This window comes from Narcine bancroftii, chromosome 4, assembly GCF_036971445.1.
Source record: "Narcine bancroftii isolate sNarBan1 chromosome 4, sNarBan1.hap1, whole genome shotgun sequence".
Classification (NCBI taxonomy): Eukaryota; Metazoa; Chordata; class Chondrichthyes; order Torpediniformes; family Narcinidae; genus Narcine; species Narcine bancroftii.
This window is the reverse complement of record NC_091472.1, coordinates 175,928,912-176,073,090: the sequence shown is the minus strand read 5'-3', so window position 1 is coordinate 176,073,090 and position 144,179 is coordinate 175,928,912. Positions and strand designations below refer to the sequence as shown.

The window sequence follows — 144,179 nt, the reverse complement described above, 5'->3', positions numbered from 1 at the left end:
GGGAGACACCCGGATCGTGGGCCAGCCAGTGCATACAGCCATATCACCACATTCACCCACCCCCTTTTAAAAAAGAGCCTACCGGTAATAAAACCCGAAGGCAATACAACAGCAGAACAATAATAATTAACAATTAACAACAACCGACTGCAAAAGCAGGCACCCCCTCCAGCTAGAGCTTGAGCCGCACAGGCGGCCTCCTCTGTCTGCCCTACTGGACCACCGGGGAATGGATGTTTCAGTATGGTGCTCCTCTGAAGAGGGGGCCAATGGGGGAGTATCTGCTGCAGGAACTGTGGGGGTTGGGGTGCTGGCAGTGGACTTCTAAAGTACTGGGAGGTCCTCCGCAGCTGCAGGAGTGGTAGGAGCCTGGACGTCTGGCTGCAGGTTAGGCGGCTCGGACTCCAGGGCTGCACTTGGATGTGGCACCATTGGGTCCACGGCGTGGTCGACAGCTGGCAAGGCTGTTTCGGAGTCTCCGGCCCTTGCTAGGTCTTGTATGGGCACAGTGTCATTGTGACTGTCTGGGTACCTCACAAATGCATGCTGAGGGTTGGCATGAATGAGATGTACTGCTTCAACCAGTTGATCCATCTTATGGCCTCTGATTTCCCTCTGAAGGAGAACCAGCCCTGGGGATGTCAGTCAGGGAGGGATGGAAGAGCCATTTGCCGACCTAAGGAAAGCAAAGAGGCGTTCATGCGAGATGGTGTTGGTAGCGGTGCAGAGTAACGACTGGATAGCATGGAGGACTTCAGCCAAAATGTCCTGCCAGTGGGACACTGGTAAATTTTTGGACCTGAGGGCCAGGAGCACCATCTTCCAGACAGTGCTGTTATCCCTTTCTACCTGACCATTACCTCTAGGGTATATAGCTGGTGGTCCTGCTGGTGGCTATGCCTCTGGTCAGAAAGTATTGACGCAGCTCCTCACTCATGAACGAGGTCCCCCGGTCACTATGAATGTAGTCGAGGTACCTGAATAGAGTGAAGATACTGCTCAGGGCCTTGATGACTGTGGTTGAGGTCATATCCGGGCAGGGAATTGCAAAGAGGAAACTGAAAAATTTGTCCACCACTGTCAGGAAGTAGGCGTTCCTATTTGTGGTAGGGAGGGGGTCCTTGAAATCAACACTGAGTCATTCAAAAGGACAGGTGGCCTTGATGAGGTGTGCCTTTTCTGGCTGGTAGAACTGAGGCTTGCATTCGGCACAGATTTGGCAGCATCTGTTCATGGACTGGACATCCTCGATGGATTAGGGAAGGTTCCTTGACCTGATAAAGTGATAAAACCTCGTGCCTCCGGGGTGGCACAGATTGTTGTGCAGGACTTGGAGACGGTTGAAATGTGCACTAGCACACGTCCCTTGGTATAGGGCATCTGGGAGATCATTGAGCTTACCTGGCTGGTACAAGATGTCATAGTTGTAGGTGGATAACTCAATCCTCCACCTCAGAATCTTGTCATTTTTGATTTTTCCCCATTGTTTGGCACTGAACATGAAGGCCACTGCCCTCTGATCAGTCAACAGGGTAAATCTTTTACAGGCTAGGTAGTATCACCAGTGGCGCACCACCTCAACAATCACTTGCACCTCCTTCTTGACGGAGGAGAACTGGAGTTCGGGACCATGAAGAGTGCGGGGGGAAATAAATGCTACTGGCCTGCCTGGTTTAATGTGGCGGCCAGTGCAAAGTTGGAGACATCGCTTTCCACCTGGAAGGGAACGGACTCATCCACAGCATGCATCGTGGCCTTAGCGATGTCCCCACGGATCTGATTAAAAGCAGCTTGGGCGTCTGCCGGTTGTGGAAAAGTGGTTGACTGAATTAGGGGATGGGCCTCATCGGCGTAGTTGGGCACCCACTACGCATAGTATGAGAACAGCCCTAGGCATCTTTTCAGCACCTTCAGGGTGTTCAGGACAGGGAGTTCCAGAAGTGATTGCGTGTGGTCAGGGTCGGGAGCAATGACATCATGTGCCATGACACATCCAAGAAGCGACAAGCGCTCCGTGTTGAACACTCACTTGTCTTTGTTGTACGTCAAGTAAAGTAACTTGGCCATATGCAAGAACTTGGCAAGGTTTGTGCTGTGGTCCTGCTGATCATGGCTGCAGATGGTGACATTGTTGAGGTAGGGGAAAGTTGCCGTCAGCCCGTGTTCCCCCACCATCCAGTCTATCACTCTCTGGAAAGCAGAAACACCATTAGTAACACAAAAGGGCACCTGCAGAAAGTAGAAGAGTTTCGTCAGCTTTGAATCCGGTATAGATTCGATCGCTCAGACGGAGGGGGAGTTGGTGAGCCGACATGAGGTGAATAGTCGAAAAAATTCTGTATTTGGCAACCTTAATGACCAAGTTGGCTATACAGGGGAGTGGGTACGCATCCAACTGGGTGAAGTGGCTGATGGTTTGACTATAGTCAAATACCATCCAGGGCTTGCCCACCCCTCTGACCGTAAGGACCTGTGCTCTCTGGGGACTGGTGCTCAGGGCTATGATCCCCTCTGCCAGGAGTCTCTGAACCTCCTATCCTCCGAGCTATAGCGCCGACTTTTGGTGGCGATTGATTTGCAATCCGGAGTGAGGTTTGTGAACAGCGACAGAAGGGGCACCTTCAAGGTGGTGAGGCCACAGGTCGTAGCCGGGGACCGAGTTCCAGGACTGCTGGACGACGCTGAGGACAGAGTGCCTATGCTGCTGGACGGTGCTGGAGATTGGCTGCTGGTGCCACAAGATGGTAACAGGGGCCAGCTATCTGGTTGGGGATGGTCATCCGAATGCTGAGGGCTGCGAACAGTGGTTGGGGGCCTCCGAACGCCATCATCATGCTCCTAAACTGATTCAGTCAAGGATACTTGTCTGTTGGTCCCTGGCTGCCATTGAAATCATCCCGGTCATGGGTCGGACCGGGAGGGAGAGTCTCTGGACCACATCGGGATGTACAAAGCTTTCCATACTGCCGTTATCAAAATGAGAGTTAATTTTGTGTCCATTCACCTTGATCTGCATCATTGAGTTCGAGATCGGGTGAGGACCACCTTAATTTAGTGTCACTGAAGTGAGGAATGGTGTTCCTTCATTGTCGTCTTCCATGGGGAGGCATGCCCAAGATGGCAACCTCCATGTTGACCACACAGCATCGGATGAAGAAGCCGGAGGTGGAGTCGAGGTGGTCAGAAGTGACGTCACTAGCGCGGTAGGCCGAGGTGCCAAGGTTGGGAGAGATGGCCAGTAAGATGGCACTCCCCTGCACTGCTTGCTGGCTGCGATCAGGACCTGTAGACCCTTTGGTAGTGGCCCCTCTTTCCACAGCCCAAGCACATCGCTCCTTTCATAGGACAGAGGCACCTCGCGCACTTGGCCTGCCCGCAGAAGTTGCAACTTGACGATGTGGTCGGCGTGATTGCAGCCGCGGTCGGGTTGCTGTGTCCCAGGGCGATGACCCCTGTGATGGAACATACACAGTTGGCTCACTTCTGCCAGTGATTGACACCGCTTGGTGCTGGGCTGAGTCCAGAGTTCTGACCAGTTCAATAGCCTTTTTGAGAGGGAGCAGGTCTTTCTCGGAATCTTCGCTGGATGTAGTCCGACCTCAACCCCGACGCACAGGTGTCTCTGATCAGCTCTTCCACCACTGGTTCAGCGATGTTGTGCCTGGGCCCATGAGATCCCCAGTCTTTTTCCAATGTGACCAAGGACCGGATGAACTTTTCAGCAGACTCACCAGGCTGTTGTTTCTGGGACGCCAGCAGGTAACGGGAGTATACCTAGTTCACCTTGGGTTTATAGAGCGCCTGCATCTCAGCCATCACCTCTGAGTAAGTCGTGCAGCCTTGGATGGTCAGATAGGCATTCTGGCCGACTCGTGCTTGAAGGATCTTGAGCTTTTTGTCTGAGTCGACCACCTCCGCAGAGTCATTGAGGAAATTATTTAAACAGTTCACCCGCTGCTCAGAGTGCCGATGCACCCAGAACTTGGGGGTCTACTTCCAGTCGTTTGGGGCACAGCAATTTTTCCATAACCGGAGAGTCCCAAAATCTTGCTCAATAAATTGTTGGGCACTATCGGTAGCCCCAATAATGATGCAGACAGAAAACTGAGGGGAATGATAGGCTTTATTGATCAAGAGACTGCTGGCCCGGGTCTAGGCTAGGAAAATGAGCGGGAAGGAGAGGGGACTCGATCTTTTATGGCCAGGGGTCACATGGGAAGGATCAAGGGAGGAGCTAAGGCAGGGAGACACCCAGAGGGTGGGCCAGGCAGTGCATACAGCCATATCACCACAAATGTATACATTTCTAAAATGGCAAACCGATTTGGTGCTGAACTGCTTTAAAAGTTACATCAATGCTGGTTTTAGGTGTTTCCAAGAGGAAGTGTCAGGAGTTGTACATCTGAAAAATGAAGCCAGTAATTTTATCAACTTTCTTCAAACATACCAATTTAACTGGAAATCACACCACTGTCCTGTGATTGAAAGCATTCAAGACCAGCAGGATGATGGGAGCAGGCAAAGTGCAGTGCAGGGCTGGGTAGAGAGCTTTGCAGAGTGAGTGAGATTATCTTTTCACTCTATAATCTCACGATGCACCCTTGTATTTAAATGTGTCCTTATTTCTTTTGCATCAGTGGTGGATGCGGCCAGTGAACATGTAATACATTATAGCAATGATTCGCAATGTGGCCACGTGATGATATTTGAGATCAACAAACCCATATCATATTCCCTTCTGTTTTCTAGTACAAATAATTGTTCAAAATTTACATCAAACTAAAACCGAGGAACTTGGTGCAAATCATTTGGGCTTCAACAAAAATGACATCAAAGGTAACTTCACCTCATACAATTTAGTCAAAGAATAAAATGGATGAATCTTAGTACAGTAACACTGGTATCTGGAATTCAGGCAACTAGCAATAAAATAAAGGAAAATACATTAAAAAAAATAATAGATCAAAATGTGTTTTTAAATTTGTAAATGTTCCCTGAAGTAACACATTAACCTTTGGTGAAGATGGGAACAAATATTCAGCCAGGGAAGGGCCTTGCTCATATAGCAACTGTTTGAATAAAGTGTGAAACATCAATGGCATTGCCCAGGATCAGAATCCAAATTAGAATTTATTGTCATGAACAAGTCATGAAATTCAGGGTTTTATGGCAGAATCATAGCACAAACATGCATATTATAACCATCTTACAACATTACTATTAAAAAAAAAATGTCTTTGGTTCATTGATTATTTAGAGATCTGATGGCAGAGGGGAACAAGCTGTCCTTGTGCCACTGAGTGCTCATCTTTAGGCTCCTGTATCTTTTCCCTGATGGTAACAGAGTGAAGAGGGCATGGCCTAGGTGGTGAGGGAGGAGACGTCTTTGAGGATAGTCTGCTTTTTTAAGACATGACCTCGATAGTGAAGTTTGGTGCCTGTGATGTCATGGGCTGAGTTAACAACCCTCTGGAGTTATAGAGATAAGATTTTGGAATGTGTTCATTGTGGCAGGTGGGGGGAGGGGGGTTGGGACAAATACAGAATTTGGGTATGCAGATGTACAAGAAGGGCTCTTTTATTGGATTTTGTAAGTCTGTGAAAACTAAAATAATTTTTTTTTAAATCCTCCGGAGTTTACTTTTATCCTGAGGCTTAGCACCTCCATACCAGGCCATGATGCAACCAGGCAGAATGCACTCTGTGATGTTCCTGTAGAAGTTTGTGAGAGTCTTTGGTGACATGCCGAATCTCCTCAGGCACTTCTTAAAGTATAGCCGCTGGTGAGTCTTCTTTGTAATTACATCAACATGGAGGCTCCACGGCAGATCCTCAGATGTTGATATCCAGGAATTTGAAGATCTTGACACTCTCCACTTCTGAGCCCTCGAAGACTGGGCCATGTTCCCCTGACTTCCTCCTGGGTCCACAATTATCTCCTTGGTTTTGCTGATGTTGAGCACAAGGTTGTTGTTGTGACATCATTGAACAAGCTGATCTATCTCCCTCCTGTACCTTCCTCATTGCTGTTCATGCTTCTTGCGACAACTGTGGTGTCATCAGAAAATTTGTAAATGGCATTGGATGAAGAGCTGGTTGATGCCATTCACCCCAGTCAGAAGTTTATTCCTGTAAACTTGGAGGAGATAATTTTAATTTTATTGCTCGTATTTCAGCTAGCTCTGTGAATGGGTAGGAACCTGCAAATGCAGCAACAGTTAAATGTTTTCAAAAAATGTGACTGAAAATGAAGTAAAATGCAAGTGAGGTTTGTTCAGTCTAAGAGTGTAGTATTTAAAAAAAAAAAAAAAAAAAAAAAATCTTTTAAACTATTTATTTTTAGTGCAGGTGCATCAGTTAAGCATTGTATGAGTAAGTCTCAAGCTGTGGTGATATGTAATTACACCACTAGGTCACCAGGGGTCATCCCAGTGACCTTGTATATAAAGCAGTCCAGAACTATAAGTCTAGCCTTCCAGGTTTGTTTTGCAGAGACACAAAACCTCTTGGTGTACATATTAGTTTATTAAAGCTGTCTTATACTCACACTGCTGTTGTGGTTATTGTCAGTACAATTTAATAAACTAATATGATACATACTAGGATGGAAGCTGCTTCTGCTCCAAAGCGCATTCCCGACCACCTGGAGACTTTTCCTGAGGAATGGAATCCGGGAACGACTAGCATGCACGTGCTTCTGTGGACAAAGATGGCGAGGAACCGCTGTACTGGAATTGTGGAATGCAGGGAAGACCACAGAAGTATGATGGGGCAGGTAAGAAATGGCCAAGAGTCCTGCCTGCCCATGGGTTCACCGGTACAGGTACCGCCGACCCTAAACCCCGGTCCGATCAGAAAGGGGCCACTACAAGTGCGGGTGGAAGGATTGCCACAAGTCGTGCTCCCGATCACCATGTATGTGCAGAATTTCCAACCACTCCAGAGCCAGGGAAAGCAGACACTGCTACCATCGCTGCCCCAGCAGCAGTTTCCCCAGTACCACGGAGACCTGACACTACTGCTGGGATCCCCCCTAAGCCTGCTGCAAACATCCCAAAGCCAGAGACTCGGCCAACAGCCCCAAGCACCCAGGTTACTCCTCCAGCAGACACAAGCCCACAGAGGCTCTACCAGCAGCTCCCAGTACCCCAGGGTCCACCCTTGCTACACCTCAGGGACCAGAGACTGTGGCTTAGCCATGTGCTGTGACCAGACAGGCTGGAGCTCAATCCCAGAAATCCTGGAGCCAGCACGCACTTCGGCCGCTGGCAGAGATGCTTTCTGAATTACGTGGAGGTTGCTGAGGCATTGGATAAAGAGCTTATTAATGCTGCTGTTAGCGCAGCTGGGAGACCACCCTTTCTCCCTTATACAGGATGCCAGGTCCCACCAAGAGGCAATGAGCATTTTACAGAGGCCTTGCAGTAAGGGGCATAGTGAACTCCACTCCTGGTACAGACTCATGACCAGGTCACAACAAGTAAGGGAGTCTGCCAGAGACTTTATACTCTGAAAGACCTGGTGAGAGGCTACAACTTTAAAACATCGGCTCGGGAGGAGACGGAGGACCTTATTAGGGACAGAATTGTTGCAGGCATACGGTCCACTGAGACGAGACATTGATTGCTGGAGAAAGGAATGGTGGGGCTAGATGAGGCAGAGACTATTGCAGAAGCTTTAGAAAGCACCAGGAAATAATTGGAGGAGTACTCACTGGATCCTGTGGCTGGGACAAACGTCACACTGCTGGACTCTCTCGCCCCACGAAAAGAAAAGTATGCTGCCTCACAGGAATTCACAGCAGCAGCACACCTTGAGGGTCCCAAGTGCTTTTTCTGTGGACAAAGGAAGCATCCCAGAGCCCTCTGCCCTGCCAGAGAAAATGTCTTTTCCAGCTGTGGAAAATGTGGGCATTATGTAAAAGTCTGCAGAAGCCCCAAGGCCACAGCCACTTCTCATGCTAATAAGAGGCTGGAAAGCTCTTCTTTCTCCAGACAAACAGAAGAAGAATGCCATGTGCATCCGGCCATCTTGGACAAATGCTATAAAGCAGAAGACAGTCTTCAGGAGATGAATATGATGCCGATTACTATTGGATGGGGAAGGACACCAGACTTGCTTCCCTACACAGGTATCAGGCGAGTCCACACAATTTATCTGATGCCACTGTGTGCATCAAAATTAATGATGTGAGGGTAAATTGCTTAATAGATAGTGGAAGCACTGAAAGTTTTATTGACCAGGGGTTAGTCAACTGCCTTGCCCTCCCCACACGCCCGAGTGAGAACCACATCCTGTTAGCAGCCTGCAGCCTTGCGGCTGAGGTAAAACAGTTTTGCAGGGTTACTCTAGAAATCCAGGGCACAAAATACGAAGGGTTCAAATTACTAGTACTCCCTCACCTCTGTGCCCCGGTACTATTGGGATTAGATTTTCAGTGCCAGTTAGAAAGCATTACAATAGTGCACAACGGGCCTCACCCCCCCCCCCCCCCCCCACTACGCCTTACGAAGAAACAACACTGCAGCCTGTCTGTCCTGAAAATAGAATCCCCTCCACTGTTCACACACCTGACCCCAGAATACACACCAATAGCCACAAAGAGCAGGAGGTACAGCCCGAGGGACAGTCTTCATTAGGACAGGTCCAAAGGAGGGCATCATAGAGGAGAGCACCAGCACCTGGAGAGCCCAGGTGGTTGTAGTAAAGTCAGGAGGAAAAACTGGACATGGTAGTGGATTACAGCCAGACAATCAACAAATTTACACAACTAGATGCCTACCCCCTGCTATGCATAGCAGACATGGTCAACAACATTGCGCAGTATAAGGTGTTCTCCACCATAGATCTGAAGGCAGCATACCACCAACTGCCCATTAGAAACAGCGATTGCATTTGAGGCAGGTGGCAGGCTGTATCATTTTCTGTGACTTCCCTTTGATGAATGTAATTACACCATTAGGTCACTAGGGGTCATCCAGGTGACCTTGTATATAAAGCAGTCCAGAGCTACAGTCTAGCCTTCCAGGTTTGTCTTGCAGAGAGACAAGACCTCTTGGTGTACATATTAGTTTATTAAAGCTGTCTTATACTCTCACTGCTGATGTGGTTATTGTCAGTACACAAGCAACAGGAAAATACACTTACCTGGCATCGACCAACCCCAGAGGTGCTGGATACTAGGGGTTTTACTGGAGTTTTATGAGTGATACTTTGTATTTTAACTGAATGATGCACATTTTTGTTACTTTGTCTTTCTAATCAACATATTGGTATCCAACAAGTGAGAGCGTGGGCATGTGGGTGCACTGGACTTGATTTTGGGAATGAAATGGGACTGATGGAAGAGACGGCTATTGTTCATGGCCCATCAAAATTTGGTGTGGATACAGGAAAGGATCAAGGCACATCAGGAGTGAAAGTCTTCAATCATTAAAAAGTAGAAAGACTTGGAAATCCAAGTCTTCATCTTGACAAGTTGCATATGTGTTGCTCATTCCACAAATGCTGCCCAATGTATTGAGTTTTCTTCCCCACCTTCATTGTTATTCAGATTTGCAGCATTCAAATATTTTAGATTATCATTGATTGTAAAAGTGGTTAAAGCCAATTTTACAATGGTGAGATATGACCAAGCACAAGTGGGCTGTAAATAGCTACTTGAATAGTTTATTTTAGACATTCAGCATGGTCACAGGCCCACGAGTCCATGCCATGCAATTTACACCCAATTAACCTACATCCCCAGGTTATTACGAATGGTAAATGGAAACTCCGGAGTCCTTGGTGAAAATCCATGCAGACACAGAACGTTTAAAAACTCCTTATAGGCAGCGCGGGATTTAAAAACCGGTTCCGATCACTGGCGCTATAACCACTATCCCTACTGTGCCGCCCAAATCAGTGTCACAAATCTTGATTATCTTCAAGGAGAAGTAATGCTTCAGAAAAATGTTCTCCCACTCAGAAAATAAGGGGTTGCTCTCAAACACAGAAAATGCTGGAAACACACAGCATCTGGTGATTACAGACATAATGGAGAAAGAGAAAAGCTAAAGCTTCAGATTGGAGATCATTCATCACACTGGGAAAATGAGTTAAAACACAGTATGCAACATGCCCTTTTGTCTACTGCATCCTGGAAGAACAGTCTATTAATTTCTATCAGTGGCTTGTTGCCATATGTTGTTAGATGTGATCATAGAATGTTACATTTACATGGATATTTTGTCAGCTATTTCAACTTCTTAAATGCTTTGTGATTGAATAGTAATATTCAAAATACCATTCTTAAACATGACTTAGTCAATGAAGTGAATGTAATTATTTTAAGCACTCTGTCGCTTATATCCCTTTGATCCCCTACTATGCATTTATGTTTAGATTGTATCTCATAGCCATGGGTTGCATCAATTGTGCAGTCTACAAATTATAGAATCATAGAGAAATTGGGAAGTTATTCAGCCTATCACTTTTCGCTCGCCTGAAAAGGGTTCCCTAATGTCGTCCAACTTTCCAGCAATAAAGTTGTGCATTCAATACGCATTCGTCCAGATTAAATGTGGCGAGTAAAGGCAAATTCAATCACGGTGTACAAAAGGCTACGAGATAAATTCTTGAAGGAAAAAAAGAACTGCAGAAAATTTTGGGCAGACAGAACAAGAGGCAACCTGCCAACAGACTTGGGTAGAGGCACTGCTGGTAGAGACCTGGGTGGGGAGACACATTCTACTTCTCCCTGGTTATGCTACAACCCTCTTTTTTTATAAAGTAACTAGAAGTGACATCACGAAAAATCAGTCCATTAATTGTATCAGGGCATGTTTCACATGAACCCTTTCAATTATTTGGACATTTAATCAACTTTTCCAATACTTTGGAGTTTTGTGCTTGAATAGTAATATCCAAAATCTTACCTTAATATTAAATGTAGCTCAACCGAAGTGAATTATTAACAGAAACTCCTTCTATTTCAGTTGTGAATCAATCTAAAATGGATGTACTGCAGAGCATCCCAAAACCAGTGAGTTATGCAACCCATCATGTCTGCTCCGCTCGAAAAAGAGTTAGCCAATGTAATCACACTTTCTGCACCCATGCAGGATATACCTCTTCAAATGCAAATCCAAGTGCCAATTAAGTGTGTTGAGTATTTAATTATATCCCTTGTGCCTAACCAAGGAAGTGATTACTGGGGTCCTGGCAGAAATGTTTGTATCGTGATCAGTGATGGGTGAAGACTGGAGAATGACTAATGTTCTTTTATTTAAGAATGGCTGCAAAGAACTACAGGCCAATGAACCTAACATCAGTGGTGGGAAAGTTACCAGAGAGAATTCTGAGAGATAGGATCTACCTAGACTAGGAAAGGCTAGAGCTGATTGGAGATGGTCACCATGGCTTCGTATGTGGAAATGTGTGTCTTACGAATTGTTTTGAAGAGGTGTCCAGGTAGGTTCAAGATGCTTTTATTGTCATGTAATAAGACAGAAAATGTAATACATTACAAAATGTCCTTTAGTCTATCTTAAAGCAGACAAAGATTTGCCGTTAGCAGAAATGCCCAGCGCCCCTTAGAATCAGTAAAAGATGAGCAAAAGAGAGCCCCCTCCCCCTGAGCCATTGAGTGTCTGTGCTGAGCCTCTAATGGTCCTGCAGCCTCAACAGCCTCATAGACTTCAGTCCAAACCATTAGCAACCTGAGTTCCAGATCCAAATTTCTGACACAATCAGGAAGCCCTCAGTGCTCTCGACACACTTTTGCATCCCGGTTCTGAGTTCGTCTTCAGCAGTCCGCAGCCTGGAGGGTTTCTGGCCTCGAGTCACCAACAGCCACCCACTGTATGTTCTTCAGCCGCAGACCCCCTCACTGGTTCGCTGCCATGGTCACTGTGGTAGGGTTATCTCCTCTGCTTCTCCTTTGCAAATGAGGGGGTGCTCTCCCCATTTTCTGGTGCCCTACACCAATCCTCTGCTCCCCTGGAGTCTGCAACTTTTCGTGGCCGCTGCCAAACACAGGTGCCGCCAGCATGGGCCCAGACCCTGTGGTCACAGGATTTTTAAAATAAACCACCGCCAGCTCCTTTAACAGGCCATTTTAAGCCTGTGCGGAGCCATCCGTGTTGGATTGGGAGGGAGATCCCTGTGGAGGAGTGCAGTATCTCCACTTCCCGCTCTGAGTCTGCATATTGACCAGGATGGGATGGTAAATCTTGTCTATGTAGGATTTGGCAAGGGCTTCAATAAGATCACACTTGGTTGGCTGGTCCATAAAGTTGTATCATATGGGATTCAGGGTGAGCTAGGTAATTGGAAACCAAATTGGCTGTATAGTAGCAGTTAGAGTGTGGGTTGTTACCCTATGTCTAGCAAGATGCCACAAGAATCATTGGTGGGTCCACTAATATCCATCATCTCTATTAATGATTTGGATGAGAATGTAGATGGCATGGCTAGTACATTTGTGGATGAAACCAATATTGGTGGTATATTAGATTGATGAAGGTTATCTCAAGTCCAGTCAATTCAACTTTATTTATTGTTCATACCATGCTCACACAGTAAAGACGAGATAGTGTTTGTCCTGGACCATGGAGCAAATTACCTAAATATAAGTTAGAATAGAAGTGAAACACATTAAAATATTAATAAAAATCTAAGTTTACAACAGGATTTGGATCAGCTGAGAAAGTGGGTCAAAGAATGGCAGTAAATGGCAGGGCATTGGGAGTGTTGTAGAACAGAGTGACCCATGGTTCCAAGGACATGGTGCCATTAGGTGACATTGGTGGGCAAGATGACATTTTGCACACTTGCCATTATGTCTCTGGACACTGAATACAAGGTTTGATATGTGATTTTACAGCTGCAAAAGATATAGTGACCATACTTGGAGTGTCGTGTGCAGTTCTGATCATCTAGCACTAGGAAAGATATCATTGAGGTGCAAAGGTTTACTAGGATGCCATCAGGATTGGGAGGAAAATCTGAATAGGCTACGTTTCCCCTGCCACATATAAACCTTCATAAAGTCATCTCTTAGGTTCTAAAATCACGAGGGGCAAATAAAAGAGAAACGGCCACAGGTTTTTTTCCAGAGTGAGGAAATTTAAAACAGAATAGTTAAAGTGAGAGGGGAAATATTTAAAGAGAACCCTGAGGGGCACTTTCTACTCACAGAGGGTTATGGGCATGTGGAACAAGCAGCCAGGGGAAGTGGTAGAGATGTTTACAATAATAATGTTTAAAAAAAGGATGGAAAAAGTTCAGAGGGATTTAGTACAAATGCAGGAAAATGGGACTAGCTCATGTCGGTAATTTGATCGGCATGGACACTATGGGCCGAATGGCCTGTTTCCATTTTGTACAACTCCATAGTACTGACCTAATATCACTGATGAATGAATTACAGTTGAAGTGACTAGATGTGGGACTAACAGGATAGGTAAGTTGCCTGAAGATGGAGAATATGATATGGAGTGCAATAGGTACAATATTCCTGGGTGACCTCCACCATTACGAAAGGCATCAAGGAATACCTCCCATAAATGCTGGACCCATTTCAATTGGCCTAGAGAAGAAACTATTCCACTGACGATGTTATAGCCTTATACCTTCATTCTGTCATGACCCACCTGGAGAATGACACCTCATACATCAGGGTACTGTTCATCGACTTTAGCTTGGGATTTAATATGATCATTCCCCAGAGGCTGCTGTAGAAGCTGTCCTCACTGGGACTCAACAATCCTCTCCATAAATGGATTCTGGTCTTCCTAATGGATAGTCCACAGTCTGTCCAGGTTGAGTACCGTCACGCTCAGCCCACTCCTGTTGGGCTACTGCATCGCCAGATCCAGCTCCAACGGTGTCATCACATTTCAAGATGACACAACAGTAGTTGGTCTCATCAACGACGACGATGAGTCGCACTAAAGAGAAGAGGTGAAAAATCTTGTGATATGGTGTGAGAGAAACCTGAGACAAGATGAAGATGATTGTAGACTTCAGGACAACCAGGAATGACCAGCCTCCACTGCTCATCAATAACTCTGTAGTGGAGAGAGCTGAGAGAAGCAAGTTCCTTTGTGTTCACTCAACTAGTGACCTGTCATGGGCGCACAACATCTCCTCACTCGCCAGAAAGGCACAACAGTGACTGCACTTCCTGAGAAGACTGAAGCGGTCAAGGCTACCGGTCACCACGTCAACCTTCTACTGAAGCTCTAGCAAGAGCATCCTGGCCAGCTGCATCATAATGTGGGACGGTTGCTGTAGAGAAATGGTTTGGAGGTCAATCCACAGGACCATAAGAATGGCAGAGAGGATCACTGGAGTCTCCATACCCCCACCATCGTTGTCTGAAGAGGGCATGAAAGATCTTTGAGGACCCCTTCCACCCTGCACAGAATATCTTTCAACTGCTCCCATTGGGAAATAAATACAGGAGAATCCGAGCCAGCACTAACAGACTGAGGAACAGCTTCTTCATCGGGTTGTAATTGTGCAATCAAATGACAATAAGCTTGTCTTGACTTGAATGTTTATGCACAAATGTAAAGGGCGAGCAACATTTCAGGCTTGGGCCCTTCGTCAAGTATATGCAAATGCTCGCAAGGCTGAAGCATTTACAATCAGATATGTCCCATTCACAAAATCTGGCTATTTACCACTCGAGCAGTCTGCCAAATGATGAGGTCATTGTCGACAGTGCTATTGAGCAGCAACTATTCATCAATAACCTACTCGCCAAACCTGAAGATGAGCTCAGGCCCGAAATGTTGACCCCTTTTAATTTTTTTGGATGCTGCGTGACCTGCTGAGCTTCTCCTGCACTTAGGTGCATGGCTCTAGACCCCGGCATCCACAGGTTGTCTTCTTTAAACTCCATGTCCGCTTTGGGTTTTGCCATGACCATTTAACTCCAGACTTCTCACAGCCTTGATCCAAACATGGAGCAAAGAGCTGAACTCCAGAGTTGAAGTGAAAAATGAGAAGATGGGAAAAGAGGAGCAGGTCAGCAGAATCATTCAATATCGTCATGGTTGGTCCATGTCGGTCTCAACCCCTCTTCCATGACAGTTCTCCTTTATTCTCAATTCCTCATTCTGTCACGTATTTATGGATCACTACCATCAATATATCTAATGATCTGGCTTTCACCACCTTCTGGGGCAGAGGCTTCCAGAGATTTGTTACCTCAGTTTTAATTTTTAAGCTCATGTCCTCTTTGTCCATCTCTCATATATCCTGTCACCTTTAAACCCCCCCCCCCCATTCTTTTAAACTCCAAGGACTATTATTGATATCACAACTGTGCGTATTTTCGAGAAGCCCTATTTAAACAGGTCAATAGGCACCACTCTGGGAAGGGTTGGAGTTAAACCTCACACAGATGAAGATGATCATGGTTGCTGGAGGTCAGTTACCCCAGTTTATCAGGGCAGTTTCAAGACCAAATTGTCTTCATTTGCTTCAACAATGACCACTCTTCAGTAGAGCCATAGAGTTGTGCAGTCCAGAAATAAGCCTAGCTGCCAACCACATCTAGAGATGCTCAATAAAGTTGCACAATATTCAATTCTACTCATGATTCCTCAGCAAGTGAGGCAGTCTGTCACTCCATGTAGAACAACGTTACAACATTATCCTGTGGGTCCACATTCACCAGAAACTCAACTGGATGGTGAAGTAACTACTATGGTTGCAATAGCAGGCCATAGATTGGGAATCCTCACCTCCTGACATTCCACCATCTGTAGCAATGCGATGAAATAGTCTTCACTTGCCTGCATGCCACACTAACAACAGCATCAAAACAAAGCAGCCAGCTTGATTAGTGCTCCTCCCACCACCCTAAGCCTTCATTTCTCTCATCACTCAGTGTCTGCAAAGTGATCCCTCTACAGAACACACTGCAGTAATTCATCCAGGCTACTCCAGGCGATCCTATCACCAAGAAGGTCAAGTGCAGCAGGTGCATGGGACCTCCTCTAGCTGCAGTTTATCCTTCTGGTAATGCAACATCCTGATTTGGAACTATATTTCCAGCCTTTCATTATAACTGGGCCTAAATCGTGGAACTCTCTGGCCACTGCACTATGAGAGTACCTTTATCAGGACTGGAGACATTTAAGAAGGCAGCTCACCGCCGCTTTCTGAAGGGCAAATAAAATGATGGTTTTATTCTGAAACCAAAAATAAATATAAGTGGGTGTCATTCAAATTTAAGTTAGGAAGATTTGAGAGAAATTAAGGCAACAGGATCTCACCCAGTGTTGGGGGTTTGACACTCACTTTGAAAAGATGGAGGCAGACATTGTCATGATATTGAAAAGGAACATGCACTTAATCTAGAGCTCCAGAAAAGTGGATTATGATCTGTGAAGAGGGAGTATTCTAAATAATTCTCTTTTCCTATCAAAGGCGCGAGGAGCTATACATTTTTACAACTGTATCATTTTTAAGAATAACGTGCAGAGCTTATCAAAGATCCGTTCATTTTTTTCTGCACAGAGCAGAATGATGAATATGATCATTCTTGGTTTCAAGAAGGTGATTTCACAAAAGATTATAATCCCATGTTCAATCTATGATGAAGTAAACGGACACTGAACAACTCTAGTTAATGTATTGTGTGGAATACTGAAACTTGGAGGATAATTATTTATGTACTGTGGAATATATTGATATATCAAGATCCTTAATATTGTACCTTGAGGCATGTAAAGGCTACATCTATGTTCATTGGATTTAACAATGATTGGAGAATAAAATCTGTGAAAACTTTAAAAAAAGAATAATATTAATGCCCCACCTTGCTGAATATTGTAATTTCCTCGTGAAATTGAACTGGGAGCAGAAACTTTCAAAATGCCTAAGCTATAATAAAAGTGATTTGCTTTTGAAAACAGTACCATTTGCTTAGCATTGATTATATCACACATGATAGGAGTTTGGTATGTTTGCAGTCCAAAGTGAAAACAAGATTTGGATGGAATGACTCAATGCTGAAAGCAATTTGTTAACTTACATTTCCAATTTATTCTGCAATCATTTTCAGTATCCAATCTGCCTGACACTTTCTGCAATTCCAGTAGCCATATAGATCTCAAGATGGCGGGCAATTCACTGGTTACAGTGCTCTTTATCTAGAGATCATAATTCAGCTAGACTTAGTGTTGGTATAAAAATGGACAAATATTGTCAAAAAGTAAAAATACTAAACTGTGGTAAGATGAATTTTGTTAGATTGAGTTTTTTTTTCCCCAAAGTAGAATCGACAATTTGTATGAAAATTGGTGTCAGAGCAATGCAAGGCTTTCAGAAAGAAGACAATAAAGTTTCAGAACAAATAAATACCCATTTTTTTTTAAAAAGTTCCCAATTCTAGAGATCCTTGGGCATTGAGGCACATATAGGGCAGAATAAAGACCAGTATGAACCTCCTTCATTGCAGAACATCAGAGAAGTCCTCCTTCTTCAAAAGCCGTTGCTTCTCTTCTGCTATCAAGTCAGCCCTTACCCGCATCTCCTCTATTGCCTGCACATTTGCCTTGGTCTCGCCACCCTAAGACAAAATGAGGGCAACATTTCCCTTGTCCTCACTTACCAAGCCACCAGCCTCCACATACAACATATTATCCTGCGCGATCTCCGCCACCTAAACTGTGATCCCACCACTAGACACCTCACCTCCCCTAGAACATAGAACATTGCAGGACAGAAAACAGGCCCTTCAACCCTTCTAGTATGTGCTGAATGTGGTTTTTTTTGCCTAGTCGATTCCATCCATATATTTGTCCAAATTTTTCATAAATGTTAAAATTAAGCCTTCACTTCAGCACTTCAGCTGGCAGCTTGTTCCATAACTTTCTGTGTGAAGGGGTTCCTCCTAAACTTTTACCCTTTCACCCTTAACCCACCCTCTCGTTTGTACGTCATCAGAGTTATATTTGATCTATCTATTATCATCCTCATGACCCATCCCTTCACAAGTGAAGATTAACACGATGCCTTGTAGCTCTTCTGTCCTCACAGAATGTTTGTTTTGTTTTCTGTTATATATAGAGAATTTAGGTTAAAATGGCTTAAGTTAAAATGTGATGATTAATCATAAAAAGGGAAGCCAGAACGGACAGGGAGCTTACTAGCAGCCAAGGACAAAAAGTTCAGCTGGATATGTTTTTTTAAACATATCTTTTCATGGTCATAGTGAGAGACATGCAGGAGACAAAAGATTGATAAGAATGGTGAGAAACAGAATTTAGTGTATGTAGAGTTCGCAGCGTACGTAACGAACGTGATAATTAAAAATGCAGTTGTACTTAGAATGCTTTTGCAATACTAACCAATTAAAACAGTATTAATAAGAAGGGGAAGGGCAAACAACAAGGGTATAAAAATCAATGCACTGTATGTATCGGGGCTTAACTGGTGAGAAGCCAGTTGAGTGCAACTCTGCAGACTTGTAAATAAAGCTTGTCGTGTCATCAGTTTTAAAGAGACTCATGTGTGAGAAGTTTTATTTCTGACATTTTCCAAGGAGCTTTAGATACCATGTGCCGGGGCAAGGACTTGGAGGTGAGTGCTTGCCCAGGACAAGCACCTCTCTCTGGGTCCCACACCACTAGGCCTGGCAGAGTGCGAGGCACGACAACCAGAGTGATGCATGATTGCCCCGCAGTGGTCTGTTCCACGACCATGCTTGCTGGCCGTTGTCCTTATGGATCCTTCACCCATCGAGTTTGCTGCTGCAGACCGCTAGGGAAACTGTTTCCCACGCTCTGTCACAGCTGCCAGCCCCTGCTGCCAGATTGGCGTGTGCTATTTGCCCATAGCTGGGGCCCTTCCCAGGTACTGATGGCTGGGATAGCCGAGCCCAGGGATTTGAAGTCAGAGTTACCTTCTCCTAGCCTTTGCCTGAAGAGGCAAAACCTGCAAGGCAGGTTCTCTATCTATACCCCTCATAATTTTGCATACCTTTTATCAACTTTCCCCACATTCTTCTAAGCTCCATGGAATAACCTGTTTAATCTTTCATTGTAACTCAGTTCCTGAAGTCCCAGAAATATCCTAATGAATCTTCTCTACATTCTTTCAATCTTATTGATATAATTTCTGTATTTCAGTGACCAAAAACTGTACACATTTGGAAAATTTGGCCTCACTAATGTCTTATACAACTTTACCATAACATCCCAGTTCCTAGGCTCAATACTTTGGTTTATGAAGACAAATATGCCAAAAGCTCTCTTTACAACACTTTCTAGCTGTGATGTCACTTTCAGGGAATTATGTATCTGTATTCCCATGTCCCTCTGTTCTACCACAATCCTCAATGCTCTACCATTTACTATGTATGTCCTACCTTGGTTGTCCTTCCAAAATGCAACACTTCACACTTGTCTGCATTAAATTCTCACCCTGAATACCTTGCATCTGAAAGTTCCTGGCTAACTTCTCATGTGGGAACTTGTCAAAGGCCTACTATAGTCCATGTAGACAACATCCACAACTATCCTGGTAAATTCCTCGGAAAAACTCTATAATTGGTTAAACTCTTTCAGATTGGTCATGCACAAAGCCATGTTGACTATCCCTAATCAGACCCTGGCTATCCAAATACTTGTAGATCCAATCTCTTGGATCTTACCTATTACTGATGTCAAGCTCACTGACCTATAATTTCCTGGTTACTTTTGGAGCCTTTTTTAAAACAACGGAACAACATACTACCTGGCAATCATCCAGGATCTCACCTGTGGCTAAGGATATTTAAAATATTTCTGCCAGTGGATCTGCAATTCTTACACTAACCTCCCTCAAGGTCGAAAGGAATATCTTGTCAGGCAGTGGGGATTTATCTGCCCTTATTTGCTTTAAGATAGCAAGCTCCTCCTCCTCCTCTTTAACCTGTATAGGTTCCACGACCTCACTGCTTGTTTTGCTTAGTTTTCTAGTCCTGACTAAATACTGGCACAAAAAAAAATTTAAGATCTTTTCCAACTATTTTTTTCTCCATACATAGTTGACCAATTTGAACTACAAGGGGACCAATTTTTGTTCCTTACTATCCTTTTGCTCTTTATATACCTGTAGAAACCCTTAGGATTTTCCTTCACATTGTCTGCCAAAGCAATCTTATGTTTTATTTTAGCTTTCCTGATTTCCTTAACTTTTATTTATTGCATTTTCTATACTCTTCAACTACCTAATTTGTTCCTTGTGGCATATACCTGCTATACACCTCTCTTCTTAACCAGATCCCCAATATCCCTTGAAAACCAAGGTTCTCTATGGCTGCTAACTTTGCCTTTAATCCTGACAATATATTTTCTTCTCTCAAAATTTGCCTTTGAAGCACTTGCACTGACTAAACACATTCTTGCCAGAAAACAGCATCCCAATTCACGCTCTCTAGATTCTTTCTGTTTTTCAAAATTGGCCTTTCTACAACTTTAGGTTCTCAGTCTGAGGCCCAGACCAATCCTTATTCAAAATCAACTTGAAACTAATGGCATTACAATAACTGAACCCAAATGTTCCCTAATATGAGATCTCTAATTGGTACCTCTATATTATTGATTTAGAAAACTTTCCTGAATACATTTGACAAACTCCAAACTATCCATCCCTTTTACAGTGTGGGAATCCCAGCCAATATGTAGAAAGTTAAAATCTTCTATCACAACTTTATGGTTCCTGCAACTTTCTGCTCTCTTGTTACAGATTTTCCTCCTCCAATTCTCACTGACCCCATTAGTGTGATTATACCTTTCCCATTCCTCAGATCCACCCATGCAACCTCAGTAGATGAGCCATCTGGTCTGTCCTGTCTGAGCAGGGCTGTGATATTTTTCCTGATGAGCAATACCTCTCCTCCCCCTTTCGTCCTTGCCGCTGAAATAACGGAACCCTGGAACATTGAGCTGCCAGTCCTGCTCCTCCTGCAACCACACTAATTGCTACAATGTCATGATTCCACATGCCAATCCATGTTTTTAATTTGTCATTCCTAAAATGCTCTTTGTATTGAAATAGTTGCACCTAAGAAAATTTCCACCATGTACAACTCTTTCATTTCTGACTTTACATGCAGTCTTCACATCATCTTTTTGTTTTCCACAGGGTCCGCTCTCTCTGGGGACCCCCCCTCATCCACTCATCGCTAATCACTCCCTCAGGACCTGCTCTTGTGACTGCAAGAAATGCTACACTTGCACCCACGCCTCCTCCATCACCACCCTTCAAGCCCCAAACAGTCCTTTCAAGTGAAGCAACACTTCATGTGAATCTGCAGGGGTCACCGACTGCATCCGGTGCTCCTGCTTAGGCCTCCTACATTGGAGATCTGGTCACAGACTGGGAGGTCATCTTGTTGACCACCTTCACACTGTCCGCTAAAATACCGGAGAGCTCCCAAAGACCATCCATTTTAATTCCACACATCATTCCCACACCGACAACTCTATCTATGGCCTCATGCTCTGCCAAATGGTGGCTACCAGAAAATTGGAGGAACAGCACCTAATATTCCATCTGAGCCCTCTCCAATCAGAAGGCACTAACATCAACTTCTCCATTTTCCATTAAACCTCACCCCATGTCTCTCTCTATCCCTCTTCTTTCCTTTAGCTTTCCATCACCTTTCCTTCCCTCTTCCTTCAGAGCTACCCCTTCCTCCTATCACTTTTTGGCTTTTTTCTCTTCTCCCCTCCCTCCTATATAACCTCTTATCAGTTAGCCTGTACTCCTGCCTCCATTCCTTCTTCCCGCCTCTCCACCCAAACCTTTTTATTCAGGTACGTGCTACTTTTGCTCAAACATAAACGTTGGTCACCCTTCATTTGCTATAGATGCTGTGTGTCCTTTTGAGTTACTCCAGCACATTTATGCATTGCATTGAAAGACAAAAACTGAGATGCATTTCTACAATTTATATCATTTTTAAAACATGACAATCTAGGATGATTTATATAATGTTTTACATATGCATAGTTGATTTGGTGGGGTTTGAATTTGGGTCTCTGGATCACTGGATTGTTATTTTAGGACTATGGATTGTTTGTCCATAGCTTCTCTGTTCCTGGATAATTGTGATTCATTAACAAATACATTTTATATGTATGTGTGTATATGTATATATGTATATATATATATGTATATGTATATATCTATATATGTATATGTGTGTATGTATATGTGTGTGTATATGTGTGTGTATATATGTGTGTGTGTATATATACATATATCATACATACATATATACACACACACACACACACACACACACACACACACACACACACACACACACACACACACACACACACACACACACACACACACACACCTCACTGACAAAAGGCAAAGGAGGAAAAACCCAACACCCAACCCCAACCAACCTATTTTCCCCTGCAACCGCTGCAACCGTGTCTGCCTGTCCCGCATCGGACTTGTCAGCCACAAACGAGCCTGCAGCTGACGTGGACTTTTTACCCCCTCCATAAATCTTCGTCCGCGAAGCCAAGCCAAAGAGAAAGAGAGAATATGTGTATGTATGTATATATATATATATATATATATATATATATATTAATCAGGAAGGGGTGTGTGTGTGTGTGTGCAATTCTGATTCTTCTCTTTAATATATCTTCCTCTTTTCCTTTGGTCTTTTTGAGATGACTTCATATATTTTTGCTTTGCTGCATTTTTCTATCTTCATTTCCCGCACATATATGATTTTTCTTTGTGCTTTGCATCCTTTACCTCTTGGGAAATAAATGACCAAATAAAACATTGACCCTATAGTTTAACTGCGTTGGCATCAGAAGTCCGTCAAGCGATTGGGGATTGGCAGCACCTGCAATGATTGTCCTTGACGTGGAAGTTTAATGGGGTTAAGTTGTTAGGATTTTGTTGGCACCTTTTAATGAAAATTGCCTTAAATATGTTCTCAAAATGGAGGCAAGAGACAAACTGAAACATAGGCCAAAAAAAATCTACAAGTCATGAGTGGTCCAGTGAAGAAGCCTACTCAGTGGAAGTAGACAAGCTTAGGCCATAAGCACCACAGGCCCAGTAGTGAAATTCCTGTCTGCCCTACATTTTAGTCACAACTGCAAATGGTTGCCTGATATAATCAAATTATGATTGTCATATTATTGAGAGTGAAGAATGAAAGATATAAATAAATGTTAATTTTACAAATCCCTCTCAGTTCTTCATTTATTTTGTTCTTTCTACTACTTGCGCCTTACATAACTTTTAGAAAAACTTATAAAAACAAATTTTGACAGACAGGAAGATTATGAGAGTGCAAGCAGATTCATGCCAAGAATATATGTACTTAATGCATAAAATACGTAAAAATCAATTTGTATATGCTTCAAAGTATTTTCAGCTTTTTCCAGTGAAAGTCACACCAATTGCAAGAGGGGGCCAGACATTTCTAAAATTGATTAACCGCTGAGCACAGGAGTCAGATAATCTGCATATGTGATGATATCATCAGAATGCTAAATGTTCCTTTCAATCTTCCTGTTTCTAATTTTGTGCAATGTTCTACCTTTATTTTTAGCTTCAACACAGAACAACACAGAGAATATAAAATCTATGACCAAATATTCAGAAAGTTAATGTATTTATTGGTGTGTCCTGGTGGGGGCATTGCAGTTTTGATCCATGTATGTACTTGGTACTTGGCATTGCTCATCAAGTTGCAAAAAAAAGATTCTGCTGCAACAAAATGAGATACAAAATATGATGGCCGTTTTTAAAGGGTAAACGAGATAAATTTAGAGACTTTTTCAGCTCCCCATATTGAGCCATTAACACCTTCCTGATTCTCCCACCAGCTACCTGTAAATTATCTAAAAGCTAATCTGGATTTGAATGGTGGGCGGAAACTAGAGCTCTTAGGGGAAGGCCACACTGTCACAGTGAGAACATGCAAACTCCACACAGACAGCACCAGAGGCGAGGAGGCCTGTTAACACTATTGTAATGCCACTTTTTTTTCTTTATCCTGTGGTTACTCTAAATATTTATGATTTAGTTGTTATCACTGTTTAATTTAATTTAAGGTATATTATTCTAATTCGTGTTTTCTTACAAACTACCTGTTCGATTGCAGGAAGTATCTGGTGCCTATGTGCATGTGTATGATGATAAACTCATTGTTATTATCTTGTTACCTCAAATGAATCTGTTCTATTTGACTGTGTGGAGCAGAATTAAGGTTGGATGCCAGTTACCCCGCAGCTGCCACTCGACATACTCAGGTCCACTTTGTGTGGGTCACCAGCTTATTCATCGGGTTCCTGGGTGCCCACTGCACGCCATTGCCTCATCCTAACTGGTGCATTAGCAATAAAAGCAGCTTGTTGGTTGATGGGGGGGAGTGTTGGGCGCAACCAGTTGCCCCAATAATCCACAGACAAAGACTGAGGGGAACGATAGGCTTTATTACACTAGAGATTGCTGGCCCGAATTAAGGCTAGGGAAATGAGGAGAGGAAGAGGGGACTCGACCTTTATGGCATGGATTGCATGGGAGGAGTCCAGGGAGGAGTCTAGGAGAGGATGTCATCAGGAGGGCGGGCCAGCCTGTACATACAGCCATATCATTACAAGGAGTTTATAGAGATTGTAGAAGGAGATTAAGAGGGTCCTTAACCCAAATAGAATAAAGATTAGTTGATCCATGAAAGTTATATGCTGAAAACATCTGAGGGATTTTCAAAGTAAACCATATTGGAGCATTGGTCTCTGATAATTAATGTTTACTCTGTTTCCCTTCTCACGGGTACAGCGGACTTGCTGAGTATTTACTGTTTTTGTTGATCCACGTCACTTTTATGCATCATTCATTCTGGAACCCACAAGGTGCAATAAAACCAGGGCGAAATGTTGATGTGATTAACATTTTGGATAATAATCCTTATAGCAAATATTACTTATTGTCACATAGTGAAACAGAAATTACTACAGTCTGCCATAAGGCAAAGATTTGCTATTAGCATGAGCATTGCTCGGCACCCCTTTCATTTAGAGAAAGAGAAGCAAATAAGAGTCATGCCGGATTCACTATGCACTTTTAAGCTGCAGCGCCTGGGTAGCCCTCCTGGGCGACCAGCCTGGCGATTTTTAAGGGGGATCCCACCCTCGTGATGACATGGTAAGTGATGCGTCATTCACTCGGGAACTATCGGTAAGTCTCCCCTGTCCCCCCCCACCAGCTGTCAGTTGCCCCCCCATCAGTCCCCATTCACCGTCAATCACCACCCCCCCAGTCAGTCACTCTCACCCCGTCGGACACAACCCCCACTGTCAATCAACCCCCACCGTCAATCGGCTGCTGCCAAGAACGTTGATCTGTCACTGTGAACCGCAGTGGCGATCACAGCAGCGGCAGTTCGTGGCCCCCCCACCTTCCCCCGCAGCAGCGACCCCTTTCCCACCCACAGTAGTGATCTCTCTCCCGTTGATCATGGCACATCCTCCACCCTGTGTGGCATTCACCTCTCCCCGACCTCCCTACATGGCAGCGACCTCCCTCCCCCCCATTGTGGCCCCCCCTCCCTCCACCCAGACTCCGTGACAGTGACCCCTCTCTCTCTCCAACACCCCCCCCCAACGATTGTGACAGACACTTCACCCAGGGGTTTCCCTGTGACGTCAGTGTGCAAGAGCTTGCGTCACAGGAGTAACCGGGTCAGTAATTTTCGTTTTCAAGCCGCTGTTGGGCGTGACCTAGTTAAGTTTAACTGGGTTCCCTGACTCTCTTTGAGGTAGGTCAGGGACCCAGTTGGATTTTGACCATGCTGACCCTTTCAAGCTGTCATGTGAGTGGGGTGCTATCCAGGCAAATTGCCCGGTTAACCCCATTTTAGACGGCAGTTTGAAAGGGCCCTATCGAGTCTCAGTGGATTCATCTCCAGTGTCTCTGTAGCCCCTGCAGCTGCACGAGACTCCAGTTCAGTTGAAACCATCATCATTCCTTTGGCACCTGAGGCCCTTTGGGAGTCCTTTTTGCCCTCCATATCCTCTCGAATTCTGGTTCCGATACCTGGTCCTCATGAGCCAATCTCCAGCTGCCCGCAGCCTGTGTGAGTTCCTTGACCTCAATTCACCCAGCAGCCTCTGTGGGTCCCTTGCCCATAAGACACCAATAGCTGGCTGCCTGTGTGGATCCTCTCAATACACTGGGAGATACTGGGCAAGTGGCGAAGGAATGCACAAAAAAGCACACCCACACTCCTGTGCACATTCACATGAAACTTAATAAAGTATATGAAATGATCACCTGCTCACATGACATCAACTATGCCAAACTAGATGCCAAGTTGATATTTGAAGTACAGAAATATTTCCTGGAATTACTCAACTATCTGGTCTGACAGAAATGAATGTGTTGGTCTTTATTTATTACCATGCAGGGCACGTTATAAAGATACAGCAAAAAAATTAAGTGCTTGTTCAGCATATGTACATTCCCATTAATACAGCCATCCTGATGATCAGTGCCTGGAACAGGGCAATTGCATGCTGGTGATATCATTACAGTTTCCAGGCAAAGTGAACTGATTGATGGCTGTGCTTAAAGCCCAATTTTTCTGCCTGTGAGAAACAGAGCAATTGCTTGAGGGATTGCTGGTCAGAAACAATTTTTCTGGACAGAATTTTAATTTTTCTCTCTCTCTCTCTCTCTCTCTCCATTTCCTCGTTGGGTTACAGGTCATTGGATGCCAGTTACCCCGCAGCTGCCACTCGACATACTCAGGTCCGCTTTGTGTGGGTCACCAGCTTATTCATCGGGTCCCTGGGTGCCCACTCCACGCCATTGCCTCACTAGCAAAGAAAGCAGTTTGTTGGTTGGTGGGAGGAGTTTATAGAAATAGTAGAAAGAGATTAAGCCAGTCATAGGGTTGAAAATCAGATGATTTAAACATGTATTTTTCTTATAATACTTCCAAAGTTGTTCTTTACTTCAAAGTATTTAACAGTGAATCTCTTTCTGGAACAAACAATAAACTGATGCAGAGTCTTGAACCGAAACATTGACTGTCGTTTCCTCCCCACAGATGTTGCTTGACCTCTGGAGTTTCTTAAGCAATTTAGTTTGTCCTCCAGTTCCCAGCATCCACATTCTCTTGTGACTGCAGGTTCCGCCCCTCCCCCACCCCGCCCCCCCCATGAAAGATATTAAGGTCACTAATTTGCATTTGAAAGATGGAGTAACACAATTTTAGAATTAAAATTGAAAGGTTTGCTATTAAAAAAAACGGTTCAGCAATTCATTCCTTTTGGATTAAGTCACCCGTTATTTACATTTACATTCACTGGATGATTCCAGCTGGAGACTGTTCCCTTTTTATGTGCTGTTTCACCATTAGATTTAGGGCTGAGAGTGGGCCTGGAGTGATGCAATTTGGATACCAGCAAAGCAATGCAGCAGCTCTCTTTCTTGTATTTTTGATTCAGAGATGGACACTGAATTTTCTAATAGCTTGCTGAAACCCCTTTGGACACTGGCTTGTTGTTTTAAAGAGCCTGCCTGCCATTCCTGAGAGGGAACAGCTCACCACTTCAAGGAGAGAACAAGAAGGCAGCCAGATCTCCCACTGCTTTCCACAGATTCACAGGGGCAAGGCTCTTTGTGGACTCCTTTCTCCACAACTGATTGGTAAGAAGCTTCCTAATTTCCCAAGGCTTGTGCATGATAGAGAATAAGTGCAAAAATATCAAAGTGCTATGTTGCTTGACTATTACTCAAGGATGGGCCAGAAATCATCGTTCACTCTATAGAAGGCTCTCAAGCCTTTTGGTAGAGATAGCTGCAGCCTAACAGTTTGGCATCAAGGTATCCATTTGGTATCCCCTAACAGAAAGACCACAGTCTGTCCAGGTTGGTTGCAGATTTCTAAGCTTAACCCGCTCTTGCTCACACCATTGACCCACAAATGAATTGCCAGGTCCAACAGTGTCATCAAGTTTGCAGATGACACAAGAGTGGTTGGCTTCGTCAGCAACAACGATGAGTTGCACTACAGAGAAGAGGTGGAAAATCTTATAATGTGGTACAAGAATAATGACCTGAGTCTCCATGTTGTCAAGATGAAGGAGATGATCTTGGACTTCAAGAGGACCAGGAACGACCACCCTCCAGTATACATCAATAACTCTGTAGTGGAGAGTGGAGAGCACCAAGTTCCTTGGAGTTCACTTAACTAGTGACCTATTGTGGACTTTCAACATCTCCTCTCTTGTCAAGAAGGCACAACAACAACTGCACTTTCTGAGAAGACTGAAGCGGGCAAGACCACCGGCCACCATTATGCCAACCTTTTACAGGATATCTACCAAGAGCATCCTGGGCGGCCACATCGCCGTGTGGGACGGTTGCTGCAGAGAAATGGATCAGAGGATAATCCACAGGACCATAAGAGTGGCCAAGAGGATCGCTGGAGTCTCCCTCCCTCCCTCTCATCAATGTAACCAACTGAGACTGTAGTCTGAAGATGATGCGCAAAATTATTGAGAATCCCTTCCACTCTGCACACAGCATCTTTCAGCTGCTCCTGTCAAGGAAGAGATATAGGAGTTTCAGTGCTGAGGATTAGCTTCTTCCCACAGGCAATGAGAATGCCAACGGAACTGGTCACAATAAACATCCAAGACTCTCATATTTACAAAACAATATTTTTTATATATGTATATATCAATACTTTTCCTGCATGGTCTGTATGGGTGTAATGTCTGGTTGTGTGCCTGCATGTTTTGCACCAAGGACGGGAGAACGCCGAATCATCAGGTGACAATAAACTTGACTTGACCCTGACTTGAGGTAGTTGTGAGGAAAAGGCAGGCGATGAGCCTGTGAGATAGAAGAATGAGATATTTTCAACTGCATTCATACTAATTTACTCTCCAACATTCATTCAGCTGGGCTGCACTTTCAGAATCTGGGGTTGCATCCAACATTTAGAATTTAATAACTCCTGCTTGTGCATTGAAATGATCTAAAATCTGTATGCCAGTGTTGAATAAAGTCCTCTTCTGCACAGGAGTCAACCAGTGCCTCCAATCATTGCTGCCAGACTCTTAACAGCTTAAGGGCATCAGAGGCTATGAACACAAAACTAGATTTATGTGGCAATACACTAGCAAGGGAAGATGATTTGCCCAACCAGCTGGTCCAGACAATTATCTCTTTTATTTCCTGTAAAGTGTATCATTATTGAAATGTAATAACCAGCTCCACTGCAAGTTTGCTCCGAGTATTTTGCCCGCTACGTTTTCTGTATCATGATTCTTCATCATGAATGTGTTTTCGAGTTCAGAACTCTGTGACAGATGTTTCTATTTAAAATTTATCAACATATTCCTCAGTTTAAAAACACACACCTGGATCATCTTTTTGTCTTCTTTCTGGCATCCTTTGCTACATAATTACTATTTGTGGCTGCTTCAGTTAGACTTTGCTATGAATCTTGCAATTTTCTTACTTTATCTATTTTAAACTTGTTGCCTGACAGTGAGAAAAAAAAAACCTGCACTACTTTATGGCTGGGAAATAGAATTGGATAAAGTGAAATGATAAAGTTCTTAGCTTTTGATGGAGGGCTGGGTGATAGGCATTGTCTGGAGGATGGTGAATCAGGATTCATGGTGGAGGTGTAGGAATCTGTGGGGATCATCTTAGAATTGTTCCTCTTAACGTAAAACATCCTCCAAGGTAAAACATATGAGATAGGAGCTCGGGATATAACAGATTAGATATCTTGGAGAGAAAGAGCCAGCTTGGTTATGTTTTATTAATCATTCAATCCATTCTTATGATTTTATCTTTTTTTTACTCTAACCCAGAACGAACAGAGAATAGAAAGTATTTTTACATTTACATATAGTAAAAACTCCACACTTTCAATGCCTGAATGTCACCTGGTCACTTTATGCCAGCGAAAAAAATATAATGATTTCCATCAAGTATGAGGCAAAATTCTTCAATTATACTCGATCTGATATTTCTCTCTTGCATTGACAGGAAAAATAATTGAGTCACCCATCTACTTTTGTAGAATAAGTATTTTTTTCGACAATAAAAATGTTTTCTTGTATTCCTAGTCTCCCGAGATTAAACGCGCATCCTTCAAATTCAGCGCAATTCATGATGACTCTGTACAAAACACAAGATTGGGTACAACTGGTGAATTTTGTTTTGTTTTAGTCAGTACACTACAGGTTTTAAAGAGGGTGGAGGCTAATTTTGATCAGTTGAGTGACTTTGATGTTGTGGATACACTGGAGAAGTTTTGATGATTATCTCCATTTTTAAAAAACTTTTAGGATACAGAATGTTAGCAGGCCCTTCCTGCCTGAGATCCCTCCCCACACTCCCACTGCCCAAGTACACCCATGTGATCAATTAAGCTATTAATGTCTTTGGAACAAGGGACGAGTCCCACAAGGTCACATGGAGAATATTCATTCTTCTTACTGACAATGCTGGTTTTGAACCAAGCACACTGGCACTGTAAGCGTTGTGCAAGCCACTATGTCTTGTCCTTCCACTCCATCCTGACCCACTTGGAGAATGAAGCCTTGTACACCAGGCTGCTGTTTATTGACCAGCTCATTCCCTCGAGGCCAGTGGAGAAGCTGTCCTCATTGGGACTCGAAATCCATTTCTGAAACAGGATTCTGGACTTCCTAATGGAAAGACCACAGTCTGTCCTGGTCATTAGCAGAATGTTACGCTGAGCACTGGATTACCTCAGAGCTGTGTGCTCAGCCCGCTCCTTTTCATGCTACTGAGCCATGACTGCATCACCAGATCCAGCCCCAACAGTGTCATCGAGTTTGCAGATGACGCAACAGTAGTTGGACCTCATCAGCAACAATGATGAGAAGTGGAAAATCTTGTGAAATGGTGCGAGAATAGCAAACTGAGTCTCAACGTGGACAAGGCAAAGGAGATGATCGTGGGCTTCAAGAGGACCAGGGATGATCATAATCCACTACACTTTAATAGTAGAGAGCACCAAGTTCCTTGACCTATCCTGGACACATAACATCTCAGGAACGTGCAATAGCGACTGCACTTACGGAGAAGTTGGGAAAGGTTATCGGCCACCATCCTGTTAACTTTCTACAGGAGCTCCATCAAGAGCGTTCTGGTCAGCTGCATCACAGTATGGTATGGTTGCTGTAGAGCATTGGATCAGAGGTCAATCCACAGAACCATAAGAGTGGCAGAGAGGATCACTGGGGCCTACCAGGATCATTGTTTCATGAGGGCTTGAAAAATCATTGAGGATCTCTATCACCTTCCAGTTACTCCCATAGAAAAAGAAACAGCTTCTTCCCACGGGAAGTGAGGCTGCTGAACAACTGATGAACTGCTCATACAAACCCTCTGAGACTCTTATTTATTTAACAATATTTATCTATTATTATATATGTATCAACTGTTTGTATGTGTTGTGTCTGCATGCGTGTTGGCATATTTCCACACCAAGGACAGGAGAATGCTGTTTCAACAGGCTGTATTTGTACAATTGGATGATAAAAAACTTGAACAAACTTTACTGCCTTATTCTTCTTCAAACAGGGGAGCTTGTGACAGGATTTGAGGAAGGTCGCCATCATGCATTTCCAGATCATGCCCCCCCCAAATGAATTATTGTGTTCCCCCCCCACCCACCCACAGCTTAATCTATGTGGAAGAACAATGCTGAACTCAGTCATGTGCAAATTAGAGATGCGGAAAAATAAAGAAAAATGCAAGACAATCTACTAGAAAATATAAAATTCTCCAAGTGAACAACTACATATTTCCGACCAGGCTTCCTTGCATGTTAATTGACATTTGTTCTCGTAAGCTGCATTGCCTCTTTCTTCCTCTTCGAGCTGTCAGTGCACACACTCCAGTTGCCATGCGGAAGCATAGGAAAGGGTAACAATTGCAAGGGATTTCAGAGTTCTAGGGAGAAAATATGATCGAGAAAACAGCAACCTTCATCTGTTTGGAGTGGAGGTTGCAAGGAACATTCCTGCCTCACGTTATAATGAATATCTGATTTGGGGCGATGAACACTCTTGACATCCTTTGCATTATCTCAATGATAGTGGCATTGCACTTGTTGCCAAAGTCTTCCCAAAAACCGTCGATAGTTACGTTCAAAAGGTAAAGGCTGTAATTTGCAATAATTCTCTGCGCAGAGAACGGAAGCATTAAGCGGTGTTTGGCAAATCTTGCCTTCCACCTGTTTCATGTTGTGTAGATTCAAATGCTTTAAAGTTAAATTGTGGTGATTCGAGGTAGGATTGAGTTATCCATGGGACGTTTTTGTGCGATGCTGACTGCATCCTAATTAATTATGATTGACAGCAAATCTGAAATGCAAAGTACAAAACCAATAAATTTATGCTGTAGAAATGTTTTCAGTTTTAAGTGTTGTTTTCTCAATTGAATGTCAGGTCATGACTTTGATTTTAATGTTTTTCTATTCATGTTTATGTAAGAGAGGAAAGGCAATGTAATAAAACTGGGTTTGGGCAATTGAACAGGTAGGAATGCTGAGTCATACAGTACACTGTCACATGATCCATATGGAATGGATTTTTGGGTCTGTCTGCATTTATTTGGTAAGAGGGGAGTATATAGTCTATTTCAAATGATGTTCTAATGACACCCACAGTGCAGTGTGTGTGTGAGAGAGAGAGAAAGACGTGGATTGCAAGCAGGCTATGTTTTGTGCAGTGCGTGTGCAGGAGGGTGTGTGTGTATTTGTGTGCGTGCGTGTCAAAGAGAGAGACTTTGCAGCATGTTTTTACTTTGGAACTGGGTTGGTGTGTTGGTTGTTGATGGCAAAGTATTTCCTACTTTTGACCTCTTGATTAACAGCCTCCCACTATCCATTCTATTCAGATCTTTCAGCATTTTGCATACTTAACCATATAACCATTTGCAGCACAGAAACAGGCCAGATTGGCCCTTCTAGTCCATGATGAACAATTTCTCCCATCTAGTCCTGCTGGCCTGCATTCGGCCCATAACCTCTGCTGTCCATAAACCTATCCAATTTTTCCTTAAATATTAACATCGATCTGGCTTCTACCACCTCTGCCGGAAGTTTATTCCACATCCGCATCACCCTCTGCATGAAGGAATTCCCCCCTCATGTTTCCCCTAAACTTCCTTTTTAGAATTTGAATTCTGTCAGATTTCCTTTTGCCTTTTTAAAAAAAATTTCTTTTATTTTTCACACTATGAACCATATTAACCAAAATACACACAAACATTTCCCTCCTGAACATACACAGTGTCACCTTCTCCCCTTTTTCCCCCCCTCCCTTCCCTCCCTTCTTCCCACCCCCACCCCTCCCTAACATATACAATACAATAAACCCATTAAACAATGTCGTCACACAATGAAAATAAACAAGAAAATTGTGTCATCTACTTTTACATCCTGGGTCAGTTCATTTCGTCTTCTTATCATTCTGTCATTTTAGGTGGTGGAGGTCCACGGTAGGCCCTCTCTGTTGTGTTCCATGTATGGTTCCCAAATTTGTTTGAATACTGTGACTTTATTTTAAAAATTATATGTTATTTTTTCCAATGGAATACATTTATTCATTTCTATGTACCATTGCAGTATTCTCAGGCTATCTTCTGATTTCCAGGTTGACATAATACATGTTTTTGCTACAGCTAAGGCTATCGTAATAAATCTTTTTTGTGCTCCATCCAAATCGAGGCCAAGTTCTTTACTTCTTATATTACTTAGAAGAAAGATCTCTGGATTTTTTGGTATGTTGCTTTTTGTGATTTTATTTAATACTTGATTTAGATCTTCCCAAAGCTTTTCCACTTTCTCACATGCCCAAATTGCATGTACTGTTGTTCCCGTTTCCTTCTTACAGCAAAAACATCCATCTGATACTGTTGGGTCCCATTTATTTAACTTTTGTGGCATGGTATATAGCCTGTGTAACCAATTATATTTTATCATGGGTTTGTTATAAATCTTTTAATTATCATTGTGTCTGTAATCACATATTCAAAGCTGCTTCCTTCTGGTAACCTCAGCCTGCTTCCCAATTTGTCCTTCAAGTAGGTTTTCAATTAGTGGTATGCAAACATTGTACCGTGAGTTATACCATATTTGTACTTCATTTGTTCAAAAGATAATAAATTATTTCCCAAAAAACAATTTTCTATTGATCCCTTTTCTCTCCCATTCTCTAAAGGAAAGGTTATCTATTTGTGAAAGGGATTAGTTGATTTTGCGTCAATAATAATTTTGGTAGTTGGTCTTTAGTTCCCTACCTCTCACTATTTAATCCTGTGTCTTTAGTACCTACCTCTCACTATTTAATCCTGAAACTCAGGACCCTTATATCAAGAATCATTCTTACAAACCTTTTCTTTATTGTAAAGAATTTGGTACAGGTATAAAATACTACAGCAGAGGTAGGGCTAAAGATTCTGCATAACTTTCCTGCTTTTATACTCCATGCTTCTATTGGTAAATCTCAGAGTTATGCATGTCTGATTAAGTGTTGAGTGCCTTGGCTCTGTCTTCTACATGGTGGGGTTCTCCCAGTTGCCACCTATTTCCCTTGCCAACATATCTGTCCATGGTTTCAGGCACTGCCAAATGGAGACCATCTGCAAATTAGAGGAACAACACCTCATGCTCAGTCTGGGTACCCTCCAACCAGATGGCATTAACACCTACCTCTCTGGTTTCTGATAGCACCCTCGCACCTCCATCCTTCCCTCTGTCTCTAGATCTGTCTACCTGCCCCCCTCTCTCTCTTTATATCCCTCTCTCTCTTTCCCATTTCCTCTGTTTCCTTTTCTTTCCTTTTCCTCTGCTTCCACAGAGCCAAAAACAACTCCCCCTCCCCCAATCAATTCTCACCTTTCCTCTCTCCCATGTCCCATCCATCTCCAATAAACACTTGGGTCTGTGGGCCTGTAATCCTCCCCTTGCCCTCTCTTCTCTTCTTCCCAGTGTTTTAATTCAGATGCCTGCCTATTCCTTTACCCATACCTTGAAGAAAGACCCAGGCCCAAAATCTTTACCTCCTATGGATGGTGAGTTCCTCCAGTATTTCTGTGTTTTTACTACAATCTCAGCATCCGCAGACTTCTGTGTTTGACTTGGTCTTCTCACTTTCAACCAAGGAGCGGTCCTTGGCTCCTGGAACCTTTTTGAATTGCCTTTTTTATTTTAAACAGTCTGTCTGTCAATCTGCATCACCTCATGTTTCCCCTCTTTAAATGTTTCCTGCTGTGCATTTTCCCATTCCACCACCCTATTTATAAGCTGCTGCAGTTTATATACTGTCCTCTTTGTGGTTTACAAAACTGCAAAGTTTTGTGTTATTTTCAGAAATGAAATTTACAGCGTGAATTCTGAATGCTTCTTATTGCATCCAAATGAAATTTATGTTGCTTTGGGATTATTGGTATTTTCCTTAATAACACGGCACTGACTGAAAGAGATCAAATCATCACTGCAGCTTACCTTGATAGTCAAGTGGGTGGAATCGCACTCGCCTGTCATCCTCTCATCCCTTTTCCTTGCACAATGCAGTTCAAGGTGAATGTGGCAAACTAAAATCAAGCAGGGCTACTATTAAAAATTTCAGCATTATTATATTTCAGCGTCAGGTGAAAATATGAAAGGAGGACAAGTGAAGCATTTACTTACTCAAGTACCAAAGAGAAAATTCATCTTAAAACTGAAAAAACAAAATCCCTCTATAATATGTTCCAAATATAATTAATGAAGACTTTAGTGTTTGAATAATCAACAGCTGGTTTTGAGGAAAATGGAGCACTTTAATTTTTATAATGAATATTTGATGAATTTTCATATGGAAACTTACAGGTGAGACAAGTTAACAGAACATGTGGGCACCCTTATGGCAACGGGGTTTTACCCTTACTTCCACTGATACCAAAAGCTGTATTAAACTGTATTGAAGTTGCTTTATGTTGTAGCAATCTTAACATTTAGTTCTTAATGTGTTTCTGTTGGAAGGCTGTAGGTACAATCATAGAACAAGCTCACTTTATTTTGGACACATTGCTGTACTGTGCAATATTATAATTTATACAGAGGACAAATGCATAGAATAAGGCTAAACACAGATTTGTTAACAGGCAATGAATATTCATTCCACTCTGTGATAAACATATTTTTGTGGTCAGGTAATTTCTTTTTCCAAATTCTGATGGCAAAGTTGGCTTTTGTCCATAAATTCTCTCCAGCAGAATGATTTGGCAGACAGTTCGGTCAAGACACAAATATAATTTTCTTTTATTCATTGGGGGTGGTCTGCTCAGTGGTGTTACTAGGGTTGTCACCCAGTGCAGAAACTCATGGTATCACCACACCACCCCCATGAACCTCCTCCCGTAGCAGACCATACAGAAACTTTAGTAATATTTTTTGTAACTAATGTTATTTGTAAATCGTAATTCCTGTATATCACTGAATGTAATGTTAATAGAGGTGAGATAAACAACAATTAAAATTACATCTTTAAATTACAATATCATGCGCGCAGCCTAAATGTATTTACATAGTTTCATGTGGTTAAAGTGAAAATTTGGTTAGTAAACAGAAGAATTCAAAATAAAGACATTTAAGAACTACATCAAAATTATGTTGATTTTAATGTTAAACTTTATTTTTACATGAGATGCATTATTTTATTTTATTCAGACATACATCGTGGTAACAGGCCATTTTACCCCAATTAACCTACACCCCGGGTACGTTTTTGAACGGCGGGAGGAAACTGGAGCCCCCAGAGAAAACCCACGCAGACACAGGGAGAACATACAAACTCCTTACAGAGAGCACGGGATTCAAACCCTGGACCGGTCCTGATGGCTGATGCTGTAACGGTGATGCGCTAACAAACTACGCCAAATGTGCTGCCCCGAATGACAACATTAATAGCAACTGAGCGGAAACTTTTTTTGATTTTTCTCCTTTTTCTTTAATGACTACTTAGTTCTCAAAAAAGTTACAGATATAGGTTTGCAAACATTAGTTACCACAATATTGTAGCTAAAACACCAGAAAATTTAACAAAAGCGCCGACTATAAAAACACTAGCAGCAACGAAAACAACAGCACGTGTTTGAGCGCGGGCTGACAAAACCATGTGATTCGAAACGTCATTGTAATTGGGTAATAATGACAGTGGAGCACATTAGACGGTTCAAAAAGTAAATTAGCATCAAGTTTTAGCCTTGTAAGTATATTGATACCTGTAAGCTGGGCTTTAAAAAAATGTTTTTATTGTTATTTTTATTAAAAATATAATGCATTCCTGCTGAATCACTGCATAAAAATTTTATAGTCACTTTGGTATCACCCAGGGCGGTCTGCACTCCACCCCCATACCCCGGGTCTTCTGCCAACTGAGTGAGTTGGAACATATGAATTCCCATGTAGTAAGTTTTGGGGAAAAAAAGCACCAAGGAATTGGTATTTGAAGAGAAACCATAAAGATTTGCCTGATCAACCATGAGATACTGAAAGATCAAAGCTACAATATGCTTGAATTTTCAAAATATCCCCAAAAGTGCACTGCTTATGCATAGTTAATTGTTTAGATATTTACAAAGCATGAATTTCTATGTTTTAATCAGTGCTTTGAACTAAATTATCGAGGTTTATCCCCAAGAATTTAACAGTCAAATGTAAATTATGAAGTAGGGATGGGAATGCATAACCCGTCCAAAATAATAACAGAACCTTTTTGAAAGTTTCATACTTTGAAGTCGTACCCATACTCTGTCCTGCTCCTCCCACCCTGTCCTTTTTATACTGGCTTCCCTTCTTGACGTTCCTTGTCTTGATGAAGGGATCCAATCTGAAACATTGACCATAATTTCTCCCCCGCTGATGTTCTTCAACACGTTGGTCCTCCAGCAGATCGTGCTTTGCTTCAGGTTCCAGTGCTCACACTCTCCAGTGTGCCTCAAGCTGGTTTTACTATTGGAGATATGAAACATTGACAGGGGGGAAGTGACTGGGCTGGAGAGTCGGTGGCAGAGCCACAGAGCCTTGCAGCAAGGAAACAAACCCATTATAATTTATACAAAAAGGCTGGAAAAACTCAGCGTCATGCAGCATTCTTTATGATACCTCGATGAAAGGCTCTGCCCTGAAACGTTGGTTGCTGCATTAAGAACATAAATAACTTGCTATGTTTCTTCAGCATTTATGTGTACACAACAATCATAACATCTGCAGGTTTTCTTGTTTGACTCCTTCAACCTGTTGTGCTGGAGCTAATCACTCTTTTTTTCAGTCTTATCTCATTAACTCATTCCATGGCCACTTCCTACCCCAACCTGGTATCCACCTATATATTAGGGAAAATTCACAGTGGCCACATAAACTCTCAACCTTGTGAGCGGAAACCAAAGCATCTGGAGAAAACTTAATAGTCACAGGAAGAATCTGCAACCCAGATCTTTGGAGCTGGGATACATCAGAACGAACCATTGCAGCTGTTCTGAACTAACCGTGCCTCCTGTTCTCATTCACACCTGCATTCTCTCGACTAGTACCCTCGCATGTACATTTGGGGAATCAGTCTTCCAATTCGGATTTTGGATGGGAGTTGAAACCTTCCTGAGTTATAAAGTTTAGGGGCGACATCAGGGATAGGTTTTTTTACACAGTCCAGAGAACTGGGATTCACTGGTAGGGTATTGTGTTGAAGGCTTGCCCCGCCTCCCAGCTTTGCCCCCATCTGCTCACATATAACCCTGATTTCCCACTTAAACCCAGAACCCTTCTGAAGACTACTATTGAACCCTACCCTTAGTTATGAGCTAATAAAAGCATTTGTTCTCCTTCCATTCGTGAGAGGTTTTATTCACGCGACAGAGTTGTTGGGGCCTGGAATGCCTTGCCAAGGGATGTTGGTGGAGGCTGAAACATTAGCGGCAGCTAAGAGACTCTTGGACAAGCACATGGATGGAAGTAAAATAGAGGGTTATGGGGTAAAGGAGGGTTTAGTATTTGTTTTTAAGGAATATATGGTTCAGCACAACATCAAGGGCCTAATGGCCTGCACTGTGCTGTAGTGTTCTATGCCATTAAATTTCAAGGACACGAGATCTCACACAGGTACAAAAGGAGCACTTAGACAGGGAAAAATGTGCCTAACAGAGGTGAAAATGCAGAGGATTTGTTAGGTTGGTTTTCAGGCAGGATTAAAGTGGGTGGAAATCTGGTGAAGATGAGGTTGAGGTTAAGATAAAATCTTAAAGATATATCACATTATTGTTTTAAAACAAAGCAGAAATATTCATCATTGCCTGATCTCAATCTGAGAATTGGCCACCTTCAACCGATTTAAGGATATTTAAAATGCCTCCAAATAATATAATAATATTAATGATAAAACACATCTCTTGGCATTTATGTTGTGATGTTTAATTCAAGCAGATTTTAAACTTTATTGGTGGAAAATACAGTGCCCTCAATTTTTTTTTTCCCTGTTTGGTAACACATAATTAGCTTGTGTAGTGGCTTCAAAGACAAGTTTGGCAAAAAGCATTTGTCGGATCTTTTTGAAGGTAATTGTATAGGAACAGAACCATCAATGGTGTATCCTGATGTCAGATCAATTCAGGTTTGCTTTGATCGAATCATTTTGCAATTTTTTTGTTGTTATGACTGTATAATCAGGCCTCCAAATTGATATATCTCTCCTTTTGGCGATAAAAGATTGAACGATGGGGAAGTATATCACCCATTGCTCTCATCTACTTTTCAATTCAAATTTCAGTCTTTGCCTGTGGTAATGAAATTAGCTGAAGGCACAGTAATTTCATCCATCAAAGGGACTTCTCCCATGATTCGGTGTAGCAGTAATGGGTCTTCATTTCTGCTCATCCTTAGCAAAGATAATTAGGATTTATGTGGATAAAATCAGCAAAGATAGATGAAAGCAAGCACAGCTTTTATAATTATGATGGAATGTCTACAATGCCCTTTAAAACTGTGACTCCATTGGAAAATATTAATCAAAATTACCAGCATATCAATCTACTATTAGGCTAGGCTGTCACTTATCTTCAGGGGAATGGACGAACCTCAAAAAGTAGAGAGGCCATTACTCTGAGTGGTACTGACCAGAATCCATGCTTCATTCCTTCACCCACACTGCCAATCCTATAGCTGTAACACTCAATGTTCATGACACTCCATGTGTTCATGAACACTTCATGTTCTTGTTTACAAAACACCCAGAAGATACGACAACTCACCAGAGGACTGCTGTGCCAACATACTCTAACTCCCATGGAAAAGAAGAGCCAACAATAGGACCCTCACTACCGAGACAATGCCCAACAGGGGACTGAAAACTCTCTAAAATATTTGTTTCTTCATTCCCAATCTATCCACCCCTCTCTTTTTCTACCTTTCATTCTGATCTCACAAGCCACAAAAAGTGTAAGTGTGCACCTCTTTTTTTTTTCTAATGCTTCTTATTTACCACCTTGTCCTTCCTTTATTTCAGATACCTCTAGGGCTGAAACTTAGCCAGCAGTACAGGAAAAGGTGAGAAGACCTATCCACATTCAATTTCAAATTCAAAAGTTCAGCTAGTTCATTTTCAATATTTTGGAAGACTGCAGAGTTTGTGCCTGCTTGTAATGAGAAAGAAGGTAACTCACAGGGGTGTGGGGAGGATCATTCGAAGGTCAGTATTGTTGCAAATATTGTTGCTGGCATATTGCTGGACTCGACGCGATTCAATGGGTGATGACCAGCGGTTCAATTTCCATTGCAACAAAAACATAATGTCTGAGTGGTGCAATGCAAAATTAGATTGCTGTCATTATGGCTATAGGTTACAGCATGAAAAGGGAAAGGAGTGGAATCAGAACCACCTAGTTATCTGTGCTCCAACAGATTAAAGGATTTCTGAAGAACCAAGGACCTCCCAGGAAACAGCATCTTTTTAAATGTTGGTGCTAGTGCACACTGCTTGTTGTCATGACCTGTTTGTTTAGCATTCCAATATTAAAGAGGAGTCCTGTTAGTTTTAACTGAAGGAGAGGACAATAGAGGGGCAACAGTGGAAGCAGACATGCTAAAGAGGGATTGAGACAGACTGAGGAATATGTTGGGAATATAGATCTAGATCATGTGCAGATAGATTTGATTTTGCTCAATTTGGCATCTTGTTCACTGTAACATTGTGGGACAAAGGGCCTGTTCCTGGGCTCCAACATTCTATATTCTATGTTCAATTTAGCTCTTAAAATCCATTTTTCTACCAAATATAGAATAATGCTACAAAATAGACAAAATCTGCTTGAAATTACTTGTAATTAATGTGGGAGCCAAATATATCTGTTCAAAGGAGATGTTATGGAAGTCATTATATCAAAGATGAGAACAATTAGCTCTCAGGATGCCTTAACTTTCAAGCCCTGAAAAATATTATGTTCAAGGCACAAGTTATTACCATTTTGACTTTCATCTTCTGATGTCTTTCAAAAGACATCTGTCAAACTTTACAAAGCAGACCCCAGCTGCCTGTGACGAGTGGAGCATTAGTTGCCACCTGATACTTCCTCATGCACGTGGACATTTTGTCTTCACTTGCTGAGGTCCAAGGCTGACTCTTTCCTCTCCATACCTGACAAATGTTGAAAGATAAGCCCTGGAACAATAATTTCAGGATTTGGGGGAAAGACGTGTCAAATTTGTGAGCAGTGGATAGAGTCAGTGTATAGTAATACAGAAAAGAGGTTTGTTGTTGCCCTAGATCTCTGAACGTAATGACTTAATCAAAGGTTAATAGTCATAACATTTCTGATAATTCTCTGGGAATCTATTGGCTCCTCTGTGCTATACTTATTTCTCAATAATTCTTATTACTATTTGCTAATCCCTTCAAAAATAGATTTATATTAATTTTCTCTTGGTTAATGGTCACGTAAAAACAGTTAGTGGAAGTAGTAGGCTTTATTTGTCGCTTTAAGAAATAAAAAGCGAGACAAGGTTTCCCTGAGCCAACAACATAAGAACTGTAAACAGAATAGGAACAGAAGCAGCAGGTCCCAAAGAGGCTGCTGTGAGAGACTGCTGCGCAATGGTGCAATGGATTCCTGTCAGTGGTGTCCTCTCTCGCTTCTGTTGTAAATCTGATGACTCTATTTTTCATATGTGCTGTTTGGATACAGGAAAGAAAATATATTGAGTTCACTGCTCTGTTGGTGTTTAAATATATGTTGTATATAAACATAAGAATTAAAAGATCAAACATGTTGTGACTGCTTTATTAGGCCCGTGCTTAATAGGGTGAATGTATTGCTACTCACTCAATCAACAGCCCTCCAGTGATCTACATGAGGTTTTGATTAACGGGCCATCATTTTAAAAGCAACAAAGACAAATGTTTTTCAGATTGGGTAAGCAGAAAAAGAGCAAGTTAACTAAATGGCAATTTTTCAAATAGTTCTCTGAATATAAATGATAATGAAGCTGTTGTCTCAAATATAATTATCCCACAATCAGGCAGTTGCCTGAGAATAACAATATTGCTTTGATATTGAATTGACCTTGAGGTCAGTTCAGTTTTGATTTTCTAATTGGAGGGGGTGTGGAATCTGCCCTTTTCACAACATTATCTCCTTATTCTAGAAATAGCATGTTTGTTATGGTATCTTTTTTCACAATAAAAGCAATTAATTAGGCCGTAGAAATTATTTAGCATATCCTAATGTATAAGTAATAGCATGCAATTCATTACTAACTGTTTATCAGCCATCTTTCTCTGCCTTCAAGAAGATGTTGGTGAGCCACCTCCTTGAATCTACAATAATATGAGATACTTTTTTATTAATTAAAAAAAATTATTTAGAGATACAACACAGTAACAGCTCTTTCTGTCCCATGAGCCGGCCTTGCCCAAATACAACTAAATTGACCTACAACCCCTGTAAGATTTCTTTGAAGAGTGGAAGAAAGTGGAGCATCCGGAAAAGTCTATACGGGTCATGGGGAGACCAGACAAACTCCTTACGTACCGTGGCAGATTCAAACCCAAGTCACTGGCACTGTTATAGATTGGTGCCGACCACTACGCCAGCTGCGTTGCCCTTACACTAAACGTGCCACCGTGCTGCAATTGAGTAACTTCACTCAACATCAAAAGATGCTGCATGCTGGAAATCTGAAAATACTGGTAAAATCTTATCAGTCAGGTTGATTCTATTGAAGTTTGAAAGCTTGGTCATTTTGTACAACAGTTAGGAGATAGTCACATTCCTGTGGCCTTGAAGTCAAATTAAGGCCAGACCATGTGGTTTTGCTTCATTTGAGTTTTAATGACCACCATTACCTGTATCTAAATTTCAATTGTTCTCCAGAGGGATTCAAATTTAGATAGTTAATCTAGGCCTGTGAATTACTCGTTTTGTTAGAACTACTTCACCTCAATTATTATTCGATGGTTCCACTTAATGACTTGAGATGGTGCAATTCATTGTCCCACTAGATTATCACCTCCTCATGCAATGTGTCACTCTGCCTCTCAGGTTTCCTCTTTAGACAATAGACCTATAAAATGTTTGGAAGGGCTATTCCACAGGACCCTGGCCCTCAGTGTCCACTGACACTTTGACCCCAGATTGTAGTCTTTTCCCATTGACCATCTTTGATGGGATACCCTCAGAATAGACCCCAGACAAACGTCATTATGGGCCACGTTGCTGTTGCCTCTTGGCCACCCTCACGTAAGATCTCAAGTAGGTCTCGTCCAAGAGCCGTAATCTATGGGGAGAAAGAAAATGGCTGAGAAAGGTAAAATGGTTTGGCTTGGGTTGGGGTGTTTGAATGGTTTGTGAAAGGAAGAAAAAGAGAGGTAACTAGTCAATGCATTGTAGAGTACTATCAGTAACCACCAAGACTAAGCTGAGGGAACGATAGGCTTTAATAAAAAGAAGAACCTTGCTGGTCCGGATCCAGGTATAGGAATGGAGGGAAAGGAGAGGTAGCTTGACCTTTATGGCCCAAGACCATGGGGAGAGTCATAGGGTATGAGTTATTAGTGGGAGGGCCAGCTCCCTATATACAGCAGTCAACAATAACTATATACAATGGAGGAAACATATCCCCACATGCGTGAAACAACAGAAGGGGTCAGTGATGTCAAAGGGATATTTCTTGGTGAAAAGCACCATGCCTAAAGGAGAACCAATATCTGTGTAATTTAGATCTCTGTTGAAAAGGATGTCAGGAACATCTCTGCTCAGGTGAAGATTCAAGCTTGCAGATGGTCTAAAAGGGACACCGGAGAAGAACAAAAGCTTGTTGATAATCCACATGTAGAGCAATGATTCAGCTACTTATACCCAATGAACTCCAACATCTCAGAAATATTTTCTGATGTTCAAAAGTTTAAAAAAAACCACCTGGAACAATGTGGGTAGGGGAGGCAAGGAGTCCGATATGATGAAAAAGATTATGTAGAAAACATGACTGAAATATTCCAGTATGCAGGAGCACCTGCTGAGGGACAAAGTGAAGCTTGGTACAGCCACCACAAAGCTCTACAGGGAAAGACCACAGTCTAGCATCAGTGCTGCGGATATTGAGCAGTAGACTTGTGTGTTACAAACACTCAAACGTCATGGTATATTGGCTGAGTGGCATTGGTGCATTGTAGGAGAATGTATTGATTTGATGGGACGCTGAAATGTAGAGAAAGACATATCGATAAAACTGTAAAATATAGGAGCAGAAATGGGCTATTCAGCCCATCAAGTTTCCCTGCCCCCCCCCCATTTTCCCATCTATCCCCACTGTCTGGGCTTTGATGTCCTAGCTAAATAAAAACCTATCAATCTCTTTCTTAAATACATCTAATGATGTGACCTCCACAACCACCTGTGGCATCAAATTCCACAGATTTACCATCCCCTGGCAGAAGAAACTTCTCCACATCTCTGTTCTAAGTGGCTGCCCTTCAATCCTGAAATTGTGCCCTTGCAGCCTGGATTCTCCCACCAGGAAACAACCATTGAACGTCTATTCTGTCTATACCTTTCAACATTAAAAATGTTTCAATGATATTTCCCCCCCCCCCCCACCCCCAATTCCTCTAAATTTCAATGAATAGAGGTCAAGAGCTGTCAAATACTCCTTGTATGATAAACCTTTCATTCATGGAATCATCCTAGTGAATCTCCATTGAATCCTCTTCAATGTCAGCACATTCTTTCTGTAATGAGGAGTCCAAAACTGCTCACAATACTCTGTGAGGTCATACCAGTGCCTTATAAAGCCTCAACATCACATCCCTGCTCTTATTTTCTATTCGTCTTGAAATAAATACCAGGATTACATTTGCCTTCTTTGGCATTGTTCTAAACCTACATGTTTACCTTCAGGTTTTCCTCACAGTTTCTGGGTCCCTTTACATCTGGGTATTTACAATTTTCTCCCCTTTTAAAAAATAGTCTGTTCATTTATTTTTTTATACCAAATCATTAATATACAACATGAAAAGGAGTGTCCCTGTCACTGAAACTTGCGCCACATCACTAGCAACTGGCAGCCAATCAGAATATGATCCTTGTATCCAACTCTCTGCTTCCTGCCAATCAGCCAATGCTCATATTGGTTGTATGTTTCCTGTTATACCATGGGCCACCATTAATCTTGTTAAGTAGCCTCATTTGGCACCTTGTCAAATACTTTTTGAAAATCCAAATGCACAATGTCTACTGCATCGCCCGGATCCAGCCTGCTTGACACTTCCTCAAAGAATTCCATTAGTTTTGTGAGGTAAGATTTTCTCTTAAGGAAACCATGCTGGCTTTGGCCTATCCTGTTATGTGTCTCCAACTACTCCATAACCTCATCCTTTACAATCGCCTCTAATATCTTCCCAACCACTGATGTCAGGCTAACCGGTCTATAATTTCCTTTCTGCTGCCTCACTCCCTTCTTGAATAGTGGGGTGACAACCCAGTCTTCCAGGATCATGTCAGAGTCTATCGATTACTGAAAGATTATTACCAATGCCTCCTACCAATGCCTCCACAATCTCTACCACTACTTTCAAGACCTGGGAGTGCAATCCTTCTAGTCTGGGATACTTATCCATCCTGAGACCATTCAGCTTTCTGAGTACCTTCTTGCTTGAAATAGTAAGTGCACTAACTTCAATTATACCCTTCGATATCTGGTGCACAACCTGTGTCTTCCACAGAAGAAGACTGATGCAAAAGACTAATTTAGTTCCTCAGCTATCTCCTGGTGTGTGCGCGCACACACACACACACACACACACACACACACACACACACACTCACACACACACACACACACACACACACACACACACACACAGCAGCAGCACATACACTCTTTAGGAGGATGATGAGGGCGTGGCTACTAGCCCCCATTGACAATTTTTTATAGGAGCACAAGTGAGAATGTCCATTCTGCTGGCATCATTGTGTGGGACTGTAGCTGCAAAGCATCAGGAAATCAATAGAGAAGATCATCAAAATGGCCAAGAAGATCACTGGGTCTCCCTTTCTTCACCAGGAGAGTTGCTTAAATAAGGGTCAAAAAATTATCAAGGACTCTTTCCATCCAGCACACAGTATCTTTCACTGGCTACTGTGCAATGAAGCAAGAGGTGCAGGAGCATGAAAATCAAGACTGCCAGACTGGGAAATAATTTCTTCCCACAGGCTGTGAGATTGATGAACAGTAAATACTGCAATTCCAAAATACAGATATATATTTATTTTAAAATTTATCTTTATGTTTATACTGTATGTGCCTACTATGTGCTCTGTATTGTGTGTGTATTGTGTGCCCTGTCATCCAGTGGTTCGTCTGGTTGAACATGCAAGTCAGATGATTGTTGATTTCAGGAAGGGAAAACCAGAAGTGTATGATCCAGTGATCATTGGGGGATCATTAGGTGGAGAGGGTGAGCAAAATTAAGTTCCGAGTCACTATCTCGGGGGATCTTTCCTGGACCCAACACACCAATGGCATCATGAAGAAAGCACGTCAGTGCCTCTACTTCCTCAGGAGTTTGCGGAGGTTTTGTATGACATTGGAAACTTTGACAAATTTCTATAGATGTGTGGTGGAAAGTGCACTGACCGGTTGCATCATGGCCTTGTTTGGGGAACACCAATACTTCTGATCATCAACCCTTGCAAAAAGTAATGGGCACATCACAGACTAAACCCTCCCCAGCATCAAGAATATCTACAGAGGGCACTTCTCGAACGTGGATCTGGGCCAGCTCAAGTCTTCTGTACAATAAAGCTTATCGTTCCCTTCCAAAAAAATAAATAAATAAATAAATTTATATCTACAGAGAACGCTGCCTTCGGAGAGCTGCAGCAATCATCAAAGATCACACGACTCACCACATGCTCTGTTCTCGCTGCTCTGATCAGGAAAGAGATATAGGTGGCACAAGACTCACACCACCAAGTACAGGAACAGCTGCTTCCCCTCCACCATCAGACTCCTCAACGACAATCTCATTTAAGGACTTTTCCTTTTGCACTTCAAGTTTTTTTTCCTTTCTTCGTATTGCACAGTCTGTGTACATTTCTTTACCTGTGTACATCGAGTACAGTTTTTTTTCACACTTCCAATGTGCGGTAATTTTGCCCTGCCCTCAGGAAGCAGAATATCAGGATTGTATGTGATGTCACGTATGCACTCTGACAATAAATCTGAACTTTCAGGCCAAAGAATTTGTTTTTAAATGACAAGGACTACAATAATATGCAGGCAACATTTTCACCTGACGATTGATGACATATCGTGACCACATTTATGAGTACGTAAACAGATCATGATAAATTGCAAAACAATTCTGAGATTCTGATAGTGAGAACAGAGAAAAATCAATAGCCAATGCTCAAAGACAGACAGGAATGTAGCAGCTTCCTGACTGAAGAAGATACTCGGTTCTGATCTTTGAACCACAAACATACTTGATATTCTTCTTCTTTGGCTTGGCTTCGCGGACGAAGATTTATGGAGGGGGTAAAAAGTCCACGTCAGCTGCAGGCTCGTTTGTGGCTGACAAGTCCGATGCGGGACAGGCAGACACGATTGCAGCGGTTGCAAGGGAAAATTGGTTGGTTGGGGTTGGGTGTTGGGTTTTTCCTCCTTTGCCTTTTGTCAGTGAGGTGGGCTCTGCGGTCTTCTTCAAAGGAGGTTGCTGCCCGCCAAACTGTGAGGCGCCAAGATGCACGGTTTGAGGCGTTATCAGCCCACTGGCGGTGGTCAATGTGGCAGGCACCAAGAGATTTCTTTAGGCAGTCCTTGTACCTTTTCTTTGGTGCACCTCTGTCACGGTGGCCAGTGGAGAGCTCGCCATATAACACGATCTTGGGAAGGCGATGGTCCTCCATTCTGGAGACGTGACCCATCCAGCGCAGCTGGACCTTCAGCAGCGTGGACTCGATGCTGTCGACCTCTGCCATCTCGAGTACTTCGACGTTAGGGGTGTAAGCGCTCCAATGGATGTTGAGGATGGAGCGGAGACAACGCTGGTGGAAGCGTTCTAGGAGCCGTAGGTGGTGCCGGTAGAGGACCCATGATTCGGAGCCGAACAGGAGTGTGGGTATGACAACGGCTCTGTATACGCTTATCTTTGTGAGGTTTTTCAGTTGGTTGTTTTTCCAGACTCTTTTGTGTAGTCTTCCAAAGGCGCTATTTGCCTTGGCGAGTCTGTTGTCTATCTCATTGTCGATCCTTGCATCTGATGAAATGGTGCAGCCGAGATAGGTAAACTGGTTGACCGTTTTGAGTTTTGTGTGCCCGATGGAGATGTGGGGGGGCTGGTAGTCATGGTGGGGAGCTGGCTGATGGAGGACCTCAGTTTTCTTCAGGCTGACTTCCAGGCCAAACATTTTGGCAGTTTCCGCAAAGCAGGACGTCAAGCGCTGAAGAGCTGGCTCTGAATGGGCAACTAAAGCGGCATCATCTGCAAAGAGTAGTTCACGGACAAGTTTCTCTTGTGTCTTGGTGTGAGCTTGCAGGCGCCTCAGATTGAAGAGACTGCCATCCGTGCGGTACCGGATGTAAACAGCGTCTTCATTGTTGGGGTCTTTCATGGCTTGGTTCAGCATCATGCTGAAGAAGATTGAAAAGAGGGTTGGTGCAAGAACACAGCCTTGCTTCATGCCATTGTTAATGGAGAAGGGTTCAGAGAGCTCATTGCTGTATCTGACCCGACCTTGTTGGTTTTCGTGCAGTTGGATAATCATGTTGAGGAACTTTGGGGGACATCCGATGCGCTCTAGTATTTGCCAAAGCCCTTTCCTGCTCACGGTGTCGAAGGCTTTGGTGAGGTCAACAAAGGTGATGTAGAGTCCTTTGTTTTGTTCTCTGCACTTTTCTTGGAGCTGTCTGAGGGCAAAGACCATGTCAGTGGTTCCTCTGTTTGCGCGAAAGTCGCACTGTGATTCTGGGAGAATATTCTCGGCGACACTAGGTATTATTCTATTTAGTAGAATCCTAGCGAAGATTTTGCCTGCAATGGAGAGCAACGTGATTCCCCTGTAGTTTGAGCAGTCTGATTTCTCGCCTTTGTTTTTGTACAGGGTGATGATGGTGGCATCACGAAGATCCTGAGGCAGTTTACCTTGGTCCCAACAAAGCTTGAAAAACTCATGCAGTTTGGCATGCAGAGTTTTGCCGCCAGCCTTCCAGACTTCTGGGGGGATTCCATCCATACCTGCTGCTTTGCCACTTTTCAGTTGTTCGATTGCCTTATGTGTCTCATCCAGGGTGGGAACCTCATCCAGCTCTAGCCTTAGGGGCTGTTGAGGGAGCTGGAGCAGGGCGGAATCTTGGACTGAGCGGTTGGCACTGAAAAGAGATTGGAAGTGTTCTGACCATCGGTTGAGGATGGAGATCTTGTCGCTGAGGAGGACTTTGCCGTCTGAGCTGCGCAGCGGGCTTTGGACTTGGGGTGAGGGCCGTACACAGCCTTTAGAGCCTCGTAGAAACCCCTGAAGTCGCCAATGTCCGCGCTGAGCTGGGTTCGTTTGGCGAGGCTAGTCCACCACTCATTTTGGATCTCCCGGAGTTTGCGCTGAAGATGGCTGCATGCGCAACGGAAGGCTTGTTTCTTCTCTGGACAGGATGGCTTTGTAAGGTGAGCCTGGTGGGCAGCTCGCTTCTTTGCCAGCAGCTCCTGGATTTCCTGGCTGTTTTCGTCAAACCAGTCCTTGTTTTTCCTGGAGGAGAAGCCCAGTACCTCTTCAGTGGATTGCAGTATGGTAGTCTTCAACTGATCCCAGAGGGTTTCAGGGGACGGGTCCGTGAGGCGGGTTGCAACGTCGAGCTTTGCTTTGAGGTTTGCCTGGAAGTTTCCTCTCGCTTCGTCTGACTGCAGGTTTCCAACATTGAACCTCTTTCTGGGGGTTTTATTGTTCCTGGGCTTTGGCTTGAAGTGAAGGTTGAGCTTGCAGCGAACCAGCCGGTGGTCAGTGTGGCATTCCGCGCTAGGCATGACCCTGGTGTGGAGCACATCTCGTTTGTCACTTTCTCGCACCAGGATGTAGTCCAGGAGGTGCCAGTGTTTGGATCGGGGATGCATCCAGGTGGTCTTAAGGCTGTCCCTCTGCTGAAAAAAGGTTTTTGTAATGACAAATCGCTGTTCTGCGCAGAGCTCCAACAGGAGGCGCCCATTGTCGTTGCACTTGCCAACGCCATGCTTGCCCAGGATTCCTGGCCAGGTTTCTGAGTCTTTGCCGACACGAGCGTTGAAGTCGCCCAGGATGACAACCTTGTCGGCTGTAGGGGTACGTTGGATGAGGTTGCGCAGGTCGGTGTAGAACTTGTCCTTTTCTGCTGGTTCCGCCTGGAGGGTTGGAGCATAGACACTGATGAGGGTGATGTGACGCTTGTTTTGAAGTGGGAGTCGCATGGACATGATTCGGTCCGAGAGGCCTGTTGGAAGGTTTTCGAGTTTGGAGGCAATGAAGCTCTTGACCATGAAGCCTACACCAGATAGGCGTCGTTCATCCGAAGGCTTGCCAGACCAGTAGAGTGTGTAGCCCGCGCCACGTTCTTGGAGGATGCCTACATCTGCCAGGCGGACTTCACTGAGAGCGGCTATGTCGATGTCAAGTCTGAGGAGTTCATGTGCAATGAGGGCAGACCGACGTTCAGGTCGGTGGCTGTCAGCCTTGTTTAGCATGGTTCTGATGTTCCAGCATGCTAGCTTGAGTTTGTGAGCATCTTTTGAGGGGGAGGACGTGGAGGGGGAGGACGTGGAGGGGGAGGACGTGGAGGGGGAGGACGTGGAGGGGGAGGACGTGGAGGGGGAGGACGTGGAGGGGGAGGACGTGGAGGGGGAGGACGTGGACCTGTCCTCGGGCCTGCGCAAAGGAGCTTTTAGGTGGAGTGCAGTGCGCGCAGTACTGGCCCCACCCTTTACACCCATGGTTCGTGTGCCGTGGCCAAGCAAGCTGGGATGTGGCAGCGAGGTCCTTGGGTCGTAGGTTTAATATCGGAGTGGCCTTCTCCTATGCAGGTTTCTTACCCGGGCTGGAGGGGCCTGCCTCCCCTCCTAGGTCGGTCCATACTGCCCGGACCGGGGCCGAGGCCGCCGCAGTTCATCCTGTGCCTGGACTGGGGCCGCCGCCTCCCACTCTCTGCCCGGATCGGGGCCTTCGCCTGCCCCACTCGACCGAGGCCGGGGCTGCCGTCTCCCCCTTGCTCCTGCCCGGATCGGGGCCGCCGCCGTCTACCCTTCGCCCGGACCGGAGCCGGGGCCGCTGCTGCTCTCCCTGTGCCTGGACTGGGGCCGCCGCCTCCCACTCCCTGTCCGGACCGGGGCCTCTGCCTGCCTCACTCGAACGAGGCCGGGGCCGCCGTCTCCCCCTTGCTCCTGCCCGAATCGGGGCCGCCGCCGTCTACCCTTCGCCCGGACCGGGGCCGGGGCCGCTGCTGCTCTCCCTGTGCCCGGACTGGGGCCGCCACCTCCCACTCCCTGTCCGGACCGGGGCCTCCGCCTGCCTCACTCGACCGAGGCCGGGGCCGCCGTCTCCCCCTTCTTGATATTACTGCTGAAGGAATTGACCAATAATGAAATCTGTGCTTTTTCTTCTGGCATATTTTGTAGCTTTGCCGTGGCATATTAAAAGTTATGTATTGCCTTTCAGCATGAATATCCTCGTGCAGCACGTTATTCTTCATAAATTCCGTCTCTAAACATGGCTCTTGCAGAATAATACAGTTTTAGAGATGTGCCCAACTGATTGGGGCCCTTTGGTCAACCCTGTCCATGCTGACCAAGGTGGCTTCCACTTGTGATGGTCAGGCCCATATCCTCCTCAGCCTTTCCTCTCCACAAACTTGTCTAAATGTCTTGAAACAATGTTATTGTACCCACCTCCACCACTTCCCCTGGCTGTTCATTCCATAAAACTCTGTGGAAAAACTTACTGCTCAAGACCCCATGATCTCTCTCCCCTCTCACCTTCCCGTTTTAGATTCCCCTACCCTGGAGAAAAAAAGGCCTATGGCCACTCATAATTTTATAAACTTCTTTAAGGTCACCCTTCAGCTCCAGGGAAAATAATTCTAGCTTATCCTGTCTCTCCCTATAACTCAAGTCCTCCCGTTCCTGGCAACATCCTTGTGAATCTTTTCTGCACCCTCTCTAGCTTAATCATCTCCTTTCTAGAGTATGATGACCAGAACAGTGCACAAAATTCCAGTTTTGATCTCACAAATCTCTTGAATAGTTATAATATGATGTTCCAACTTTTGTAATCAACGCTCTTTCCAATGAAGGCAATATGTGCCACATTTCCTCTGCAGCACCATGTCCAACTTTGTTGCCACGTTCAGTGAACTATATACCTGTATCCCAAGGTCTCTGTTCCACCACACTCCTGACCTCCTTTAACTTCCCAAATTGTACCACTTTTTGCACTTATGAGTTAGATTACATTTACCATTCCTTTTCACACTTTCTGAGTTGATTTAACACCTTAGACCACCTGCTTCACTACACCATCAATTTTGGCATCAACTACAACCTTACGAGGCTCTACTCACTCTACCCAAAGATTGTCACATCAATCTTTGCTCTCAATGTTAGCAAAACCAAGGAGATGGTTGTGGACTTCAGGAGGAAACCAGGAGAGCACAAACTAATCCTCCTCAAGGGGTCAGCAGTGGAGAAGATCAAGAACTTCAACGTCTCTGAGGATCTGTCCTGGGTGAGTCTCCATGTCAATGGTATCACAAAGAAGGCTTGCCAGCGGCTATACTTTGTGCAGAGGTTAAGGAGATTCAGTATGTCACCAAATACTCTCAAAAACTTCTACAGGTGTACTATGGAGAGCATTTTGGCAGGTTGCATCACTGGCTGGTATGAAAGCGCCAACTCTAAGGACAAGAAAAATCTCCAGAGGTTTGTTAACTCGGCCTACAACATCACAGGCACCAGACCACTCCATTAAGGACATCTACAAGAGGTAGAGTCTTAAGAAAACAGTTTATATCCTCAAGGACCCCCACCACCCAGGCCATGCCCTCTCACTCTGCAACCATTGGGGAAAAGGTATAGGAGTCTGAAGATGAGCACTCAGCGGCACAAGGACAGCTTCTTCCCCGCTGCCATGAGATTCCTGAATGAACAATAAACCTTGCACACTATCTTAATCTCTCTTTTTTTCTTTTGCACTATTTTTTATTTATTTTGTAATGTGGTTGAGATAAACATTTCCACTGTGATGCCTGCTGCAAAACAATTAATTTCATGACCTGCTCCTGACTATAAATTCTGATTCTGAAAGAAAGAGAAGTGGTCATAGAAGTAAGTCTTGGTAAATCAAAAAGGGAGACTTTGGGATGGACAACATGAAAGAAAATAGGGCAAGTCCCAGTGGAAGAAGAAAAGAGCTTTTTTTTAAATTAATTTTAAAAAATTTTTCACACTGTGAACCATATCAATCAAAATGCATACAAACATTTCCCTCTTAAATATACACAGTGGCATTTTCTCCCCTTTCCCCCCCCCCTATCTTCCCTCCCCCCTTCCCACCCCTCTCCAAACCCATTAAAAGTTCAACATCTTCTTTGGCTTGGCTTCGCGGACGAAGATTTATGGAGGGGGTAAATGTCCATGTCAGCTGCAGGCTCGTTTGTGGCTGACAAGTCCGATGCAGGACTGGCAGACACGGTTGCAGGGGAAAGTTGGTTGGTTGGGGTTGGATGTTGGGTTTTTCCTCCTTTGTCTTTTGTCAGTGAGGTGGGCTCTGGAGTCTTCTTCAAAGAGGGTTGCTGCCCGCTGAAATGTGAGGCTCCAAGATGTACGGTTTGAGGCGATATCAGCCCACTGGCGGTGGTCAATGTGGCAGGCACCAAGAGATTTCTTTAGGCAGTCCTTGTACCTCTTCTTTGGTGTACGGTGGCCAGTGGCGAGCTCGCCATATAACACGATCTTGGGAAGGCGATGGTCCTCCATTCTGGAGACGTGACCCACCCAGCGCAGCTGGATCTTCAGCAGCGTGGACTCGATGCTGTCGGCCTCTGCCATCTCGAGTACTTCAATGTTAGGGATGAAGGCGCTCCAATGAATGTTGAGGATGGAGCGGAGACAACGCTGGTGGAAGCGTTCTAGGAGCCGTAGGTGATGCCGGTAGAGGACCCATGATTCGGAGCCGAACAGGAGTGTGGGTATGACAACGGCTCTGTATACGCTTATCTTTGTGAGGTTTTTCAGTTGGTTGTTTTTCCAGACTCTTTTGTGTAGTCTTCCAAAGGCGCTATTTGCCTTGGCGAGTCTGTTGTCTATCTCGTTGTCGATCCTTGCATCTGATGAAATGGTGCAGCCGAGATAGGTAAACTGGTTGACCGTTTTGAGTTTTGTGTGCCCGATGGAGATGTGGGGTGGCTGGTAGTCAAGGTGGGGAGCTGGCTGATGGAGGACCTCCGTTTTCTTCAGGCTGACTTCCAGGCCAAACATTTTGGCAAAACAGGACGTCAAGCGCTGAAGAGCTGGCTCTGAATGGGCAACTAAAGCGGCATCGTCTGCAACATATACAGTACAATAAAACCATTAAACAATGTCATCACACAATGAAAATAAACAAGAAAATTGTGTCATCTACTTTTACACACTGGATCAAGTCATTTTGTCTTCTTATCATTTTATCGTTTTAGGGGATGGAGGTCCGAGGCAAGCCCTCTCTGTTATGTTCCATGTACAGTTCCAAAATTTGTTCAAATAATGTGACTTTATTTTTTAAATTATATGTTATTTTTCCAATGGAATGCACTTATTCATTTCTTTGTACCATTGCTGTACTCTGAGGCTCTCTTCTGATTTCCAAGTTGACATTATACATTTTTTTGCTACAGCTAATGTTATCATAATAAATCTTTTTGGCTCTTCATCCAGTTTGAGGCCTAATTCTTTACTTCTTATATTACTTAGAAGAAAGATCTCTGGATTTTTTGGTATGTTGCTTTTTGTGATTTTATTTAATATCTGATTTAGATCTTCCCAAAACTTTTCCACTTTCTCACATGCCCAAATTGCATGTACTGTTGTTCCCGTTTCCTTCTTACAGCGAAAACATCTATCTGATATTGTTGGGCCCCATTTATTTAACTTTTGGGGCATGGTATATAGCTTGTGTAACCAATTATATTGTATCATGCGTAACCTTGTGTTTATTATAGTCTTCATAGTTCCAGAGCATAACTTTTTTCATGTTTCATTTTTTATCTTTATGTTTAAATCTTTTTCCCACTTTTGTTTGGGTTTATAGCTTATTTCATAATTTTTCTTCTCTTGCAGCTTGATGTACATGTTCATTATAAATCAGCCATTAATAAAGAAATTACAGGAAGACTTAGAACATTGGAAAGAATTAGCACTAACGTTGATAGGGAGGGTAAATTGCATTAAAATGAATGTCTTCCCAAGGATACAATACATATTTCAATCATTACAAATTCCCTTAACGGAGAAACTCTTCAATTAACTAAAGAGGATAATAAAGAAATATTTATGGAAAGGGGGAAAACTGAGGATAGTGTTAGATAAATTAACATAGTGGTACAACCAAGGTGGTATGCAGTTACCAAACTTTAAAAATTATTATAGAGCAGCACAATTAAGGTATTTATCAGATTTTTATCAGACAAGAGGAAAACCAGATTAGACTAAGATAAAATAGGGGAGAAGGTACCGGAACATATACTTTATAAGTGGAATCAAAAGCTGGTGCAATATAAAAGCTCACCAGTACTGCACCATCTGCTCAACATTTGGAAGAAGATTCACTTAGAAAGGAAAAAAACAAGTTACCAACTACCAAAATTATTATTGACACAAAATCAGCTAATCCCTTTTTCAATAGATAACCTTTCCTTTAGAGAATGGGAGAGAAAAGGACTTAAAAGAATAGAAAATTGCTTTTTGGGAAATAATTTATTAACATTTGAACAAATGAAGTACAAATATGGAATAACTCATGGTACAATGTTTGCATACCACCAACTGAAAACCTACTTAAAGGATAAATTGGGAAACAGACTGAGATTACCAGAAGGAAGCACCTTTGAATATGTGATTACAGAAACAATGATAATAAAAAGAAAAGAGCTTCTTCAGGATAAATATTCCTCATAGGGGAGTGCTGTGGAAATTAACCATGGCCTGAAAGGAAAATACATCAGATGGTGAAAATCTACCATAAAGGAGAAATGCTGAAAATACTCGACAGGTTAGGCAGCATCAATGGAGAGAAAAATCAGATGTCAGATGAAAGAATTTTCATCAAAACATTTATTGAATGGACAAGCTTTGATGCTGCACATGCCTTGAATACATTTCAGATCATCGTACACTAGCCATGTGTAGCACCTGAAGAAAGAATTCTCCAATACTTTCATGTTAATTGAGAGCAAATGATATCAAGCAAGACCAGCAGAAGTAGGTTAAAAGCATATGACATGTATTAAGCTGATTAATAAGTAAGGTGACTCATTATCTACCAGAATACAGTATTACCTGTGCATTTGTAAGAGAAAGACAGATGGTTTTTCCAGTAGGAAATTCACAAGACTTTGGGCCTTTATCTATGTCCCTCAATCAAAAACACATTTTATGCAATATATGAAGGACATCAGTACACGTGATGAAAGTTTATTCTTAATTCTGACCTTAATTCAATCCAGGACAGAAACTCAGCTTTAGAGCAAGCTGTTTGGTGCACCTTGGTTCACAGATAACCATATAACCAAATAACAATTACAGCATGGAAACAGGCCATTTTGGCCCTTCTAGTCCGCACTGATCCAAGTACCCTCCTCTAATCCCACTTATCAGCACCCTGCCCATATCCCTCCATCCCCTCCCATCCATATACTTATCCAACTCTTCCTTAAATGACAAAATTGACCCTGCCTCCACCACCTTTCCTGGAATCCCATTCCACACAGTAACCACTTTCTGAGTAAAGAAGTTCCCCCTCATGTTACTCCTAAACCTTTGCCCGTCAACTCTCAACCCACGACCTCTTGTATCCTTCTCTCCTACTCTCAATGGGAAAAGCCTTTCCACATCAACTCTATCTATCCCTCTCATTATCTTAAACACCTCTATCAAATCCCCTCTCAGCCTTCTACGTTCCAAGGAATAAAGACCTAATTTGCTCAATCTTTTCTTGTATTCCAGATGCTGAAACCCTGGCAACATTTTTGTAAATCTTCTCTGCACTCTCTGTAATCTTGTTAATATCCTTCCTATAAATCGGTGACCAGAACTGCACACAGTACTCTAAATTTGGCCTCACCAATGCTTTGAACAGTTTCATCATTACTTCCCAACTCCTATATTCTATGCACTGATTTATATAGGCAAGCATACTAAAGGCCTTCTTCACCACCCAATCCACATGAGCTCCTACCTTCAGAGATGTGGATTTTAAACAATATGGTATTAAAATCAGCCTACCGTTTAAACATTCACCCTTTAAGAAGCATATTAGTTTAAATATCTCATCTATAATTCTCATTAAACTTGTTACAGGGCTTGATGTAATGGTCTATTTGGGATTTGTCTCACACAGTAATGACACAATGGCACAAATCACTAAAATCAGTCTTTTTGCTATTGGTAAAAGTCAGCCAGTGAAATTCATTACTTGCCATCAGTCAGTTTGAATGTGCTGTTACTGAACCATCTTTTATTAATCTACCAGCAGTTCCTTCCATCTCAATGTGGCCTGATTGAAGACGGCTTTCTAATGATCTTGTCCCTCTATTACATTGTGATTGAAATGAAGGGAGATTAACCGGTACATTTTTACATTTAAATGTCAAATTTGGACATAGGGTATCAGGCTCTCCCGACCCAGAAGCCCATTCCACCCAAATACACCAATTAACCTTGAAACCCCGTATGTTTTGGAGGGTGAGAGGAAACCGGAGCTTCTGGAAGAAACCCATGCAGAGAAGATGTACATGTTCCTTATAGACAGCGAGGATTCGAACCCAGGTCACTGGCACTGTAATAGAGTTGTGCTAACCGCTTCACTAACCAGTAGATTCCACAGGTCCAACCATTTCATTGATTTCAACTTGGAAGTGAGATCAGGAGATTATTTTGTTTCAGTCGGTTGGTCTTCCACTGAATCAGCTCTATGTTCCTGATGTTCAATGTTAAATGTCCTCCAAGGCACTGTGAGGTTCACCTTCCTACTACCTTTATATTGTATCTCTGTGATTAGATTGTTTTTCAGCTGGTTAGGACAAAATTAAATTTAAACTTGCATTGGTGATGTATTAATATACTAATGATTTATAGTTTACCATTGCTTTCAACTAATGGCCTTTAAAAAGAAGTTGCCAATTTGCTGAAAAACACCATCTCAGCAGCACATTGCCTTTTCACCACAGGGTATAAAATTTATTCATCTTTGTTGTCATATTTCATCATTCATTTTTTGCTTCATACAATTTTTTAATGTGTGAAACAATTTAAATGATGTTTAAATATTTGTCAAATATGTCACACTCGCTATCCTTCAGTTTGCATTAACTAACTTAAATTACTTGAACTAATGTACCATGTTGATCAATTCATCAACTGCAGACTCTGCCTCTAACACACACATTCCCATCTCCTATACAATCTCCTGTTCCTTTGCTTCCTTCAGTGTACATAACCATGGCATAAGATCAAGCCGGGTTAGTCTTTATTTATCTTCTCTCTCTTCTGTGTCTGTCATGGCACCATTTAGTGTGTCATTATTGTATCTTGCCAAGAAGTTGCAATCCCCTTGATAGTTAGAAGTAGTTTATCAATCCAGGCAAACCAAGCAGCACAATGCTTTCTGTTGGGTCAAGATAGAATGTAGAATAAGCAGCCAGCAACTGTTCCTTATGTCCTTGAAAAATGGCAAGAAAAGCATTTATTCATTGTGAATAGATCAAGTAAGATCATAAGATCTAATTTTTCAAAGAAATCTGATTGATTTTTAACCCTTTGGACTCTGGGTATTTTAAACATTTCATAATATATACTCAAGACTGGGTCCATGGGTAAACCTCTACACTAGTAAAGTGAAATATGAACTAACTGGTGGTTGGGTATAAAACCAGTTCTGGAAAACCGGGACATGGAGTATATGCGCTTGTTGGTCGTCCCAGAAAACCAGGACATGGAGTCCAAAGAGCTAAAAGAGTAGATATAGAAAGGTCGTTTCCTGGTGGGAGAGACTAGGACAAGAGGGAACAACTTCAAGTTTGAAGGGCTTCCGCTGTGGAGGAATTTCTTTAACCAGGGTGGTAAATCTATGCAATTTGTTGCCACAGGTGGCTGTGGAGGCCAGGTCATTGGGTGTATTTAAGACAGAGATTGATAGGTTCTTGATTAGCCAGGTCATCAAAGGCTATAGGGAGAAGGCCGGGCAGTGGGACTGAGTGGGAAAATGATCAGCTCATGAATAAATGACAGGGCAGACTCAATGGGCTCCTATGGTGGTCTTTTTTTTTGTGATGTCTAAACCATGTAACTTGGTTATTGCAGGCTTCACTTATTTACAATTTGCAGAGGGTCAATTAAAAATTGAAATTATAAACAGCTAAAAAGTCCCCAATGAGTCATGCCTATTGAGCTAATGAGGCCAGTATCTGTAACCAAATTGGCCTTTGTCCTTAATTGACTAAAGTTATGCAATATTTCTCCAGACTTTTTCTAAATTAAGTGAACCTCCAGAATGGAGCTCTAATGTTAATTTCTTTATTTTAAGCAGTCCTGCTTGATGTTCCAACTCCAAAATAATGTTCTGTAAAACATTTGCTTATTTCTTTTCCTATTTACTTTGAGTCTTGCCATTTAATTTTCGCTCGGCAGTTTTGAACAAACATTTTAAATAGTGGAGCATCAAGAAAATTCCTCTAAATTTTTTGTTCCGGTACTTTATTAATCTCAAGAATGTTTCATCCATTTTTTTGGTGTTTGGAGTCACAATGATCTGCTGAAGCAAAAGTGTTTTGGGGCTGAGTGGATAGTAGATTCATACTCCACTGGCCAACGTCCTTCCCTGCGAACAAGCGCACCAGTACTCCTGTGAACCAGTTGGACAATAAATTGCTTCACTGCTGTGACATCTCTGAACAACTTGAATGCTAGTGTTGTCACTCATGATGGAAGCTGCCTGGTCCCAGCACTAGGCAGCCTATTGCAAGTGATCAGTGTGCAGCACTCAGGGATGATGCTACAATGGAAACTAAAATATTAGCCACCAAATAGTGATGGTTTAATTGTGGTTCTTCCTATGCAATGCAGCACAGAATTTGACATTGTTGTTTTTAAAGTAATATTCCCCATTGATACATCAATGTTCCTTGCCATTGTCAGCATGTGACTTAACTCTTAGAGTGTACACCAATAAAACAACACTCTTTCAGCTACTGGAAAGTGTTGCTACTGAGTGGGTGGATGTTGCAGTGGTTTGGGGATTTTCCTAGAAGAGGAAAGGGGTTCAGAATGGCAAGGACACTCTATTAAGAGAAGAGCCTGCAAGACACATATTTGACACACTGGGGCCCCCAAAACCATTGAGTATAGCGATTAGTACTTCAGCAGGAGGTTAACAGGGAGATTCTCTGAGGACATTCTGAGAGTGCAGAATTGGTATGTCCCTGTGCGGATTAAAGGAAAGGTTAGAAACAGTAGGGAGCCTTGGTTTTCAAAAGATATTGGGAACTTGGTTTGGAGGGAGAGGGATGTGTACAACAGGTAAAAACAGCAAGGAAGGGATGAACTGCTTGAGGTATATAAGGAGATTTTTAAAAAATCTTAAGAAGGAAATTAGACCGGCTAAAACGAGATATGAAGCTGCTTTGGCAGGAAAATTAAAAATAAATCAGAAGGGGTTCTATAGGTACATTAAAAGTAAAAGAATAGTGAGGGATAAAATTGGACCCCTTGAAGATGAGGGTGGTAGGCTCTGTGAGAAGCCAGAGGAGATGGGTGAAATTTCAAACAATTTTTTTCTTCAGTATTCACTAAGGAAAAGAATATTGAGCCAGATGAAATGAAGAAATATGGTAGGGAGCTCATACTGAGGAGGTAGAGTTGGCTTTATTGAAAAAGATCAAAGAGGATAAATCTCCAGGTCCTCTCAAAATATTCCCTAGGGCCCTGAGGGAGGTTAGTGAACAAATAGTGGGGGTGTTGACAGAGATATTTAAAATGTCACTGGCCAAGGGGGAAGTGCCGGAGGACTGGAGGGTGGCTCATGTTGTTCCGTTGTTCCGTTGTTCAAAAAAAATCCAAAAGTAAACCTGGTAATTATAGGCCTGTAAGCCTAACGTCAGTGGTGGGTAAATTAATGGAAAGTGTTCTAATAGATGGTATATACAACAATTTGGAAAGACAGGGATTGATTCGGAGTAGTCAGCATGGTTTTGTACGTGGTAGATCTTGTCTAACAAATCTTATAGAGTTTTTCGAGGAGGTTACTAAAAAGGTTGATGGGGCAAGGTGGTGGATGTTGTCTATTTGGACTTTAGTGAGGCTTTTGATAAGGTTGATTAGGTATTAATGATGAAGTAGTGAGATGGATTCAACAATGGTTGGATGAGGAATGCCAGAGAGTAGTGGTGGAAAATTGTTTGTCAAATTGGGGGCAGGTGTTGAGTGGAGTGCCTCAGGGATTGGTACTGGATCCACTGCTGTTTGTCATATATATTAACAATCTAGATCACACATGTCAAACTCTGGCCCGCGGGCCAAATTTGGCCCACGATATAATTATATTTGGCCCGCAAGATCATTTCAAAAATGTATTAGAGGTGGCCCGCCCTGCAGCGAGAGCCGATGCTGTTTTTTGGTAATGTCACCCCCACCATCCTCCTCCTTCATTGCACATCCTTCCCCATTGTAACACGAGAAATTTTAACGAGAAGTCTGTCGATGTCATCAGCCGGCAAGCCAGTTGGAAGGCTCCCCGCACAACCAGTCACTTCTCCCACCTGTCGAGCGGTGCGGCGGAAGGGCAAGCGCCTGTGATTTCCTGTTGGCGCGACGGGCATGGCAGGTGGCGCACGGCCCCCGGGCAGCGCAAGCCCCGCGCGACTGGCACCGGACAGCCCTTCCACAGCGTGAGCGCACTTCTCCCGGTCGCCACAGCCTTCAGCGCTTGCACCCGCGTGGACCCCAGGGACGGCTGGTTCGGCCCTGCATGTGAAGAGAGATGGTGGCTGTCCACAAAGGCTGATCGGCAGCGCGCTGGGCCTGAGTGGGTGGGTAAGCAGGGTGGGCAGAGGGTGTAGGTGAGGAGTAATGGGCAGGGGAAGTTATGGTGGTGTGAGGGGCAGTTAGAGGGAGGGATGAGTAGAAGGAGGGGTGGATAGGGAAGAGGTGAAAGGGGAGGGGCAGGGCGAGTAGGGGAGGGATGATTAGAGGGTGAGAGATGGGTAGAGGGAGGAACAGGTTGAGGGGAGAGGCAGTAGAGGGGTGTGTATAGGATGGGGTGGGTAGAGGCAGAGCGAGTGGAGTGAGGTGTGAGTAGAGGTTGGGTAAAGGACTGGTCAGGTAGAGGGATGGTGGGTTGAGGGTGAATAGAGGCCTAGAGCCTGAGGAGTGAGCAGGAAATGCTGAGTCCTGATGCAGGCCAAAATGGACACAGCCTGTGAATGCTGACTACATCTCCACAGGGACCAAATAGGTTTCCCTCAGGTCAAGCAAAGGGTGAACTTGAGCTACCTGTAGCATTATCCTCCTAAAGTTATATCCTAAAGTTTAACATTACATATGTTGAAAGAAGAGAAAACATGCAGATGTTGTTGAAAATTTTCGGCCCTCGACTTAGTCCAAGTTTTTAATTTTGGCCCTCCGTGAATTTGAGTTTGACACCCCTGATCTAGATGAAAGGGTGGCAAATTGGATTAGTAAATTTGTAGTTGATACAAAGGTTGGAGGTCTTGTGGATAGTGAGGAAGATTATCAAAGCTTACAGGGTGATATAGGACAGTTAAAGAAGAGTGGGCTAGAAGATGGCAGATGGAGTTTAATACTGATAAATGTGAGTTACTAATCAAAATAGGACATACACATTAAATGGTAGACAATTAAGGAGTGCAATGGAACAAAGGGATTTAGGAATCATGGTACATAATTCCCTGAAAGTTGAATCACATGTGGATGGGGTGGTGACGAAGGCATTTAGTATGTTGACTTCATAAATCAGAGTATAGAATATGGGAGTTAGGATGTTATGTTGAAATTGTATAAGACATTGGTGAGGCCAAATTTGGAATATTGTGTGCAGTTTTGGTCACCGAATTACAGAAAGGATATAAACAAGATAGAGAGAGTGCAGAGGAGGTTTACGAGAATGTTGCCGGGATTTTCGGGTTTGAGTTACAGTGAACGGTTGAGCAGGCAGGGACTTTATTCTCTGGAGTGTAGAAGGGCGATTTGATAGAAGTGTTCAAATTTATAAGGGGGACAGATAGAGTCAATGTGGATAGGCTTTTTCCATTGAAAGTGGGGGAAATTCAAACAAGAGGGCATGGACTTTATGTAAAAGGAGAAGTTTAAGGGAAAAGGGGAAATTTCTTCCTGCAGAGGGCGGTGGGAGTATGGAATGAACTTCTGGGAGTCGTGGTAGAAGCGAGATTGATGTTAGTATTCAAGGATAAGTAGGATTAGGTACATGGACGGGAGAGGTGTGGAGGGTTATGGGCCAAATGCGGATCAGTGGGACTAAGTGGGAGATGATGTTCGGCACGGACTAGTAGGGCCACTCTGGCCTGTTTCTGTGCTGTAACTGGTTATATGTGAGTATAGTCTGTGAATGCTGTCAACTTGTTGAAGGCTCTAATGCAGGTTGCTGGTGCTCACTGTACCTGTTCCTGTCAGTGGAAGGAAAAGAGGATGAAATCGCCTTTCTTTAAATATGAAGTTTGAGCATCACCTTCAATACAACAGTGAGCAGTCATTTGGGTTGCCTGTGAGATGAGGCATGGCTCAACATCAGCTTCTGGGAATAACATGAGAGTTTCCCCAACCATGACCATCAGGGGAAAAGCAATTAATGTCCACGAGCAAGGTTCTATTTAAAACTGGAGGTGATCACAAATCTTATTGAAGACAAAGAAGGTAGTTTGAATGTGGGTGCAAAAAAATTGCTTTCAGAGGAAATGAGCTTTGTAAAATGGTGTACACACATGAGGCCGCAGATACTGGAATCTGGAGCAAAAAAAAACAAATTGCTGGAAGAATTCAGTGGCTCAGGCAACATTTGTGGAATGGAGGCAGAGGGACATTTTGGGTCAAGGTCTTGCCTCAGGACACAATCAGGGCAGACAAATGTTGGTATCATTTATGCGAATTCTATTCTGGAGAAATGAAGTGTGAGAGGAAACATCATTTTGCCAACAACATCATCTTATTTTGTTTTCAGAGCTGCATAAATGATTTATATTAGTTCTGTACATATAAATCCTAAAGGTTTAATGCCTGATTCACTCCTTAATCCTGGTCTCACAATTAATGCTAATTCCTCATTTGTCCAATATGATTGATCTTCAGGAGCCAAATTAGCTCCTAAGTTTTGGTTTAAACTGTGCACTCTTCATTTCCCCAATTAAGGGACTTAATGTATAAAATGTTTTGAAATATACGAAAAACTAAATGGCAGTAAGAATTAAGTGTAAAATATGTTAATCCTGCTTCCTCAGGACCTTGCGAATGTACTAAAATATGAGACAGATTTTGTTTTTTTAAAAAATAAACTTTATTCACAGTAAATTAGTTATAAAAAGAAAACTGTTCAAAATATTTTCACATCTTTGGTGTTATATCACAGAACATAACATAGAACAGTACAGTACAGGCCCTTCTGCCCACAATGCTGTGCTGACCTTTAGACCCTGCCTCCCACATAACCATCCACTTTAAAATCCTCCATTGGTTGTCGAGTAATCTCTTGAAATTCACCATTGTACTTGCCTCCACCACGGGTAGTGCATTCCATGCACCAACCACTCTCTGGGTGAAAAACCTTCCTCTAATTTCTCCCTTGAACTTCCCACCCATTACCTTAAACCCATGCCCTCTTGTATTGAGCAGTGGTGCCCTGGGAAGGAGGCGCAGGCTGCCCACTCTATCCATTCCTCTTAATATCTTATATACCCCTATCATGTCTCCTCTCAGCCTCCTCCTCTCCAAAGAGTAAAGTCCTACCTCCCTTTATCTCTGCTCATAGTGCAAGGTCTCTAAACCAGGTAGCATCCTGTTAAATCTCCTCTGCACCCTTTCCAACATTTCCCCATCTTTCCCATAATGAGGTGACCAGAACTGGACATAGTACTCCAAGTGTCATCTAACCAGAGTTTTGTAGAGCTGCATCTTTACCTTGCGGCTCTTAAACTCAATCCCTTGACTTATGAAAACTAACACCTCAAAAGCTTTCTTAACTACCCTGTCTACCTGTGAGACAACTTTCAGGGATCTGTGGACGTAGACCCCCACAGATCCCTCTGCTCTTCCACATTACCAAGAATCCTGCCATTAACCCTGCACTCTGCCTTGGAGTTTATCCTTCCAAAGCGTACCACCTCACACTTCTCCAGATTGAACTCCATCTGCCACTTCTCAGCCCAGCTCTGCATCCTATCAATGTTCCGCTGCAATATCCTAAAATCCTCTACATTATTCACAACATCACCCACCTTTGTGCCATCTGAAAACCTACCCTCCTACCCCCTCATCTAAGTCATTAATAAAAATCACGAAAAGCAGAGGTCCCAGAACTAATCCTTGAGGGACTCCTCTAACCACAACCCTCCAATCTGAATCTTCTCCATCCACCATCTGCTTTCTACAGGTAACCCAATTCGGAATCCACATGGCCAAGCTTCCTTGGATCCCATGCCTTCTGACTTTCTGAATAAGCCTACCATGTGGAACCTTGTTAAATACCTTACTAAAATTCATATAGACTACATCCACTGCACTACCCTCATCAATATGTCTGGTCCTCTCCTCAAAGAACTCTATCAGGCTTGTGAGACATGATCTTCCCTTCACAAAGTCATGCTGATTGTCCCTGATCAGATCATGATTCTCTAAATGCCCATACATCCTATCTCTAGGAATCCTTTCCAACAGCTCGCCCACCACAGATGTAAGAATCACTGGTCTATAATTTCCTGGACATTCTCTACTAACTTTTTTGAACAAGGGGGCAACATTTGCCACCCTCCAATCCTCTGGTACCATTCCTGTAGATAACAAGATCCTAGCCAGAGGCGCAACAATCTTCTCCCTCGTGGAACAGCCTAGGGAATCAGGCCCTGGGGAGTTATCTGTCCTAATGCATTTTAACTGCTCCAACACATCCTCTCTCTTAATAGCAACATACTCTAGAACATTATCCCCAGCTATATTGTGCTCAACATCATCAAGGTCCCCCTCCTTGGTGAACACTGAAGAGAGGTATTCATTGAGGACCTTAACCACTTCCACAACTTCCATCCACATCTTCCCCACCTCTATCCATACATGTCCATCATTGTACATTGTTACATTCATTCTATATTTAGCACCATGCTACCACTGGCACCTTGCCATTACTTCCCCCCTCTGTTGTTTGAGGGACTTCCTCTCTGTCTCAGCTCTCTAATGCATGGTAATGGAATGCGGAAACTGTTGTGACAGAGTATATAGATATGTTTTTGGGAGATAAGTTGGGAAAGGTTTGTTAGAATAGGTCACATACAAACACTTTAAAACAAATCTTATTTGAAATACTGGAGCTCTGCTAATGCTAGACCTAGCGGCCTCATAGCCTTTGCAAGAGCTTTGGAGAGTGCCCAAGAGACTTCACTAATGGATTGTTGTTTACAAAAAGGCAACAGATGAAAGATCCTGTTGGAACCGCAGATTGTCTGGAGCTGTTCTAAGTGGGTCATGTGGTTTGGCAATCAAAGGGAGTCAAACAGCCTTTCTCACAGAGATCACTTCTACAGTGTTACAGTCAGCAATGGCAACTGGGACTGGAACAGGACAAGCTGGCAAGCTTGTGGAAAACCTCATTTGAAAGACAGTTTGTGAGTGCTTAGTTTATCCTGGTCATGTGGTTCATGCAAGAGGAGAAGACTGGCTGTCTCATGTTTCACTTGGAATAAGAGAAACAAAAGGGCAATTTGTGGTGACCTGAAAGAAAGAGGTTATCATCTGGAGAACCCTGAGTGGGCAAGTTTCTTCGGTAAGACACTGAAGTGGCTGATGGAAGTAAATGTACAACAAATCTCTGAAAACCGATGAGAGCCTTCCTGAGCAGTAGCCATTTACCTTTCAAGCACCAAAGCCTGGTGAATTTTATAAATGTTAAATTCTGTGCTCAGTATCAGAATTGCCTGCAACCAATGAACTTGGAGGAATGATAAGTGAGATTGGGCTGTGAACTAAAGAACTTTTCTGAACTTACACACACATTGCATAAATGTGCGCTTAGAATTAGAAGGGGGCTAAGCTAGGTTAGTTAATTCAATAGTTATAAGTTAAAGTGTGATTCTGTTTTCCTGTTTAAAGATAATTAAAAGCAACTTTTGTTTCGGTAACCATTTGTCTTGGTGAATATCTATTGCTGCTGGTGTGTTCCAAATGAGTTTAAATTATACCTGGATGAGAGAGATGTGTGGAGATGGTGGCAAATTGCTAGATTAGCAGATGAATTTGCCCTAATTCACAAAAATACATTTCAGAACAGTAGGCATTTTCAGAGAGTTAATGTGGAACAAATTAATAAGCCTGTTCAGATGGTGAATGTAGAGCAGATGAGTAAGTCTGGAATTAAATCTGGAGAGAATGTTAAGAGAAAAGATGAAGGTAAGATGGGAAAGGACAGAAGTTCTGGATTTGTGTGTCATTTTTGTAAGAAATCTGGTCATGTTATTGCGAATTGTCTAGTATTGAAAAAGAGATGAGAAAAGGAGGGTTTACCAGAACCATGTATTCAGACAGTTGAATTTAAGGAGAACAGATGTTTTCAAACCTTTTGTGTCAGAGGGCTTGGTTTCAGTAAAGGAGTGAGAATCATAGGTTCCAGTTAAAATTCTTAGAGATACTGGGGCTGCTCAGTCATTGTTGTTGGGAAATGTTTTAACTCTAGATTAAAAGACTGACACACGTGACACAACTTTGATTAGTGGTGTTGGAGTTGAGGTAGAGTTAATATCTCTTCACAACGTAGTCCTGAATTCAGAATTAGTTAAAGGACCTATTGTAGTAGGAGTAATTCCAAAGTTAACCATGCATGGGTCTCATTTTTATTAGGGAATGATTTGGCAGAGGATAAAATTGAGTCAGCTTAGAGATGAACAAATCTGCCTCGTAACGATGATGTTAAGGAGGATTGTGAGATATATCCTGCATGTGCTGTAACAAGGTCTTTGTCTAAGAAAATGATGAGAGCTGAGGAAGATCCAGTTGATAGAGTGCTTTGAAATAGTCTTGAAAGAGCGGGGTCATTGTGAGAGTAAGGATTTCTCTTTGTCAAGGAAAGAGTTAATTCAGCAACGGGACAGATACAGATCTTGTTGACTTCAGGGACAAAGCAGTAACTGAACAGGAGAGTAAAGAAATGGCTTGTGGATATTACTTGAAGGGTGAATTGTTGATGAGAAAATGGAGACCTCTTGATATTCCTGCTAATGAAGAGTTGGGGGCGGCGGGGTGTGATTCATTAGATGATCGTTGCTAGAAACTACCAAAATGAAATTTTAAATCTAGCCCACAGTACCTTTGGGTTGATCATCTCGGTGTAAAGAAAACCATGAATAAGACAATTCTTCTGGCCTGGTTTAAGGAAGGATGTTGTAAATTGGTGCCAGACATGTCACTTTTGTCAGGTGGTGGGGAAACCTGACCAGGGTCCTCCAGAAGCTCCATTGCAACCTATTCCTGTTGTTGGGGAACCTTTCACTATGGTTATTATGGATTGTGTAGGTCCCTTCCCGAAAACTAAGTCTGGGAATCAATACTTTTTAACAATTATGTGTACAGTGTCGAGATTTCCAGAGGCTATACCATTAAGGAACATTAAAGTCAAAATGGTGGTAAAAGTTCTGGAAAGATATTTCAGAGTTTTTGGATTACCTAAAGAGATCTGGAGTGATCAAGGATCTAACTTTATGTCTGGGTTGTTTCAGCAGTTGATTTATGAGTTGGGAATAAAACAGATCACTTCATCTGCGCATTATCGTGAAACTCAGGGAGCATTGGAAAGATTTCATTCTACTCTTAAAAATATGATGAGAATTAATTGTCTGGAGAATGGAAAAGATTGGGACGAAGGTATTCATTAATTGTTATTTGCAGCAAGGGAGGCTGTGCAGGATTCATGAAGTTTCAGCCCTTTTGAAATTGTGTTTGGACATCAGGTTAGAGGACTTTTAATGTTGATAAAAGAACAATGGGCTAATGAGGATGTGCAGTTGAATTTGCTGGATTTTGTTTCTAAAAAAGTTACAAAAAGCGTGGAATTGATTCAAGAGAATTTAGAAATGCCTCAGGGTGAAATGAAGTGTTTATTTGACAGAAAAGCTCAAGTGAGGAATTTTAAGACAGGAAATAAAGTTTTAATTTTGTTTCCAACACATGACAATCCTTTCTTTGAGAGCTAAATGTTCTCATATCTTATGTCAGATTTTAAATTATTAACTGTGAGTTTGTGGGAGAGAATTCTTTCATCCACCAACTTCTGAGTATGGATGAATCTCAGAATCTTGCTGCTGAATCGCTTCGCTCTGATTTTAGGACAAAGTGGAAAGCATATGTGTCAATTGACAATATATTTCAAAATACTAAACTGTGAAACTTTTAAATTCCATAGAATTTAATGCAAGCCCAGTCAGTGTAACTTTTCCTTATAATCTAACTCTGGCAGTTCTTCTAATAGTCTGCCAAGCTACTACGTTCTTTCCAAAGTACAAGACTTAGAACTGTAAATAGATTTGTAGGTACAGAGATTTGTTTGCAAAGCTTCCCCCCAATGAAATTCTTGCTCAATAGCTATGAAAATTCATAACTGTTCATTCAAGGATACAATTCAAAGCCTTTAAAGGCGCTGGTCAGGGTACATTTGAAGTATTGTGAGTAATTTTGGGCCCCATATCTGAGAAAAGATGTATTAGTTTTTGAGAGGGTCCAGAGGAGGCTTACAAGTGTGATCCTGGGATTGAGAGGGACAATGTATGGCTCTGGGCCTGAACTCACTGGAGCTTGGAAGGATGAAGGGGTATCTCATTGAAACCTCTCATATATTGAAAGAGTTAGATGGATTAGATGTGGAGAAGGTGTTTCCAGCATTGGGAGAGTCTAAGACAAGTGAGCACAGCATTAGAATATAATAAACCTTTTTAGAACCGAGATGGGAGAAATTTCCTCAGGCAAAGAGTGATTAATCTGTGGAATCTTTTGGCAAAGAGGGCAGTGGAGGTCGTAATTGGGTATACTTAAAGCAGGTATTGAGATTTTCTTGATTAATGAGCCTGTCAAAGGTTGTGAGGAGAAAACAGGAGAATGGGCTTGAAAGGAAACATACACACACCGGCCATGATTTGAATGGAAGAGTAGTCTCGACAGACCAAGTGGCCTAACTCTATTCTTGCACCCTCTGGACTAATTTATTTCGTATTAATTTGTGTTGGTGACCAATAAATTTGATGATCAATGTAATGGACCCCAAACCAACTTTGGTCCTCAGTTGTTTTTTCTTCCACTATTTCAATGGTTCCCAGGTCCACCTTTTCTTGGTCTAAGGTTCACCTCATGCTTATTGGAATCCAGTTTGCTGCTCCATAAAATGGTTCAAATCCTGCTGGTGGTTGCAGGCGATTCTGAGTGGAACTGCTGATGTTCAGCCACTCAAACTGAAATAAGCATCTGCGGGTGCATCTATATTTGTTTATGCTTCTTTTGAGTTAGATGTTAAGAAGATTTTGGATTTATTGTCTGAGTACAGTATGACATCACATATGATCCTGAGATTCTTTTTCCTGCAGGTGAGGCAGAATTGCCACTTACTGGTAGTGCAAAAAAAACTGTACTCAACATACACATGTAAGCAAATAAAGATTAATTATTACTTTAAGAAGGTAAGTTCACTGCCATCTTAAAGACCTAAAGTACATGGTCAACTACTAAAACTGGTTTTGCTTCATTGCAATGTTGACTGTCACAATATATGTTCTTCCTTCATGCTCCTAGTCTGTGAATAATGTAGAACTCCACAGTGCTTGGTCAAGAAGAATCCATTACACTACAACCCCCATCTTCTGCAAAGCAGTGTGATACTGGGACCTGCTCAAAGACCTCGTTGGCTGCATCTGTCAGAAAGGCCCACCGCTGAAGTCACAGTGGGGTAGAGGCATGGGAAAAATGAGTAGGGTGGAAACCAGTCTTGCTAGGAATCCCCAGAGTTATGCTGGGGACTCAGATCCTTCGGCATATCAGACTTGGTGAAGTATCTGAAACCCCATTGATGTCAATGGGGAGTACTGACAAAAAAGGGGAAACTCCTATTCAAAATGATTCTGCATTAGTTAAATAGTTCCAATTATTTCTGAGAGATTGAATGCGTCTTAGCTAATTTTAATTTTCAAATTTGTTCAATTTTAATTGATTTAAATGGCTCACAATCAAATTAAGTTAAAGCTATTTAAATGCAATGAGAGCTTTGATAAAAGGCAAAACCTGCCCCAGCCTTGCCGGTAATGACGATTGCCTGGGCCATCTCAGGTACAACACCTTCACATTTTGTTGCTCAAGGCCGTGTTGCCTTTTGGTCTTTGCTGCCTGGCTCATGGAAGTCAGTGGCTGGAAATGCAGGGATTTCTCTCTGCCCATTCAGCCTGTGGACTGAAGGTCAAGAGATGAAATTGGCTTTCCTTGGGTATGGAGTTTTGTGTCTTCCTCAATGCAGCATTCAGTGGGTCTTTAACCCTTGATAAATCTTGTTCTTTGAGTAATAGGGTTGCTAATACAATCAAATTACAATGTTTTTTTAATTATTGGATTATTCTTGAGAATGGCAAAATATTTTTATTCATGCAAACATCAATATAAATACATATGCACCACTATCCTGATAGTGTGCTGGTATCCTGCCATGGAGTTTCAGTCTCTGCCATGTTCTGATGTGAACGTGCCCCTGATTCTCCTACCTTGGTCTCTCAACCTCAGCAAAGCTATCAGGAAAATGCCAGATATTTTCTTGGCAAAAAAAAATTAAGGAAGAATTTTATTAATGTAGTCAGGAACGATGTGCTTTGATTTTTAGACTAGAATAGATGGATCTTCCTGCATGTCAGATAAAGAACTTTAGGAGGACCTTCTAAATCAGTTCAACTTGTACAGCTCATTGTCTGGCTTGAGGCCATCATTTAGCCTTTCTACCATAGCATGAGCTATGAGGGCTGATACCCAGCCTCTTGTAATTCTGCCGGTGATTCATTTTAGTCAGATTTATGGTGGGAGATGAGAATTTCAGAATGCAGAACATTATAAAACACCCAGTATAAAATCATACAGTTGCATCACGTATACGCCCTAAAGGCACGTGTCTTCCTATAAAAGTGGAATCCCAACACATTTACATCAGGATGCAATCTTCAGAGTAATAAACAGGTAACTACTGAGATGTGTGCACATATTCCCTCGATGCTCCCTAGTTGCTTTGTTTGCCTGTGGGCTGTTTGTGCCAATCTTGTCAGATACCTGTGCAATTCTTCATTATGTATTCCTTGCCTTTTCTTTGTTTTCACTTGATCGATATGGAAAATGAAAACCTGCCTCCAGAGATTGTGTTGGTGTTGTCTTGTGTTAAATATATTTTGCCAGCTGACTCTTGCAACTATTCTCAGTCCTGGATGATACTCTACCTCCTTTCTACCACCACCATTTGTATTTGACATAAGCACTGTTCGTGGTACTGATTTTGTGATTGCTGTACAATTGGTGAGAATGGTAAATATATTTTCTGCAAGTGAACATTATCTCATATATGAGAACATTCTGTTTGTTAAGTGATCAATAGTACAGAGATAAATATTTTATGTTGGGCTAATAAAGCATTTTGAATTTGAATTGGATGCAATCGGTCAGTGATACACAAATTTAAAAAATTTTTTAAATCCATGATCAAGCTAAAAAAATTGATGTGGCACGGTTGGCGTAGAGGTTAGCATAACGCCTTTACAGTGCAAGAGATCGTGATCGGACCAGGGTTCGAGTCCCTCGCTATCTCTAAGGAGTTTGTATGTTCTCCCTGTGCCTGTGTGGCCGGAAGATCTGGTTTCCTCTCACCTTTTGAAAAGTACCAGGGGGTATAAGTTAATTGGGTGTAAATTGGGCAGCACAGATTCACGGGCCAAAATGTGCTGTATGTCTGAATTTTTTTTAATTAAAAATTATTAGAATAGTTTTTATCTGCAATTTTTCTCCCTCCCTTCTAGAAAACAGTGTGTGAGTAGACATTTTACAAATGGTTTTGACAACACAGGTATGCATAGTCATTTTAAAATTAACGTTTGATTCTGTCTCATGTTTTCAACTACTGATTTATTACTGATTTATTAAAGACTACTCAACAGTCACTGGATGTGCACCCATCTGGATATTCTTTTATTTTAAATATTTTATTTTTGATTTACAAAGACTCGGACAAATCCAAACAAACAACGTAATCTCTTTCAACAATAGTATTTAACATAGAGTCTATTTTTCCCCTACCCCTCCCCCTCCCTCCCATACCCTCTAATACAACAAAGAAAAGATTATATATACTAAACAAATACAAAGAACCAAATTTCAGTAAAGTGTCAAAAAAAAAACAAAGAAACCTGAAATAAAAAAGATAAGGATCAAAATACAAAAGCACATCATCTGCATTACGATCCACTTCATTGATCTCAATCATTTCACTACTAGCTCGGATTGTTGCATTTTCTTTATTCAGAAGGGGTGGAATTCTATCTACACACCAATATGTTGCAGACATAGTGCCATACCCTAATGAATATTTCCTCCTTAATTGTACGTGATTTTCTCCGAGGGATACAACTCTGTATTTCTGTATTCCATCGTGTAATATTTAGTTGGGTGTTGGACTTCCACATGACCTCTACACACTTCCTGGCTACCGACGATATGACCTTCACAAACTAAATTTGGTATCTGGACAGTAAAAACCCATGTCCATAATGTTACCTAGAAGGTACAATTCCAAATCCTGTGGAAAATCCACCTTTGTAATTTTTTTTCAGAATGTCTCCCACGTCCTCCAAGAAGGATCTCACCTTTGTGGACAGCCAGGCTGAATGGATAGAAGTTCCAATCTCCACAACATACCAAAAGCACATTTCTGGTTTAGATTTATGTAATTTTTGTGTTGAGGTATAGTTGATACAGGAAATTGTACCTCTACCTGGCATTAATAACTCATTTGGATATTCTTCATGAGTAATCCAAGGTGGACAATCTCAACAAACTCTTTCCCTTAGTGTATAGCTGAGTCAAAATTTTCAGTTCAATTTCAAGTTTATTATCATTCAATGCCACAAGTACAACCCGACGAAACAGTGTTCTCTGGTCCTCGATGCAAAACATGCAGACACACAACCAGCCAAAACACACATACAGGCAGACAATACATATTGTACCCAGGACAAATATACATATACACATATATATAAAATTTGGTAAATATTAATGTCCCGTATGGTTAGTGCGAGCAGTTCCTTTGGTCATTAAGCATTCTCTACCCACGGGAAGAGAATGGTACTCCTGTATCTCTTTCCCAACTATTGAGTTTAACACTTTGCATAGCATTGCTGTGTGAACAAATTCTATCTTGCACTAAAGCCCCCCCCTGTTTTATTTCCTATTAGAGTCACCAGATGGGATCTGAATGAATTCTCCCTTTCTAGTCTTGGAATGCCGAAACAAATAAATCATTTCCCTATCAGTGTCTGATAGTTTATCACACATCAGAAATTGAACCTGGATTCTTTTGAAATTGCTGATTTTTAGTGTATTAACAGGCTGATGGATGTTATTTAACATCTGAAAATGGGATTAAATTAGCTTTTCTGATTTCAAGTTTTATGTTTTCCTGAAGACAATAACTAGCCAGATCACAGAACATTGTGCTTGGACTGGGATTCACAAACTCGCCTGGCAAGGTTAACGTAGTGCCAAATATACTAGTTCTTCCGCTAAATATCCAAGATCTGCCTTGACAGCAGTACGCACTCCAAGGAGAACCATGGGAAAATGTTTGTTCCGTGGAGATGCATCAGCATCTGCTGTTAATGCTGCCCTCAATTCTTGATGGAAACACTCAATGAAGCTTTTAGCCTGTAGATGATAAGCCGTAGTGCGAACACAGGTATGCCCAGAAGATCAGTGAGAGCTTGGGAAAACACCGACTCAAACTAAGACCCTCGATCCATTATAATAGTGACCGGAATACCAAAAGATGGAATCCAACAATCCACAAAACCTATTGCGTCCATTTCTGCAGAGATGTCAGAGATAGGAATGTCCTCCTGCCACCTTGTAGTCCGGCCTTCACACATGAGCAGACAAGTATATCCCTGAGATGGCAGAAGACCTACCAAGTCTAGGTGCATGTGCTGGAACAACAAAATCCCCCAGCTTGGATTTTGTGTGTCTGGACACTACATTTAAAGCATTGACACAGCAAACAAGTCCTTGCCCATAATCCAATATCCCGTTTAACATATGGCCAGGTGAAATGTTCCGTAACTAGTTTGATTGATGCTATTCTACCATGATGTGATAGATTTTGAAGAGACTCAAAGATCTTCCACCTTATAGCCACTGACACGAAAGGCCTAGGCCTTCCTGTGGAAAAATCGCAGATTAACATTTCACCTGATTCATCAAGGGTCACATCTTGAAAATTGAGACCAGAGTTGATCCAACAATACCGGATGAGATCGAGATCAGTGTGCTGTGCAATGGCGCAACCACAACAATGTTATTTTACTTGACAGTAAGCGGTTGCCTTGAGAATGCTAGCTTTTATTGTCCATTCCCAATTACCCAAAGCTGATTGAACATCTCGGAGGACACTTTTGAGTCATCCAGATGGGGGGGTCATTCCATCTCCAAACTAAGTTATTTAAAACTGGCAGATCACCTTCACTGAAAATCACCTTGTATTGAATATGTTTCTGTAACTGTATTTAGGTTTCATGGTCTTCATAATCAATAAAGATTTTTATTCCAGGCTTATTGAAAGTTTGGATTTATGGATCCCAGTTCACATGGTGGAATTCAAACCCATGTCTCCTAATCAACATTCCAGGACTCTAAATATTAGTCCAGGAACTGAACACCATTTTGCTGGGCAGGTGATCAGCAAGACCCAGAAGGAGAGGTCCAAGAATAAATGGAAATGGGTACTCATCAACCCATTTGGTGTGAACATCCAAGACTGTGCATGCCTTCGACAGCACGGGATTCGAACCCCAGTCCCCATCACTGGCGCTGTAAAGGTGTTGCACTAACTACTACCTCAACTGTGTCGCCCTTAGCTTCCATCACGTCCCAGTTTTTTACTTTCCCCCTTTTCTTCCCTCCTACCTATCACCTGCCCACCTGCACTCCTTCACCTCCCCCAACCCTTCTCCCCCAAAATGTTCTTTTCTTGATGAATCTGATGAAGGGTTATGGCAGTTTGGGGAACCCCAGTTGATTAGGGTTAATCAGTAAAAAGGTCTGTCATTTAATTTATTTAATCTGTCAATGCATTTTAAACATATTGAGGCCTTCTTTTGAGTTATGAAAGCGAAATGGAAAGCTGCAAATTGTGACAGACTGCATTCAGCAGATGATTTACTTGGTGTTTTTTTTTGTGTTGAAATTGATAAAGAAAGATAAGCTTGAACAATTATGGCACTTAGCCTTGTTCCTGTGCTCAGATTTATTGTAGAAGACTAGATTTACTGGATATTTACTATTCTTAATTCGGTTTGAAACACCAAGATATGAAGGAACATTCTCTTCCATTTTAGATAAGCTGTACCTCTGGACAACCAATTTAATTTGCTCAGTTTTCAGGTGGTCCTTATGAAGCCATTTGCGTGATTTCAATTGGCAGTTTGCTTGCAGAACAAATGCTCAAATCTTCATGAAACGTTGAGGCTCCTTGCTGCCTGCATCCTTCCAAATATGCAAGAGCTGGTTGTAAAATGTAGAGGTGATGGTTTCCCATGATGAAACAAGAAGATATAGGCATGAATAGCGGGGGCCATGAAGTGGCACAAGAGGTGAATTTTGTGCTAATACCTTGACAAAGTGTAGAGCTCGTCGAAAGAACCAAAGAATTGTTGATCCAACCCAAGGCTTTTATTAGCAAAAGACAGGAGCTCTTCACAGGTGGCCGACCAGTCCGGAATGATCCGACCTGGCTAGGGACACAACCCTTTAAGGCCCAGACAATAGGCGTGGCTTAGCTCTCAGCCAATCGCTTTAAGCACAGTCTAGATACAGTAACTATATAGACTATGTACATTGGTGATAGATCTGTACTATCACACAATCAAGTTTTGGGTTTTGGACATTTGAGGAATGAACTCTGACCAAGCTGTGAGTATTAATGCACATGGAAATTTGGTGGATCATGCAGCATGGTAATAAGCCCTTTTGGCTCTCGGGGCCGTGCTGCCCAATTACATCCCATTGACCCACAACCCCCAGTCTGTTTTGAAGGGAGGAAACCGGAGCCCCTGAAGGAAACCCACGCAGACATGGGGAGAAAGTACGAACTCCTTCCAGACAGCACAGGATTCAATCCCCAGTTGCTGACGCTGTAACAGCGTGGTGCTAACCTCTATGCAAACCATAATGCGAAGCCCATTTCTCCATTTTACCCACGGCTGGTATTATTGCCTTCCCTAGGTCTGTGAAGTGAAACTAATGTTGCTTTTCTTTACATCCTTCTTTAATGAGAAAATTCCGTTGAGGCAAGTGAGTGAGATTGGAATATGTCCTTTAGTAGGACCGTGCATTCGACCACTGAACCACCAGGCATTCTGTAGCACATAATAAAAATTACCCAGCTGTGACATTATGTTTTAGAAAAAACTCTTGAGCAGCAAAATGAGTTTAATACTGAAAGACCTATGCCTCATCCACTTCTGGGAAGTAATTAGTCATTCCAATTAAATTCCTCCCACCCCAGATGCAGTTGAAATGATACTGGATCCATCGAGACACAGAACAGTTTTGCAAGCCACAAGAGTGTTGAACTCTTAATAATAGCATTGAATGTGCTTATCTTGGTGTGAACTCAACATATGTGAAGGCAAATATTTGTCCTTGTGAGTTCAAAGGACTACATTTGCCTTTATGCCATCAAATCGGAACACGGATATGATGGGGAGATAAGTAAACACGTTGTATTTCGGCCTCTTTGACTGTCTATAATGATTTACATTAAAAGTCTTCCTTATGATCCACAATGCTATCAAAATATGTTTTTTGTTACAGTGCTTCCTTCAAGATCCTAAAACTTTTCTAAGGTGGGGGCATAAAATATTTGCTTTGAGAAACACAGGGCCCAAGGGAAAGTTTGAACTATGATTTTGGGGCATCTTTTATGAACTCATAGCTGCCCCCAAAGGCATTAGAATGCCTTTGATATGCATTAGAATAGTTGTCATTTGTGACCAGTGAGAACTAACTGAGAATCAGTAGATATGTACGCCGGAGTTTTCTGTTTAATTGATATTGAGTTAAGGGATAAATGTTTAAATTTTATTTCTGGAAACTTCTCTAACAGTTTTCTTTTCACTTTTTGCCTTAGCCGGAATGGACTCACAAGGCCGATGAAGTGGAGAGAGCCAAGACATTACTGGATAGTGGAAGGTGTTGAATTTTCTAATTTCAGCTGCCCGTACCCTGATCCAGTTCCACCATTTCCATTTGCCTTTCATCTGTACCCATTTTCCTAGCCCACTGCAGAAAGTGATTTGCACTCTCCCTTCCCTCTCCACCCCCACTTATATGGACACCACCTCTACTTCCTTGCCTGTCTCACCACCCTCATCTTTAGCCGCTTTCAGGTGGCCAGAATACCCGACTGTAAAGCCGCCTATTCTACCGCAATGCGGCTGTCGAGTGGCTACCTGAAAGTGGAGAACCCGGCCAGGAGGAGCACTTACCTAACCCTCCTCGGGTAGATATATTCTCCAGCTCGGAGAATCCCCTGTTGTACCTGAAAGCTGCTTTCAGCTGCCTAGCACTCTCCACTGCCTGAAAGTCCCCAGGCACTGGATATAAGGGCTGGGGCGGACGGCGCAGGATGCCAGGGCTGGATGCCAGGGCTGGGGTGGCCAGTGCGGGATGTCAGCGCTGGGGCCAGTCGGCCACTGACATCTTGCACCAGCCGCCTCAGCGCTGACATCTGTGCCAGCCGCCCCAGCACTGACATCCCACGCTGGCCACCCCAGCCCTGATGTCCCGCGCCAGCCACTCCAGCCCCGTAGTCCCACACCGGGGGGCTGTCAGGCAGCGAGGAAGGGGCTGTCAGCAGCAGGGAGGCGAGCTATCAGATGGATGCCCCGACTCAGGAGCCAGTGTTTGCTCCACGGCACCTCTCCCCGCTTTGGGCCTTTCAGGTGGCATAACACTGCCTTCAGTGCTGCCACCTGAGCGTCCATTCGCAAACACCCGCAGCCGCCCCAGAGCCGCATTTTCCTGGCGATTCCACCTGAAAGCGGCTTTTATCTGTTCAGTGTCCTATTAACCCATAGATCCTCCTGAACTCTTCCCCCTCCACCTCCTTTTCATGCTTGTTATCTCCTCCTCCTGCAAAAAAGGGCCCTGTTGCCCATCCATTTCTCTCCATGCATGCTGCCTGGCCCACTGAGCCCATCCAGCCTCTTATGCATCCTCTTAATGCAGTATGTAGTGATTGACACACTAAATACAATCAAATCATCACTTTTTTTTTCCTCTACTTTTGCAATGTGCATAGTTTTTGTTCAATGTTCTTTAGTTTGAAAACTGACTGCATTAAGCTGCCTGTTTGGACAAATTTGATCCAAGTAGAACATAACTCAATCATATGTTTTATCAGGTCAATTCTGTTAAATAACAGATTAAACTTCAAAAATATATCCCCTTAGCTGCGTTTAAAAACAGTCTACACTATGATAATAGAATTTGAATGTTGGGAAAAACACTTCTTATTTTATTTGAAGCCCGCATAAAATGATATACCGTATATTTCAGCGTATAAGTCGACCTTCAGATAAGATGCATTCCCATTTTCAGCCACACTTTCATGGTTTTATCATATATAATCAGGTGTGTAAGATGACCCCCAATTTTCTGCAAGGAATGTGCGCCGGAGACTGGTGTCTGGGCCTCCCAGCAACAACCCAAATTTTGTTACAACACCCTGTAGTGCGCGTCAAAAGAACCAAAGACTTGTTAATCAGAACCAAGGTTTTTATTAACTAAAAGACTGGAATATATCACAAGTAGGTCGACCAGTCCAGAATGACCTGGTCTGGCTAGGAGCAATCCTTTAAGACCTGCCAATAGGTGTGGCTACACTCTCATCCAATCACAGTCATCCTACACTACCATCTGTACATATGTACATATGTACATATACACATTGGTGATAGAATCTGTACTATCACACACCCCAAGTAACAAATATGTAAATTAAGCAAGCAAGTTAAAAAAATAAATCTTTGCTTCTGGGCGGGAAGATGCTAAATGTAGCTGGGTCCAAGACTTCAGCATCGACTTCAGCTGGAGTTGGTGATGGCGACTCCATTTTCAGCATCGGGTGTGGTACCGTCCACAATGAAGAAATTGCCTCACTGTCCAAGTGTGCTTGGTGCAGGATTCATGTCGGATCCAAGGCAGGAGCGGGAACTTTGGGTCCCGGGCAGGAGCAGGGACATTGGACTCACAGGCAGGAGTGGAGATGTCGGGCTCGACAATTGTAAAGTGTGTGGGTGGGTTATTGCAGTGGTGGGGAGGTGTTAGGGAGTGGCGGTGCCGGCAGTGGGAAGGCGCTTGGGTCGTCTTATACACCAAATCTATGTCGAGCATTTTTTATAGTTGAATTTAAGGTCTCATTTTTGTATCTGGTGTATAAGGACGACACATGGTAACTGTCCTATGTTTTATCATGCAATCAGTTGGATGTGATATGGTGTTAACAAATCTTGCACAAGCTCTTCTACCTCTGAGATGAAAGCCAGTGGCCGATAGTTTTCTCAGAGAGGAAGTTTCCATTTGAAACCCCATTGAGGGCATATCAGAAGACCTAGTGCATAGTATATCCTGTCAGTATATTTCCAGTGTACTTCGGCCTACTGGGCAGGAGCGGAGATCTTGAGCTCTACAATCTAGCATGGAGTGGCCAATTTTGGCTGAGCAGCAATGTATTTATTTTTTGGAGATCTGGGTGTTTTCATCAAGGTCACCGTTTCATACCCATCTTTAATTGACTGTGACAAGGTGTGTTTCATACACTATTTCTGAACTGCTGTAGTTGGCGGGGAATTCCAGGATTTAGAATTGTCAACCAGGAAGGAGCAATGATACATTTCCAATTCAGAATGTTGTGCTACTTTGATGGCAGCATTCATGGTGTTTCCATGTGCCCGTTGCCCTTGACCTTCTTGCTACCATAGGCTGTAGCTCTGGGAGATTTTAAAATATCCAAGACTAATAACTATAGTACATGTTGCAGAAGGTACATATTGTTGCCAATGGTGAAGGAAATGAATACTTAATTGATGGATGGTGTGCCAACCAAGTGTACAGTTTTGTCTTGAATGATGTTGAGTTTTTCAGTATTCAGTACTCACCCAGACTCGTGGAGTGTATTCAATCCTAATGCTTTGTAGGAAGATGAAAATAGCTGGTCTGTTCAGAGATGAACCATTTATTGCTGGATACCCATCCTCTGACCTTCTCTGTGGCTGCATTATTTATGGGACTTGTTCAGTTGAGTTGCTGATTAATTGTAACAGGCAGAAAGTTGATGGTAAGGGATCGATCAATTGTAACGTGATTGACTTTTAAGGGATAGGTGATTAGGCTCTCATTTCTTGGTCCAATGTCTGGCTTTCTGTGCCCTAATATTGTTTTGTTCTTGAGGCATCCAGATGTTGGCTTCTTCCCTTGCTCAAGAATTGCAAATGGAATTGAACAATGTGAACATCCTTTTTTCTGACCTTTTCCTCGATGATAAAACAGCTTAAGAGGGCTTGTTCCAGGAAACTCAGAATTCCAAGAGTGGTGTCCTGGGGCGAGGATGAGTGAGGTAACTGTTGGAGGTACAACAGTGTAAAGACAACCATCTTTCTTTTCTGCAAGGTTTGACTCAAACCACTGGAGTGTTGGCATCCTGATTCCCTTGGACTTCCATTATTCCTGGGCTCCTTTTATATCAAATTTGGTGAAATGATGCCTTGATCTCAAGGACAGTTCCTCACCTCTGTTTCTCAAGAGTATTAACTTCTTCACTGACCTTCAGCCAATGGAACAGAATTTTTCAATTGGACTGCAACCCATCTTGCCTTCTGATTTAGTCTCTGAAACCAAACATGAAATTCCAAAATCAAAATGATGTAGATGTTAAAAAAAAAATTTTAATACTTGAAACAAAAAATATACAAATAATTACAATCTGCAGAAAAAGAGACTGATTTAAAATGTATGTTATTGCCTCTTCATCAACAAGTTAGGTCTCTTGAAAATATTAAACTGAATCCTAATGACTATTTTCAACTCTATTTCCTGCTTTGATGTTAAGAGCTGGTTTCTCTGAGCGACTGTAGTCTGCCTTGTTGTATTTGAAAGATAGTCTGGAGACTAGTGATGCAAAGTATTTTTAATTTTTAAATAAAATTTAGACATACAATATGGTAACAGGCCATTTTGGCCCATGTGTCTGTGTCGGCCAATTTACACACCATTAACCTACATGCCTGTATGTTTTTGAACAGTGGGAGGGAACCGTAGCCCCCGGGGAAAACCCACGCAGATATGGGGAGAATGTACAAGCTCCTTACAGACAGGGCAGGATTCGAACCCCGGTCCGGTCCTGGTCACTGGTGCTGTAAAGGCGTTGTGCTAACTGCTACTCCAACTGTGCCATCCTATGTGGAGCCCATGGGAACATGCAGTGAATTTACAAGGTTTTTTGAGGCTGTGGTCAGTGAGTTGCATTGTGGTGCTTGCTGTTTGCCATTTTAATAGAAAAGAGACCTGTGTCCAACTTGTGTGGTTAGTACCTTTTGATGCATATTCCAACCTTTCACTGATTTCTGACACCCTTGAATATTATCCCAAAGGAATCTCTGAATCCTGCCAGGAGATTGTAACTCTAAAAGTAGTTCCCAGTACGTGAAATGACAGTTACGCCATATTTGTTGATGGCCTTTTTAAAAAAAATAACTCCTTGCATTCCTTTGATTTAGAGAAATATGGTAAAGCCTGTAAAACTAAAAGAGACAGTTTATTGTGATGAAAAACTGGTTTCATTGTTTTTCCAGCCAGATTTAAAATGTATTTGGGTATTGTGAATAGGGAAGGTTGGGGTTGAAATTGAGTGGATGTTGAAAATTCCAGAGAACAAACCCAGGTCACTCAAAAAAGTAATAAGATGACAACAAGTTAAAGCTTTACAAACAGAAAAAATTGGTGCCATTGTCAGAGCTACTGGTGCACATCTGGGGAGAGTGCACAGTACTACTCGGAATAGTTCAACTGCTCAGTCTAACGCTAACCGCTCTATACAGGCTCCAAAAGGCTTTTTAAAGGAACTGATGATGTTATATTTAGAATCCTGTGGCTGCGGGATCCGGGCTCAAGATGGCGGCTCCTGTGTACAGAAGCAGGAGGGGTTGCAGACTTCAAGGGAGGAGTGGACTGGTGCAGGGCACCAGTAATGGGGAGAACATCCCCTGTTGAGAAGGCGAAGCAGACAAGATGACCCTAAGGACAGTGACCATGGTGGCGGACCAGCGAGGGGCTCTGCAATTAAAGAACACACGCAGGCGGTGAGCTGTTGGTGACATGCGGGCAAGGGTCCCGCACAGGCTGCGAGCTGCTGACGACTTGAGGTCAAAGGACCCACACCAGGCTGTGGTCTGTTGGAAGTCTGCTCAAAAGAACCAGAATCAAACAGAATTTATTGTCATGTACGCCTTGAAGTTTGGTGTTTTGTAGCAGCATCATGGTGCAGACATTCATACTATAACCACCTTACAACATTACTATAAAAAAAATTGTGCACAAAAGGTAAGGCAGTGTCTTTGGTTCAATCAGCGGGGAAGAAGCTGTCCTTGTGCCGTTGAATGCTTGCCTTTAGGTGCCTGTTGTTATGAGCCCAAAGGACCCCAAAACCCAGCAGCAATAGACATTCACCAAGACAAGTGGTTTTCAAGATAGAAGTTATTTTTAATCAACTTCAAATATGAAAATAAAATCAAACTTTAACTTAACTCTATACTTATACTATATACTAACTCAAATTACCCCCTTCTAATTCTAAGCGCAAGTGTATGTAATGTGTGCGTAAATTCAAGAAAAGTTCTTTGGTTCACAGTTCAATCTTACTTCTCCTTCTTCCAAATTCTCTGGTTGCAGGCAATCACCATACTGTGCACAGTATTTAACATGTATAAAGTTCACCAGGCTTGGTGCTTGAAAGGTAAATGTTTATCGCTCAGGAAGGTTCATGTAGGGTTTGCAGAGAGAGATGTGTTGCTCCAGGTCTTCCACAACTGAGGTACCACCACTAGTCACCTCAGTGTCTCGCTGATGAAACTTGCCCCATCAGGGTTTTTCAGATGGTAACCTCTTTCTTTCAGGTTACTACAGAGCTCCTTCTGTACCTCTTATTCCAAGAGAAACATCAGACAGATAGCACTTCCAGCCATCCTCTATCTCTCTCTCCAACTGAAACTCCAAAGAGAGCATGTGACTCATATCTTGCAAAACCCCCACCTTCTCCAGTTCTTTCTTCTTCTCAAGTTGTTATCTTAGGTATACAAAATCCAGAATTGTCCTTTCTGTGAGCACTTTGCAGAAAGGGTACTGATAGACAGTATGACTCCAGCAAGACAATGGTCAAGCATTTTATGAAGTCAGTTCAATTAACACCTACTTCAGTCTTTCAAATAAGATCTGTTTTAATAAATCTTATATAAGATTGTTACACTGTACCTTTTTTCGAATTGTAGCAGAGTGAAGAGGGCATGGCCTGGCTGGTGGGAGTCTTTGAGGATAGTGGCTGCTTTTTTAAAGACACCACCTCATGTAGATGTCCTCAATGGAGTGAAGTCAGGTGCCTGTGATGTTGCAGGCTGAGTTAACAACCCCATGGAGTTTATTCTTGTCCTGAGTATCAACAACCAGAACTGAGAACTAGGTTTCAGAACCAGGATTTGAGAGGGTTCTTAGGACAATAAGGGCTCCCAAATGGCTCATGGGCACTGAAAGCCTCCTCATCGTGTCAGGAATTTTGATCTGGGCTCAGATTAACAATGGTTTGAACCAAACTGGAATCTTAAACACTCAGTGACCCTGAGGGAACCCTCTTTTGCTTCTCTTTTTTGGACTGTGCCAGGCAAAGCTGATGGTGAATCTTTGTCTTATTGAATACTAAAGGCAATTTCGTGTAATATGACATTTCTTCAACTAAACAACCTCCAGCTAAACAAAGACAAATCTGAGATCATCCTATTTGCCCCTCCCCCCCAACTCCACCAAAATTATCACCAATACCTGTTGGAATCTAGGGGTTAAAACATTATGAAAGAAATGATTAATTAATAAGTTGATATGTACTAAGAGGAATGTGATTAAGTGGCAATCACAGCATGGAGCAAAGTTGGCTGAGCAAAATTGTCTGCTCCAAAATACAGGGAGAGGAAATGCATAAAACGATTTAGGAGGAATGCTCAAACTGAAGGAGGTGGTGAGTAGCACAGGAGACACAGGCCAGACCAGAACAAAGAATGGCCTGCAAGAAACAAAGGGAATGGAAAACCAGTCTAGGAGGAAGATTAAGGCATGAGGAGGTGTTAAAGAGAACAGCAGAAATTGGCCAGACAGGAACAGAATGGTGATTAGAAATATCTGGGGATGAATTAATTTCTGATCAAATCAACAGGATAGTCTGGCCTGGAGGATTAAGATGGGAGTGCTACACCCCAGATATCTGCAAAACAGGAAATGACTTGTGATAACCCTTACGCAAAAAAATCTAGCAAAGGAAGCCAACTTTTGTTCTGTATGATAAGGTTGATCTATATAAACTGAGCCAACTGGACAATAGGGGTCAGTCTTGGGGAGTAGCTCACTGTGCAGGTGACCTATGAACTAATGATTGACCCAGAGCTCTGTTAAGTTTTATTCTTGTGCTGTGTAATAAATTGACTGTTGAACCGAATACCTTCTCCTATCACTTCATTCAAAGAACACGCTGGACTCAGACTACACATAGACTAAATTCTTTGGCTTGGCTTCGCGGACGAAGATTTATGGAGGGGGTAAAAAGTCCACGTCAGCTGCAGGCTCGTTTGTGGCTGACAAGTCCGATGCGGGACAGGCAGACACGGTTGCAGCGGTTGCAGGGGAAAATTGGTGGGTTGGGGTTGGGTGTTGGGTTTTTCCTCCTTTGCCTTTTGTCAGTGAGGTGGGCTCTGCGGTCTTCTTCAAAGGAGGTTGCTGCCCGCCAAACTGTGAGGCGCCAAGATGCACGGTTTGAGGCGATATCAGCCCACTGGCGGTGGTCAATGTGGCAGGCACCAAGAGATTTCTTTAGGCAGTCCTTGTACCTTTTCTTTGGTGCACCTCTGTCACGGTGGCCAGTGGAGAGCTCGCCATATAACACGATCTTGGGAAGGCGATGGTCCTCCATTCTGGAGACGTGACCCATCCAGCGCAGCTGGATCTTCAGCAGCGTGGACTCGATGCTGTCGACCTCTGCCATCTCGAGTACTTCGACGTTAGGGATGAAAGCGCTCCAATGGATGTTGAGGATGGAGCGGAGACAACGCTGGTGGAAGCGTTCTAGGAGCCGTAGGTGGTGCCGGTAGAGGACCCATGATTCGGAGCCGAACAGGAGTGTGGGTATGACAACGGCTCTGTATACGCTTATCTTTGTGAGGTTTTTCAGTTGGTTGTTTTTCCAGACTCTTTTGTGTAGTCTTCCAAAGGCGCTATTTGCCTTGGCGAGTCTGTTGTCTATCTCATTGTCGATCCTTGCATCTGATGAAATGGTGCAGCCGAGATAGGTAAACTGGTTGACCGTTTTGAGTTTTGTGTGCCCGATGGAGATGTGGGGGGGCTGGTAGTCATGGTGGGGAGCTGGCTGATGGAGGACCTCAGTTTTCTTCAGGCTGACTTCCAGGCCAAACATTTTGGCAGTTTCCGCAAAGCAGGACGTCAAGCGCTGAAGAGCTGGCTCTGAATGGGCAACTAAAGCGGCATCGTCTGCAAAGAGTAGTTCACGGACAAGTTTCTCTTGTGTCTTGGTGTGAGCTTGCAGGCGCCTCAGATTGAAGAGACTGCCATCCGTGCGGTACCGGATGTAAACAGCGTCTTCATTGTTGGGGTCTTTCATGGCTTGGTTCAGCATCATGCTGAAGAAGATTGAAAAGAGGGTTGGTGCGAGAACACAGCCTTGCTTCACGCCATTGTTAATGGAGAAGGGTTCAGAGAGCTCATTGCTGTATCTGACCCGACCTTGTTGGTTTTCGTGCAGTTGGATAATCATGTTGAGGAATTTTGGGGGCCATCCGATGCGCTCTAGTATTTGCCAGAGCCCTTTCCTGCTCACGGTGTCGAAGGCTTTGGTGAGGTCAACAAAGGTGATGTAGAGTCCTTTGTTTTGTTCTCTGCACTTTTCTTGGAGCTGTCTGAGGGCAAAGACCATGTCAGTAGTTCCTCTGTTTGCGCGAAAGCCGCACTGTGATTCTGGGAGAATATTCTCGGCGACACTAGGTATTATTCTATTTAGTAGAATCCTAGCGAAGATTTTGCCTGCAATGGAGAGCAACGTGATTCCCCTGTAGTTTGAGCAGTCTGATTTCTCGCCTTTGTTTTTGTACAGGGTGATGATGGTGGCATCACGAAGATCCTGAGGCAGTTTTCCTTGGTCCCAACAAAGCTTGAAAAACTCATGCAGTTTGGCATGCAGAGTTTTGCCGCCAGCCTTCCAGACCTCTGGGGGGATTCCATCCATACCTGCTGCTTTGCCACTTTTCAGTTGTTCGATTGCCTTATATGTCTCATCCAGTAAGGTAAAGCCAGAGTCCGACATACCCTTGGCAATTTAGCCTCCCTCATTAAACCACACGTCAAATCCCTAGGTGTGATATTCAATTCCACCTTCCAAGTTTGCTGAACAAATCAATGCAATAAAGCAAGCTAGCTTTTTCCAGCTCCGCACTGTTCCCAAAATCAAATAATTCCTGTCACTGAAAGATGTCGAGAATGTTATCCATGCCCTCATTTTCTCCCATTTAAACTACTCTAACTCTCCTTACATGGAATTAGTCAGTCATCATTATCCCATCTGCAACTGGTTCAGAGTCTGGTAACAAGGCTGACAGGAGCCAAGAAAAAGGGCCCTATCACTCCTATTCTCACCTCCCTTCTCTGGTTGCCAGTACAGTTCAGGATAGATTTTAAAGTTCTCCAGTTTGTTTACAAAGCCATCAATTGACTAGCCCTTACCCCGCCACCCCCCCCACCCCACCCCGCAATATCACTGATCTAATGCCCTACTGTACTTCAAGACCCGTCAGATTGGCTAATTTAGGGAGCTTGGTTGTTCGCTCTCAAATTGCAAACTCAAAAGAGATTGATCCTTCACGATAGCTGCCCCCAAACTGTGGTACAATATTCCTCCCTCTGTCAAATGAGCCCCTTCCATTAACTCTTTTAAATCCAGATTTAAGCTGTATTTTTTTCTGTATTGTTTTGAAGTGATTGTTGATTGTTGCCATGTTGTATGAACAATTCTAAATCTTAGGTGTCCGTTTTATATTGCTCGTTTAATAGCTGCTTAAGTTAAGATATAATTTATGATCTGTTCAGCACTTTGGTCAATGTGATCATACATAACCATATAACAATTATAGCATAGAAACAGGCCAAATTGGGCCTTCCAGACAATGCCGAACACTTACTCCCACCTAACCCCACTGGTCTACACACAACCCATAACCCTCTATTCATTTCCCATCCATCTACCTCTCCAACTTCTCCTTTAATGCTAATATCGAGTCTGGCTCCGCCACTTCATCTGGAATGAAGTCCCCTCCCTCATGTTTCCTCTAAAATTTTGCCCCATAACTCTCATCTCTTTTCCTCTCGTTTGTATCTCCCTCTTTCTTAAAGGAAAAGAGTCTCTCCACGTCAACTCTATCTATACCCCTAAAACAAAATTAAATACCTCAATCAAATCCCCTCTCATCCTTCTACACTTCAAAGAATAAATACCTAACTTATTTAACCTTTCCGTATAACTTCGACCCTGTAACCCCAGCAACATTCTAGTTAATCTTCTCTGCCCTCTCTCCATTATTGATATCTTTCCTATACTTTGGTGACCAAAACTGTACACAATACTCCAAGTTTGGCCTAAACAATGCCTTGTACAATTTTAACATAACATCCCACCTCCTATACTCAATGCTCTGATTTATAAAGGCCAACATACCACAAGCTCTCTCCATCGCCCTATCCATGTGACTTCACCTTCAGGGAACTATGTACCATTATTCCTAGATCCCTCTGTTCTACTGCACTCTTCAGTACCCTACCATTCACCATGTATGTCCTATTTTGATTAGCCCTACCAAAATGTCACATTATCTGCATTAAACTCCCATCTTTCATCCTTCAGCCCACTCTTCTAACTGGCCTAAATCCCTCTGCAAACTTTGAAACCCTTCTTCACTATCTACAGCTCCACCTATCTTAGTACTTACTAATCCAATTTACCATCCCATCATCCAGATCATTAATGTACATGACAAATAGTAACGGAGCCAAAATTGAACCCTGAGGCACACCACTAGTCACTGGCTTCCAATCTGACAAAGAGTTATTTACCACTGCTCTCTGGCATCTCCCATTCAATGATTGTCGAATCCATTTTCTACTTCAATGTTACCCTCATCAACTTTCCTAGTAACCTCCTCAAAAAATTCGATAAGATTTGTCAAACATGATCTTCCCCTCACAAATCCACTTTGACTGTTCCTAATCAAACCCTGCCTATCCAGATATTTATACCATCTCTAAGAATACTTTTCATGAACTTCCTATAATTACTAGATTTACTCCTAGTATCTTTTTTCAACAATGGAACATGAGCTACCCTCCAATCTTCCAGCACCATCCCGTTACTAATGATATTTTAACTATGTCCGTCAAAGCCCCTACGATTTCTACACTGGACACTTATCCTCCTTTATCTTCTTTAAAAATGCCATCATCATTTCCATAACTTCCTCACTTATTTCCCTTACTTTACGCAGATCAACATCATTCTCCTTAGTAAATGCTGAAGAAAAAAAAACAGTTCAAAATCTCAGGGCCCTATCTCTTTTGGCTTCATGCACAGCCATCTACTCTCATCCTCAAAGGGACCAATTTTATCCCCCACTATCCTTTTGCTCCTAATATGTCTGTAGAAACCCCTTGGATTTATTTTCACCTTACATGGCAAAGTCACCTCATATCTCCTCTTACCCTTTTTAATTTTCTTTTTAAGATTCTTTTTACATTCTTTATATTCCTCTAACACCTCATTTACACCTTGAGTTGAGGGTCTCAATTGGAGAAAGGCCAATTTTGTGGTAATGAGAAAGAATCTCAGAAGAGTTGATTAGAATAAGCTGTTTTCTGGCAAGGCCTTCAAAGGCGAAATATTGTGGGTGCAGAGTTTGCATGCTGCTACCAGAATTAAAGGCAAAGTTAACAGGGATAGGGGAGTTTGGTTTTCCGGGAATATAGGTGATATGATTAAAAAGAAGAGAGAAATGTATAACTGGTATAGGCAACAAATGAAATCCTTGTAGAGTATAGAAAAAGAAAGAAAATACTAAAGAAGGAAACCAGGAAGGCAAAAATAAGGAATGAGGGTGCTTTGGCGGATAATGTGAAGGTAAATCCAAAGGGTTTCTACAAGTATATTGAGAGTAAGAGGATAACAATGGAATAAACAGAAAGGGTAGGCAGGTTTTTGTACTTTTTTAAAGGACTATATGGGCCGGCCCAACATTGAGGGCTGAGGGGCTGTACTGTGCTACAGTCATTTATGTTCTATATTCTATGTTCTACTTCATGCTGTTTACACCTTTTGTACACCTCTCTCTTTTTTCTGAACCATATATTTAATATCCCTTGAAAACCAAGGCTCCCTAAAACTTTTAACCTTTCCTTTCATCCTAACAGGAACATACCATCTCTGTACTCTTAAAATTTCACCTTTGAATGGTCTCCATTTTCCTTCTACATCCTCCCCATAAAACAATAGTATCTGATCTGGAGCCTAGCACAAACTTGAGATATGGCATTGGTTTTAAAGTTTAGCTGCCATTGTAATGGGATTTTTAAAAAAAACCATGAAATAGCAGAAGCATAACACATTAGAAGTCACAAGGTTAAAGTAATCCTGGAATTCAAATAAGGAAAAATTTTTTGACACCACACTGTTAGTTATCATTTGGAATACATTAAAAAAAGAGGGTATGAGGAGCACAGATCCAGTGGTAGTTTTTAAAATGGAATTAGATAAAATCCTGAAAGTAAAAATAATTTTGCGAGGGTCTGGGGAAATGGCACTGACTGGATTGCTCAGAGAAGACTTGATGCGCCAATGGTTTGCGCCTGTGTTGTCATGAATGAACAAATCGATCATTCTGATGACAACACGCTTGGATTTTGGCCAAGTAGAAATTTAGATTGAAGGAATAGCAGTTACCATGGCATCTGATGAGGAATGAGAAAAATAAGAAGCAAAGATTATCATTATCTTGATAAAATGTAGCTTTGTCTCTGTTCCACATTTTCTGAGTGGCTGACAGATTTATGTCCATGGGCTTATTAAATGAATACTGCAAAGGGAGAGACAGCGATGATTACCACGGTTTCTCTTTACCATTGTAATATGTTTTGAACCGTCAGAGCCAGGCATTGAACTATATTGTGGGCATAAGATTGAAAACAGAAAATCTAATTCTGAATAAGTTTCTGTTATTGGTCCAGAAATGTGTGATTTCAGCAATGTGAAATATTGAATGCATTTTTTCCCTCTGAATGCTATTTTCACAGATGATAGTCGTGTGATTATGTGAGTACCGAAAATTATTCAAACGGATAACCAGTTGCTTATAGCATCTTCTTGGAGAGAAGTCAGAGTTAACCAATTATGCCCATTATACACCCTATTACAGGTCTGTCTCAAAGTCTTCCTATTTTTCTTTATTTATTCATGAAAATTTCATCCGTCATGCTATTTCTACTTTAATATTTTTGTGGCAGAGGAAGAAAAATGAAACTGAATCCCTGCTCAAAATATTGTTTATATCGTGCAATTGTAGACTGTTCCTACATCAGAGCCCTTGTTCAATTCCATTGGATCATGCTAAAGTCAAGGATGCCTTTCTACAAGTGCAAGCTTTTCCTCATTTAAATAAACTTGATTGGCACATATCAGCTACTGTAATGGACCACATGCCTGATGGAGTCAAATTCAGTCAAACCCTCTCACACCTTTTAATGTCATAATGCCATCTGAGATATCATTTAAGTTTTGTCCCCATAATTTTGGTTTAACAATTTGTGAAGATTTAATTTGCTTATTGCTTATCACCACCTCATTTTAACCCTAAATAAAGCCAATTATTACTACGTACATGAGAAATAGAAACGACTGGAAAAAAGCATCAATGGAAAAAGAAAATGAATGTCAGGCTGATGAATTTTCATCAAGAAAATTTGGATCATCATGTTACAAGCCAGAGGACCCCAAAACCCAGCAGCAATAGATATTCACCAAGACAAATGGTTACTTAAACAAATGTTGCTTTTAATTATCTTTAAACATGAAAATAGAATCAAACTTTAGCTTATCATTAACTTACTTAATCTAACTTAACCCTGTCACATTTGTGGCCCGAAATGTGATGTTAATAAAACATTAAACGCAAGTTTTATCAGGTAAACTTCCCAGTGGCTTTATTCTCCCGTTTTCCTTTGTTCTCTTGCTTGTGTTCTTATCTCTCTCTCATACCACGTGACTTCCGGTACATCTCATACATATTCATTATCATGACATCCCTCCTTTAATCAGAAATAAACTTTACCTTCACTTACCAATATCCCTCGGAAACTTACAAACATCGTAACTAATGGTAATACTATAACTCAACTACATAAAATTTACTTCCTACAGCACTCATACATGCACTTTATGATATAAGATTAAATACTGTCCCAAAGTTCTTATCAAAACTATGGCACAAAGTCTTCGTATCGTTTGGGCACTTTCCGGTTTCGTTTCGGCCTGTCTGCGATATTGTCGTCGCTTCTCGGTTGTTCACTCTCAGCGTCGGCAATACTGCTCGCCACGGCTTCGGGTGTTTCTGGCGCTCTAGTCACTTCATCAGGAGTGCTGGTAACTGCCTCTGGAACATCATCAGGTCTCTCAGTTTCAGCATCTCGTATTGGCCTTTCAACCTCTTCGCTCGATGTATCTCTGGACTGGTACCTTTTTACACCTGATACATTTCTCTTATACAGGACTCCAGTCGGAGACTTGACTGTCACCATACTGCCACTTCTGGATACGACAGTATAGGGTTGATGGTAATAAGGTGTATCTAGCTTACCACCAGTTTCATGCTTCACTAGAACATTATCTCCTTGCATGATGTCTGAGTACTTGGCTCCACGTTTCGAATCTGTGTACAGCTTTGCTGCACCTTTCTTTTCAGCATCGTGGTCCCTCATCTCCTGGTTGTCTCGGATTTCCTTTATTTCTGGCATTTTTGAGCGGATTTTTCTCCCAAAAAATGCTTCTGCAGGACTTTTTCCAGTGGTTGCATGAGGCATTGCTCGATAGACAGCCACATAAGATAGCAATGCTTCTCACCAATTTTGTCCTTCTGCGTGTGCAATCCTCAATCGTTTTTCAATGGACTGATTTTGTCTCTCTACTTCTCCGTTGGCTTGCGGCCATTTCGGAGTTACTTTATGATGGTGGATACCTGTGGTCCTCATGTATTCTGCAAATGTCTCTGAAATGAATTGTGGACCATTGTCAGAGTATCTTCTTTGGCTTGGCTTCGCGGACGAAGATTTATGGAGGGGGTAAAAAGTCCACGTCAGCTGCAGGCTCGTTTGTGGCTGACAAGTCCGATGCGGGACAGGCAGACACGATTGCAGCGGTTGCAAGGGAAAATTGGTTGGTTGGGGTTGGGTGTTGGGTTTTTCCTCCTTTGCCTTTTGTCAGTGAGGTGGGCTCTGCGGTCTTCTTCAAAGGAGGTTGCTGCCCGCCAAACTGTGAGGCGCCAAGATGCACGGTTTGAGGCGTTATCAGCCCACTGGCGGTGGTCAATGTGGCAGGCACCAAGAGATTTCTTTAGGCAGTCCTTGTACCTTTTCTTTGGTGCACCTCTGTCACGGTGGCCAGTGGAGAGCTCGCCATATAATACGATCTTGGGAAGGCGATGGTCCTCCATTCTGGAGACGTGACCCATCCAGCGCAGCTGGATCTTCATAAGCGTGGACTCGATGCTGTTGACCTCTGCCATCTCGAGTACTTCGACGTTAGGGGTGTAAGCGCTCCAATGGATGTTGAGGATGGAGCGGAGACAACGCTGGTGGAAGCGTTCTAGGAGCCGTAGGTGGTGCCGGTAGAGGACCCATGATTCGGAGCCGAACAGGAGTGTGGGTATGACAACGGCTCTGTATACGCTTATCTTTGTGAGGTTTTTCAGTTGGTTGTTTTTCCAGACTCTTTTGTGTAGTCTTCCAAAGGCGCTATTTGCCTTGGCGAGTCTGTTGTCTATCTCATTGTCGATCCTTGCATCTGATGAAATGGTGCAGCCGAGATAGGTAAACTGGTTGACCGTTTTGAGTTTTGTGTGCCCGATGGAGATGTGGGGGGGCTGGTAGTCATGGTGGGGAGCTGGCTGATGGAGGACCTCAGTTTTCTTCAGGCTGACTTCCAGGCCAAACATTTTGGCAGTTTCCGCAAAGCAGGACGTCAAGCGCTGAAGAGCTGGCTCTGAATGGGCAACTAAAGCGGCATCGTCTGCAAAGAGTAGTTCACGGACAAGTTTCTCTTGTGTCTTGGTGTGAGCTTGCAGGCGCCTCAGATTGAAGAGACTGCCATCCGTGCGGTACCGGATGTAAACAGCGTCTTCATTGTTGGGGTCTTTCATGGCTTGGTTCAGCATCATGCTGAAGAAGATTGAAAAGAGGGTTGGTGCGAGAACACAGCCTTGCTTCACGCCATTGTTAATGGAGAAGGGTTCAGAGAGCTCATTGCTTGTTGGTTTTCGTGCAGTTGGATAATCATGTTGAGGAACTTTGGGGGCCATCCGATGCGCTCTAGTATTTGCCAGAGCCCTTTCCTGCTCACGGTGTCGAAGGCTTTGGTGAGGTCAACAAAGGTGATGTAGAGTCCTTTGTTTTGTTCTCTGCACTTTTCTTGGAGCTGTCTGAGGGCAAAGACCATGTCAGTGGTTCCTCTGTTTGCGCGAAAGCCGCACTGTGATTCTGGGAGAATATTCTCGGCGACACTAGGTATTATTCTATTTAGTAGAATCCTAGCGAAGATTTTGCCTGCAATGGAGAGCAACGTGATTCCCCTGTAGTTTGAGCAGTCTGATTTCTCGCCTTTGATTTTGTACAGGGTGATGATGGTGGCATCACGAAGATCCTGAGGCAGCTTACCTTGGTCCCAACAAAGCTTGAAAAACTCATGCAGTTTGGCATGCAGAGCTTTGCCGCCAGCCTTCCAGACTTCTGGGTATAATGTCAGAGTATAATGTAACAGGTAATCCATATCTTGCGAATATCTCTGCTAACGCTTGTATTGTTTTTTCAGTGGTTGTGGACTTCAACACCACATACTCATAGTATCTGCTGTAGTAATCTATTACTACCATAATTGATTCACCCGTCAGTAAAGGTCCAAGAAAATCAACAGCTACGTCGATCCATGGTCCTGTCGGGAGTTGCGTACTCCGGATCGGTTCTGGCGGATTACTCCTACTTGTGATTTGACATCCGTGACAAGTTTTAACAAATTTCTCTGCGTCTTTATCACAACTTGGCCACCATACCTTGGTCCTGAGGTTTTGCTTGGTACCAACAATACCTAGGTGTCCTTCATGCGCTAAGGATACGATCTTCGGTCTCAATCTTTGCAGAATCACCAATCTGCAACCTCTTAATACACACTGTCCGATGCAACAAAGTTCGTCTCTAATGGGAATGTAAGCCTTGTGAGTACACTTATCCCATTGTCCACTCTGTATGCATTCTCTTACTTCCCTGAGTTCTGGATCATGTTCGGATTCTCTCTCGATCTCCTTCGTAGTCACAGCTTTCGGTGTTGCCTGAATAGCTACGAATCGTACAAAGCTCTCTGTTTCTGTTCCCAATTCTGACTTGGATTGTGGACCTCCATCCTTCACCAATCTGGACAGCGAATCTGCAATGTTTGCTTTCCCTGCAATGTGGATTACTTTATATTTGTAGGGTTGTAGTCTGAGTACCCATCTCTCTATTCTGGCACATGGTTTGGATCTAGGTGCATAGATCACCTCTAATGGCTTATGATCTGTGATGAGTTCAAATTCAATGCCGTATAAATATGCATGGAACCTCTCACAGGCCCATACAAGTCCGAGTGCTTCTTTCTCTGTCTGAGAGTATCTTCTTTCCACATCCGATAACGATCTGCTGGCATAGGCAATGATTCTTGGTCCTCCATCATGCATCTGGACCAACACGGCTCCTAAACCAACTGGGCTGGCATCCGCTATGACTTTGGTTGATGCCGCCGGATCGTAATATCCAAGAGTATCAGCGTCCGTCAGGCTTTGCTTCAGCAGTGTGAACGCTTTCTTCTGCTCAGATCCAAAATGAAATGGTACTCCTTTCCTGGTTAGTTTCCTTAGTGGTTCTGCCACTGTAGTGAAATTAGGAATGAACTTTGCACAAAAATTGACTAATCCCAGGAAACTCCTCACCTCTGTTGCATTCTGAGGTGCACGTGCCTCTGCAATAGCTTTCAGCTTGGCCTCTGCAGGGTTTAGTCCTTCCCGTGTCAGTCTGTGTCCCATGAAGTCCATTTCTGACACACCGAACTGGCACTTGTTTCCATTCACGGTAAGGCCTGCCTCCTGTAGTCTAGATAGTACACGCCTCAACCGTTTGTCATGCTCTTCCTTCATTGGTGCATGGACTATGATGTCGTCAGAAATGTTGGCAACTCCAGGAATGCCTTGAATCACTCGATGGATTTCATACTGGTACATCTCCGAAGCTGCATTAATTCCAAATGATAGTCTCTTGTAATGATACAATCCACAGTGAGTCACAAATGTTGTTACATCTCGGGAACCTGGATCCAGCTCTAATTGATGATAGCCCCATTTCAGATCAATTTTTGAGAATACCTTGCTGGTAGTTAGTTCTTGAAGTATTTCCTCCACTGTTGGTACAGGGTGTCGTTCTCTAATTATAGCTTCATTGGCCATTCTCATGTCAACACATAGTCTTATGTCACCCTTTGGTTTGGGCACAATTACTATGGGACTGACCCATTGTGTCGAATGTTCCATCGGTTCAATAATGTCTTGTTCGATCAATTCTTTAATTTTGGCTTCGACTTTCCCACGAAGTCCAAACGGAGTTCGGCGCATTGGTTGTGCCTTGGGTTTGACCGTTTCATCTACCGCTAGCTTCAATTGTCGACCTTTCAGCTTTCCTACTCCTTGGAAGACTGGGAGGAATTCTTGCTTCATATCCTCGTATGACTGAATTGAATTGACACAAGCTCCAATATGTAGTATTGCCAGGTCTTGCGCTGTGCTTCTACTCAGCAATGGTTCTCCCCTCTCTTCTATGACCATAAACTCTGCTTCGGTGCACTTATCTCCAGCTTCAACAGTTGCACTAAAACATCCAATGGTCTGCAATGGCTTGGTTGCTGTGTATGGATACAGTTTCTTGGAACACTTCTTTGAGGTACAGATGATCTTTTTCCTTTTCAACTTCTCCCATAAATGTCGATCAATCACATTACTGTCACTGCCTGAGTCTACAATGACCTGCACTGTCATTCCACCAATGATTACTGGGACCTTCTCATGATGTCCTTCATTCAACGTGAATTGGTAACAACTCTGTTCCTCCTGGGTATCATCATCGTCACCGTCTATCTGGCGAATGGTATCTTTCTTTCCAGGATACTTTCCTTTCCCCCAGGCTTTGCCTTTGGAAGTTGTACTCTTCCTCTTCTGGTCTGCATTGGATTTGCTTTTGCACTTCTTTGCAAAGTGGTCCTTACCTCCACACTTTCCGCAAACTTTGCCTTTGGCCGGGCAATATGGGTCTTTTCCAAAGTGACCTCGGTTTCCACATCGATAACACTCCACGTCCTGTGTCAACGTATATCTTGGCTGATTATGGCGATGTGAGAGCCTCTTAATTTGCTGGCTTGAGTTGTCTTTCAGGGTCATGGTATAAAATTGCCCTTCAACAGCCTCTAATGCAGCAGCAATGGTTAAAGCATCGGTGAGTTCCAACTCACTCCCTCTTTCCAGTAGACGTCTTCTGAGTTTATCTGATCTACAGTGCTGTACGACTTGATCCAATAATTGGTTGTCCAAATCAGCTGGCATGTAATTGCATCCAACAGCTAGCTGGCGTAGTCTCGTCACGTACTGAGCAATTGTCTGGCCCTCTTCTTGTCTCGTTCTCCGAAACAAATGGCGTTGAAATGTAGCATTCGGTGTCACTACATAGTGTGCATTTAATGCATCTACCGCTTTCCGGTACTCATCCTTTCTTCCAGTATTCAAAAATGTTTTAAATGTTTCCCGAACTGCAGGTCCAGCAGTGAAAAGAAGTAACGCCCTTCTCTGCACTTTTTGTTCAACCGTACTGGTATCTAGAAATAGGCCACGACTGTCGGCATAGGATTCAAATTCTTCCAGCCATGCCTTCCACTTCACACTTACAGTGCTTGCATCACCCGTTGGGTCAAAATGTGCAATTCCACTATGTGTTAGAAAGTCACAGTTTGCACCAGCCATGAGGAAATATTCCAGCCCCAAAAGTACTGAGTCACAGAGAAAATTCTTATCACCTTGAAGTTGTCTGTAAACCTCTGTAATCTTGTTTAGTCTTTAATTTTCTTCAAGCTTCTTTCATCCTCGTCGCCAATGTCACATTTGTGGCCCGAAATGTGAAGTTAATAAAACATTAAACACAAGTTTTATCAGGTAAACTTCCCAGTGGCTTTATTCTCCCATTTTCCTTTGTTCTCTTGCTTGTGTTCTTATCTCTCTCTCATACCACGTGACTTCCGGTACATCTCATACATATTCATTATCATGACAAACCCCCTTCTAATTCTAAGTGCATATGTATGTAATGTGTGTGTAAGTTCATAAAAGTATTTTGGTTCACATTCCGTTCTCACTTCTCATTTCTCCAAGTTCACTGGTTGCAGGCAATTCTTATACTGTGTACAAAATTTAACATTTATAAAGTTCACCAGGCTTTGGTGCTTAAAAGGTTAAATAGTTACCGCTCAGGAAGGTTCTTGTTGGTTTTCAGAGAGATATTTGTTATTCCAGGACATCCACAACTGATGCACTTCCATCAGCCACTCCAGTGTCTTGTTGACAAAACTTGCCCCTTTAGGGTTCTCCAGATAATAACCTCTTTCTTTCAGGTCACCACAGAGTTCCTTTTTGTTTCCTTTATTCCAAGTGAAACATTAGACAACCAGTCCTCTCCTCTTGCATGAACCACAAGGGCTTTGACTAGGCTGTCTTCCAAGTGGGCTTGCCAGATTGTCCTGTTCCAGTCTCCCAGTCTCCGCTCTTTCTGCTAGCTGTAACACTGCACAAGTGATCTATGTGTGTGTGTGTGTGTGTGTGTGTGTGTGTGTGTGTGTGTGTGTGTGTGTCTCTCTCTCTCTCTCTCTCTCTCTCTCTCTCTCTCTCTCTCAGAGAGAAAGCCTGTTTGACTCTCTCTGATTGCAAAACCACATGACCCTCTCAGAACAAGTCTTTTCCAGACAGCAGTGGCTCCGGCATGCTATTTCATCTGTTGTCTTTGGTGAACAAAAATCCATTAGTGAAGTCTTTTAAGCACTCTTCAAAGCTCTTGTCTAGCATGGGGCAGAGCTCCAGTATTTTAAATAAGATCTGTTTTAAAGTGTTTGTATGTGGACCTACTCTAACAAACCTTTCCCAATTTATCTCTCAAAAACTTATCTATATGCTCTATATACTCTGTCACAATCAACCTGAACTATTACCTGTTTCTCTCTCCACAGGTGTTCCTGAACTACTGGACCTTTCCAGCATTCTGTTCAAAACACAGAAGTGCTGGAAAAACTCAGCAGGTCAAGCAGCATCTATACGAATCAAGGGGAAGAGTTTCAGGCCTGAGGCCATCTTCATGGTATGAGCATAAATCAGGCAGGTGAAGGGCTCAGGCTTGAAAAGTTGGGCATATCCCTTTGCTTCTTATAGATGCTGCGTGATCTGCTAAGTTTCTCCAGCACTTTTGTGTATTGCGCTACAATCACAGGTGTCTGCAGACGTTCCTGTTTAACCTCAGCATTCTGTGCTTTTATTTCAGATTTATTTACTTATTTTTTTTCTTTGCAGCCACAGATTATAATAACAATCAGGCTTGGTGCTCTTCAGGGTCAGAGCAAAAGAACACTATTTAAGGTTTCTTTAGATTAACTTTTCAGAGTCCAGACATTGAAGGCATAGCTTTCTGATCTTTCCCTTAAGAAAGTGGTGGGCAGCTAACTTCGTGAACCACAACAGGCCTTCTAGTCAAGGTAATCCAGCAGTGCTATCAGAGTGGGAATTCTAGAACTTAGGGCAAGCGATGATGAGGAAACACATATACTTCCAAGTCAAAAAGCCGTGCAATCTAAAGGTAGCAAGGTTGGCTATTACCATTATTGTAACTTGCAGGTAGTACAAATTGTCAAACAATGAACATTTAGGGTGGGGTACCAGTCAGTCAGGCTGAGTTGTTCTGGATGATGTTGAGGTTCTTGGGAATTATTGGGGCTGCAATTATCCATGCAAATGAAGAGTATTCCAATCCTGAACTGGATAAAGTGGAAAGATTGTGGGGTGTGAGGAGGTAAGTTACATAGCAGTAAAACTCATCCCCCTACTTGTTCTTGTAGCAATGATATTTATGTGGCTGGCCCGACTGGGTTACTGGTCAGCAGTGACCCCACAATATTGATGGTGTGGGGATGACTGTCAGTGGTTGGAATCTCTCTTGTCGGAGATGGTTGTTGCCTGGCTTTTTTGTAGCATGAATTTTAGTGGCAGACAGGAACTGCTTCATTTGCCGAGGAGTTACAAATGAGATTGAATATTGAGAAAGATTCGGTAAGCAGGCTTACTTCTGACTCATGGCTAGATGTGGCAGGACTGCAGAGCATGATCTGATCCTGTGATTGTAAGATCTCTTCTGCACTGCTCAATGAAGCAGGGTTGATTCCCTGGCTTGATGGTAATGGTAGAGGGAAACTATGAGGTTATGTAGAGTGGCAGTGTACATACTCGCCAGTCCCTCACTGATGCTCAGTTTTGAGATGTCAAATCTATCCCAATTTAGAATGTGATTATGATTAAATCATATTTGATACAGAATCTTGTATTGTCTCTTAAACTGTTAATGGCTGATTGATCTAGCAACAGTTTAGCAGATTACATAGAAGATAATATTGGCAGAACGTACAAGAAAATTGTCTCAATATTTGGGGTAAATACATACATGTGTGTGACATGTATCTTACTGGTACATAGCTAAATACCCATCCTACCTATAACTTCATTAATATTATCGTTGAAAGATGTACAGTACTTAAAAGTTCTTTATCTAAAATTAGAGATTTTAATTTAGTTTGATCCACATGTCCTACTCGGCAATAACACTCCACTATTTGTGTAATGATTGTTTTAATCTTTAAGTTGGACTCCTGGGGCTGTCAACAAGTTTATTCACTGATTGAACGTTTTAATTTTGAATGAGATTCTCCCTTGTATTTTTAACCTGTGACTACATTAGTGGAATTGAAAATATTTTAATTTTCATTTTTTTAAATTTAATTTTTATTTTTCACACCTTGAACCATATTGACCAAAATACACATAAACCTTTCCCTCTTGAATATACAAAGTGTCATTTTCTCCCCTTTTTCCCCCGTCCCTTCCCTCCCTCCTTCCCACCCCCCTCCCCACCCACTCAACGTTCAACCTATATGATACATTAAACCCATTAAACAATGAAAATTGTGTCATCTACTTTTACACCCTGGGTCAATTCATTTCGTCTTCTTCTCATTCTGTCATTTTAGGGGGTAGAGGTCCATGGTAGGACTTCTCTGTCGTGTTCCATGTACAGTTCCCAAATTTGTTCGAATACTGTGATGTTATTTCTTAAATTATATGTTATTTTTTCCAATGGAATACATTTATTCATTTCTATGTACCATTGCAGTATTCTCAGGCTATCTTCTGATTTCCAGGTTGACATTATGCATTTTTTTGCTACAGCTAATTTTTAATGATACCAAATAACTAAATATACCGTCATAGGTTTTGGAAATCTGTGAATTAACATAGCTCCATTTACCTTGAGCAAAAGACAGAGTAAAAAGTATACCTGCGGAATATGTCATATAGGAGTTTTACCTGATCCTGTATGTTTCTCCACATTAAGGATATTCTTCATTATTTGGCATGACACTATAGTTGGACAGATTGATTTCACAAACTGGAATATCATAGGAGGGAGGATCGGGATTTTGATGGTTGGCATGAGAAAGAGAGTAGGTAACAATTAAATATTTAGGGAAATGGGGTTGCACTGAAAGCTGGTATTCAGTGGGCTTCCTTCCATAAGGAAATATGTAGTTTCCTGTTCAAGAACAATACTAAAATAACATTCCAAAAATTCCAGGAACTGGAAACCATCCTCATGAAACTGAACCGCATTTGTTGTATGCAACAGACAGAGCAAAGGTCTCCCGCATGGAAAAGGACAGATCTAAGTCTCAGAGTAAGGATTAATGATACTGACCAATGAGGTCTTCCTCCGATTTGGAACCACCATGAGCATGAACCTAAGGATGAAATTCTTTGGTAAACAAAGCTGAGGACAGCATTCCACTTCGAAGTTTGGTGGAAAGGTGGGCCACTTGCTCAGATAGTGAGCGAAGATGTAATACCACGCTATGCAAAGTAGTTCACCTAAATGTGCTTTTGTCAAGTATTACATCTTGAGTTTAAGTTAAGCTGAGAGTGCTGCAGCTGAGTTCAATATAAATTTTCAGATCTATGATTTTGGAAGTAGGTCTTTGTGCAGAAATTTAGTGCAAATATCCTGTATCCTCTTTGGCAAAGCACATTTGTATAGCATTATGTCCTCTATTACTTTCTAGGGAAGGAGGGAAAGCGTTGGTGTTTACCATTCAAATACCTGCTCAGTCTCTCTTCATTACATACATGATTCTCATTCCCATTAAAAATATTTTAAGAAAATGCCAAATGAAAATTCCATTACTATTGTTTCTTTAGTTGAAAAGTTCCATTAGTCTCACAACTCCAGCGATCCAGATTCAATCCTGACCTCCTCTGCTATTGGTGTGGATGCTCTGGATTCTTCCCACATTCCTTGTACATTTTGAGTGGTAGGTTGAATGGTTACAGAAAATTTCTCTAAGGAAAAGGGTGTGTGTGATAGGCATAGGAAAGAGAATAAGTTATCGTGAAACAACCAGGACAAATCAGAGGTCATGGCTAAACTTGGAAGTTCGTGCTTTGCTCAGAGCTAGTGACACTGACATCCGATTGGGTGACAAGATGGCATTCACTTCTTGTCAAACTGAATATCTTCTACTTGCAGTTCAGTGAGGAAAAAAAATGTAACACTGAAGCAAGCCTCATCTCCCCCTTAAGAACTGGCACCACGCGTAGCCACAGCTGAGGTGAGGAGGATCTTATCCAGGGTGAACCCAGGCAAAGCATCAGGACCAGACAAAATGCCTGGTCGGGTGCTGAACATCTGTGAGGCCCAGTTGATGGAGGCCAAAGTCCACTGATCCTACGGGATTCAAGGCAGCCACCAACATACTGGTGCCCAAGAAAATGAAGGTAACTGAACTAACTGACTACCCCAAAGAGGCACTTCTATGATGATGAAGTGCTTTGTGCGACTGGTAATAGGATGCACCAAATCACACCTTCCAGGAAAAAAAGCAGCAGCTCTGCTGGAGCTGCTGTACTAGTGGCCCTGCCACTGGTGTGGACACAGAAGGAAAAGTAGCGAGCAGAGCCACAGCACCACTCTGCTTGTTCCCACCTCTTGTCTTGATGGCAACCCCACCATATAGGTTTTAAATGGGCTGCTGAAAGAACCATCTATTCTGGGCAGTGGACCATGAGGGGTTGCAGACTCGGAAGGAGCTGCGGACCAGTGCAGGGCATATCTATCTCTGTGGAACTCTCATTGTGTGCTTCACTCTGTTTCATTGCCCTGGACGACGCATCAGCCAGCACAATAAGTTTCCCTGGTGTGTACCCTAATACAAAGTAATGTTGTAGCTTCATCATAAGTCTTTGGATTGGCGGCAACTTCTCACTGAGATTTTTCTTGATTATGGCTATTAATGACTTGTGGTCTGTCTCTGCCATGAATGTTGGTCAACCCTACACATACCTGTGGAATTTCTCAAGTCCGTAGATCAGACCTAGACTCTCTTTCTCAATCTGTGCATATTGACATTCAGATGTGGTCGTCGTCCTTGATGCATATGCAACTGGCCTCCAATCTTCTCCCACAGCTTGAAGTAGTACGGCACCTATTCCATCTTTTGAAGCGTACGTAAATATTTTCATCCTTCTGGATGGATCAAAGAATGTCAAAAACAATGGTACTGTAGTTAGAATTGTCTTCAATTGTCCCTATTCTTCCTCGTGTTTGGCTGTCCATTTGAATTCACCTATGTCAAGTTACAACTGTTTTGAAAGACAGGTTTGGAATGAATTTACCAATTAAATTGATCATTCCCAGCATTCTCAGTATGCTCTTTTTTGTCAGTGGGTCTGGGCATCTCTAGAATTGCTTTAACCTTGCTCTTGTCTGGCTCCACTCCTGCCTCTGACAGTTGATTTCCCTCACACCAAATGGACATTTTGCTCTATTTAGCTTTAATCCATACTCTGGGGGTGTTGTAGCACTTTGATGAGCCTCTTGTTGTGTTGCTCCAGTGTGGATCCGCATAGGGTCATGTCAACCATGTACACGCTTACCCCATTTATGCCCTTCTATGATGTCCTCCATTGTTCTGTGGAGCACTTTGGTGCTGAGGAAATTCCAAAAGGCATCTTTGGATTTTTTACCCCTGTGCTACACAGTTTTAAATTTGTTATCAAACAATGTATATGTGATGAAAGTGGACATTCCAGATTTTACTCAAGGTTATTTGTATGCATTTTAGTTAGATACAGGTGCATCTTTGACTTTCATTAGTACAAATCTGGACCCCATGTTGAAATATTGCAACTACAGACACCAAAGGTGATCAAAAGCTCAGAAGAGAGCCCAGCTCTCTTATACCTGCCCCAATGAAGCAATTAAATCTACCTGAGTACTCACAAACACCGGTGAAGCCAAATGTCCCAAACATTATGGTGCCCTGAAATGGGGGAACTATGTGGAAAAAGTTCAGTAATTTCTATATGGTCAAACCAAAATAACCTTGAATAAAATCTGGAATGTGCATTTTAATCACATGCAAATTGTTTGAATACAAATTTAAAACTTTGAACTACAGTGGCAAATAAAGGAAAAAGTGTCATTGTCTCAAACATTATGGAATACACTCGCATTACTATGTGCTGTGCATTGTGTGTGTATGTGTTACCATGGTCCAAGAATACCACTGTTTCGTCAGATTGTATGTGTATTGTGAGATGAGAATAATCAAAATTAAACTTCGACTTGAAGTAGGGGCTTTAGATTGTTCTGAGACTCAACAGCTAGGTAGTTGGGAGAGTAGAGAGCACCAGTTTTCTTGGAGCTAACTTAACAAATGACTATCATGTACACACAACTTCTCACTTGTTAGGAAGGCACCACAGCAACTGCACTTCCTGAGAAAGCTGAAGCAGGCAAAACTATTGGCCATAATCATGTCAACCTTCCGTAGGAGCTCTATTGAGAGTGTCCTGGCCAGCTGCATCACAGTATGGTAACTCCAGGTCAATCCACAGGACTCCACTGGAGTCTCCCTCCCCCCCCCCCCCCGCCCCCACCCCACCCCTTGAAATAATCTACAGGGATCATTGCCTGAAGATGGCACACAAAATCATTTACAGCCTCTACCACCCCGCACACAGTATCTTCCAGCTGCTCATGTCGGGGAAGAGATACAGGAGTATCAAAACCTGCACCACCAGGCTGAGGAACAGCTCCTTCCCGCAGGCAGTGAGAATGCTGAATGACCAAAGGACCTGCTCATACTAACTATCTGAGACTCTCACATTTAACAAACAATATTTTTTTATTATTATATATGCATATTTGTTCTGCATACATATTGGTTGTCTATATGTGTGTTATGTCAGATTGTGTGCCTGAATCTTTTGCACCGAGGGCTGTAGAACGTTGTTTCCTGGTGTTCTACTTGTGCAATCAGATGATAATAAACTTGAACTTGAACTTAAGGAATCAGGAGGCCTTCTGTCAAGGATCAGTACCAAAACAACATTCCAGAAATAATATTTTAAATCAAATTATCACTTCTAAACGTTCTAAGGATCCAAACTGAATCATACCTGCCAATATTAGTCAATGCAAAGATGCTTCTTCACCTTACTGTCAATTTTGCTTGGTGTATTGGGATTATTGTCATATGTACAGCCTTGTTCTATCCATCTCATTCACGTCTCCACTTGAGACCAAAGGCTACAGGGAGAGTTGAATGGCAGTTATATTGTGAATACATTATTTTCTCAAGTGAATGACTTACATTGAGTTATAGAATTCTACAGCATGGAAACAGACCTTTCAGCCCAACTTGTCCATGTTGATCAAGTTATATCAATTTCTGTTCTTTTACATTATTTTACTCTAGACCTGTTGTGCTCTGCTATTGTTGTGTGTGGAGGAAACGTGGCCTCCCTGCCTGTTTGGAATGTGTCTTCCCCATCTGAAACCTATTCAGAAGTCACATCACTTGTCAATCCAGGTAGGACTTTGGTCACACATTAGTGCACACCTTGCCATTGGCTAATTTAAATCACCTAGGGTCATTAATGGCTAGAAGTACAGATTAGCCCTGTATATAACATCACATTCTTTCTCTCTGCCTCGTGGTCCAAACCACAGACATCGCTCTATGCCAGGTTGCTACTGTGGACATTGCTGAAACTGTCCTGAGTAAGGTGTGCACTACTCTGAAGCTGAGCCGTTAGTACTGCAATAAGTCAGTACTTGCAGAGAGCCACAAGCCCATTGGTCAGAGAACAGGATGTGTGTAAGAATCCCTGTTTGTGGTGTGAGCTAGTTGAGTATAGGTTTACTATTGTCACAGTCCAACTGAAGTCTGAGGTGAATGTCTATATCGTTGCTTGTGAAATAGTGATCGAGTACCATTTGACATTTTTCCCTGTTTGTTTCCCGTGTGTTAATAATAGTTACGTGTTCATGCAACACTTGTATCCAGACTCGTCTCTCTGTGCATCCACCAACCCTGATACTATTTTCAACACGATAAATGGTGCTGCGAGCATGGTTCAAAGAGTTTCAGCTGGACATGTGGAGTCTTAACCATGTGAAGAGGAAGATCATACTAACAATATAGGAGATTGTATTAATGTGTGTGTGTGTGCGTGTGTGTGTGTGTTTTTGTGTGTGTGTTTTTGTGTGTGTGTTTTTGTTTGTGTGTGTGTGTGTGCGTGTGAGTGTGAGTGTTTTTGTGTGTGTGTTTGTGTGTGTGTGTTTTTGTGTGTGTGTTTTTGTTTGTGTGTGTGTGAGTGTGAGTGTGACTGTGAGTGTGTGTGTGTGTATGTGTGTGTGTGTATGTGTGTGTGTGTGTGTGTGTGTGTGTGTGTGTGCGTGCGCGTGTCCCATTGGGTGCATGTGTGCTTGTGTACCCTGCTCACCAACAGGGGATGCAAAAGGTCACCTACACATAGGGAAGGGACTCCGACATCAGATTATAAAATCACTGGGTGCACTGATGACCATCAGAGACTCATTTAACCACTCTTACTTGTGCACTTCATTGATTTTTTTTTTCTTCTCTCTGTATTACACAGTAATACACAGTATTACACTCTGTATTACAAATGTTTACATTTGTTATCTGTTTACAGTTCTTTTATTTGTTTACTTGTTTACGCTGTGTACTATTTATTTCCGCACTACCATTTAGGGGTAATTTTCCCAGGCCCTCAGGAAAAATGAATCTCAGGTTTGCATGTGATGTCATCTATATGAACTCTGAAAATAAATCTGAAATCTACATAGAATTATTGATCGTCTTCATAGTGTTTGCAGAGTAATGTGATTTCCGAGTGGTGGAATGTTGAGTGTGAAGGAAATGTGACTGTCTGGAATGTGTGCATTGCAGGTCACGTGTCCTCCCCGTCTGAAACTTATTTAGAAGTCATATCACCTGTCAATTAAAGTTGGACTCCGACCGCCCATTAGCACACAACTTGCCATTAGCTAATTTAAATCACCTAAGGTCATTATTAGATAGAAAGACAGATTATTCCTGTATATAACACCAATGCACAGCACATTCTTTCTGTCTCATGGTTCAAGCCCTGGACATCTCTCCATGCCAGGTTGCTACTGTGGACATTGCTGGAAGTGTGGGGAGTAAGGTGTGCACTACACTGAAGCTGAGCCGTAGTATTGCGATAGATCAATACATAGAGAGCTGCACCCCTATTGGTATTGGAACTGGGTGTGTGTAAGAGTCCCTGTTTGTAGTGTGTGAGCGGGTCGAGTATAGGTTTATCATTGTTGGAGTCCAACTGAAGTCTGAGGTGAATGTCTATATTGTCTCTTAAATGAAATAGTGATCGACTACTATTTAACGTTCTCCCCGTTTGCTTCCCGTATGTTAATTAAAGTTGCGTGTTATTGCTACACTTGTGTCCAGACTCGTCTCTCTGTGAACCCACCGAACCTGATACTCTTCCCAACATGACATCTATCCTAATTATTTTTCATTTGTGTGAAGCTGTTTTGGGTTGCTGCGCCATGTTTGTGGTAATGTAATGATTTAATTTTTTTACCTGAACAGCTGGGTTTAGCTGACTGGGTTGTTCTAGGAAACAAAGTGGGAATGATCGATTAGCTACCTGAGACTTGGGAAAAACTACTTTTAATCTCATTGTAATGAACCCTGCCACAAGAATAAGGGGATAAAGATTTAAAATTAAAGTACACGATTGAAAACTGAACAAATCTTAATGTTTAAGGGAAGAATTTTATTTTTACAGTACTAAAGTTACACTCTAAAATCACAATACTAAAGGAGGCCATCAGACCCACTGAAATGTACTGTATATCAGCTTCACAGAAGCACAGTTGGGCTTGTTCCACTCCTTGCCTTCTTCCCACGGTGTTGTGAAATTGTTTACAGCTCCACTTTGAATTTATCCTCTCTTTCCTGCCAGCAGTGAATTTAATCCTAAGGTGGTTACCAGAAAGAGGACAAGTACAGACAGATTAATATTTGGGGGTTTTGTTTGACAATGTTTCTCATGTCTGATGTTCTGATCAGAAAGATCAAGCTTTGAAAAATGGAAGTGTTTTTCTTTCTCTTGTTCATATTCTGGCATAATAATTGGTGCTTTCTGCAGGTGCTTTCTTCTTTGGCTTGGCTTCGCGGACGAAGATTTATGGAGGGGGTAAAAAGTCCACGTCAGCTGCAGGCTCGTTTGTGTCTGACAAGTCCGATGCGGGACAGGCAGACACAGTTGCAGCGGTTGCAGGGGAAAATTGGTGGGTTGGGGTTGGGTGTTGGGTTTTTCCTCCTTTGCCTTTTGTCAGTGAGGTGAGCTCTGCGGTCTTCTTCAAAGGCAGGTGCTTTACAAGGATGAAAATTTACAAAGAAAGAAGAAAAATATTGAAGGAATCCCAGCATTCTGGAATCTGAAGTTACAAAACTGGCAGGTCTAAGAAATCCCAACATGGAGTGACACAAATTGTACTTACTGCACAAATAAAAATCAATAACATATTTAGTTTCTCAAGCAGTGCTCTTTCAAACGGACATTGATGTGACCCTGCCTCACAGTCTATTGTTGCCAGAGAACACTTTGACACAAAAGAATTGAAGCAGGTTATGATTCTGAACCCAAAGCAGCTTTTGGGATTTTGTGAAAAGATCATCTGTTAAAACCACTTGCCAACCTCTGTTCCAATCAATGTCTGGTTGACTAAAGAGGCACTTTTATCATTCCTTGTGAAATTCCTCTTCATTTTGGAAGATAAGTGACAAGGTTCTCCCCACATATATTTCGGGATTAAATCCCTAGGTGCAAAAAGGAAAAACTTTTGCATGAACAAATGTTGGAGTTGATATGGGCATTGCTTAAAAATTGCTCGTTTCCACTAAAACTTTGCAATTTTATTCCCGATTTCCACACTGTTTACTTATCCTGTATGCTCCCTTGTTCAATATAACAATAAAAATAAACATTTATTAATTATAATGTTTTAAACTCTCTGTGTGGCATAGATCTAATTACTCACCTAGTCACTATGAAGCCTTTAACGAATTTATGTGAGTATTGAATCAAGACTGACCTGGTTGTCTGTATGTTAAAATCACGTCAGGCATTGCAGTTGGTGATTAAGTGGGTTTCAACAGCAATTTGTGAATCTGAGGTGATGCCTGAAAGTGATGGATATATCTAATAGGCCAGGCAGCGTCTGTGGAGAAAGAAGCATTCAAAGTTTCAGGTTGTTTAAATTATATTAATACAGAATGAGGCTATCCCAAAATGAACCTGTGCCACCCACTTAACCTATCTCCCCCCACTGGTACGTTTTGAACAGTGGGAGGAAACTGGAGCACCCGGAAGAAACTCACGCGACACAGGGAGAACATAACAAACTCCTTACAGACACTGCTGAATTTGCATCCGGGTCACTGGCACTGTATTAGCGTTGCACGAACCACTGCATTCACCGCACTGCCCTCTACATTAAATGTGCTGCCCTGTGTTTATTCTTTTCCACTGTAGAGGAGACCGCATCATGAGAATACATTAAATTGGGAAAATGTGCAAGTAAAATGAAGGGTTGGAAGACCGAGGACAGGATTGGAGGAGGTAAAATTACGCAAATACTGTGAGAAGGGGCATGGAGGAGGAGGTGAGTGAGAAAGGCATGGAGCAAATGGTCCATTCAGACTATTTAAAGTGGAAGGTCCGATCTATCTGGTGGTGCCATTACAGTGAAGGTATGGGAGAATAGTTTATGTGACTAATTACCTCAGAATCAGAATTAGGTTTATTGCCATGAACGTGTATCAAGAAATTTGTTGCTTGCGGTCCCAGTATTATAAAGAACAAGATGTAAAATCACTCTAAGTTACAATTCCTTAAATACAAGATTTTTTTTAAACTAGTACAAAAAATAGGAAAAATGAGGTAGTGTCCATAGGTTCAGTGTCCATTCAGAAATTGATGATGGAGGGGAGGAAGCTGTTTTTGTACCGTTAGGTACATGCCTTCAGACTCCTGAACCTGTGTGCAGGCTGAATGTGTGAACGGCAAAGTGGAACACCATTTTTTTCCTCTGGCTAGAAGGGTTAAGAGCAGAAATCTGGGATATGGAAGAGATAAAGTTAAGAGAACTGTTGACTGTCGGAGATGTCACTGTTGAGTTTGAACTACATTTCAAAGCGGTATTTTAAATTTTCCTCCTGTTTCAAAGGGTTTGGTGGAAGTAGGAGAAGTAAATACAGTGCCTTTCATATCCATGGTATATTGCATTGCTTCTTGAAATACAATTAGATCAGAAAGCCACAGTGCTCAATGTATGCACAACAAAGGCCCATAAAGATCAATTGAACTACTTGTTAATTTGTTACTGGTGGTCTTGTTTGAAAAACAAAGCAGACCATTGAAAGCAATAAGATATTTTATATTTTGGAAGGTAATAATGAGTTAGACAAAAGCTGGAATGCAAACTTTACATTCTAGTGCTTGCACTCATTTTGAAATCACAATATGCAGAAAACTCTCAAAACAGCGAGGCTTGGGTACAGGAACCTCGCTAGACATTGGTTGACCAACTTCAATTGTAAGGGTGACAAAGGACAGGAAACTGCCCCTGGCACAATACCAATTTACTGTGTGTTTTACTGTCTGTAGTTAATTTTAGTTAATATTGTGAGTCATACACTGACAAATACCTCACTGACAAAAGGCAAAGGAGGAAAAACCCAACACCCAACCCCAACCAACCAATTATCCCCTGCAGCCGCTGCAACCGTGTCTGCCTGTCCCGCATCGGACTTGTCAGCCACAAACGAGCCTGCAGCTGACGTGGACTTTTACCCCCTCCATAAATCTTCGTCCGCGAAGCCAAGCCAAAGAAGAAGACAGTAAACTTATGCATAGCAACATTGCAGGATTTTTTTGACTATGTTCATCACAGTTAAAGAATAGAAACATGAAACATAACATATTGCTGCGATTATTGGTATTTTATGTGCCATTCAGAGCCTTCCTGGTGATTGTTAAGCTAGTTAAGACAGCATGTGAATGAGCACAGGACGGATTTCCACTGTGATGTGGTCATTGCTTGGCAGCAGGGCGAGAAACATAGAAACATAGAAGATAGGAGCAGGAGTAGGTCATTCGACCCTTCGAGCCTGCTCCGCCATTCAATGAGATCATGGCTGATCTTAAAGTTCAGTACCCCGTCCCCGCCTTCTCTCCGTAACCTTTAATACTGTTATACTGAAGAAATAGATCTAATTCCCTCGTAAATATATTTAATGAACCTGCCTCTACTGCCCTCTGTGGCAATGAATTCCACAGATTCACCACCCTCTGGGTAAAGAAATTCCTCCTCATCTCGGTCCTAAATGGTTTGCCCATTATCCTCAAACCATGGCCCCGGGTTCTGGATTTTCCCATCATTGGAAACATCCATTCTGTCCAGTCCTGCCAGAATTTTATAGGTCTCTATGAGATCCCCTCTCAATCTTCTAAACTCCAGCGAGTACAATCCCAATTTGCGCAATCTTTCCTCACAAGTCATTCCTGCCATTCCAGGTATCAGCCTGGTGAATCACCGCTGCACTCCCTCCACTGCAAGAACATCCTTCCTTAGATAACGTGACCAAAACTGCACACAATACTCCAGGTGGGGTCTCACCAAGGCCCTGTACAGCTGCAGTAAGTTTACCTTGTTCCTATACTCAAACCCTCTTGATATGAATCCCAACATACCATTTGCCTTTTTAACCGCCTGCTGTACCTGCATGCTCACCTTCAGAGACTGATGTACAAGTACCCCTAGGTCTGAATTTGAGAAGCCATCAATATATACTTAACCGATGATTGCTAGCCCAGTATTGTCTCTGAGTCGTAAACACGAGGTGAGATTGGGCATGATGTGAAGCAGGGTCCGGTCTCTGCAATGTGATATTTAATGTGTTCCTCTGGGACTGGGACTGTCCATTATTTCCACCTCCCCTCCTTGCTTTTCTTGGCTACTCTTCGGGCTCTTGTCTCCTATTTCTTCACCTTCCTGCCACCCTTTATTTCTCCCCTCTCAAATACTGTGGGCCACATTCTCCACTCCAAAATGTAATTATTCCTCTCCTGCTTCCAACTCCAGCTTAAGTCACCTGGGAAATCCACATCCCCTTGCTTTGACCCTCTGAGCAATCCATAGAGGGCTCATTGAGGCACCGCTTATTGGCATTTTAACAACCCCAATCATCCTCATTATGCATCCTCATAACTATGAAGGAGGACATTTGAACCATCCAAGTCCATGTTCACTCAGTTATATCCCATTGTAATCTATTCCCTCTCTCATGGCCATTAGCAGCCACTTCTCCACACACCAGTTCTCCTGCCAGCCACCTTTTAGCCAAACACCAGCACATCAATGAGCTGTGGGAGGAAACAAGAGCTTGTATGGAAACCTATGTGGTTACAGGGAGAGTGTGAAACTCCATCTAGAGTTCTAGGCAGCATCTGAGATCAGGATTGTACCTGTGTCCCTCTATTTGTGAGCTTCCCAGCGGTCGTACTCTCAGCTAAGCTTGCCACTTCCCTCTCATTTCAGCTGTGTGGTAACTTGTACCCTCCAGCCTTGTGCTTGCTGGTCTTTCTTGTCTAACTAGTACCTTTTGATATATGATTAGTCATGTTCAATTGAGTCAGTGAAAAATGCACGAGAGATTCGTAGTTAGCCCTCACCATCATGATCAGAACATGGAGCCAGAGTATATCTGAGCTCTGTAAGATTTCAGTCATCTTGAATAGTCTCTGCTTGAATCTTTTCTCTGTTTTTCTCTCTCTCAACACGTGGTCTGACCTACCGAGGATTTCCAGCCTTTTTTTAAAATCATTGCACTTGTCTGTTTTCAAAGAACCAAGAAATCACATTTGCTAAGGTCAGCAGAGCTAGTGTAGAGAAATGATGGGGTGGAGTTGGGAGGGGGAACTAGATAGCTTGTGTGCCCTTCTACTGGACAGTATGGTCATTGATGTAGCCCATCAATTCAGCACTGCATGGAAACCTATCATCCACGGGCAATTTTGTACAATTCCTAATTAATTAATCAGGAGTGGAAATGGGAGATACTGATTTTATTTCAAATTGGAAGCATTTTGCCAATCAAGGGCCTGATATAGGTATTGATAATAAGGTCAAATTCTCCTCTGCTAATTTGAAGCAATTGTTCCCCAAGTCACACAAATAATCTTAGGCGGATGGTTGGGAAGATTCCTGTGAGGAAGGCAGCATCTCGGATCTTGAGCCACATGCACACCTCTGGAGTCATCCATGGCTTCTGAGTGGAGTGAGCTATGATGGTCTTTTTTGGCACAGTGATGATGTCTGAACACTTACTAATGTAGCTGGTCACTGATGCTGTATACTCCTCCAAATTGATGTAGTTACCACCGGTTGCTGCTTCATTGAACTTATTCCAGTCAGTGCACTCAAAGCAGTCTTGAAGTACATGAACTGCCCCAGTTGGCCAAGTTTTAACCTGCTTACCACTTCAGCTAGCAACTTGTTCCACGTGCCCACCACTTTCTGCATGAAGGTGCTCCCCCTAAAGTTCCCTCTAAACTTTTCCCCTTTCAGCCTTAACCCATGTCTTGTAGTTTTTTTTTAAATCTCCTCGAACCTCAGTGGAAATGTAAAATTCTGCAGGAGAGATTTTTGGCCAACCTCTCATAGCTGGACTGGCTGCTCTGTGGAGGTCAAGATGACACTGATTTTCGGCTGCCTTGGACCAGAATGTTTCCAAGCAGCTGCTATAGATCTCTGCCATGATTCACTAACTGCTGCCCATTGGTCTCACCCACTTTCCTCGCCCTGTGGCATCTCAGGCACTGGGATTTGCCCAGCACTATTGGTTTGTTGACTGCTCGAAAAGCTTTGACTGTGTTCACGTGTTCATAAAGGCTCCTGTTAATTACTTGGACCTCTATAAGAAAAAGAAAACAGTGTTATTGCTCTCTCAATATTAAGATGATTAGTAATTTCAAGAGAGATTCCTCCTTGGGAATGAGTTCATTGGAAGCACATGGCTCCTTCATCCTCAGACAGATCACACTCTCTCAGTGGCCAAAGCCAGTGGATAGGATAGATTTTCGGCTACCCTCCACTTCCCTGGGCGCTGAAATCTCTGCATGCTACATTCACAGCTATTGTCCACAGGTACAACAAAGCCAAGCAAGTGGCAACATCACGGCTTAAAACACCATTTACTGCATAAAGATGAAATGTTGTGGCATATATCAATGTGGGGTGGAGCAGTAGCTCAGAATAAGCAGATGTGGAGCACCATCGAACAAGTCAAAGGACACAGGGAGTGCCAGTGCAAAAGCAGCAAGAGCATCTGGAGCCTGGGGGGCATGAAGTAGTACCCGTGGAGCAGCGGGAACGAGGAGTTGGAGAAAGAGTGAGGCTGTTGCCAGAATCGACACCCTTAGCTTCATTTCCGCTTCTGGCGGAAGGAAAGGGCAGTAGCTGCAAATGATCTCAGGAACTCCCTAATTTTCATCAGAAGCCTGGAAAATAAAATTCCCCAGTGCAAACCAGGTGATCTTCTCCACATTCCAATTCTCTGCACTGGTATCAGGCAAGGGGACCCAGAAGACAAAGCCCCTCAACTGATGCGGAGCAAATCCAGTTGCACCAAGCAGAACACATGAATAAATGAATCTCTGCTCCATTTATTTAAGTGGCTTGCTGCAGCATATCTCCATTCCCTGTTGAGCAGTGCCTTGTTTAAAGAACTCGGAGCACTGCATTAAAAGAAAAAAAACATCTTCCAGAGGATCTCCATTCTGCAAATGGTGTGCAGATCATTTATCTTGTGAGGACAAGATCTATCTTTCTGCTTTAAGACATTGTTTGGCAATTCTGACTCTTGAGATTGATTACTGCAGCCTCCTAATGCCAGGCTTTTCTTCTAGTCAGGTTGGAAGACAAAATTTCCCCTCCCCCTTCACCTGCCTCTCTCCACTGCTAACACATAGGACTTCCACTTCCCATGGAACTTGTTGTTCCATGCAGCCTGCATCTTTTGTGGTAGCCAGTATGTACATTGTTGCTGTGTGGCTGTCATGGAGAATGGACCTTTTCTGATCACTGAGCTGCAATGTTCTGCAAAATGTGCTGAAGGTGTGTTCAAGAACAGTAAGGCAATGCTGCAGCTCTATAAAACTCTGGTTAGACCACACTTGGAGAAATGCATTGCATTCAGTTCTGGTCACCTCATTACAGAATGGATGCAAATGTGTCAGAGAGGGTGCAGAGGAGATTTACCATGATGTTGCCTAGATTGGAGACAATGTCACATAAACCAAGGTTGACAGAGCTAGGACTTTTCTCTTTCAAGTGATGAAGGATGAGAGGTGACTTTATTGAAGTACGTGAGCTTATGAGGGACTTAAATAGGGTGGACAGCCAGCACCTTTTTCCTGAGGCGGCAATCGCAAATAGCAAAGGCCCGTCAGTTAAAGGAGAGTGGAGAAAAGTCTAGGGGAGATGTCAGAGGTAAGTTTTAACACACGGGTGTCTGGAATGCATTGCTGGGGGTGGTGGTGGAGGTTGGTACAATAGAGACATACAAAAGACTGTTCGATAAGCACATAGAAAAATAGAGGGTTATGGGTGTGAGGTAGGGAAGAATTAGATTGTTGTGGAGTAGGTTTGCATAGGTCGGCACAACATCGTGGGCCTAAGGGCCCATACTGCACTGTAATGTTCTATGTTCCAAGTGTAATATCCTGGTTTAGTGCCTGTTTCTGGCTGAAAGTCACACCAACATCAGTCCAGATTAGATTCTGTCCAATCTGTGATGTTGCATGTATTGATAATAATGATAGCTATATTTTACACAAAAATGGGAGGCCCCAAGTTCTTTGTCCCTGAATGCTATGGATGATGTGCCTTTATTTTGTGCAGAATCCAGGAGAGTTAAATAGTTTTGGTCTCTCAGTTACATGACCATTTCTAGTCTCCACCAACATAGAATTTGGATCCTAGAACAATGGTTTAAATCTGTCTTTGCCTTAAGTCAGGCTGCATCTTGTACACTGCACTGAGCACCATGGTCATGTTGCATCATTCAGTTATGGATGGAAATGTTCTGAAGTCTTTCAGTTCAACACATTTCGCCAATGTACCATCTACTCACTTCTCCTAAGCATTCTGCTATTATCACTTTAGATTTGTGAAATGATTCAAAAAAGCTGATTAGATTTTACAAGAAAAGTACTGAAATGTATTTATGAAGCATTGACCCTGCTTCTTTATAGTTATCACCATGACCTAGTTTCACGGTAGAAAGCACTCGCCACACTTAAAATGTGGAATTCATTTATCATCCAGTTCTCTAAGGATTCCCATTCTCCTGAGTGTTCATTTTGCCCTTCAGAGAGGATTATTATGACATTGCAGTAACTCACTGCATCTCGTTAACAGTACACAAGAATATTTTTACATCATTCTTCATTTGAATATATATTTGAAATCACGAAGAATGTGACATAGAGATGACATTTGATGGAGTACTGCCAGAAATCTGTCACCAGAGAAGACTGAAGTTAAGATCGAGGCTGTAGACTCAAGGTTTTATTTTTCTCTACATGACCAAGAATTCTAATATAGAAAGAGGTCCATCAGGATTCTCAGCTAAATTCTCAACAATTTGTTGCTTCTGATCATTCAAATTTATAGCATTGATTCATCAAAATTAAAGAACGATCCATTTAATAATGTAATTGCGAATCTCAGTTGAAAATGGAGTGCAACAATTATAATTATTAGACAATGCTGACTTCAGCACCGTATTTGTAAGCAATCTTCAATTATGATTGCATCGTTTACATCCTCAGCCCTATGACAGCAGAGCCTCTGCAGAGACACAAGAGCCTCTCATGCAGGTGTGCATGTTTAGAACAGCTTTCCTGACCAGCCTTTAATGTTATTGTAACAGGAACACAGCAGTGACCCAAATAAAGAGGGAAATTAATGTAATGAATGATAAATTTTGGTGATGCTATATTAAGCCTCAAAATGTTAAAAAAAAGACATGAGTTAAGCCAACATGTGAGGCAGTTTAACAAATTGAATATTACTTGTGCTACAAGATGCAGCATCTGTAATACTCCTTGTAGCACACTCGCATTTCCTCATTAAGATGGTTCCGAAGTATTGTGCACAATATCAAGCGATCGTTAGGTTAAATATTTTTGCCATTTGTTGCAGCGTACTCGCTTTGGGACAATCATGGGATACCAGTAGAATCAGTAAGTGGCATGACCCACCTCTTTCAGTACTGATTTTACAGCAGGCCTGATGACAGTTGAGTAATTATTCCTAACAATCCACTAATCATCCTGGAACAGTTTCCTGCTGCGCTGCAGGTTTTAACCTCCTGAGAACAGCAATCACAGGCTGCCCATTTCACTCTTAGCCCATTATAGCCTCTTGCAACATTCAGGGCCAGGCTAATTAGTAATGACTTACAAAGTTATCAGCTTGAAACTAATCACTCACAATATGCTCCACAAATTACTCTTGATGACAGCAGAGTACTCCAAGGATTTAAATCCTGCACTAATAAATTGGCATTAGTGTTGGGAGTTGGAGGAAGGGTGAGCTCTTCCATTGTTGTGATCCAGCTGATATCTGATGCTGCAGACTTTGAGAATAGTTTGGTCACGATCAATGCAGCCTTTTTTAGGGTTCCTCCCAAATAATGGTGCACAATCAGTAGTTACATTTCCTTTACAAGCAGCGGTATTTGGTGTCTCCAAAACGGTGCGTATTCCCAACCTAAATGAAATAGCAATTTTTAAAATGCTGTATGACATTACATCAGAGCACAAATTAAATCCAATCTCAATACAAAAGTGCTCGAGAAACTCTGCTGGTCCTGCGATTAAATGCAATCGTTGACTCTTGTTATCTTTTTAAAAAAACATAGATCTTACTGAACTCATCCTCAGTGACAACATTTTCTTGAGCTCTGCTGCGTTGGACATTATGTTATATATGTTATATATGGACATTATGTTATATATGCTGCAAATATATATATATTGGATATACTTTGATATATTGAGAATTAAACATTGTTTGATACAGTAAGAACCTCACAGAACTCGAGGAACATCAGCATTGCCTGCTACCATCTGGATACTAGTTTTGATTTCCTCCACGAGTCAAGACATACTTCCCTTTGAGTTGATGACACAAAGAATCAAAAGGGTGGTAGCTGAGGTGAAAGGCAATTGTTAACAAGAGCAGTGATTTAGTGTGGTAGGCCTTTGTCCTCTGGCTTTTTAAAGGACGAGAGTTACTTCTTTAAAAATGTTATATCTTGAGAGGGCATGACTGGGGAGAAGGTGAAAGGTTGCTTCCCCTGGAGTGGTGTCCAGATCTAGAAGCCAGAGTCACAACTGAATATTGATAATGAGGATGAATTTCTTCTCTCAGTGGGCTATGAGCCGTTAGACTTCTCAATCCCTAACCCTAACCCTAACCCTTAGGGTTGCTTAGTCATTGAGGATGTTCAGTGGAGGGAACAATCAGGAAAATAAATTTGAGGATGAGGTTCAAAAGGATTGCATTAAACCGTGGAACAAGTTCATGAATCATCCGCCCCGCTGTTGGTCAAATTCCTGTGTTTCCCTGTTCTCTCTCATGTTGACAACTCTCCAGTCTCCATAATGATCTCTGCCAGAAGTTGCAACCTTTCTTCAAGTGACTTTATATACAGTTTAGAGATCTTTGCTAAACTTTATTGCAGTACATTGTAAGTTTACTCCAGCACATTTATATTTACTTGTTTAGTAAAATCAGCATAGTTATGACAGATCTTTACCGAGTGAACTATGAACACCTGCAGATGCTGTTATTGTAGTATAACTACAAAAATGCTGGAGGAACTCAGTGCTCTCGTAACGTCCATAAGAGGTAAAGATACAGCGCCCTCCATAATATTTGGGACAAATACATTTTCTTTCCTTTATTTGCCCCTGTGCAATCAAATAATTCACAAGTAATTAAAGAGCACATTCCAGATTTTATTCAAGGTTATTTGTGTAAATGAAAACAATTACAGCACTTTTTATACATCGTCCCCTCATTTTCAGGGCACCATAATGTTTGGGACATTTGGCTTCACAGGTGTTTGTGAGTACTCGGGTATATGTAATTGCCTCATTAATGCAGATATAAGAAGCTTATAAGCTTTTGATCAGTCTGATTTCTCGCCTTTGGTGTTGTACAGGGTGATGATGATGGCTTCACGAAGGTCCTGAGGCAGCTTTCCTTGGTCCCAGCAGAGCATGAAAAACTCTTGGTGCCTGCCACATTGACCACCACCAGTGGGCTGATATCGCCTCCAACCGTGCTTCTTGGCACCTCACAGTTCGGCGGGCAGCAACCTCCTTTGAAGAAAACCGCAGAGCCCACCTCACTGACAAAAGATGAAGGAGGAAAAACCCAACTCCCAACCCCAACCAACCAATTTTCCCTTGCAACCGCTGCAACCGTGCCTGCCTGTCCCGCATCGGACTTGTCAGTCACCAACGAGCCTGCAGCAGACATGGACATACCCCACCATAAATCTTCATCCGCGAAGCCAAGCCAAAAAAGAAGATAAGCTTTTGATCACCTTTGGAGTCTGTAGTTGCCATTTTTCCACTTGAGGATCAGAATTGTGCCAAAGAAAGTCAAAGAAGTCACTATGAGGCTGGAAAAAGTGAATAAAACAGTCAGAGACATCGCCCCAAACCCCAGGATGACCAAAATCAACTTTTTTAAAAAATCATTAAGTAGAAAGAGTATACTGGTGAGCTCAGTAATCGCAAAGGGACTGGAATTCCAAGGAAGACCTCCATTGCTGATGACAGAAGAATTCTTCATGAAGAAAAATCCCCAAACGTATGTTCGACAGATCAGAAACACTCTTCAGGAGGCAGGTGTGGACTACTGTCCTCTGCAAGATGCAAACCATGGCAAAGGTGGTATGTTTTGGATGTTGGGCAGTTTCTTTGTGCCTCCACACTTTGCTCTTGCCATCACTCTGATACAGGTTAATTTTGGTCTCGTCTGTTCACAAGGCCTTTTTGCAGAATTCTGCAGGCTCTTTTAAATGCTTCTTGGAAAACTGTAATCTGGCCATCCTTTCTGTAGCTAACTAATGGTTTGAATCTTGCATTGCAGCCTCTGTATTTCTGTTCATGAAGTCTTCTGCGGACAGTAGTCATTGACGCATCCACACCTGCCTCCCGAAGAGTGTTTCTGATCTGTTGGACATAAATGTGGGGATTTTTCTTCATTACGATGAGCTGTCATCGGCAGTGGAGGTCTTCCTTGAAATACCAGTCCCTTTACGATTACTGAGCTCACCAGTACACTCTTTCTTCTTAATGATCCAAACAGTTGATTTTGGTCATCCTAAGGTTTGGGTGATGTCTCTTACTGTTTTATTCTTGTTTTCCAGCCTCATCGTGGCTTCATTGACTTTCATTGGCACAACTCTGGTCCTCATGTTAAAAAATGGCAACTACAGACCCAAAAAGTTATCAAAAGCTTAGAAACAAGCCTAGCTCTCTTATACCTGTACCAATAAAGCAATTAAACATACCTGAGTACTCTCAAATAACTGTGAAGCCAAATGCCTCAAACATTATGGTGCCCTGAAATGAAGGGACAATATATATATAAAAAGTGCTATAATTTCTACATTTCAGGCTGCAAATTCAAAACAAAACATATTATTTTTGCATAGTTGCCTTGAGAATCATGCCAAAAGTTCATTTCAATGCTCCAACTTTTTTTGACTTAGAAAGAGGCTGTTTCGGCCCATTGATTCAATGCTAGCTCATAGTGCATTTTATTCCCCACTATTTCTCCTGTGACCTATTTTCTCTACAACTTTCATCCCTTCAGACTACCTTCCGAAATCCCTTTCGATTCACCAGCATGTGAGGAGAATGTTATTTTGGCCAATTGGAATGCTGGCATTCATTTCAAGAGGAATAAAATATATGGAGTAGGGATGTGATGATGAGGCTTTAAAAGGCACTGGTGAGACCTCACTTTGAGTATTGTGGGCTTCTCATTTATGAAAGGGTGTGCTGATATGGGACAGTGTTCACAGGATGATTCCAGGATTGAAAAGGTTATCACATGAGGAGCGTTTGATAACTCTGTACCCGTTGGAACTTAGGAGAATAAGGGGGAGGGGGATCTCATTGAAATATTGGAATGTTGAAAGGCATGGACAGGAGAGATGTAGAAAGGTTGTTTCCTGGTGGGAGAGTCTAGGACAAGAGGGCTCAACTTCAGAATTGAAGGGTGTCTGCTTAGAACAGAGATGAGGAGGAATTTCTTCAGTCAGAGGGTGGTAAATCTGTGGAATTAGTTGCCAACGGGGCATTTCAGGAGGTCAGGTGTATTTAGGGTGGAGATTGATAGGTTCTTGATTAGCCAGGGCATCAAAGGTTATTGGGAGAAGGTCAGGCAGTGGGGCTGAGTGGGAAAATGGATTAGCTCATGATTAAATGACAGGGCAGGCGATGGGCTGAACAGCCTATTTTTGCTCCTATGTCTTAAGGTCTTACGGTCAACCCATGCCTTTGGGAAATGGCAGGAAACTGGAGCATGCAGGGATAAGGACAACATGCAAAATCCAGCCAGTCAGCTCTTGAAGTCAGGATTGAACCTGGGTGCAAGGAGCTGTGGGTGAGCCCTCTACTACCGTGCCACTGTGCTTGAACACATAACCAGGTGTTGTACAAAGGATCAGATTCATTTAAATAGACTTAAGTCCAGCCTTTCTCATCCTTTCAATCTCCTCAGCTTCAATACAATAAAGAGATTGTATTACACGGAGATAAGAAACTGTGGGAGGAACTCAAAATGTCAGGCAACATTGTGAAAGCTGAAGATAGGAAATCTTCGGGGATAAGACCCAGCATCAGGCCAGTTTGGGACTCAGCATGGATCTCCTTGCAGAAGTTGAAAGCAGACAGCATATTTTTATTCAACTGCCTCAATATCGGTGTGAAAATAATCAGTCGGGCTCCTAGAATTGGAATTGGATTTTTGTAATGTATTGCATAGTAGAAAAGAATAGAGCGAGTATTACAAACTGGCCTCTATGCAACCAACATACATGTGGTGCTGTTTGAGATTGACAGTAATCTTTATCCTAGTCTTAGTCAGAAGAGAATTGATATGAAGTAAATAAATCTCTGGCAGTTTGACAGTTTTAAAGCAATCCTAGAACATCATAGGGAAGGTGGCTTTCCAATTCAGAGGGAAGACTTGCCCAGGGAAATGTGTGTACTGCTTGCAAGAAATGGGTTTATAAACTTATTGCACTGCAAAATGGAAAGACGAATGCCCTGCAGACTTTTATTTTATTGTTATTAAGAAGAGGATATTGGCAGAATGGATCACCTGCCAATTGTTGAATCCAGGCAATTCCAACAACAAATTAATCAGGCAGGATACATAACTGCTGTGTGTTCCTGTCAGTCCAGTGAATGCCCGTGTGCTGATGTGAAGATATACCCAAGTCTCCTTTAAAAAGCACAGCCAGTACACTAGAAATTCCAAGAAAATTAATATTGCTGTGAAAATGTCATTTAGAATTTACTGAAAAATTATTTTAAAAGTAATAAATGTAAAAATGAACACTTACTATAATCAAACACATTAACAATTGTAGTTCATCGCTGGACTATAAAACATTGAACACAACATTGTTCCAGATAATTTTTAATTATTTATAAGGGGTCAGTTTGTGAAACATACGCGGAATTCACATCAGTTAGAAAGAAATGGTAACTCTTAGACCATCGATTCTCAAGGTGGGGCGTATTTTGGTGAGGCATGGGAATATTTTGGTGGGGCATAAGAATATTTTAGTGGAGCGTAGGAATATTTTGGGAAATAATTAAAAAGTTGGTTTGAAAAAATAAACTCGTTATGTTGGTGTGAAAGATGCGACTTGGCAACACCGTCAGTACAACGCAATTGTGGTAACGTCCAAGTAAAATCACTTTGTTCTTTTTATTTTCATAACACGTAACATGTGTTTTTGCTCTTCCGATGTTTCTCTGTTGTTTTTCTTATTTTAACTGTTCTTATCCTTGGTTAACATTATAATTATATTTTTTCTGACCGACCTTATTATCATCCATTACAAATTATCTCATTGGTGACGAGGATTCCAAATTATCTCAACAATCTCAACAATCCATACCCCTTTTACTTTTTCAGTTCAGTAGTGAGTGAGACCAGTATCTGTATGTATCTTTGCACACTAGAGTATTGATGGGGAAGTGTTTTTGCCCCAGGTACCAGCCTAAGAGGAACATCAAAAAACCGAAAAAAAATAGGGACAACAAAAAGTAAAGCACGAGGCTAGCACAGTTTTGATGCACTCTCTGCGAGAAAAATATCAGAAACTGCGCTAATGTCGTTTTTCATTTTTTTTAGGGTCAATATTCTTCCTTTAATTCAATCATTACTTTTATTACATTTTTCAATTCTAAGTCATAATAAAATATTGATTAATCTGTTTCAGGGAGCTCGCGCTGTTGTATATTCAAAATGAGCAGACCAGGAAAGCAAAAGGTTCATCAATATTTGGTGGAGTTCTTGACGTTTCGGTTTATACCTGCTGTACACAATGAACGTGCACCTTTTTGCCTCTTATTCCAACAGACTTTGACAAAAGAATCAATGAAAGCAGGCCATCTTGAAGCTCATTTGAGGGTAAAACTATGTCAATTCAAAATTGGAATATTTTAAATCACTGAAAGAGAAGTTTGAAAATAGATCAAAAATCACTTCATTATTCGCTGCGCCAACTACAGCCCTGAATCGTACCATTGAAGCTAACTATGAAATTTCTCTGCCGATAGCAAAACAATTCGGGAGGAACTGATTAAATACGCAAAATCATTGTTTCTCGAAACAGTTCTACAAAAGGATGACAAAGATCGCGAAAGTTCTCAATACAACTGGATGAATCTAGCGTACGGACAGTGAGGCTCCGTTATTGGCATATGTGAGATATATTGATCAGAAAGAGTTTCAAGTAGAGATGTTGTTTTGTGAATCATTAAAAACAACCTTTTTTTTTTGGTTTCTGAGTCTTTGCCGACGCGAGCGTTGAAGTCACCAAGGATGACAACCTTGTCAGCTGTAGGGGTGCGTTGAATGAGGTCGCGCAGATCAGTGTAGAACTTGTCCTTTTCTGCTGGTTCCGCCTGGAGGGTTGGAGCATAGACACTGATGAGGGTGATGCGACGCTTGTTTTGAAGGGGGAGTCGCATGGACATGATCTGGTCCAAGTGGCCTGTCGGGAGGTTTTCGAGTTTGGAGGCAATGGAGTTCTTGACCATGAAGCCTACACCAGATAGGCGTCAGTCATCCATAGGCTTGCCAGACCAGTAGAGTGTGTAGCCCGTGCCGCGTTCTTGGAGGCTGCCTACATCTGCAAGGCGGACTTGACCGAGAGCAGCTATGTCGATGTCAAGTCTGAGGAGTTCATGTGCGATGAGGGCAGACCGTCGTTCAGGTCGGTGGCTGTCAGCCTTGTCTAGCATGGTTCTGATGTTCCAGCATGCTAGCTTGAATTTGTGAGCATCTTTTGAGGGGGAGGACGTGGAGGGGGAGGACGTGGACATGTCCTCGGGCCTGCGCCACAACAACCACTACTGCAGTTGATATCTACAGCAAACTCAAAAATTATTTGGATGAATATGAAATACCAAAAGGAAACATTGCATCTTGTGCACTTGCTATGATGGGAAAAAAACAGGATGTTTAAAATTAATGAAGGATGAAAATCCAAACATGCTGTTTGTGCGTTGTGTTATCCACCAAAAAAACAGTTGCCAAGAAAGTTTCCCCTGTTCTACATGAGATACTGCATTCTGCGATCAAGTGTATCAATGCCATCAAAGCTAATGCCAAACGTGAATGTCTGTTTAAGCAGTTTTGTGTCGATAAAAATGCAGAACATGTGAGATTATTGTTTCACACTAAAGTAAGGTGGTTTTCAAAGTGAAACTGCTTCAAAAGGTTTATGGAACTGTTTGATCTTCCTCAGTGAGTTTTTGAAGGACGGACCTGAAATGAAGAAGCTCTTGATAACAACAGATGGCAAAGCTTTTGTGAGTTTCCTGATGGACATTTTTGAGAAACTAAGTACATTGAACAAGCAACTCCAAGTAGCAAATATGACACTCATTAATGCAAGAACAAAGATATCTGGATTCATGACACTTGTAGAATTATGCCAAAGAAATATTTCTGCAAGAAATTTCAGTCAATTCTATTGGTTGAATGTATGAGGTAACTAATGCTGCTACAAATGTCAATGTTGACCATTTGAAAATGTTGGTTACCAACTTCAATGATAGATTTTGTGAGTTAAAGGCCATGGATTTTCCCTCTTAGATAACTCAGCCATTGCTGGTGAATTTATCTGAAGTTCCAGTACAATACCAAGAGGTAACATGATAAATCTGTGAAAACTCTGTTCAAAGTGAAAGGAGCCATGATGTGGCTGTCTAACGAGATCAAAAAGAAATAGCCAAACTCGGCTACTGTAGCAAAGGAACTTTTGATACATTTTCCATCATCATATTTAATAGAATGTGGCTTCAGTACTGAGAGTGATTTGCTACAAGCTAAGAGAAACCGAATGGAAATTACAAAATATGGGGATTTAAGGTTGGAACTAACAAAATTACTCCCTCGAATCAAAAAAAATCTGCAGCCAGCGTCAGGGGGAAGGTTCCCATTGAAGTGACGACAATTGTTGAATGTGTGTCTGAGATGGTTGACATATTGAAGTAGTAGTTGAATATGAAATGTGTGTTCCAGTGTATTCCCGACCTTAATTGCATTGAAATACACTTGCAGAAAATGATTTAATTAAAACTTCTTTTGAATATATAACTTTTTTCTCTAGTGGTGGGGTGCACGTTTTTTTGAAAAATTAAAGCAGGGCCTAGGGCAACAAAGGTTGAGAACCACCGTCTTGGACCCTCATTGATTTCACAAAGATTTAGCCGGAGACAACTGAAAGGTACCCACCTAATGATTATAACTGTGTAAGGTTATGACTGAGGTTGTTTCGAGTTGACTGATCGCAATGTTATTAGGTCTGATCTTCTGTCATGATTGTTCAATTTCGATGTTAGGATATCTCTTTGTTATTAATTTTGTGTTGAAATCCTTGGGCTGGGAGCTGGAGGATGATACAGATTTTCTAGAGTACTCTAACAAGGTCCTGAATGGTTTGATGGTTGGAAGGAATGCCTGCTTAGGAATGTAACTCTTCCAAGTGATTCAATTCCTTTTCAAAGTAGGGCAATGCTCATTTACATGAATCTTTTATCCAAGTCAAACAGATGTGAAATGTGCCATAAAATAAGTTATTACTTCTTTACTGATAATTATGTGGGTGCCTCTGTCAAGGCCAATATTTAATGCCTTACTGCAGTTACTGCGCATTGATTATGGAGAGATTGCATGTTAATCACTCAGGCAACTTTGTATTGAATGGGCTCTGTTAAGTGCCAGAGATTCTTACTGTTTCAATAGGATCTTTGTTCATTCTTCTAAATTACAGACAGTATAGTTATATCCTTAATTACATTTCAGTGTAGTTTTAATACAACTGAGTGGCTTGCTAGGCCATTTTGGAAGCCAACCACTTTTCCATGCAATTAAAGCAGATTTTCTTCTCCAGAGACCGTGAGTAAACCAGATATAGTCATCCTGTTATTTCATAGAAACAATGCTGAAATTATTTTTTATTGAAAGGAGTCCGGATAACTTATATGAATTAGATGGTAAGCTTTGCATTTATGTCTCCTGTTTACTATGGTGTTTTGCACCATTTAGTGTTCTAACAATCTAACCACTATGCAATCATTCCCCACAGTTGATGCGTAAGTACATAAAGCTCAGTGGTCAAAAGTTTCTTCCGAAGGCTTTCAAGGGAAAATCAAAAATGGAGAAGATGCCTTTGTGCAAACCACTTCATCCGTGATATTCTATCTTACGAAAGCTTTAAGGGACTTTAAAGTTTAAGCAATGCAGAAGATGAGTTCTTCATATCCTGAGTCAAAATCATGAATTGTCTATAATTTTTTGTGAACCTGGGGACTATTAATGCTTGCAATTCTTGCACAAGCCTTTAACACGACAGAAATCACGTCCAGACTAAGAACTGCTGGAAAAACTTAACAGATCAGATAACAGCCATGGGTAGAAATGGTCAGCCAATGATTCGAATTGAAATCAAGACAAGAAGGTGGTGATATAACACATATAAAAGGGGAAAAGTGCTGGGGAGGAGCCCAGGGGTGATAGCCTTTATCGAGATTAGAGAGATGGTGACGAAAGAGTCCAGACTAAACACATTGACAGATATTTCTCCCCATGAATGTGGTGTGACCTTCTAGGGGGGCTTTAATCATGCCAGTCTGGTGCATTTTCTGGACTATTGGATGTTGATCCAACTAATACTTCACCATACTTTTTTTTAAGATGCCATAAATCTTCCAGCAACTCTGATAAGTTTAAAGTGAGAGTGGGAAATAGGAGCCTGGTGAGGTCGAAGGAAACATGGGGAAACAAAACCATGGGTCACTTGCGAGGGAATCAGGGCATCAGCGTGTCAAAGGGAGCGCAGGAAGTGGGGCGGAAACACCATCCTCTAAACGATGCAGTACCTGTGAGCCAGAGGCCAAACCAGGGGGATTGCTGAGAAAGGTTACTGGTGTTCTTGCAGCATTACCTTTTTGCAAGGCATTGTCATATACCTAAAGCACTGATGATGACCATGTGCAAAATGGCACGATGTACAGACACTGAAACTTCGAAATGAAAACCAATCTAAAGCATTATCTTTGTTTCTCTCTTCACAGATGCAACAAGATACTCCAAATGCAACAGCATGATATACAAACCAATGTCACTATCCTCTCCCGATCTAGTGGATTCATTAGTACACCTCAAAACCTGTAGAACTGAAGCAGAAATAAGCCATATCTGATCTTAATACAATGCTTAAGAAGAAATGAGAGAAGCATATACCTCTCCCTATCTCGTGGATTCATTAGTACACCTCAAAACCCGTAGAACTGAAGCAGAAGTAAGCCATATCCGATCTCAATACAATGCTTAAGAAGAAATGAGAGAAGCATAAAATGTCAGCCTCTGTAAAATATTCTAATTGTCAAGGCAGAGCTGCCATCAAAATTCACATTCATCGTGGGCAACTTTAAGGTAACACTTTTGGTGTTATGATATTGGTTGATTCTTTATCACTGGCTAAAACTAGAGATAGATCAGTTGTAGTCTAACTGAAAAGAGGATCTGAATAGTTTAGTCCTGTTTATAATGTCCCTTTGTTCATGTTACATTCGCTCACCCCTCTGTAGTCACAGAAATAGGGCTAATCCTTGATTTGTATTGTCTGAGTGTAATACCCAGCTGACACTATCTCATCCCTCACTTCACCTGAAAATGTCCTTGGCTGCTATTCTGATTCTTTCTTGGCCGTATAGCAACAGTTTACTTGGAACATGTCATTATTATGCAGAATATAAATGGCAAGTTTAACTCAGCAGGTGCTGGCTTGCAGAAGCTATAGAAAAATCATGCGGCTGTCTAGTGCAGGAGTAATGCAAGCAGTAGATTAGGCAACAGGGAGGGGAATGCATTATTGCATCTTACAAATATAGTTGTAAAGCTTTATTTCAGTTAACTACTAAAGCAAAATTTCAGATTCCTTGTTAATGGAAGTTTTATTATTTTATTAAGAGTTTGAGATAATTTCCACAATCTTTCAAATGGTTATCTGTACTTCATCTTAAACATATGGGACGATCTGCAAATCCTCACCCGCCCCCCCCCCCCCCACCCCCCCATCACTCTCTGGGGCCCAAGATTCTATGGATTCGCTACCCTCAGAGCAAAAGTGATCAGAACAACTTTTCATTTTGATGGTATAAAAGTTCTGTTTCTGTCTACTCATGACCTTCCGTTATATATTCCATTGGCACAATTTGTATCTACTATTTTGGAAACCTTGCTGGTTTATTTATTGCATTTGAAGGGCACATTTGTTGTTGACATTGTTTGTGATTGCTCTTCTCACTTCAGTCAATGACCTCTGCACTCGGCATGCTGTGTAAACATATTTGATTGATAACGGGAGTGGTGGATGGTAAATATTAATGAATATTAATGCTTTTCAAAGTGACAAAAGATGATACCGAATTTCTATTGATTTTTAAAATTAAAATAAAACCGAAGGGACAGTTTAAAAAGAAGTGTAAATCCTACAGTCTTAACAAACTTACAGAATTGCCATAAAATAATTCCTTGCAGGTTTTGGGCAATAAATGGAGCAATAATATTGTAAAGCCATTTTTCTAATATAACCACTGTTTTGTAAACAGAAAATTTCCATTAGAATGAAAAATGTTGCAACTTCAGTCAGTGGAAGTAGGGTGAATTTTCATCACTAGTGTGAATTTTAAAGAGGGGCTCGACTTTAATTACGTGGAATATTGCAGCAGTAGGGATACTGAATGTTACTCTCTTTGTCATTGACTCTCCACCAGGACCGAATATGACTTGCTCTTATATTCTAGTTCTATGGGTTCTAAGGTAGTTGCAAAGTTTTACTTTTAACCTTTCATGCTTTCATGTTTGTGCTTTTTAGATCTTTTTGTTACCTATTATTCTGCCTCTTCCAAGAACTGTTCTCTGCATTTCATTTTCTATATATAATTTAATTTAAAATTAAATTAAAATGTTAAATCTGTTACCTCTTGATCCTTGCCTCTATGTCCTTCAATTTTAAAGCTGATTTTAGCTACATCAACTCTCTTGAGCATTGGCAAACAATTGCAATGTTTCCCCATTCTTCAGAATATTTGATCTGTGCATCAAGTTCAAGTTCAGATTCAACCTTATTGTCCTGTGTACCAAGATTCGGTGATATCATTTATTTTGAGTGCAGACCGGTTTCATATAAAATACATGTAAAACACAGTACAGAGGTCTAGACTTGCAGAGTTACAGAGACAGAAAGGAGCATAACTTGACTAATGTGAGGCTCATTCAGGATGGCAGGAAAGAAGCTGTCCTTGCACCTGGAGGTGTGTGATCTCACACTTGGAAATCTTCTTGGTGGGAGGAGAGGAAGGTGAAGTGAGTGTGGCTGGGGTGGGATGAACCTTTTAAATGTTGGCTGCTTTTCCAAGGCAATGGGAGTTATAGATGGAGTCAATGGAGGGGAAGGGATATGTGTGATGTTCCGAGCCATCTTCTTAACCTCCTACAGTTTCTTCTGGACTTGGGCAGAGCAGTTCTTGTACCACACAGTGATGTACCCTGATAGGATGCTTTCAATAGGGGATGTATAGAATTGTTAAGGAATACAGGTGACATGCCAAATTTCCACAGGCCTCTGACCAAGTATATAGGTAGATGTGCTTTTTTAGCCATTGCATTGATGTGGGTGGGCTAGGTCAAGTCACTGGACCTCGGACCTCAAACCTGTATTCCATCTGCACCTCATCACTGTTGATGTGAACTGGGGAGTGAGCTCTGCCCCTCCTCCAGAAGGCTTGCTGAACACACTCACTTTGCAATTAACCTTGGCACCAAGAGGGAATTGACCTCATGGAAGTCCTAAGACCACTAAATATCAATGCTGATTACAAATACATTCTCAAGGTTTCAGAGTTTCACTGATGCTAGATTTCAAACCTTTGCCATTGAATAAATAATGCATGTGGATATCCGGAGCAATTCTTCATGAGGGCGAATAACCAAAAAAACAACTGCAGCACAATTAATTTTGTTTAATTCATTGAAGTCAAAATTATCCATCATTCTAGAGGAAAGGTTAAAAATAGATCACATAATCATTTCACAGACATTTATTTCTGATTCATTTGTTGGTTCAACAGAATGTCCCCCAAAAAAGGGCAATTCATGCGATTAATCGAAAGGTAACAATCCTCTCTCTATTTCTCTTTGAAGTTATTTTTTTCAGCCAGAAGCCTCTCCTCAATATGCAATCTTCTGTTTATTCACCTAGTCTGCCAACAAAGAAACAGCATGATGATTTTTTTAAGTATGTCCCTCTTCACAGGCCACTGGGAGCTACCATGCAGGGGCAGCATGCAGTTGGTCTTCATTGCAAGAGGAAAGTGCCAAAGTAAAGATCCCTTACTGCAAACATATGGCCCTTGGTGAGATTGCATCTTAATTATTGTTTGTAGTTCTGGTCTCCTTACATTAAAAAGGATACACAGTACAACTCCAGTTACCCAAAATCAGATTCTCCAAAATCTTCATTTATTCAAAATTTTTAAAAATTTTGGATAAGTGAGGATATCTGAAATAACTCAGGAATCCTCATTTATCCAAAATTTTTTGGAGCCGAACTGACAGATTGAAAAAAGATTCACTTGGCATGAAATTAAAAAAACAATTGTCCTTGTTCAGTAGCTCCCTCCTCTCTCTCTTTCGTTTTTTTCTTTACCTTCCGCTATTGACTTTTCTCTCCAATGGCGTGCCACTGTCTCTCAGCCAGAAACTGTGGGAAGAATCTCTTGTCCCAGCGTTATCAAGGAGAGTGGGCTCCCAGGCAGGAGTGGGACCTCGGGCTCCTGGCAGGATCGGAGACAAGGTACTCTGGGGCATTCCCTCCCCTTCCTCACCCCTTCTCTCTCTCCTCATCCCTTCCTTCCCTCTCTCCTCAGCACAGTAGGGAGCTCCCCGACGTCAACTCCAAACCGTCTCTCACACACACACACACACACACACACACACACACACACACACACACACACACACACACACACACACACACACACACACACACTCTCCCCAGTGTGCGTGTGTAGTAGGCCTCAGGGGGGATTCGGAGTCAGGACTCAGGCATCGGTGGGAGGTCCGGCGACTGGGTAGACGCCAGTGTATGTTCCACTGGCCCAGGAAGCCTCACCGGGGATCAGCAGCAGTGGTGAGTTCGTGTCAGGGATCGGCAGTTGGGAAGTGACGGGGATTGGAGTTGGGGATGTGTCAGGGATCAGTGGCAGCCAGGATTTCTTTGGTGAGAATTAAACATTACTTTAGTCCTTAAAAGGCTTTCACTTGTTGTTTGTTGTTTAAACATTGATACAAGTGATTTGCTGTTGCTAAAAAATAACCAGTTCTCTGAAAAAACCGTTCATCCAACATAGGCCCAGGCCCGACCTATTCAGATAATCGAAGTTGGACTGTATTTGCAAGAGAGAAAAATGCAATGAAGATTTACCAGACTGGTTTGTAGGACACTGGGGAGAGACTACAGCAGGGGTGGCCAAACTTACTTAATGTCAGAGCTACATACAATAAACATCAGATGCTTGAGAGTCGCAAGATGTGAAAAAAAAATTACATGCACATTTTTTACTCTTATATGCAGATTTTGTTACAAAATCTTTTATATAAATGTTAAGAAATATATGAATGTAATAATATTTATTCATGTATGTAGTTTTTAAACTGCTAATTGTTAATAGTTTCAAGAAACAAAAAGTACACATTTACTTCCCAATTATTTTCAAAATCCTGACTGATTATTGTGAGTCTCCATCTTGGCTGTGAATTGTTGAAAATCCAGCTGATACGTTGTCAAGGCTGTACGAATTAGCTATATCAGGTGCTTATTTGTAACGATTGCACGATGCTTCTCTCGCAAGGTCCGCAGTCTGTATAACAAGCTTTAATTAGGTTTAATTTGTACACACCAGTCTCAGTATACTGCTGGCTCCACGTGTCTGACTGTCTCCGAAGGGGCCAGCTCGAGTCTTTATATGGACCAGTGATTGACAGCCGGCAGGTGGCTCCCTCCAGGTTGTCTGCCTGAAGGTACAGTGGTTGCCGGCTGCAGTAGGCTGGTAGGGAGTGCAGCCAATGTAGTGGTTGTATCATCACAGCTTCTACTTCACAAACTTCATTACAGGAGAATGATTCACAGCGGAATGTGGTGCTGAAAATTGAGATGAGTCGCACATTTGTTTTCTTCAGTTCAGGATATTTTATTTCTGGAATCTGCTTCTACAACTCAATTGTAGACTGGGATTTATGGATCATCTTTAGACCCAAATCCTCCTGTAATTCCATTCGTTCCATTTCCATTGCAGATGAATCTGTAACCAGTGGGCCGAGAATTGGACAACCATCATTGATCACATCAACCATGAATGGATTTACAAGAGAGGCGAAGCAACTTCTGCGAATCCTCAAACCTGGCTAGGAAATTATCCAAGCAGTCCTTGTCATTTATCTTTATATTCTTTTAGTTTGTGCTCTTTTATTTCAATATCAGGGAATGCTTTTACTCTCCTTTGGAGAGTGGGAAGGTGACTGAAATTTCTTGACATTAGGTCCCTTTGAAAACTCTTTATTTTATTCTGAAAGCTGAAAAATGTCTGAGTAAGATCAGAAACAATCCTATCCTTCCCTTTGAGTGCCAAGTTGAGAGTTTGTAGATGATTCATCCTATCGGTAGGGAACATTAGATCTTGCATCCATTCCTCATTTTCTAGTTGAGGATTGAATCTTTACTTTCCTTCAAGAAAAGTAATAAAAAGCTCCAGCAGATCCACAAGTTGACTCAAGACATTCCTGATTGACAGCCACCTCACACTGCAGTGGAAAGAGACATCACAAGGTTTCTTTTCAAGCTCCAGTTCTTCAATAAACTTTTTGAACTGTTGTTGGTTTTCTCATTTAAGTGTATGAAATTGATAATTTTAAGAACAGAATTCATAATAGGTTTTGGGGATCAGGAGCTCAGATGGGTGGGCAGGTGGCTGGGTCCGGGTAGTAAGTCAGAGTTTGGGGCATCGGGAGCTCTGATGGGAGGGTGGATGGAGCGCTGTGAGTTCAGATGGGCAGGCAGCCAGCTTGAGCCAGGTGTCGTCCATATTCAAGGTGTCAGGAGCTCGGATGGATAGGCAGGTGGCCAGGGCCTAGGTGAGAGACCGCAATTGGGGCGACAGGAGCTCCAGTGGGAAAGCGACTGGAGAGACCGTGGTTGGGGAGTTGGGAGCTCAGATGGGTGGGTGGCCAGGTGACAGAAGCTTGGATGGGCAGGCGGCCAGTGCCTAAGCGAGAATTCATGGCTGGGTCATTGGGAGTTCCGGTGGGAGGGTGTCCAAGGCCTAGGCGAGAGTTTGCAGCTAGGTCGTTGGGTGCTCCAGTGGGTGGGTGTCCAAGGCCAGGGCGGGAGTCCATGGTGGAGGCGACGGGAGCTTGGATGGTCTCAGCCAACATATTTGCGCAAGCTGATCATTATACGTCAAAGAGTTGCACGTGGCTCACATGCTGCGGTTTGGCCACCCCTGGAGTTCAGTTTAATGCGAGTTGATCTCATATAGATGTACAAAATCCCCAATGGCCTTGTCAGAGTATTCACAGAGAGGATACTTCCCCCAGACCAAGGAGTGCAGAACTAGGGGTTAAGACTCAGATTAAAGAGTAAATCATTTAAGTCCGAGAAGAAGAGAAATTCCTTAATTTAGAGGGTGGTGACTCTAAAATTCTCATCTCTGCAGGATTGATGAGATTCAGTAATTGAGTTCATTCAAAAAAGATATTGGTAAGTTCTTGATATTAAGAGAATCGCAAGATACAGAATAGTGCCGGAGGAAGCCACAGGTAGAAAACTTGTTATGATCTCGATGAATAGCCACGCAGCTTTGGGGGACCTGCTGGTCTACTCCTACTCCCAGTTCTCATGTTCCTGTGCCAAGAATGAAATGAGTATGAGCTTAAAATATAAAGACACTAATAACAAAATGATCCTGTTGGCCTCTTCACTGTGGCGGCCTGACCTGCTTAAATGCAAACTGTGCTTGAACAACATTTCCCCTTACCCTCATGCAATGAAATATCCCAAACTACTTTGTAATAGCTGTGACAGAAAATGGAGAGAAATGGAATAGGTCAGGTATAGATGCCACAAGACTCGCACCACCAGTTTCAGGAACATCTCCTACTACCCCTCCACCATCGGACTCCTGAACAACAAACTCAATCAGAGACTCTTAATTTTGCACTTTATTGATTGCTTTTTAAAATTCCTTCTTAATTGCACCGTCAGTTTGTTTACGTTTATTATCTGTTTACAGTTTTTTATATGTTTACATGCTTTACACTGTGTACTGTTTATTTTTTGCATTACCAATTAGTGGTAATTCTGCCGCGCCTGCAGGAGAAAGGAATCAGAGTTGTATGTGATGTCATGTACGTACTCTGATCAAAGGCCAGATTGTGGCTGGTTTTGTGGGGAGTGATGGGGCTTTGAAGAGATGAAGAAAAGTAAAAAGGCAAGGATAATAGGATAAAATGTCCAGTTTCTAGGCCTCAAAGTTTTTGAATGTCTTCTTTGGGATCACCCTGGATTTTATTTAAAAAAAAATGCAGGGGTTCCACAGTTGCAGCATAAACATCAGGTATGGGTCTTCAGTGACTACCATTTGTCTTACTGGCAGAAGTGAGCTTGCTGTGAAGGGACTGGACGGGACAAGCCACCATTTGCTGGAGACTCTAAACAGATGAGGAGTAGGACAGAAAAAGATCTCACTGGTACTAGAGCTGGCTAGTATAAAAACATTAGATTAGAAATTAATTGGAAAATGTACCTTCTTTTATGAACTGTAATGTCCATTTGATTGTGAATCTTTATTGGAACCATTATGTACAGGTTAACGTTTGATCACAGATACTTGTGCATCGTCTATACATTCCCAAAGCACATTGTCATTGGGCAATGTATATTTGGATGCCTATCCTTTCACATTTGCTTCATCTTGTATTCGTATGTGTGAGTTCACGTGGATGAAGGAAAAGGTTCTTTACTTTAAAATAGATGCAAACAGCTGATGAGGATCTCTCCTTCAGCAGGCACTTGCTCTGTCTCAGTCCCTGCTGGCAGCCAAGTATAATCAAACAGGAACTATATCCTTAAGACCTTGCTAGTAGCAAATGCAACAATGATCACTATTACAACATTAGTTCATGTATTTGGAACTGACATGCATTATAGAATGAGCATGTGAAAACAGGCCAGAGCTATCCCTGCACTATTTATATGGATCATCAAATTATTGCACCTTTTTGTTGATTTGTGTGGAGTTGAGCATGCTAGATCTCAGATGTAATTCCTTTCATAACTGCAGTGCACAAAAAGATTGTTTCCCTCCAGTGGAGGGGCATTCCACCTATTTTTGCAGAACAATGTGTGTTGTTGTTGCTACCGTTGGACATACAGCACGGCCAGGAGTGGCAGGAAAGGAGGCTTTGGCCAAAAAAGCCTATCCTCAAAGAGTCATCTGAGAAAAAAGCGCCCATTTCTGCCTGACTGAGGAGCAATATCACTGGAAGCTTGAATTTTCAAAAGCAAGTGGGAAACACCTGCCACCAACACAAGGTAAGAATTTCAGCTACCCATTGTTTGAGCAGAGTTCATGCATGGAGGCTTGCGCAGATTTGCAATTTGTCTGAAGATTCAGGGAGGTGTCGGCTGCTCTCATGAGGCACATGAGGCTGTATAATTGAACTGAGAGTTCAGCAACAGGAATAATTCACAGGAAATTCAAAGATCCCATTGACTAACGCTGTGTACTCAGGTAGCTCATAATTCGCCTCAGTTCCACATCTTATTCCAACACCGAAGGGGCAGGGATAGGTAGAATAAAGGGAATATTTCAGATAGGGCGAGACCAAATGACAATGCGGCAGGAGAGAAGCAATTATTAAGGTCAAATAATGTCCGTGTAAGGCTATGGATCATGCCCAATGGGCCAAACCGTACAAAAGACTTAGCCAAAATGTTGATAGTTCTGACTTTATTCTAGTTACTCCAGTCGGGAAAGAAATGTCCTCCCTATGAGGCTGCCACAAAACACTCAATTTTGTGCTTGTTCATGACAATAAAATCTGAGTCAGACATAAAGGAGTATTAGGGCCAGATCCACTAGGCTGAGGAACAGCTTCTTCCCACGGGCAGTGAGAATGCTGAATGACTGCTAAAGAAAATTCCCCATGAATCTATTACTTATTACTAATATTTATTTTTAATATATATAGGCAAGTCATGTATATAGGTTCTGTGTATCTGTGTCTATATGTTTGTTTGCACTGTTTTTGCACCATTAACTGGAGCATGCTGCTTCGTCGGGTTGTACTGGTACAATCAGATAATAAACGAACTTATTTTCATTCACATTTTCATTTCTTGTTGATCGGCTCAAGTTGACCTTCCGTTGCCAGAACCCACCTTGGCACGACATGCAGGGTTCTCCAGAGGTCTTGAACCTTGTCATCCTTGTCTCCATCTTTCACAAGCTTCATGAATAAAAGCACCTCATCAGCTCACCCTCGTGGCAGAAGGAAGGAAAGGAGGAAGTAGAGGGATTTGGAGGAAGGAGAATGTGACAAGCAGCAACGCATCAAGCCTGTTCTGGGCTGGCATCAGAAGCCTCATCTCGCCGACGACCACACTCCGAGAAACAAAAACTCAGACAAAGGCTGCCTACTCTCAAACAGAGCAAGGCCTCTGCCCCCATTTGGGTTTGCAATAATTGGATGGCTAATAAATAGCCTCAACAGTGCTTGGCCATTGTTCTTATTGTCTTCATAATGACCAGATACAGCTGCACATTTGCTTATATCCTGTAAAGAAATTGCAATTACCCCCATTCTGCAAGTGCAATATCTTGGGAATCAGAAACTGAACTGGGTTAGACATTTAATGACTGAGGATATATGTCTTCTTTCTTCTTTCTCTTTGGCTTGGCTTCGCGGATGAAGATTTTTGGAAGGGTATGTCCACGTCTGCTGCAGGCTCGTTGGTGACTGACAAGTCCGATGCGGGACAGGCAGGCACGGTTGCAGCGGTTGCAAGGGAAAATTGGTTGGTTGGGGTTGTGTGTTGGGTTTTTCCTCTTTTGTCTTTTGTCAGTGAGGTGGGCTCTGCGGTCTTCTTCAAAGGAAACCCTTTGAAGAAAGGCTGCCCGCCGAACTGTGAGATGCCAAGACGCACGGTTGGAGGCGATATCAGCCCACTGGCGGTGGTCAATGTGGCAGGCACCAAGAGATTTCTTTAAGCAGTCCTTGTACCTCTTCTTTGGTGCACCTCTGTCTCGGTGGCCAGTGGAGAGCTCACCATAGAACATGATCTTGGGAAGGCGATAGTCCTCCATTCTGGAGACATGACCCACCCAGCGCAGTTGGGTCTTCAGCAGCATGGATTCGATGCTTGCGGACTCTGCCAGCTCGAGTACTTCGATGTTGGTGATGAAGTCATTCCAATGGATGTTGAGGATGGAGCGGAGACAACGCTGATGGAAGCATTCTAGGAGCCGTAAGTGATATAAACTGTAGTTAAAGACTCAGCTCTTGAAATTAACGAATGGGTTCAAGGAACCATAGAAGTATAGAACAATTACCGCACAGAAACAGGCCAACTCGGCCATTCTAGTCTGTGCTGAATCATATTTTGCCTAGTCCCACTGACCTGCAACCAGCCCCCAGCCCATAGCCTTCCATTCCTCTCTCACCCATGTACCGATCCAGATTCTACTTAAATGTTAAAATTAAGGGTGCTCGTTCTACACTCCCACCACTCTCTGTGTGATGAGGTTTCCCCCTAAACTTTTCCCCTTTCACCCTTAACCCATGTCCTCTGGTTTGTATCTCACCTACACTCAATGGAAAAGGCTTATCTACATTTCCTCTGTCTATACCACTCATAACTTTAAATACCTCTATCAAATTGCCCTTCTCTGAAGTCCGAGCAACATCCTAGTAAATCTTCTCTGCACTCTTTCTATCATATTGATATTTTTCCTGTAGTTAGGTGACCAAAACCACACACGAAACTCTAAATTTGGCTTCACCGATATCTTGTTCAACTTTACCATAACATCCCAACTCCACTATACAATACTTTGATTTCTGAAGGCCAATGTGCCAAAAGCTCTGTTTACAACCCTATCTACCTATGAGGGAATTACATATCTGTATTTCCAGATCCCTCTGTTGTACTGCACTTCTCAGTGCCCTACTATTTACTGTGTAGTTTCTACCTTGTTTTGTCCTTCCAAATTGCAACACCTCACACTTGTCTACATTAAACTCCATCTGCAATTTTTAAGCCCATTTTACCAGTTGGTCCAGATTCCTCTGCAAGCTTTGAAAACCTTCTTCGCTGACTCAATGCCTGCAATCTTAGTGTCACCTGCAAACTTGCTGATCCAATTTACCACGTTATCATCCAGATCATTGATATAGATGACAAACAAAAATGGTCCCAGTACCAATCCCTCAGGCACACCACTAGTCACAGGCCTCCAGACTGAGAAGCAATCACCCACCACTATCCTCTGGCTTCTCTGGTCCAGCCATTGTCGAATCCAGTTCACTACTTCACCATGAATACCGAGCATCTGAAATTTCCTGACTAACTTCTCATGCGGGACCTTGTCAAGGGCCTTACTAAAGTCTACACAGACAACATCCACAGTCTTTCCTTCGTCAACTTTCCTGGTAACCTCCTCAAAAAACTCTATAAGATTGGTTAAACATGACCTACCTGCACCACAAAGCCATGTTAACTCTCCCTAATCAGTCCCTGGCTATCCAAATAATTGTATATCCAATCTCTTAGAATACCTTTCAATAATTTATCTATTACTGACATCAGCCTCAACAGCCTATAAATTCCCGGCTTCCTTTGGGAGCCTTTTTTAAACAAAGGAACAACGTGAGCTACCCTACAGTCCTCTGGCATCATGCCCATGGCTAAGGACATTTTAAATATTTCTGTCAGAGCCCCTGCAATTTCTACACTAGCCTCCTTCAAGGTCTGAGGGAATATCTTGTCAGGCCCTGGGGATTTATCCACCCATATTTGCTTTGGGTCAGCAAAGCACCCTCCTCTTTAATCTGTATAGGATTCATGACTTCACTGCTTGTTTTCCTTACTTCCCATGACTCTGTTCTCATTTCCTAATTGAATATTAATGAAAAGAAAACATACAAAGCTGACCACTCTGATCTTCAAGGGGACCAATTTTGTCCCTTACCATCCATTTGCTCTTAATGCACTTGTAGAATTTGCCTTAGAATTTTCCTTTGCATTGTTGGCCAAATTAACCTCATGTCTTCTTTTAGCCTCCAGATTTATTTCTTAAGGTTTTTCTTGAGTTTTTATACTCATCAAGTTCCTCATTTGCTCCATGTTGCCTATACCTGTTATATACCTCTCTCTTCTTCCAAATAAGATCCCCAAAATCCCTCAAAAACCAAGGTTCCCTGTACCTTCTAACCTTGCTTTGACCCTGACAGGAATATACAAACTCTATACTCTCAAAAGTTCTTCCACTTATCTCGCACATCCTTCCCTGAAAACAACTTATCCCGATCCACGCATTCTAAATCCTTTCTCGTTGCCTCAAAATAGCCTTCCTCCAATTTAGAATCTCATCCTAAGGCCTTCTCCAAATTTAATATGAAGCTTATGGCATTATGATCACTGGACCCAAAATATTCCTGTCACCTGTTCTGTCTCGTTCCCCAATATGATATCCAGTATGACACTCTCTCTGGTTGGTACCTTTATGTATTGATTTATAAAACTTTCCTGAACACATTTCATCTATAACTAAGGTTCTGAGGAAGTTTTGAGCAGCTCCAAATGTGGAGTAGAACATCTCTCCTTGTCTCAGTGAGTGCAGTTAAAGAGACAGTGTGAGGACGTCCACTGATTCAACGCAAAGCACCTTGCGGCATTCCCAGTCTATCACTCAGCCTGAGTCTTCTTTGCAGTCAATCCAGCTCTGTCATGATGCCTAGATTATGCAGCACATATAAAATGGTTGGAATCAACTGGAGATACAAGAGTCTGCAGATGCTGGAATCTGAAGCTAAAAAAAAGAACAATCTGCTGGAGACCCACAGGAGACAGCAGATGCCGGAATGCGAAGCAGGACCCAATCTGGTGAAGGAACACATCGTGTCAAATAGCATCTGTGGGAGTAAAAGAATGGTTAATATTTTGGGCTAACATCCTTCAATTCTAGGGATGTAGAGAAGAGATACTAGTTTAAAGAGGAGAGGGGGAGTAGGACATGGCGGCCCACGTACAATTGGTGCACCAGGGAGAGATGAAGTAGATTGGCAAGAGAAAGAAAGGGATCAAGTGGAGGAAGATGAGTCACACCCGGTGAAGACAAAGGCTCCCAGAGCTGGAATTTGATAAGGACATGCCAAATGGAACTGAAGCAGCTGGATCTGAAGGCAGCCTCTGTGGAAGGAAAATTATATGTTGGCATTTTGGTTTTCATCAAAATGTTGTGTTGA

At 42.4% G+C, this 144,179-nt stretch overlaps 1 long non-coding RNA gene across 1 annotated transcript; it reads left to right on the top strand.

Moving 5' to 3' along the window:
* The first annotated feature begins 27,432 nt into the window (after positions 1-27,432).
* On the top strand, positions 27,433-136,460 carry LOC138759984 (uncharacterized). Its single transcript, XR_011355299.1, has 5 exons — positions 27,433-27,687; positions 79,462-79,523; positions 130,667-131,027; positions 133,912-134,011; positions 135,953-136,460. It is a non-coding gene; the product is annotated as an uncharacterized lncRNA (long non-coding RNA).
* Positions 136,461-144,179: the final 7,719 nt, after the last annotated feature.